The sequence below is a fragment of the Lathamus discolor genome, chromosome 11 (genome assembly GCF_037157495.1).
Source record: "Lathamus discolor isolate bLatDis1 chromosome 11, bLatDis1.hap1, whole genome shotgun sequence".
Taxonomy (NCBI): domain Eukaryota; kingdom Metazoa; phylum Chordata; class Aves; order Psittaciformes; family Psittacidae; genus Lathamus; species Lathamus discolor.
The window spans coordinates 15,785,376-15,925,821 of record NC_088894.1 but is presented as its reverse complement, the minus strand read 5'-3'; the positions used below and the strand labels follow the sequence as shown (position 1 = coordinate 15,925,821).

The following is a 140,446-nucleotide window of genomic DNA, read 5'->3' as shown; positions in this document are numbered from 1 at the left end:
TCGCAAGGGTGAAACACACATTGCTGTATCTCCTCACTTGCCTACCTCAAAGTGCATTTGAATCCCCCCCGAAGAGAGAGAGCATGCCCTTCTGGGTAGCTCCCAGTTGCCTCCCTGGGCATGACAATGTTCCTGTGGTGCACATGAAGAATTTGCTGGGGGAAACAGTCTGGCTTATTCCTGCTTCTGGTAAAGGCAAACCCACTTGTGGGATTGCTTTTGCTCACCCGGATATACTTGGTGGGTAATGCAGGAAGATGGGGAAGTCTGATGTATACCTCAAGGGGATTTGATTTCAGGGGAAAACTGCCACTGAACTCAATTGTATGCTGTTGCCTGCTATGTAGCACTTTTATAGCCCACCAGCTAGATGTCTTCAGGTCACCAGCAGCTGGCCCTGACTTCCCTCCAACCATCATCCCAACAAAGAATGAACTTTGATGAAACCAGATGAGTTCTGTGGTAAAGGAACAATCAGCGTCAGCAGGCAACGATCCAACACTGCACACAGCCTCTCCTGCTCTGAAAGACTGTTACAAGGGATGGAGCCCGACGTCATGGAGCGGATGGACTCAGCAGCTTTATAGGGATTGTTCCATGCACTAAGGAATGATCTCTCTCTCTCTTTTTGTGTGTATGTATATATATATGTATATATACGTGATAAGAGCGATGGTATATTGAAAATGTGGCATCTGAGCATGACGTGAATGGTATGGAATAAGGGGTGGATACTGTCCTGGGTTCAGCAGTAGCAGTCATTTTTTTCTCCTTCTTAGTAGCTGGTGCAGCGCTGTGTTTTGACTTTCGGCCTGGGAACAGCGCTGATAACACCGATTGTTTTTAGCTGTTGCTCAGAAATGTTTACTCTGACCGAGGACTTTCTGAGTCTAATGCTCTGCCAGGGAAGGGGGGGAAGCCAGGAGGAAGCAGAGACAGGAAACCTGACCCAAACTAGCCAAAGAGGTATTCCATACCACAGCACATCATGTGCAGTATATAAACTGGGGGCTGTTACCCGGAAGGGTTAGATCACTGCTTGGTTGGGCTGGGTATCGTTTGGAGGGTGGTGAGCAGTTGTATTCTCTTCCCTTGTGATTTCCCTTATCATTATTATTGGTGATTGCCCTTAGTCATCGTGTTTGTAGTAAGCGTGGGTAAAGCCCTTCCCAAAACTTCATTTGCGAAGCCAAGCCTTCAATCAATCAATCAATCAATCAATCAATCAATCAATCAATCAATCAATTATTATTTGGTGGTAGCAGTAGTGGTCTTGTTATACCTTAGTTATTGGACTGTTCTTATCTCAACCCATGGGAGATACATTCTTTTGATTCTCCTCCCCATCCCTCTGGGATCGGGGGGGAGGAAAGAGGGGGAGCAAGCTAGTGGCTGTGTGGTTCTGGGTTGCCAACTGGGCTTCAACCACGACAAGTATCTATACAAAACACATCCCAATTTCCAAATTGATGCTAGCAATATGTAGTTAAATTCATTATAATACATAAATCTGGTATAACTCCTTATATCCAGTGCAGCAGGCAAAGCAACTTAAAGAACAAAAAATATTGAAGAGGATAAAAACAAAACATTGCTTTATCTTGCAATTATTACTCAATAATGAGAAATTAGTAAACATGCAGCACCAAAACAAAAGAAGTAGCGATTTTGCTGAAGCAACTACATAAGTTTATGTGCATAAATGGCCATCCTCCCTAGATCACTTATTGAAATCAGTCTTATAGTGCAGATTCTTTTAAAGGAGATAATGCTCAACAGATGGGCTGGAGAGAGAATTGACAATTTTTTGAATAGAATTTCTCCATACTGAAGCCAGTTTCCACATTTCAAATATGATACTTTTATAAGGAATTGTTTAATCCCTAGATCCCTCAGGCAGCACCAGTCTCACCTCCTTTCTAAGAGATCTGTGGTGTTAATGAGGAAGAAGAGTTTCAAAATGGGGATTTCTCTGCAGAAACGCAGGGGGGTTTTCCAGCTAAATGAAAATGTCTGATAATTTCTGCACCTCAAGAGCTGAGACTTTGTGTGTGTGGGAGGACCTGTGAGGATGTTTGATTCTACTAACAAGGCAAAGTACTTTATGCTGTTGTGATCTCCCAAATTCTTTGCTAATGGTTTGTCATCTCTGTGGGAGGGAGTGGAATAACGACCCTTTCCTGCACTTTGATATGTCAGCCTCTGGTTTTGTAAATGCCAATAGTGCAAGCAAAACTAGCATCATCTGATGACCCTGTACTTCCTTGGACTCTGCTTCTTTTCCACACTGGGAACAACCAAGATGGCTTTGGGAAGAGAAGGCACCTTGCTTCAGATTCTCCCCCGCCTTGTACCATGCAGTCACTGCCAGACATGGGAGAGTGCCCATTGGGCTGTCAGAAGAAACTGGGTTTGCTCCTGTTTTGCACGTGTTGGAATGACTGCCTGCGATGGGGAAGCCAGAAAATAGGTACTCCTGGCCCTTCAGTTCAGGCCATTAGTCCAAACTGCTTTTAGCTCTCGTGAGTTCTGCTGGCCAAAAACCTCTAAAATCAGTTCCATAGCATTGTGACAAACAAAATGTGCTGTACAGCTCAATACAGTCAAAATAAAATCTGTTAGTGCTGCTGTGTTTGGGACCCATTCTTTTGTTTGGGCTGATTTCTTCTCACGGTGCTCCCCAGGCTGCTGGTACTTGCTGCCTCTCCCCTTGAAGGAGGTACACTAGGGATTTCATATTCCTTGTCACAAATCAGAAGGAAGGGTAGGAAACGCAGCAACCTGTGCTATGGCCTCCGACCCAGAGGCCCAACATGTTCTTCCCAGCAAACATGAAGCTGCCTGGGACGCTAGCCTCTTGCAGCCTCGCCCGTAATGACCCAAAAAGGGATTTTTCTTTTCCAGGGAAGGACTCGGACAGGATGCAACAGCTCTTCACTGGCAAGTTTATACCAGATTTTGTCTGATATTTCTACAGTTGTGTTTTGCTCTGCAGAAAGACAGATAGGGACCGTCGTCTTAGATTGATGTGCCAAGCTAGATGTTGGAAAGTCACAGTTCGTGGTGGAGCTGGAAGGAATCTTCTAGAAAGCCTGTCATGAATTTCAAGCACCTAGAGACCTTGTGGTTAAGCAGATGGTCTGGTAAACTGCTACAACAGTGTTCACAGCATTGACATTAGACAGGTGCTGCAGAAACCCTACAGCAGCCTTCCAAATACTTCAAGGGGCTGACAAGAAACCTGAAGCTGTGACTGCCCCATCCACGGCAGTGTTCAAGGGCAGGTTGGACAACGCGGCTTGGAGCATTCTTCACCAGTGGAAGTTGCAGGTAAGGCTGCCCTGGAAAGGGGTTCTACCTGAAGAACCCACGCCCAGGCTGGGGATGTGCTGCAGGGTTAGGAGTTGTTAGGGTTTGGGTTAGGGTTAGGGTTGTGACTGGGGATAGGGTTAGGGTTAGGGTAGGGTTAGGGTAGGGTTAGGGTTAGGGTTAGGGTTAGGGTTATCCAATATCTGATTGGATATCTGGATATCCAATATCTGATTCACCCTTTCAGATCTGGGGATGGGGTTTATGTTAAGAATTTTTCCAGAGATCCTCTACAGTAGAAGTGGAGCGGACCGTACCAGAGATTACTGACATCCTTTACAGCAGTGAAGTTAAAGGAACAAGCTGCTTGAATAAATTACTCAAGAATAAAGAAAGCACCAGAGCCAGAGAAGACATGGCAGGTCTAACCTTCACGACCCTTGCTTATGAAATCGCATAATTTGGACTCGTATGATAAATGGAGCTTGGGGCCAGAACATATACCAGGAATTAGTGCAGAATTTAACTAAGATTTTCAGTCGTAGAGACTGATGGGTGTGTGCAGAGTTGCCTAAATCAGGAAAAGGCCTGGATATCCCATTAATTGGAGTCCAATTCCTAACACTGTATCATGGACAAATTTGTGGGAGAACACTAGCAATCTGTACTCAAACGAAAGGTTAAAATTTGGAATAGATAATCCGAATGCAAAAAGAGCCAGGTTTGAATGTTGTTGCTGGGCATCTTCAGCACACAGTGAGATTTGAAGGGTGACACACACATTGCAGTCTCTCCTCACTTTCCTACCTCAAAGTGCATTTGAATCCAACATCTCCGGTGCCTGCTCTCAGCTGAGCACAGCAGAGTAAAGCACGAACGTTTGAACTCTGCTCCCACAGGAAAAGAGCCGGGTTTGAAAGCTGTTGCTGGGAATCTTCAGCACCCAGTGAACTTTGAAGGCTGACACAAATATTGCAGTCTCTCCTCACTTTCCAACCTCAAAGTGCATTTGAATCCAACTTCTCCGGTGCCTGCTCTCAGCTGAGCACTGCAGAGGACAGCACGAACGTTTGAACTCTGCTTCCACAGCCAAAAAGCAAGGAGTGAATGATTCTACTGGGCATCTTCAGCACCCTGTGAGCTTTGAAGTGGGACACACGCATTGCTGTCTCTCCTCACTTTCCTACCTCAAAGTGTAACTGAATCCAACATATTCAGAGCCTACTATCAGCAGAGCACAGCAGAGTAAAGCACAGAACATTTGCAGTCTGCACACAAAGCAAAAGAGCCAGGAGTGATAGATTCTGCTGGGCATATTCAACACCCAGTGAGCTTTCAATGGTAACACACACTTTCCTGTCTCTCCTCACTTTCCTACTTCAAAGTGCATTTGAATCCAACTTCTCCGGTGCCTGCTATCAGCAGAGAACAGCAGAGTAAAGCACAAACATTTGAAATCTGCTCCCACAGGAAAGGAGACAGGCTTGAAAGTTGTTGCTGGGCATCTTCAGCACAGAGTGAGCTTTGAATGGTGACACACACATTGCTGTCACTCCTCACTTTCCTACCCCAAAGTGCATTTGAATCCAACATCTCCGGTGCCTGCTCTCAGCTGAGCACAGCAGAGTAAAGCACGAACGTTTGAACTCTGCTCCCACAGGAAAAGAGCCGGGTTTGAAAGCTGTTGCTGGGAATCTTCAGCACCCAGTGAACTTTGAAGGCTGACACAAATATTGCAGTCTCTCCTCACTTTCCAACCTCAAAGTGCATTTGAATCCAACTTCTCCGGTGCCTGCTCTCAGCTGAGCACTGCAGAGAACAGCACGAACGTTTGAACTCTGCTTCCACAGCCAAAAAGCAAGGAGTGAATGATTCTACTGGGCATCTTCAGCACCCTGTGAGCTTTGAAGTGGGACACACGCATTGCTGTCTCTCCTCACTTTCCTACCTCAAAGTGTAACTGAATCCAACATATTCAGAGCCTACTATCAGCAGAGCACAGCAGAGTAAAGCACAGAACATTTGCAGTCTGCACACAAAGCAAAAGAGCCAGGAGTGATAGATTCTGCTGGGCATATTCAACACCCAGTGAGCTTTCAATGGTAACACACACTTTCCTGTCTCTCCTCACTTTCCTACTTCAAAGTGCATTTGAATGCAACTTCTCCGGTGCCTGCTATCAGCAGAGAACAGCAGAGTAAAGCACAAACATTTGAAATCTGCTCCCACAGGAAAGGAGACAGGCTTGAAAGTTGTTGCTGGGCATCTTCAGCGCAGAGTGAGCTTTGAATGGTGACACACACATTGCTGTCACTCCTCACTTTCCTACCCCAAAGTGCTTTTATATCCCCATTCTCCACTGCCTGCTATCGTCTGTGCACAGCAGAGTGAAGCACGAACGATTGAATTCTGCTCCCTCAGGAAAAGAGCCAGGAGTGAATGAGTCTTCTGGGCATCTTCAGCACCCAGTGAGCTTTGAAGGGCAACACACGCATTGCTGTCTCTCCTCACTTTCTTACCTCAAATTGCATTTGAATCCACCTTCTCCAATGCCTGCTCTCGGCTGAACACAGCAGAGCATAAAGCACGAAAGTTTGAACTCTGCTCCCACAGCCAAAGAGCCAGGAGTGAAAGATGCTACTGGGCCTCTTTAGTACACGGTGAGCTTTGAAGGGTGACACACAGATCGCTGTCTCTCCTCACTTTCCTACATCAAAGTGCATTTGAATCCAACATCTCCGGTGCCTGCTCTCGGCTGAGCACAGCAGAGTAAATCTCGACGTTTGAACTCTGCTCCCACAGGAAAAGAGACAGGTCTGAAAGTTGTTGCTGGCCGTCATCAGCACACAGTGAGCTTTGAAGTATGACAAACACATTGCTTTCTCTCCTCACTTTTCTAACTCAAAGTGCATTTGAATCCAACTTCTCCGGTGCCTGCTCTCTGCTGAGCACAGCAGAATAAAGCACGAACGTTTGAAGTCTGCTCCTACAGCAAAAGAGCCGGGAGTGAATGATTCTACTGGGCATCTTCAGCACGCAGTGAGCTTTGAAGTGTGACAAAGACTTTGCTGTCTCCCCTCACTTTCCTTCCTCAAAGTGCTTTTGAATACACCTTCTCCACTACCTGCTATCAGCAAAGTACAGCAGAGTAAAGCACGAATGTTTGAACTCTGCTTCCACAGGAAAAGAGCCAGGCTTGAAAGTTGTTGCTGGACATCTTCAGCACACAGGGAGCATTGCAGTGGTGACACACACTTTGCTGTCACTCCTCACTTTCCTACCCCAAAGTGCATTTGAATCCAACTTCTCCGGTGCCTGCTCTCAGCTGAGCACAGCAGAGCAAAGCAGGAACGTTTGAACTCTGCTTCCACAGCCAAAAAGCCAGGAGTGAATGATTCTGCTGGCCATCTTCAACACCCAGTGAGCTTTGAAGGGTGACACGCTGTTTTCTGTCTCTCCTCTTTTTCCTACCCCAAAGTGCTTTTGAATCCATCTTCTCCACTGCCTGCTATCAGCAAAGCACAGCAGAGTAAAGCACGAACGTTTGAACACTGCTCCCACAGCAAAAGAGACAGGTTTGAAAGTTGGTGCTGGGCATCTTCAGCACACAGTGAGCTTTGAAGTGTGGCACACGCACTGTTGTCTCTCCTCACTTTCCTACCTCAAAGTGCATTTGAATCCAACTTCTCCGGAGCCTGTTCACAGCTGAGCAGAGCAGCGTAAAGCACGACAGTTTGAATTCTGTTGCGACAGGAAAAGAGCCAGGAGTGAATGATTCTACTGGGCATCTTCAGCACGCAGTGAGCTTTGAACTGTGACAAAGACTTTGCTGTCTCCCCTCACTTTCCTTCCTCAAAAAGTTCTTTTGAAAATAACTTCCCCGGTGCCTGCTCTCGCCTGAGCACAGCAGAGTAAAGCTCGAACGTTTGAACTCTGCTCCCACACCCAAACAGCCACGAGTGAAAGTTGTTGCTGGCCGTCATCAGCACACAGTGAGCTTTGAAGTATGACACACACATTGCTTCCTCTCCTCACTTTTCTGAATCAAAGTGCATTTGAATCCAACTTCTCCGGCGCCTGCTCTCGGCTGAGCACAGCAGAGTAAAGCACGAACGTTTGAACTCTGCTCCTACAGCAAAAGAGCCAGGAGTGAAAGATCTCTCTTGCCATCTTCAGCTCCCAGTGGGCTTTGAAGTGTGACAGTTTGCTGTCTCTCCTCATTTTCCTCCTCAAAGTGCATTTGAATCCAACATCTCCGGTGCCTGCTCTCAGCTGAGCACAGCAGAGTAAAGCACGAACGTTTGAACTCTGCTCCCACACCCAAACAGCCACGAGTGACAGTTGTTGCTTGCTATCTTCAGCACCCAGTGAGCTTTTCAGTGCTGACACAAACATTGTTGTCTCTCCTCACTTTCCTAACTCAAAGTGCATTTGAATCCAAGTTCTCCGGTGCCTACTCTCGGCTGAGCAGAGCAGAGTAAATCACGAACGTTTGAACTCTGCTCCCACAGCCAAAGAGCCAGGAGTGAATGATGCTGCTGGGCCTCTTTAGCACACGGTGAGCCTTTCAAGGCTGACACACACATTGCTGTCTCTCCTCACTTTCTTTCCTCAAAGTGCATTTGAATCCAACTTCTCCGGTGCCTGCTGTCGGCTGATCACTGGAGAGGAGAGCACAAACGTTTGAACTCTGCTCCCAAAGACAAAGAGTGCAATATGTTGCTGGGCATCTTCAGCACCCAGTGAGCTTTGAAGGGTGAGCACAAGTGACACACCTCACACATCACCTCAAAGTGCATTTGAATCCAACATCTCCAGTGACGGCTCTCGGCTGAGCACAGCAGAGCAAAGCAGGAACTTTTGAACTCTGCACCCACAGAAAAAGAGCCAGGCTTGAAAGTTGTTTCTGGGCATCTTCAGCACACAAGATCTTCGAAGAGTCACACACATATTGCTGTCTCTCCTCATTTTCCTTCCGCAAAGTGCATTTGAATCCAAATTCTCCAGTGCCTGCTCTCAGCTGAGCACAGCAGAGCAAAGCAGGAACGTTTGAACTCTGCTCCCACAGCCAAAGAGCCAGGTGCGAATGATCCTGCTAGGCAGCTTCATTCAGTGAGCTTCGCAAGGGTGAAACACACATTGCTGTATCTCCTCACTTGCCTACCTCAAAGTGCATTTGAATCCCCCCCGAAGAGAGAGAGCATGCCCTTCTGGGTAGCTCCCAGTTGCCTCCCTGGGCATGACAATGTTCCTGTGGTGCACATGAAGAATTTGCTGGGGGAAACAGTCTGGCTTATTCCTGCTTCTGGTAAAGGCAAACCCACTTGTGGGATTGCTTTTGCTCACCCGGATATACTTGGTGGGTAATGCAGGAAGATGGGGAAGTCTGATGTATACCTCAAGGGGATTTGATTTCAGGGGAAAACTGCCACTGAACTCAATTGTATGCTGTTGCCTGCTATGTAGCACTTTTATAGCCCACCAGCTAGATGTCTTCAGGTCACCAGCAGCTGGCCCTGACTTCCCTCCAACCATCATCCCAACAAAGAATGAACTTTGATGAAACCAGATGAGTTCTGTGGTAAAGGAACAATCAGCGTCAGCAGGCAACGATCCAACACTGCACACAGCCTCTCCTGCTCTGAAAGACTGTTACAAGGGATGGAGCCCGACGTCATGGAGCGGATGGACTCAGCAGCTTTATAGGGATTGTTCCATGCACTAAGGAATGATCTCTCTCTCTCTTTTTGTGTGTATGTATATATATATGTATATATACGTGATAAGAGCGATGGTATATTGAAAATGTGGCATCTGAGCATGACGTGAATGGTATGGAATAAGGGGTGGATACTGTCCTGGGTTCAGCAGTAGCAGTCATTTTTTTCTCCTTCTTAGTAGCTGGTGCAGCGCTGTGTTTTGACTTTCGGCCTGGGAACAGCGCTGATAACACCGATTGTTTTTAGCTGTTGCTCAGAAATGTTTACTCTGACCGAGGACTTTCTGAGTCTAATGCTCTGCCAGGGAAGGGGGGGAAGCCAGGAGGAAGCAGAGACAGGAAACCTGACCCAAACTAGCCAAAGAGGTATTCCATACCACAGCACATCATGTGCAGTATATAAACTGGGGGCTGTTACCCGGAAGGGTTAGATCACTGCTTGGTTGGGCTGGGTATCGTTTGGAGGGTGGTGAGCAGTTGTATTCTCTTCCCTTGTGATTTCCCTTATCATTATTATTGGTGATTGCCCTTAGTCATCGTGTTTGTAGTAAGCGTGGGTAAAGCCCTTCCCAAAACTTCATTTGCGAAGCCAAGCCTTCAATCAATCAATCAATCAATCAATCAATCAATCAATCAATCAATCAATTATTATTTGGTGGTAGCAGTAGTGGTCTTGTTATACCTTAGTTATTGGACTGTTCTTATCTCAACCCATGGGAGATACATTCTTTTGATTCTCCTCCCCATCCCTCTGGGATCGGGGGGGAGGAAAGAGGGGGAGCAAGCTAGTGGCTGTGTGGTTCTGGGTTGCCAACTGGGCTTCAACCACGACAAGTATCTATACAAAACACATCCCAATTTCCAAATTGATGCTAGCAATATGTAGTTAAATTCATTATAATACATAAATCTGGTATAACTCCTTATATCCAGTGCAGCAGGCAAAGCAACTTAAAGAACAAAAAATATTGAAGAGGATAAAAACAAAACATTGCTTTATCTTGCAATTATTACTCAATAATGAGAAATTAGTAAACATGCAGCACCAAAACAAAAGAAGTAGCGATTTTGCTGAAGCAACTACATAAGTTTATGTGCATAAATGGCCATCCTCCCTAGATCACTTATTGAAATCAGTCTTATAGTGCAGATTCTTTTAAAGGAGATAATGCTCAACAGATGGGCTGGAGAGAGAATTGACAATTTTTTGAATAGAATTTCTCCATACTGAAGCCAGTTTCCACATTTCAAATATGATACTTTTATAAGGAATTGTTTAATCCCTAGATCCCTCAGGCAGCACCAGTCTCACCTCCTTTCTAAGAGATCTGTGGTGTTAATGAGGAAGAAGAGTTTCAAAATGGGGATTTCTCTGCAGAAACGCAGGGGGGTTTTCCAGCTAAATGAAAATGTCTGATAATTTCTGCACCTCAAGAGCTGAGACTTTGTGTGTGTGGGAGGACCTGTGAGGATGTTTGATTCTACTAACAAGGCAAAGTACTTTATGCTGTTGTGATCTCCCAAATTCTTTGCTAATGGTTTGTCATCTCTGTGGGAGGGAGTGGAATAACGACCCTTTCCTGCACTTTGATATGTCAGCCTCTGGTTTTGTAAATGCCAATAGTGCAAGCAAAACTAGCATCATCTGATGACCCTGTACTTCCTTGGACTCTGCTTCTTTTCCACACTGGGAACAACCAAGATGGCTTTGGGAAGAGAAGGCACCTTGCTTCAGATTCTCCCCCGCCTTGTACCATGCAGTCACTGCCAGACATGGGAGAGTGCCCATTGGGCTGTCAGAAGAAACTGGGTTTGCTCCTGTTTTGCACGTGTTGGAATGACTGCCTGCGATGGGGAAGCCAGAAAATAGGTACTCCTGGCCCTTCAGTTCAGGCCATTAGTCCAAACTGCTTTTAGCTCTCGTGAGTTCTGCTGGCCAAAAACCTCTAAAATCAGTTCCATAGCATTGTGACAAACAAAATGTGCTGTACAGCTCAATACAGTCAAAATAAAATCTGTTAGTGCTGCTGTGTTTGGGACCCATTCTTTTGTTTGGGCTGATTTCTTCTCACGGTGCTCCCCAGGCTGCTGGTACTTGCTGCCTCTCCCCTTGAAGGAGGTACACTAGGGATTTCATATTCCTTGTCACAAATCAGAAGGAAGGGTAGGAAACGCAGCAACCTGTGCTATGGCCTCCGACCCAGAGGCCCAACATGTTCTTCCCAGCAAACATGAAGCTGCCTGGGACGCTAGCCTCTTGCAGCCTCGCCCGTAATGACCCAAAAAGGGATTTTTCTTTTCCAGGGAAGGACTCGGACAGGATGCAACAGCTCTTCACTGGCAAGTTTATACCAGATTTTGTCTGATATTTCTACAGTTGTGTTTTGCTCTGCAGAAAGACAGATAGGGACCGTCGTCTTAGATTGATGTGCCAAGCTAGATGTTGGAAAGTCACAGTTCGTGGTGGAGCTGGAAGGAATCTTCTAGAAAGCCTGTCATGAATTTCAAGCACCTAGAGACCTTGTGGTTAAGCAGATGGTCTGGTAAACTGCTACAACAGTGTTCACAGCATTGACATTAGACAGGTGCTGCAGAAACCCTACAGCAGCCTTCCAAATACTTCAAGGGGCTGACAAGAAACCTGAAGCTGTGACTGCCCCATCCACGGCAGTGTTCAAGGGCAGGTTGGACAACGCGGCTTGGAGCATTCTTCACCAGTGGAAGTTGCAGGTAAGGCTGCCCTGGAAAGGGGTGCTACCTGAAGAACCCACGCCCAGGCTGGGGATGTGCTGCAGGGTTAGGAGTTGTTAGGGTTTGGGTTAGGGTTAGGGTTGTGACTGGGGATAGGGTTAGGGTTAGGGTAGGGTTAGGGTAGGGTTAGGGTTAGGGTTAGGGTTAGGGTTATCCAATATCTGATTGGATATCTGGATATCCAATATCTGATTCACCCTTTCAGATCTGGGGATGGGGTTTATGTTAAGAATTTTTCCAGAGATCCTCTACAGTAGAAGTGGAGCGGACCGTACCAGAGATTACTGACATCCTTTACAGCAGTGAAGTTAAAGGAACAAGCTGCTTGAATAAATTACTCAAGAATAAAGAAAGCACCAGAGCCAGAGAAGACATGGCAGGTCTAACCTTCACGACCCTTGCTTATGAAATCGCATAATTTGGACTCGTATGATAAATGGAGCTTGGGGCCAGAACATATACCAGGAATTAGTGCAGAATTTAACTAAGATTTTCAGTCGTAGAGACTGATGGGTGTGTGCAGAGTTGCCTAAATCAGGAAAAGGCCTGGATATCCCATTAATTGGAGTCCAATTCCTAACACTGTATCATGGACAAATTTGTGGGAGAACACTAGCAATCTGTACTCAAACGAAAGGTTAAAATTTGGAATAGATAATCCGAATGCAAAAAGAGCCAGGTTTGAATGTTGTTGCTGGGCATCTTCAGCACACAGTGAGATTTGAAGGGTGACACACACATTGCAGTCTCTCCTCACTTTCCTACCTCAAAGTGCATTTGAATCCAACATCTCCGGTGCCTGCTCTCAGATGAGCACAGCAGAGTAAAGCACGAACGTTTGAACTCTGCTCCCACAGGAAAAGAGCCGGGTTTGAAAGCTGTTGCTGGGAATCTTCAGCACCCAGTGAACTTTGAAGGCTGACACAAATATTGCAGTCTCTCCTCACTTTCCAACCTCAAAGTGCATTTGAATCCAACTTCTCCGGTGCCTGCTCTCAGCTGAGCACTGCAGAGGACAGCACGAACGTTTGAACTCTGCTTCCACAGCCAAAAAGCAAGGAGTGAATGATTCTACTGGGCAACTTCAGCACCCTGTGAGCTTTGAAGTGGGACACACGCATTGCTGTCTCTCCTCACTTTCCTACCTCAAAGTGTAACTGAATCCAACATATTCAGAGCCTACTATCAGCAGAGCACAGCAGAGTAAAGCACAGAACATTTGCAGTCTGCACACAAAGCAAAAGAGCCAGGAGTGATAGATTCTGCTGGGCATATTCAACACCCAGTGAGCTTTCAATGGTAACACACACTTTCCTGTCTCTCCTCACTTTCCTACTTCAAAGTGCATTTGAATCCAACTTCTCCGGTGCCTGCTATCAGCAGAGAACAGCAGAGTAAAGCACAAACATTTGAAATCTGCTCCCACAGGAAAGGAGACAGGCTTGAAAGTTGTTGCTGGGCATCTTCAGCACAGAGTGAGCTTTGAATGGTGACACACACATTGCTGTCACTCCTCACTTTCCTACCCCAAAGTGCATTTGAATCCAACATCTCCGGTGCCTGCTCTCAGCTGAGCACAGCAGAGTAAAGCACGAACGTTTGAACTCTGCTCCCACACCCAAACAGCCACGAGTGACAGTTGTTGCTTGCTATCTTCAGCACCCAGTGAGCTTTTCAGTGCTGACACAAACATTGTTGTCTCTCCTCACTTTCCTAACTCAAAGTGCATTTGAATCCAAGTTCTCCGGTGCCTACTCTCGGCTGAGCAGAGCAGAGTAAATCACGAACGTTTGAACTCTGCTCCCACAGCCAAAGAGCCAGGAGTGAATGATGCTGCTGGGCCTCTTTAGCACACGGTGAGCCTTTCAAGGCTGACACACACATTGCTGTCTCTCCTCACTTTCTTTCCTCAAAGTGCATTTGAATCCAACTTCTCCGGTGCCTGCTGTCGGCTGATCACTGGAGAGGAGAGCACAAACGTTTGAACTCTGCTCCCAAAGACAAAGAGTGCAATATGTTGCTGGGCATCTTCAGCACCCAGTGAGCTTTGAAGGGTGAGCACAAGTGACACACCTCACACATCACCTCAAAGTGCATTTGAATCCAACATCTCCAGTGACGGCTCTCGGCTGAGCACAGCAGAGCAAAGCAGGAACTTTTGAACTCTGCACCCACAGAAAAAGAGCCAGGCTTGAAAGTTGTTTCTGGGCATCTTCAGCACACAAGATCTTCGAAGAGTCACACACATATTGCTGTCTCTCCTCATTTTCCTTCCGCAAAGTGCATTTGAATCCAAATTCTCCAGTGCCTGCTCTCAGCTGAGCACAGCAGAGCAAAGCAGGAACGTTTGAACTCTGCTCCCACAGCCAAAGAGCCAGGTGCGAATGATCCTGCTAGGCAGCTTCATTCAGTGAGCTTCGCAAGGGTGAAACACACATTGCTGTATCTCCTCACTTGCCTACCTCAAAGTGCATTTGAATCCCCCCCGAAGAGAGAGAGCATGCCCTTCTGGGTAGCTCCCAGTTGCCTCCCTGGGCATGACAATGTTCCTGTGGTGCACATGAAGAATTTGCTGGGGGAAACAGTCTGGCTTATTCCTGCTTCTGGTAAAGGCAAACCCACTTGTGGGATTGCTTTTGCTCACCCGGATATACTTGGTGGGTAATGCAGGAAGATGGGGAAGTCTGATGTATACCTCAAGGGGATTTGATTTCAGGGGAAAACTGCCACTGAACTCAATTGTATGCTGTTGCCTGCTATGTAGCACTTTTATAGCCCACCAGCTAGATGTCTTCAGGTCACCAGCAGCTGGCCCTGACTTCCCTCCAACCATCATCCCAACAAAGAATGAACTTTGATGAAACCAGATGAGTTCTGTGGTAAAGGAACAATCAGCGTCAGCAGGCAACGATCCAACACTGCACACAGCCTCTCCTGCTCTGAAAGACTGTTACAAGGGATGGAGCCCGACGTCATGGAGCGGATGGACTCAGCAGCTTTATAGGGATTGTTCCATGCACTAAGGAATGATCTCTCTCTCTCTTTTTGTGTGTATGTATATATATATGTATATATACGTGATAAGAGCGATGGTATATTGAAAATGTGGCATCTGAGCATGACGTGAATGGTATGGAATAAGGGGTGGATACTGTCCTGGGTTCAGCAGTAGCAGTCATTTTTTTCTCCTTCTTAGTAGCTGGTGCAGCGCTGTGTTTTGACTTTCGGCCTGGGAACAGCGCTGATAACACCGATTGTTTTTAGCTGTTGCTCAGAAATGTTTACTCTGACCGAGGACTTTCTGAGTCTAATGCTCTGCCAGGGAAGGGGGGGAAGCCAGGAGGAAGCAGAGACAGGAAACCTGACCCAAACTAGCCAAAGAGGTATTCCATACCACAGCACATCATGTGCAGTATATAAACTGGGGGCTGTTACCCGGAAGGGTTAGATCACTGCTTGGTTGGGCTGGGTATCGTTTGGAGGGTGGTGAGCAGTTGTATTCTCTTCCCTTGTGATTTCCCTTATCATTATTATTGGTGATTGCCCTTAGTCATCGTGTTTGTAGTAAGCGTGGGTAAAGCCCTTCCCAAAACTTCATTTGCGAAGCCAAGCCTTCAATCAATCAATCAATCAATCAATCAATCAATCAATCAATCAATCAATCAATTATTATTTGGTGGTAGCAGTAGTGGTCTTGTTATACCTTAGTTATTGGACTGTTCTTATCTCAACCCATGGGAGATACATTCTTTTGATTCTCCTCCCCATCCCTCTGGGATCGGGGGGGAGGAAAGAGGGGGAGCAAGCTAGTGGCTGTGTGGTTCTGGGTTGCCAACTGGGCTTCAACCACGACAAGTATCTATACAAAACACATCCCAATTTCCAAATTGATGCTAGCAATATGTAGTTAAATTCATTATAATACATAAATCTGGTATAACTCCTTATATCCAGTGCAGCAGGCAAAGCAACTTAAAGAACAAAAAATATTGAAGAGGATAAAAACAAAACATTGCTTTATCTTGCAATTATTACTCAATAATGAGAAATTAGTAAACATGCAGCACCAAAACAAAAGAAGTAGCGATTTTGCTGAAGCAACTACATAAGTTTATGTGCATAAATGGCCATCCTCCCTAGATCACTTATTGAAATCAGTCTTATAGTGCAGATTCTTTTAAAGGAGATAATGCTCAACAGATGGGCTGGAGAGAGAATTGACAATTTTTTGAATAGAATTTCTCCATACTGAAGCCAGTTTCCACATTTCAAATATGATACTTTTATAAGGAATTGTTTAATCCCTAGATCCCTCAGGCAGCACCAGTCTCACCTCCTTTCTAAGAGATCTGTGGTGTTAATGAGGAAGAAGAGTTTCAAAATGGGGATTTCTCTGCAGAAACGCAGGGGGGTTTTCCAGCTAAATGAAAATGTCTGATAATTTCTGCACCTCAAGAGCTGAGACTTTGTGTGTGTGGGAGGACCTGTGAGGATGTTTGATTCTACTAACAAGGCAAAGTACTTTATGCTGTTGTGATCTCCCAAATTCTTTGCTAATGGTTTGTCATCTCTGTGGGAGGGAGTGGAATAACGACCCTTTCCTGCACTTTGATATGTCAGCCTCTGGTTTTGTAAATGCCAATAGTGCAAGCAAAACTAGCATCATCTGATGACCCTGTACTTCCTTGGACTCTGCTTCTTTTCCACACTGGGAACAACCAAGATGGCTTTGGGAAGAGAAGGCACCTTGCTTCAGATTCTCCCCCGCCTTGTACCATGCAGTCACTGCCAGACATGGGAGAGTGCCCATTGGGCTGTCAGAAGAAACTGGGTTTGCTCCTGTTTTGCACGTGTTGGAATGACTGCCTGCGATGGGGAAGCCAGAAAATAGGTACTCCTGGCCCTTCAGTTCAGGCCATTAGTCCAAACTGCTTTTAGCTCTCGTGAGTTCTGCTGGCCAAAAACCTCTAAAATCAGTTCCATAGCATTGTGACAAACAAAATGTGCTGTACAGCTCAATACAGTCAAAATAAAATCTGTTAGTGCTGCTGTGTTTGGGACCCATTCTTTTGTTTGGGCTGATTTCTTCTCACGGTGCTCCCCAGGCTGCTGGTACTTGCTGCCTCTCCCCTTGAAGGAGGTACACTAGGGATTTCATATTCCTTGTCACAAATCAGAAGGAAGGGTAGGAAACGCAGCAACCTGTGCTATGGCCTCCGACCCAGAGGCCCAACATGTTCTTCCCAGCAAACATGAAGCTGCCTGGGACGCTAGCCTCTTGCAGCCTCGCCCGTAATGACCCAAAAAGGGATTTTTCTTTTCCAGGGAAGGACTCGGACAGGATGCAACAGCTCTTCACTGGCAAGTTTATACCAGATTTTGTCTGATATTTCTACAGTTGTGTTTTGCTCTGCAGAAAGACAGATAGGGACCGTCGTCTTAGATTGATGTGCCAAGCTAGATGTTGGAAAGTCACAGTTCGTGGTGGAGCTGGAAGGAATCTTCTAGAAAGCCTGTCATGAATTTCAAGCACCTAGAGACCTTGTGGTTAAGCAGATGGTCTGGTAAACTGCTACAACAGTGTTCACAGCATTGACATTAGACAGGTGCTGCAGAAACCCTACAGCAGCCTTCCAAATACTTCAAGGGGCTGACAAGAAACCTGAAGCTGTGACTGCCCCATCCACGGCAGTGTTCAAGGGCAGGTTGGACAACGCGGCTTGGAGCATTCTTCACCAGTGGAAGTTGCAGGTAAGGCTGCCCTGGAAAGGGGTGCTACCTGAAGAACCCACGCCCAGGCTGGGGATGTGCTGCAGGGTTAGGAGTTGTTAGGGTTTGGGTTAGGGTTAGGGTTGTGACTGGGGATAGGGTTAGGGTTAGGGTAGGGTTAGGGTAGGGTTAGGGTTAGGGTTAGGGTTAGGGTTATCCAATATCTGATTGGATATCTGGATATCCAATATCTGATTCACCCTTTCAGATCTGGGGATGGGGTTTATGTTAAGAATTTTTCCAGAGATCCTCTACAGTAGAAGTGGAGCGGACCGTACCAGAGATTACTGACATCCTTTACAGCAGTGAAGTTAAAGGAACAAGCTGCTTGAATAAATTACTCAAGAATAAAGAAAGCACCAGAGCCAGAGAAGACATGGCAGGTCTAACCTTCACGACCCTTGCTTATGAAATCGCATAATTTGGACTCGTATGATAAATGGAGCTTGGGGCCAGAACATATACCAGGAATTAGTGCAGAATTTAACTAAGATTTTCAGTCGTAGAGACTGATGGGTGTGTGCAGAGTTGCCTAAATCAGGAAAAGGCCTGGATATCCCATTAATTGGAGTCCAATTCCTAACACTGTATCATGGACAAATTTGTGGGAGAACACTAGCAATCTGTACTCAAACGAAAGGTTAAAATTTGGAATAGATAATCCGAATGCAAAAAGAGCCAGGTTTGAATGTTGTTGCTGGGCATCTTCAGCACACAGTGAGATTTGAAGGGTGACACACACATTGCAGTCTCTCCTCACTTTCCTACCTCAAAGTGCATTTGAATCCAACATCTCCGGTGCCTGCTCTCAGATGAGCACAGCAGAGTAAAGCACGAACGTTTGAACTCTGCTCCCACAGGAAAAGAGCCGGGTTTGAAAGCTGTTGCTGGGAATCTTCAGCACCCAGTGAACTTTGAAGGCTGACACAAATATTGCAGTCTCTCCTCACTTTCCAACCTCAAAGTGCATTTGAATCCAACTTCTCCGGTGCCTGCTCTCAGCTGAGCACTGCAGAGGACAGCACGAACGTTTGAACTCTGCTTCCACAGCCAAAAAGCAAGGAGTGAATGATTCTACTGGGCAACTTCAGCACCCTGTGAGCTTTGAAGTGGGACACACGCATTGCTGTCTCTCCTCACTTTCCTACCTCAAAGTGTAACTGAATCCAACATATTCAGAGCCTACTATCAGCAGAGCACAGCAGAGTAAAGCACAGAACATTTGCAGTCTGCACACAAAGCAAAAGAGCCAGGAGTGATAGATTCTGCTGGGCATATTCAACACCCAGTGAGCTTTCAATGGTAACACACACTTTCCTGTCTCTCCTCACTTTCCTACTTCAAAGTGCATTTGAATCCAACTTCTCCGGTGCCTGCTATCAGCAGAGAACAGCAGAGTAAAGCACAAACATTTGAAATCTGCTCCCACAGGAAAGGAGACAGGCTTGAAAGTTGTTGCTGGGCATCTTCAGCACAGAGTGAGCTTTGAATGGTGACACACACATTGCTGTCACTCCTCACTTTCCTACCCCAAAGTGCATTTGAATCCAACATCTCCGGTGCCTGCTCTCAGCTGAGCACAGCAGAGTAAAGCACGAACGTTTGAACTCTGCTCCCACACCCAAACAGCCACGAGTGACAGTTGTTGCTTGCTATCTTCAGCACCCAGTGAGCTTTTCAGTGCTGACACAAACATTGTTGTCTCTCCTCACTTTCCTAACTCAAAGTGCATTTGAATCCAAGTTCTCCGGTGCCTACTCTCGGCTGAGCAGAGCAGAGTAAATCACGAACGTTTGAACTCTGCTCCCACAGCCAAAGAGCCAGGAGTGAATGATGCTGCTGGGCCTCTTTAGCACACGGTGAGCCTTTCAAGGCTGACACACACATTGCTGTCTCTCCTCACTTTCTTTCCTCAAAGTGCATTTGAATCCAACTTCTCCGGTGCCTGCTGTCGGCTGATCACTGGAGAGGAGAGCACAAACGTTTGAACTCTGCTCCCAAAGACAAAGAGTGCAATATGTTGCTGGGCATCTTCAGCACCCAGTGAGCTTTGAAGGGTGAGCACAAGTGACACACCTCACACATCACCTCAAAGTGCATTTGAATCCAACATCTCCAGTGACGGCTCTCGGCTGAGCACAGCAGAGCAAAGCAGGAACTTTTGAACTCTGCACCCACAGAAAAAGAGCCAGGCTTGAAAGTTGTTTCTGGGCATCTTCAGCACACAAGATCTTCGAAGAGTCACACACATATTGCTGTCTCTCCTCATTTTCCTTCCGCAAAGTGCATTTGAATCCAAATTCTCCAGTGCCTGCTCTCAGCTGAGCACAGCAGAGCAAAGCAGGAACGTTTGAACTCTGCTCCCACAGCCAAAGAGCCAGGTGCGAATGATCCTGCTAGGCAGCTTCATTCAGTGAGCTTCGCAAGGGTGAAACACACATTGCTGTATCTCCTCACTTGCCTACCTCAAAGTGCATTTGAATCCCCCCCGAAGAGAGAGAGCATGCCCTTCTGGGTAGCTCCCAGTTGCCTCCCTGGGCATGACAATGTTCCTGTGGTGCACATGAAGAATTTGCTGGGGGAAACAGTCTGGCTTATTCCTGCTTCTGGTAAAGGCAAACCCACTTGTGGGATTGCTTTTGCTCACCCGGATATACTTGGTGGGTAATGCAGGAAGATGGGGAAGTCTGATGTATACCTCAAGGGGATTTGATTTCAGGGGAAAACTGCCACTGAACTCAATTGTATGCTGTTGCCTGCTATGTAGCACTTTTATAGCCCACCAGCTAGATGTCTTCAGGTCACCAGCAGCTGGCCCTGACTTCCCTCCAACCATCATCCCAACAAAGAATGAACTTTGATGAAACCAGATGAGTTCTGTGGTAAAGGAACAATCAGCGTCAGCAGGCAACGATCCAACACTGCACACAGCCTCTCCTGCTCTGAAAGACTGTTACAAGGGATGGAGCCCGACGTCATGGAGCGGATGGACTCAGCAGCTTTATAGGGATTGTTCCATGCACTAAGGAATGATCTCTCTCTCTCTTTTTGTGTGTATGTATATATATATGTATATATACGTGATAAGAGCGATGGTATATTGAAAATGTGGCATCTGAGCATGACGTGAATGGTATGGAATAAGGGGTGGATACTGTCCTGGGTTCAGCAGTAGCAGTCATTTTTTTCTCCTTCTTAGTAGCTGGTGCAGCGCTGTGTTTTGACTTTCGGCCTGGGAACAGCGCTGATAACACCGATTGTTTTTAGCTGTTGCTCAGAAATGTTTACTCTGACCGAGGACTTTCTGAGTCTAATGCTCTGCCAGGGAAGGGGGGGAAGCCAGGAGGAAGCAGAGACAGGAAACCTGACCCAAACTAGCCAAAGAGGTATTCCATACCACAGCACATCATGTGCAGTATATAAACTGGGGGCTGTTACCCGGAAGGGTTAGATCACTGCTTGGTTGGGCTGGGTATCGTTTGGAGGGTGGTGAGCAGTTGTATTCTCTTCCCTTGTGATTTCCCTTATCATTATTATTGGTGATTGCCCTTAGTCATCGTGTTTGTAGTAAGCGTGGGTAAAGCCCTTCCCAAAACTTCATTTGCGAAGCCAAGCCTTCAATCAATCAATCAATCAATCAATCAATCAATCAATCAATCAATCAATCAATTATTATTTGGTGGTAGCAGTAGTGGTCTTGTTATACCTTAGTTATTGGACTGTTCTTATCTCAACCCATGGGAGATACATTCTTTTGATTCTCCTCCCCATCCCTCTGGGATCGGGGGGGAGGAAAGAGGGGGAGCAAGCTAGTGGCTGTGTGGTTCTGGGTTGCCAACTGGGCTTCAACCACGACAAGTATCTATACAAAACACATCCCAATTTCCAAATTGATGCTAGCAATATGTAGTTAAATTCATTATAATACATAAATCTGGTATAACTCCTTATATCCAGTGCAGCAGGCAAAGCAACTTAAAGAACAAAAAATATTGAAGAGGATAAAAACAAAACATTGCTTTATCTTGCAATTATTACTCAATAATGAGAAATTAGTAAACATGCAGCACCAAAACAAAAGAAGTAGCGATTTTGCTGAAGCAACTACATAAGTTTATGTGCATAAATGGCCATCCTCCCTAGATCACTTATTGAAATCAGTCTTATAGTGCAGATTCTTTTAAAGGAGATAATGCTCAACAGATGGGCTGGAGAGAGAATTGACAATTTTTTGAATAGAATTTCTCCATACTGAAGCCAGTTTCCACATTTCAAATATGATACTTTTATAAGGAATTGTTTAATCCCTAGATCCCTCAGGCAGCACCAGTCTCACCTCCTTTCTAAGAGATCTGTGGTGTTAATGAGGAAGAAGAGTTTCAAAATGGGGATTTCTCTGCAGAAACGCAGGGGGGTTTTCCAGCTAAATGAAAATGTCTGATAATTTCTGCACCTCAAGAGCTGAGACTTTGTGTGTGTGGGAGGACCTGTGAGGATGTTTGATTCTACTAACAAGGCAAAGTACTTTATGCTGTTGTGATCTCCCAAATTCTTTGCTAATGGTTTGTCATCTCTGTGGGAGGGAGTGGAATAACGACCCTTTCCTGCACTTTGATATGTCAGCCTCTGGTTTTGTAAATGCCAATAGTGCAAGCAAAACTAGCATCATCTGATGACCCTGTACTTCCTTGGACTCTGCTTCTTTTCCACACTGGGAACAACCAAGATGGCTTTGGGAAGAGAAGGCACCTTGCTTCAGATTCTCCCCCGCCTTGTACCATGCAGTCACTGCCAGACATGGGAGAGTGCCCATTGGGCTGTCAGAAGAAACTGGGTTTGCTCCTGTTTTGCACGTGTTGGAATGACTGCCTGCGATGGGGAAGCCAGAAAATAGGTACTCCTGGCCCTTCAGTTCAGGCCATTAGTCCAAACTGCTTTTAGCTCTCGTGAGTTCTGCTGGCCAAAAACCTCTAAAATCAGTTCCATAGCATTGTGACAAACAAAATGTGCTGTACAGCTCAATACAGTCAAAATAAAATCTGTTAGTGCTGCTGTGTTTGGGACCCATTCTTTTGTTTGGGCTGATTTCTTCTCACGGTGCTCCCCAGGCTGCTGGTACTTGCTGCCTCTCCCCTTGAAGGAGGTACACTAGGGATTTCATATTCCTTGTCACAAATCAGAAGGAAGGGTAGGAAACGCAGCAACCTGTGCTATGGCCTCCGACCCAGAGGCCCAACATGTTCTTCCCAGCAAACATGAAGCTGCCTGGGACGCTAGCCTCTTGCAGCCTCGCCCGTAATGACCCAAAAAGGGATTTTTCTTTTCCAGGGAAGGACTCGGACAGGATGCAACAGCTCTTCACTGGCAAGTTTATACCAGATTTTGTCTGATATTTCTACAGTTGTGTTTTGCTCTGCAGAAAGACAGATAGGGACCGTCGTCTTAGATTGATGTGCCAAGCTAGATGTTGGAAAGTCACAGTTCGTGGTGGAGCTGGAAGGAATCTTCTAGAAAGCCTGTCATGAATTTCAAGCACCTAGAGACCTTGTGGTTAAGCAGATGGTCTGGTAAACTGCTACAACAGTGTTCACAGCATTGACATTAGACAGGTGCTGCAGAAACCCTACAGCAGCCTTCCAAATACTTCAAGGGGCTGACAAGAAACCTGAAGCTGTGACTGCCCCATCCACGGCAGTGTTCAAGGGCAGGTTGGACAACGCGGCTTGGAGCATTCTTCACCAGTGGAAGTTGCAGGTAAGGCTGCCCTGGAAAGGGGTGCTACCTGAAGAACCCACGCCCAGGCTGGGGATGTGCTGCAGGGTTAGGAGTTGTTAGGGTTTGGGTTAGGGTTAGGGTTGTGACTGGGGATAGGGTTAGGGTTAGGGTAGGGTTAGGGTAGGGTTAGGGTTAGGGTTAGGGTTAGGGTTATCCAATATCTGATTGGATATCTGGATATCCAATATCTGATTCACCCTTTCAGATCTGGGGATGGGGTTTATGTTAAGAATTTTTCCAGAGATCCTCTACAGTAGAAGTGGAGCGGACCGTACCAGAGATTACTGACATCCTTTACAGCAGTGAAGTTAAAGGAACAAGCTGCTTGAATAAATTACTCAAGAATAAAGAAAGCACCAGAGCCAGAGAAGACATGGCAGGTCTAACCTTCACGACCCTTGCTTATGAAATCGCATAATTTGGACTCGTATGATAAATGGAGCTTGGGGCCAGAACATATACCAGGAATTAGTGCAGAATTTAACTAAGATTTTCAGTCGTAGAGACTGATGGGTGTGTGCAGAGTTGCCTAAATCAGGAAAAGGCCTGGATATCCCATTAATTGGAGTCCAATTCCTAACACTGTATCATGGACAAATTTGTGGGAGAACACTAGCAATCTGTACTCAAACGAAAGGTTAAAATTTGGAATAGATAATCCGAATGCAAAAAGAGCCAGGTTTGAATGTTGTTGCTGGGCATCTTCAGCACACAGTGAGATTTGAAGGGTGACACACACATTGCAGTCTCTCCTCACTTTCCTACCTCAAAGTGCATTTGAATCCAACATCTCCGGTGCCTGCTCTCAGATGAGCACAGCAGAGTAAAGCACGAACGTTTGAACTCTGCTCCCACAGGAAAAGAGCCGGGTTTGAAAGCTGTTGCTGGGAATCTTCAGCACCCAGTGAACTTTGAAGGCTGACACAAATATTGCAGTCTCTCCTCACTTTCCAACCTCAAAGTGCATTTGAATCCAACTTCTCCGGTGCCTGCTCTCAGCTGAGCACTGCAGAGGACAGCACGAACGTTTGAACTCTGCTTCCACAGCCAAAAAGCAAGGAGTGAATGATTCTACTGGGCAACTTCAGCACCCTGTGAGCTTTGAAGTGGGACACACGCATTGCTGTCTCTCCTCACTTTCCTACCTCAAAGTGTAACTGAATCCAACATATTCAGAGCCTACTATCAGCAGAGCACAGCAGAGTAAAGCACAGAACATTTGCAGTCTGCACACAAAGCAAAAGAGCCAGGAGTGATAGATTCTGCTGGGCATATTCAACACCCAGTGAGCTTTCAATGGTAACACACACTTTCCTGTCTCTCCTCACTTTCCTACTTCAAAGTGCATTTGAATCCAACTTCTCCGGTGCCTGCTATCAGCAGAGAACAGCAGAGTAAAGCACAAACATTTGAAATCTGCTCCCACAGGAAAGGAGACAGGCTTGAAAGTTGTTGCTGGGCATCTTCAGCACAGAGTGAGCTTTGAATGGTGACACACACATTGCTGTCACTCCTCACTTTCCTACCCCAAAGTGCATTTGAATCCAACATCTCCGGTGCCTGCTCTCAGCTGAGCACAGCAGAGTAAAGCACGAACGTTTGAACTCTGCTCCCACACCCAAACAGCCACGAGTGACAGTTGTTGCTTGCTATCTTCAGCACCCAGTGAGCTTTTCAGTGCTGACACAAACATTGTTGTCTCTCCTCACTTTCCTAACTCAAAGTGCATTTGAATCCAAGTTCTCCGGTGCCTACTCTCGGCTGAGCAGAGCAGAGTAAATCACGAACGTTTGAACTCTGCTCCCACAGCCAAAGAGCCAGGAGTGAATGATGCTGCTGGGCCTCTTTAGCACACGGTGAGCCTTTCAAGGCTGACACACACATTGCTGTCTCTCCTCACTTTCTTTCCTCAAAGTGCATTTGAATCCAACTTCTCCGGTGCCTGCTGTCGGCTGATCACTGGAGAGGAGAGCACAAACGTTTGAACTCTGCTCCCAAAGACAAAGAGTGCAATATGTTGCTGGGCATCTTCAGCACCCAGTGAGCTTTGAAGGGTGAGCACAAGTGACACACCTCACACATCACCTCAAAGTGCATTTGAATCCAACATCTCCAGTGACGGCTCTCGGCTGAGCACAGCAGAGCAAAGCAGGAACTTTTGAACTCTGCACCCACAGAAAAAGAGCCAGGCTTGAAAGTTGTTTCTGGGCATCTTCAGCACACAAGATCTTCGAAGAGTCACACACATATTGCTGTCTCTCCTCATTTTCCTTCCGCAAAGTGCATTTGAATCCAAATTCTCCAGTGCCTGCTCTCAGCTGAGCACAGCAGAGCAAAGCAGGAACGTTTGAACTCTGCTCCCACAGCCAAAGAGCCAGGTGCGAATGATCCTGCTAGGCAGCTTCATTCAGTGAGCTTCGCAAGGGTGAAACACACATTGCTGTATCTCCTCACTTGCCTACCTCAAAGTGCATTTGAATCCCCCCCGAAGAGAGAGAGCATGCCCTTCTGGGTAGCTCCCAGTTGCCTCCCTGGGCATGACAATGTTCCTGTGGTGCACATGAAGAATTTGCTGGGGGAAACAGTCTGGCTTATTCCTGCTTCTGGTAAAGGCAAACCCACTTGTGGGATTGCTTTTGCTCACCCGGATATACTTGGTGGGTAATGCAGGAAGATGGGGAAGTCTGATGTATACCTCAAGGGGATTTGATTTCAGGGGAAAACTGCCACTGAACTCAATTGTATGCTGTTGCCTGCTATGTAGCACTTTTATAGCCCACCAGCTAGATGTCTTCAGGTCACCAGCAGCTGGCCCTGACTTCCCTCCAACCATCATCCCAACAAAGAATGAACTTTGATGAAACCAGATGAGTTCTGTGGTAAAGGAACAATCAGCGTCAGCAGGCAACGATCCAACACTGCACACAGCCTCTCCTGCTCTGAAAGACTGTTACAAGGGATGGAGCCCGACGTCATGGAGCGGATGGACTCAGCAGCTTTATAGGGATTGTTCCATGCACTAAGGAATGATCTCTCTCTCTCTTTTTGTGTGTATGTATATATATATGTATATATACGTGATAAGAGCGATGGTATATTGAAAATGTGGCATCTGAGCATGACGTGAATGGTATGGAATAAGGGGTGGATACTGTCCTGGGTTCAGCAGTAGCAGTCATTTTTTTCTCCTTCTTAGTAGCTGGTGCAGCGCTGTGTTTTGACTTTCGGCCTGGGAACAGCGCTGATAACACCGATTGTTTTTAGCTGTTGCTCAGAAATGTTTACTCTGACCGAGGACTTTCTGAGTCTAATGCTCTGCCAGGGAAGGGGGGGAAGCCAGGAGGAAGCAGAGACAGGAAACCTGACCCAAACTAGCCAAAGAGGTATTCCATACCACAGCACATCATGTGCAGTATATAAACTGGGGGCTGTTACCCGGAAGGGTTAGATCACTGCTTGGTTGGGCTGGGTATCGTTTGGAGGGTGGTGAGCAGTTGTATTCTCTTCCCTTGTGATTTCCCTTATCATTATTATTGGTGATTGCCCTTAGTCATCGTGTTTGTAGTAAGCGTGGGTAAAGCCCTTCCCAAAACTTCATTTGCGAAGCCAAGCCTTCAATCAATCAATCAATCAATCAATCAATCAATCAATCAATTATTATTTGGTGGTAGCAGTAGTGGTCTTGTTATACCTTAGTTATTGGACTGTTCTTATCTCAACCCATGGGAGATACATTCTTTTGATTCTCCTCCCCATCCCTCTGGGATCGGGGGGGAGGAAAGAGGGGGAGCAAGCTAGTGGCTGTGTGGTTCTGGGTTGCCAACTGGGCTTCAACCACGACAAGTATCTATACAAAACACATCCCAATTTCCAAATTGATGCTAGCAATATGTAGTTAAATTCATTATAATACATAAATCTGGTATAACTCCTTATATCCAGTGCAGCAGGCAAAGCAACTTAAAGAACAAAAAATATTGAAGAGGATAAAAACAAAACATTGCTTTATCTTGCAATTATTACTCAATAATGAGAAATTAGTAAACATGCAGCACCAAAACAAAAGAAGTAGCGATTTTGCTGAAGCAACTACATAAGTTTATGTGCATAAATGGCCATCCTCCCTAGATCACTTATTGAAATCAGTCTTATAGTGCAGATTCTTTTAAAGGAGATAATGCTCAACAGATGGGCTGGAGAGAGAATTGACAATTTTTTGAATAGAATTTCTCCATACTGAAGCCAGTTTCCACATTTCAAATATGATACTTTTATAAGGAATTGTTTAATCCCTAGATCCCTCAGGCAGCACCAGTCTCACCTCCTTTCTAAGAGATCTGTGGTGTTAATGAGGAAGAAGAGTTTCAAAATGGGGATTTCTCTGCAGAAACGCAGGGGGGTTTTCCAGCTAAATGAAAATGTCTGATAATTTCTGCACCTCAAGAGCTGAGACTTTGTGTGTGTGGGAGGACCTGTGAGGATGTTTGATTCTACTAACAAGGCAAAGTACTTTATGCTGTTGTGATCTCCCAAATTCTTTGCTAATGGTTTGTCATCTCTGTGGGAGGGAGTGGAATAACGACCCTTTCCTGCACTTTGATATGTCAGCCTCTGGTTTTGTAAATGCCAATAGTGCAAGCAAAACTAGCATCATCTGATGACCCTGTACTTCCTTGGACTCTGCTTCTTTTCCACACTGGGAACAACCAAGATGGCTTTGGGAAGAGAAGGCACCTTGCTTCAGATTCTCCCCCGCCTTGTACCATGCAGTCACTGCCAGACATGGGAGAGTGCCCATTGGGCTGTCAGAAGAAACTGGGTTTGCTCCTGTTTTGCACGTGTTGGAATGACTGCCTGCGATGGGGAAGCCAGAAAATAGGTACTCCTGGCCCTTCAGTTCAGGCCATTAGTCCAAACTGCTTTTAGCTCTCGTGAGTTCTGCTGGCCAAAAACCTCTAAAATCAGTTCCATAGCATTGTGACAAACAAAATGTGCTGTACAGCTCAATACAGTCAAAATAAAATCTGTTAGTGCTGCTGTGTTTGGGACCCATTCTTTTGTTTGGGCTGATTTCTTCTCACGGTGCTCCCCAGGCTGCTGGTACTTGCTGCCTCTCCCCTTGAAGGAGGTACACTAGGGATTTCATATTCCTTGTCACAAATCAGAAGGAAGGGTAGGAAACGCAGCAACCTGTGCTATGGCCTCCGACCCAGAGGCCCAACATGTTCTTCCCAGCAAACATGAAGCTGCCTGGGACGCTAGCCTCTTGCAGCCTCGCCCGTAATGACCCAAAAAGGGATTTTTCTTTTCCAGGGAAGGACTCGGACAGGATGCAACAGCTCTTCACTGGCAAGTTTATACCAGATTTTGTCTGATATTTCTACAGTTGTGTTTTGCTCTGCAGAAAGACAGATAGGGACCGTCGTCTTAGATTGATGTGCCAAGCTAGATGTTGGAAAGTCACAGTTCGTGGTGGAGCTGGAAGGAATCTTCTAGAAAGCCTGTCATGAATTTCAAGCACCTAGAGACCTTGTGGTTAAGCAGATGGTCTGGTAAACTGCTACAACAGTGTTCACAGCATTGACATTAGACAGGTGCTGCAGAAACCCTACAGCAGCCTTCCAAATACTTCAAGGGGCTGACAAGAAACCTGAAGCTGTGACTGCCCCATCCACGGCAGTGTTCAAGGGCAGGTTGGACAACGCGGCTTGGAGCATTCTTCACCAGTGGAAGTTGCAGGTAAGGCTGCCCTGGAAAGGGGTTCTACCTGAAGAACCCACGCCCAGGCTGGGGATGTGCTGCAGGGTTAGGAGTTGTTAGGGTTTGGGTTAGGGTTAGGGTTGTGACTGGGGATAGGGTTAGGGTTAGGGTAGGGTTAGGGTAGGGTTAGGGTTAGGGTTAGGGTTAGGGTTATCCAATATCTGATTGGATATCTGGATATCCAATATCTGATTCACTCTTTCAGATCTGGGGATGGGGTTTATGTTAAGAATTTTTCCAGAGATCCTCTACAGTAGAAGTGGAGCGGACCGTACCAGAGATTACTGACATCCTTTACAGCAGTGAAGTTAAAGGAACAAGCTGCTTGAATAAATTACTCAAGAATAAAGAAAGCACCAGAGCCAGAGAAGACATGGCAGGTCTAACCTTCACGACCCTTGCTTATGAAATCGCATAATTTGGACTCGTATGATAAATGGAGCTTGGGGCCAGAACATATACCAGGAATTAGTGCAGAATTTAACTAAGATTTTCAGTCGTAGAGACTGATGGGTGTGTGCAGAGTTGCCTAAATCAGGAAAAGGCCTGGATATCCCATTAATTGGAGTCCAATTCCTAACACTGTATCATGGACAAATTTGTGGGAGAACACTAGCAATCTGTACTCAAACGAAAGGTTAAAATTTGGAATAGATAATCCGAATGCAAAAAGAGCCAGGTTTGAATGTTGTTGCTGGGCATCTTCAGCACACAGTGAGATTTGAAGGGTGACACACACATTGCAGTCTCTCCTCACTTTCCTACCTCAAAGTGCATTTGAATCCAACATCTCCGGTGCCTGCTCTCAGATGAGCACAGCAGAGTAAAGCACGAACGTTTGAACTCTGCTCCCACAGGAAAAGAGCCGGGTTTGAAAGCTGTTGCTGGGAATCTTCAGCACCCAGTGAACTTTGAAGGCTGACACAAATATTGCAGTCTCTCCTCACTTTCCAACCTCAAAGTGCATTTGAATCCAACTTCTCCGGTGCCTGCTCTCAGCTGAGCACTGCAGAGGACAGCACGAACGTTTGAACTCTGCTTCCACAGCCAAAAAGCAAGGAGTGAATGATTCTACTGGGCAACTTCAGCACCCTGTGAGCTTTGAAGTGGGACACACGCATTGCTGTCTCTCCTCACTTTCCTACCTCAAAGTGTAACTGAATCCAACATATTCAGAGCCTACTATCAGCAGAGCACAGCAGAGTAAAGCACAGAACATTTGCAGTCTGCACACAAAGCAAAAGAGCCAGGAGTGATAGATTCTGCTGGGCATATTCAACACCCAGTGAGCTTTCAATGGTAACACACACTTTCCTGTCTCTCCTCACTTTCCTACTTCAAAGTGCATTTGAATCCAACTTCTCCGGTGCCTGCTATCAGCAGAGAACAGCAGAGTAAAGCACAAACATTTGAAATCTGCTCCCACAGGAAAGGAGACAGGCTTGAAAGTTGTTGCTGGGCATCTTCAGCACAGAGTGAGCTTTGAATGGTGACACACACATTGCTGTCACTCCTCACTTTCCTACCCCAAAGTGCATTTGAATCCAACATCTCCGGTGCCTGCTCTCAGCTGAGCACAGCAGAGTAAAGCACGAACGTTTGAACTCTGCTCCCACAGGAAAAGAGCCGGGTTTGAAAGCTGTTGCTGGGAATCTTCAGCACCCAGTGAACTTTGAAGGCTGACACAAATATTGCAGTCTCTCCTCACTTTCCAACCTCAAAGTGCATTTGAATCCAACTTCTCCGGTGCCTGCTCTCAGCTGAGCACTGCAGAGAACAGCACGAACGTTTGAACTCTGCTTCCACAGCCAAAAAGCAAGGAGTGAATGATTCTACTGGGCATCTTCAGCACCCTGTGAGCTTTGAAGTGGGACACACGCATTGCTGTCTCTCCTCACTTTCCTACCTCAAAGTGTAATTGAATCCAACATATTCAGTGCCTGCTATCAGCAGAGCACAGCAGAGTAAAGCACAGAACATTTGCAGTCTGCACACAAAGCAAAAGAGCCAGGAGTGATAGATTCTGCTGGGCATATTCAACACCCAGTGAGCTTTCAATGGTAACACACACTTTCCTGTCTCTCCTCACTTTCCTACTTCAAAGTGCATTTGAATGCAACTTCTCCGGTGCCTGCTATCAGCAGAGAACAGCAGAGTAAAGCACAAACATTTGAAATCTGCTCCCACAGGAAAGGAGACAGGCTTGAAAGTTGTTGCTGGGCATCTTCAGCGCAGAGTGAGCTTTGAATGGTGACACACACATTGCTGTCACTCCTCACTTTCCTACCCCAAAGTGCTTTTATATCCCCATTCTCCACTGCCTGCTATCGTCTGTGCACAGCAGAGTGAAGCACGAACGATTGAATTCTGCTCCCTCAGGAAAAGAGCCAGGAGTGAATGAGTCTTCTGGGCATCTTCAGCACCCAGTGAGCTTTGAAGGGCAACACACGCATTGCTGTCTCTCCTCACTTTCTTACCTCAAATTGCATTTGAATCCACCTTCTCCAATGCCTGCTCTCGGCTGAACACAGCAGAGCATAAAGCACGAAAGTTTGAACTCTGCTCCCACAGCCAAAGAGCCAGGAGTGAAAGATGCTACTGGGCCTCTTTAGTACACGGTGAGCTTTGAAGGGTGACACACAGATCGCTGTCTCTCCTCACTTTCCTACATCAAAGTGCATTTGAATCCAACATCTCCGGTGCCTGCTCTCGGCTGAGCACAGCAGAGTAAATCTCGACGTTTGAACTCTGCTCCCACAGGAAAAGAGACAGGTCTGAAAGTTGTTGCTGGCCGTCATCAGCACACAGTGAGCTTTGAAGTATGACAAACACATTGCTTTCTCTCCTCACTTTTCTAACTCAAAGTGCATTTGAATCCAACTTCTCCGGTGCCTGCTCTCTGCTGAGCACAGCAGAATAAAGCACGAACGTTTGAACTCTGCTCCTACAGCAAAAGAGCCGGGAGTGAATGATTCTACTGGGCATCTTCAGCACGCAGTGAGCTTTGAAGTGTGACAAAGACTTTGCTGTCTCCCCTCACTTTCCTTCCTCAAAGTGCTTTTGAATACACCTTCTCCACTACCTGCTATCAGCAAAGTACAGCAGAGTAAAGCACGAATGTTTGAACTCTGCTTCCACAGGAAAAGAGCCAGGCTTGAAAGTTGTTGCTGGACATCTTCAGCACACAGGGAGCATTGCAGTGGTGACACACACTTTGCTGTCTCTCCTCATTTTCCTTCTCAAAGTGCATTTGAATCCAACTTCTCCGGTGCCTGCTCTCAGCTGAGCACAGCAGAGCAAAGCAGGAACGTTTGAACTCTGCTTCCACAGCCAAAAAGCCAGGAGTGAATGATTCTGCTGGCCATCTTCAACACCCAGTGAGCTTTGAAGGGTGACACGCTGTTTTCTGTCTCTCCTCTTTTTCCTACCCCAAAGTGCTTTTGAATCCATCTTCTCCACTGCCTGCTATCAGCAAAGCACAGCAGAGTAAAGCACGAACGTTTGAACACTGCTCCCACAGCAAAAGAGACAGGTTTGAAAGTTGTTGCTGGGCATCTTCAGCACACAGTGAGCTTTGAAGTGTGGCACACGCACTGTTGTCTCTCCTCACTTTCCTACCTCAAAGTGCATTTGAATCCAACTTCTCCGGAGCCTGTTCACAGCTGAGCAGAGCAGCGTAAAGCACGACAGTTTGAATTCTGCTGCGACAGGAAAAGAGCCAGGAGTGAATGATTCTACTGGGCATCTTCAGCACGCAGTGAGCTTTGAACTGTGACAAAGACTTTGCTGTCTCCCCTCACTTTCCTTCCTCAAAAAGTGCTTTTGAAAATAACTTCCCCGGTGCCTGCTCTCGCCTGAGCACAGCAGAGTAAAGCTCGAACGTTTGAACTCTGCTCCCACACCCAAACAGCCACGAGTGAAAGTTGTTGCTGGCCGTCATCAGCACACAGTGAGCTTTGAAGTATGACACACACATTGCTTCCTCTCCTCACTTTTCTGAATCAAAGTGCATTTGAATCCAACTTCTCCGGAGCCTGCTCTCGGCTGAGCACAGCAGAGTAAAGCACGAACGTTTGAACTCTGCTCCTACAGCAAAAGAGCCAGGAGTGAAAGATCTCTCTTGCCATCTTCAGCTCCCAGTGGGCTTTGAAGTGTGACAGTTTGCTGTCTCTCCTCATTTTCCTCCTCAAAGTGCATTTGAATCCAACTTCTCCGGTGCCTGCTCTCAGCTGAGCACAGCAGAGTAAAGCACGAACGTTTGAACTCTGCTCCCACACCCAAACAGCCACGAGTGACAGTTGTTGCTTGCTATCTTCAGCACCCAGTGAGCTTTTCAGTGCTGACACAAACATTGTTGTCTCTCCTCACTTTCCTAACTCAAAGTGCATTTGAATCCAAGTTCTCCGGTGCCTACTCTCGGCTGAGCAGAGCAGAGTAAATCACGAACGTTTGAACTCTGCTCCCACAGCCAAAGAGCCAGGAGTGAAAGATGCTGCTGGGCCTCTTTAGCACACGGTGAGCCTTTCAAGGTTGACACACACATTGCTGTCTCTCCTCACTTTCCTTCCTCAAAGTGCATTTGAATCCAACTTCTCCGGTGCCTGCTGTCGGCTGATCACTGCAGAGGAGAGCACAAACGTTTGAACTCTGCTCCCAAAGACAAAGAGTGCAATATGTTGCTGGGCATCTTCAGCACCCAGTGAGCTTTGAAGGGTGAGCACAAGTGACACACCTCACACATCACCTCAAAGTGCATTTGAATCCAACATCTCCAGTGACGGCTCTCGGCTGAGCACAGCAGAGCAAAGCAGGAACTTTTGAACTCTGCACCCACAGAAAAAGAGCCAGGCTTGAAAGTTGTTTCTGGGCATCTTCAGCACACAAGATCTTCGAAGAGTCACACACATATTGCTGTCTCTCCTCATTTTCCTTCCGCAAAGTGCATTTGAATCCAAATTCTCCAGTGCCTGCTCTCAGCTGAGCACAGCAGAGCAAAGCAGGAACGTTTGAACTCTGCTCCCACAGCCAAAGAGCCAGGTGCGAATGATCCTGCTAGGCAGCTTCATTCAGTGAGCTTCGCAAGGGTGAAACACACATTGCTGTATCTCCTCACTTGCCTACCTCAAAGTGCATTTGAATCCCCCCCGAAGAGAGAGAGCATGCCCTTCTGGGTAGCTCCCAGTTGCCTCCCTGGGCATGACAATGTTCCTGTGGTGCACATGAAGAATTTGCTGGGGGAAACAGTCTGGCTTATTCCTGCTTCTGGTAAAGGCAAACCCACTTGTGGGATTGCTTTTGCTCACCCGGATATACTTGGTGGGTAATGCAGGAAGATGGGGAAGTCTGATGTATACCTCAAGGGGATTTGATTTCAGGGGAAAACTGCCACTGAACTCAATTGTATGCTGTTGCCTGCTATGTAGCACTTTTATAGCCCACCAGCTAGATGTCTTCAGGTCACCAGCAGCTGGCCCTGACTTCCCTCCAACCATCATCCCAACAAAGAATGAACTTTGATGAAACCAGATGAGTTCTGTGGTAAAGGAACAATCAGCGTCAGCAGGCAACGATCCAACACTGCACACAGCCTCTCCTGCTCTGAAAGACTGTTACAAGGGATGGAGCCCGACGTCATGGAGCGGATGGACTCAGCAGCTTTATAGGGATTGTTCCATGCACTAAGGAATGATCTCTCTCTCTCTTTTTGTGTGTATGTATATATATATGTATATATACGTGAAAGAGCGATGGTATATTGAAAATGTGGCATCTGAGCATGACGTGAATGGTATGGAATAAGGGGTGGATACTGTCCTGGGTTCAGCAGTAGCAGTCATTTTTTTCTCCTTCTTAGTAGCTGGTGCAGCGCTGTGTTTTGACTTTCGGCCTGGGAACAGCGCTGATAACACCGATTGTTTTTAGCTGTTGCTCAGAAATGTTTACTCTGACCGAGGACTTTCTGAGTCTAATGCTCTGCCAGGGAAGGGGGGGAAGCCAGGAGGAAGCAGAGACAGGAAACCTGACCCAAACTAGCCAAAGAGGTATTCCATACCACAGCACATCATGTGCAGTATATAAACTGGGGGCTGTTACCCGGAAGGGTTAGATCACTGCTTGGTTGGGCTGGGTATCGTTTGGAGGGTGGTGAGCAGTTGTATTCTCTTCCCTTGTGATTTCCCTTATCATTATTATTGGTGATTGCCCTTAGTCATCGTGTTTGTAGTAAGCGTGGGTAAAGCCCTTCCCAAAACTTCATTTGCGAAGCCAAGCCTTCAATCAATCAATCAATCAATCAATCAATCAATCAATCAATTATTATTTGGTGGTAGCAGTAGTGGTCTTGTTATACCTTAGTTATTGGACTGTTCTTATCTCAACCCATGGGAGATACATTCTTTTGATTCTCCTCCCCATCCCTCTGGGATCGGGGGGGAGGAAAGAGGGGGAGCAAGCTAGTGGCTGTGTGGTTCTGGGTTGCCAACTGGGCTTCAACCACGACAAGTATCTATACAAAACACATCCCAATTTCCAAATTGATGCTAGCAATATGTAGTTAAATTCATTATAATACATAAATCTGGTATAACTCCTTATATCCAGTGCAGCAGGCAAAGCAACTTAAAGAACAAAAAATATTGAAGAGGATAAAAACAAAACATTGCTTTATCTTGCAATTATTACTCAATAATGAGAAATTAGTAAACATGCAGCACCAAAACAAAAGAAGTAGCGATTTTGCTGAAGCAACTACATAAGTTTATGTGCATAAATGGCCATCCTCCCTAGATCACTTATTGAAATCAGTTTTATAGTGCAGATTCTTTTAAAGGAGATAATGCTCAACAGATGGGCTGGAGAGAGAATTGACAATTTTTTGAGTAGAATTTCTCCATACTGAAGCCAGTTTCCACATTTCAAATATGATACTTTTATAAGGAATTGTTGTTACTTTTAGAGTAGTTGGATAGAATTTTCATCACACTTTTCACCAAATGACAGCATGCATCCAATGATTTTTGTCAAACATATTCAAGTGCAGAGTTTGGGTGATGAAAGTGAAAGCCTGATAGTGAAAGGAGGTGGGATTAAAAATCAAATATGGAATTGCTCTATTTTTTTTATCATACTCCCAAAGAACTGCTGCTTTCAAGAGTCAGTTTAAGGGAACCACTCTGTTAAGGACAGTTTTTGCCATGTATTCATTCGGTTTTGGTGTTATTAGGACTCGTGTAAATCTGAAGCTAACTGTAGGTAAAGGTAACTTAAGTGCTTTAAAGAACAGTCAGAAACTCCAAAGTGACAGCTTTTTTTTTTTTGGTTTTTTTGTTGTTTTTTTTTGAGGAATACATTCTGAATTTCAAACAAGCCATTCAGAAAGGGAAAACACATCATGCTGGGAGGCCTTTAAAGGGCTAGGACTTAAAGACCATTTTACAAATATTTATCTAAATAAACTGATGTTCTTTTTCTTGTTCTTCTGCCCATCTGGCTTAGTTTGCCCAGAACATCCAGTTTTGATTGTTTGTGATCAGACTGACCCATTTTTTAGCTTTAGCCACTGGCTAAATAAACTGGGAACGTTCAGAAGAGAAGTTCCTGAACACAGGCAAGAAAAGGGTTTCGTTTCTTTTGAGTCTGGTTTAATACGAAATTCTGATGTAACACCTCAAGATTCTAGAGAAATTAAATGTTCTGTGCGGCGTCTGAGCTGGCTCTTTGTTGGATGGAGCCGCTGTTTACACTGCTTTATTTGCATTGCTTTAGAAGAAACCCACAGAGTAAAAAGGCTTTTTGCAGTCATTCTTTCCTTTCTGACTTACTTTCTGGGAGTGAAATGAAAGCAAATATTTCCTTATGACAGAGTCGATAGACACAGTAGATGTCCTTCCTAGGGGTCCCACTGATGGCTCTTAATAGGTTCTTTTTATGCATCATTATGCCCTGAGTATTTTCCTCTCCGATGGGTAGAAAGAGTCACTGGTTTTCCTCCTGAAATTAATTCTTTTTTTCTAGGAAAGCTCCTCAAATGTTACTTTCCTAATATTGTTTGTTTGTAAGCAGGGATTTTAAATGGAGGACATAAACCAGCAACCTCCGCACACACAGGTATTTCTCCAGTTTAACTTTCTATGCTGTAGACTAGTCCATGGCCTGGAAAAGGCACTGAGTTGGTCAGCCAGTGTACATGACCAAACCAGACTTGCTATGGGCCCATTCAGATGCCCTGAGAACTTAGTGTGCACAAACGTATCTGGCTGTGTCCTGTGAGATCATCATATATAATTTGTCTGTTTCTGACAGCAGAGAGCCATGAGGAAATATTTCATGAGGAAGATTTTGAAATACATTTTTGCAAACCATTCTCCTACATGAGATGAAATGACCCTCATTTGGAGTAAAATGCGTGCAAGAAAGATTCTCACACTTGTTCTCCCTGTGTTTCTGTTTCTTCTCTTTCTAGTGGGCTGTTCATTGCAGTGATTGTGAGTCTGCCCTTCCTTGTGTTATTGAGGTTCAAATCTGGGGCTCTTTTCTGGATTTTCATCTTTGGCGTGATTGGAATTTTAGGTTATGGTAGTTGTAATCCTCCAGCCTCTAAGACTTTTTCCTTATTGCTTAATTTTGGGCAAGGAAAGTAAGTGATTACATCAGTTAAATGCTGTAGTTGGGAGAACTTGTGCCTAGGTTTAGACAGAGTTAAGTGAGAAGGGCTTAAATGGCAGCAAAATTTAGTAAGAATCCAGCTGTGCTGATACTTAGCACCAGATGTAACCTGAACTAACTCCCTGTAGTGTGCTTAGTCTGTGTTCACTTGTACTGATCTTTCTTTTCTGTAGATGTGATGTTATAGCTGGCTAGTCTTGCAGTAATGTGTGTTGGGGTTTTGCTTACCTGATGTGCTGAGGACAAAATATTTCACTTGTTGAAGATTTAAATAACCCCAACCTTGACTTTGCCCTCTTCAGAAACGCTCATTTTATATTGATTGTTTTTTAACAGGCATCTGGCATTGTTAGTGGGAGTATGACCATCTTAAAGGAATACCTGGATCTGACCTCACTGTTTCTGATACTGGATTCCAGACAGACTTCAGAGTGTACCTGCAGCTGAGGCAAACATGGTTAGCATTTAGTAGCTGCCCTTTAAACTTAGTGTCTTTGAATGGATGTTCAAGAGATTCAGTTGCTGTCTTGCTAGTTTCTGTCTTGCTAAATCTCCTCCTCTATGTACGTTGCTCATAGAATTAAGCAGAATTCTCTGGATAGTACAAAAATCTACTTTTTCTGCAAGGCTCTGGTATAAGTGTAAGGGGACATAATGCAGTTGTACTAGTGATGAGAGTGAAAAATGCTTGTGTTACTAGCATTCTACTTCCTGTGTGTTCCGTCTTCACAATGGGGAAGCAGAAGGCAAGAAGTCCTGATAAAGATAAGGAGGGGGAGTATTGTGTGCAGTTCTGGTGTCCTCTACATAAAAAGGACATGGAACTGCTGGAACAAGTCCAGAGGAGGGCCACGAGGATGATCGGGGGACTGGAGCACCTCCCGTATGAAGACAGGCTGAGGAAGTTGGGGCTTTTCAGCCTGGAGAAGAGAAGGCTGCGTGGAGACCTCATAGCAGCCTTCCAGTGTCTGAAGGGGGCCTATAGGGATGCTGGGGAGGGACTCTTTGTCAGGGACTGTAGTGACAGGACAAGGGGTAATGGGTAAAAGCTTAAACAGGGGAAGTTTAGATTGGATATAAGGAGGAAATTCTTTCCTGTTAGGGTGGTGAGACACTGGAATCGGTTGCCCAGGGAGGTTGTGAGTGCTCCATCCCTGGCAGTGTTCAAGGCCAGGTTGGATGAAGCCTTGTGTTGGATGGTTTAGTGAGAGGTGTCCCTGTCCATGGCAGGGGGGTTGGAACTAGATGATCTTGAGGTCCCTTCCAACCCTAACCATTCTATGATTCTATGAATCTATGCTTCCTCCTTGAGGGCCCCAGAAATGAGATGAATAACTGTGCATCTTTTGTAGACCTGTTTACATTCAGGTCACTGAATTTTCTTGGAGGCTGACCTGAGGCTGTGGAACGAGCCATCACAGAAGTCATCACTTCTGGTTTTTGGAAGTGCTTCACTGCTTTCTCTTACAAGGGCAGTGTATCTAAAACAATCCTACTGGAACAAGATAGCCTGCAGGGTGCGCATCCCTCCCAAGGGAAGGAGGGGCACAAGAGAGAGCAAATACCTGTCAAATACTACTTGCACTGCTGTTACTACTCTATTAGCAGGCACACAGGCACTAACTGATGATGAGTGGCATATAACCTGAAACACTGCCTCTCCCTATTGGTAGCTAAATTAATAGAGCAGTAGTTTTCTGCTTAAGTCTCCTTTCTCTGCTTTGTGTCTTCATGTAACTGTGTTGGATCATTGAGCTCATGAGCATCTTTACATATTGTTGAGGCAGAGCTTTTTAGCATGCTGGCCCTAGATAATATTAGGATTTTATTAAGTCTCTCCTTGTAACTCCCCTGCCTGATTCTTAGCAGCCAATGTACAGTTTATCCAGAGGTCAGTGTCACTTTCAGACGAGTAAATTGAGGTACTCACTCAGGAATTAAGTTACTTTTCCGAAGTCACCCAGTGAATCAGTTAAAAGTCCTTTAAGAAAACAGGTCCTCTCAGTCCTAGTCTAGAGCTCATCATGGACTGACATTGTTTTCCTTTTTTACAATGCTTGGGACAAGCTACATTAACTTAACCGAGCTGAGCTGGATTGAGACCAGCTTCAAAGGAACCTGACTATGTATTCCTTCCTGAAGAACCATATGAAAAATAGGTGCTGAAATGTGTGTAACAAAAACTTTCTTCTGAAGAAAGTCTGTGGCTCTGAGCACCACAGGGGTCACTTGCCACGTGCCACTTGCCACGTGCAGTTCTGATGGCTAGGGGTGCTGATAGTACTTGGGTTCGCAACTGAACGTCATCTCTGACTGTCTGGGTCTGGATTCTGAGAATGTGTCTGATCTCTGGGACCCGAAGCAGATTCCCCTGTCCCTTTGCAAATCTCCAGACACGCCACAGCTGAGGGTACTATCCCTTTGTCTTCCTCTCCCTCCACAAAACTTCTTGGTTTCAGCAGGAGGAGACAGGGCCTGCTGTGTGTAACCATTCACCACTGCTGGGCTGGTTTAAATGTTGTCTAACCCTCTAAGGCATCCAGAATTAATGGATGTGTCTCAGGGTCAGAGGAGGTGTGCTTCAGGCATTTAAGACTCCGCCTTCTGGAGGTGGAGTCCAGAGAATTCTTCTACTTCCTATTGCAGCAGTAGGTTTTGAACTGATGCAAATAGAAATCACACAGAATCACAGAATCCCAAGGGTTGGAAAGGACCTCAAAAGATCATCTAGTCTAACCACACTGCAAGAGCACGGTAACCTAGAGTACATGACACAGGAACTTGTCCAGGCGGACCTTGAATAGCTCCAATGTAGGAGACTCCACAACCCCCCGGGTAACCTGTTCCAGTGCTCTGTCACTCTCACAGTAAAAAAGATTTTCCTGATGTTCACATGGAACCTCCTATGCTCCAGTTTACACCCATTGCCCCTTGTCCTATCACTGCACATCACTGAAAAAAGCCTAGTGCCATCATCCTGACACTCACCCTTTACATATTTGTAAACATTGATGAGGTCACCCCTCAGTCTCCTCCAAGCTAAAGAGATCCAGCTCCCTCAGCCTCTTCTCATAAGGGAGCTGTTCCACTCCCTTAATCATCTTTGTGGCTCTGCGCTGGACTCTTTCAAGCAATTCACTGTCCTTCTTGAACTGAGGGGCCCAGAACTGGACACAATATTCCAGATGCGGCCTCACCTTTCCAGCAGGTCAACCCCCAACCTGTACTGGTCCATGGGGTTCCCCTTCCCCAGATGCAAGACTACACTTGCCCTTGTTGAAATTCATCAAATTTCTCCCTACCCGACTCTCCAGCCTATCCAGGTCTCGCTGAGTGGCAGCACGGCCTTCTGGTGTGTCAGCCGTTCCTCCCAGTTTAGTATCATCAGCAAACTTGCTGAGGGTACACTCAGTTCCCTCATCCAGGTCGTTGATGAAATATTAAACGGCGCTGGTCCCAGCACCGACCCCTGAGGTACTCCACTATTCACAGACCTCCAGCTAGATTCTGCCCCACTGACCACAACTTTCTGCCTTCTTCCCTTCAACCAGCTCTTGATCCACCTCACTACCTGATCATCAAGCCCACACTTCCTCAGCTTATCTATGAGGATGCTATGGGAGATAGTATCAAATGACCTACTGAAATCAAGAAAAAACACATCGACTGCTCTACCGTCATCCTTCCACCTAGTTACTTCCTCATAGAAGGTTATAAGGTTGGTCAAACATGACTTCCCCTTGGTAAAACCATGTTGGCTGCTCTTAATGACCCCCTCATCCTTGATACGTCTAGAGATGGTGTCAAGAATAAGTTGTTCCATCACCTTTCCAGGGATGGAGGTAAGGCTGACCGGTCTATAATTACCCGGGTCCTCCTTCTTGCCCTTCTTATAGACTGGTGTGACATTTGCCATCCGCCAATCCTCAGGCACCTCTCCCGTTTCCCACGACTTACCAAAGATGATGGAGAGTGGCTGAGCAATGACCTCCGCCAGCTCCCTCAGCACCCGCGGGTGTATGCCATCCGGACCCATCGATTTATAGATATCCAGACTGCTTAACAGATCCCTAACCTAATCCTCATCTACCAAAGGAAACTCTTCCTTTCTCCTGACTCCTTCTGGGGCTACAGGAATCTTGGACCTCCAGGGGGAGCCTGCAGGAGTAAAGACAGAGGCAAAGAAGGCATTCAGCAGCTCTGCCTTCTTTAAATCCTCTGTCTCCAGGGCACCCACCTTGTTCAACAGTGGGCTTATATTGCCTCTTGTGTTAGTTTTATCTGCTATGTATTTGAAAAAGCCCTTTCTATTGTCCTTAACCTGACTTGCAAGATTAAGTTCCAAGGAGGCCTTAGCTGTCCTAATTGCCTCCCTACATCCTCTAACGACTGTCCTATATTCCTCTAAAGTGGTCAGCCCCTCCTTCCATAATCCGTAGATTCTCTTTTTCCACGTGAGTTTGCCCAGCAATTCCTTGTTTAACCATGCTGGTCTCCTAGCTCCCTTACTTGATTTCCTACCCATTGGGACACTCTGATCCTGAGCTTGGAAGAAGTGGTCCTTAAATGCTGACCAACTATCTTGAGCCCCTTTACCACTTAATACCCTTTCCCATGAAACTTCCCTTAGCAATTGATCGAAGAGGCCAAAGTTGGCCCTTCAGAAATCCAGAATTGTGGCCTTGCTAGGTATTCTGTTCCTCCCACACAGGATCCTAAACTCCACCATCTCATGGTCACTGCAGCCAAGGCTGCCGTAGACCATCACCACTTCAAACAGACCCTCCTTGTTGGTGAGTACTAGATCCAACAGTGCTCCTCTCCTAGTTGGTTTGTTCATCATTTGAATTAAATAAGATGTGGGTTATGAATCAAACATTGTTCACAACTAAGAGAGGAAATGTTCCTGGACATGGTGCTCTCAGCTCTCTAACCTTAGAGCAAGTTTGTGTGATTCCAGCAGCACAACTGGAAGGTGAAAACCTTTTGTCCAAAACTGCACTATCTTAGCCTCTTCGGGTTTTTTTGACTCAAATGAGGGGAATGGAGCTCACACCAAGCTAATGCTGAGACAAGCCTATTGATTTAAGTACATGTAAATTTTAGAGGAGTATGTATCTGAAAACTGCACTCTTCAGGAGATGGTTGACTCTTCATCTCCTTTTTATTTGTTGTATCTAAATACTACAAATGAGCAGCATTAGAGTATAAACATGCAAAATGCTTGTTATGAAAAGCAGCATTTGCTAAGGGTGAGCTGTCAGGGTCCTGCCTGTTCTGACAAACTCTGGGCATGTAGAATTTGCCCCCACAAAGCTATGAAGTGGGGTTGAAGGTTAGCAGCTGCAGTGAGGGAAAGAAAGAGCTGCTCCAGCAGAGAATTATATCAAGGTCATGAACAATAGTGCAAAACACAAGGCAGGAGAGGAAAGGGAATTACAGAGGCACCCTGTTGGTTTGGTTCTTGCTAAATCTAACTTTTGTTTCTTTCCAGTCATAATACTTTGTGGTGTTGAGGTAACAATCATACTGATGCTGATCTTCCTAAGGAGATGGATCCTGATCGTTGTTACATTGTGCTTATAAGAGGTTTCTCTTTCGTAGTTGTCCTGGCGTCCTGGCTTCAGCAGTAGCAGTTATTTTTCTCCTTCTTAGTAGCTGGTGCAGCACTGTGTTTTGAGTTTTTAGCCTGGGAGCAGTGCAGATAACCCCAAAGGTTTTAGTTGCTGCTCAAATGTTTGGTCTGGCAAGGACTTTCTGAGCCTCATGCTCTGCCAGGGAGGAGGGAAAGCCAGGAGGAAGCAGAGACAAGACACCTGACCCAAACTAGCCAAAGAGGTATTCCATACCACAGCACGTCATGCCCAGGATGTAACTGGGAATTACCTGGAAGGGCTAGGGCACTGCAGGGTTGGACGAGGTATCGGTCAGTGCTTGGTTGGGTGGGGTGGGGCGCGTTATCGGTCAGCTGGTGTTGAGGTGTTGTATACTTTCCCCTTGTTATTTCCTTTATCATTATTATTACTGGTGGTAGCAGTAGTGGTTTGTGTTATACCTTAGTTACTAAACTGTTCTTATCTCAACCCGTGGGATTTGCATTCTTTTTGATTCTCCTCTCCTTCCCTCCGGGTGTAGAGGGAGGGAAAGAAGTGGGGGAGTGAGTGAACGACTGCATGATTTTGTTTAAATCAGGACACCTGTGTTCAGCAGCAGCAGCCATTTTTTCTTCTTCGTAGCTGGTGCAGCGCTGTGTTTTTGACTTCCAGCCTGGGAACAGAGCTGATAACACCGATGTTTTTAGGTACTGCTCAAATGTTTAGACTGACTAAGGACTTTCTGAGCCTCATGCTCTGCCAGGGAGGAATGGAAGCCGGTAGGAGAAAGAGACAAGACACCTGACCTAAACTGACCAAAGAGGCATTCCATACCACAGCACGTCATGCCTAGGATGTAAGAGAGAGTTACCCGGAAGGGCTAGGGTACTGCGGGGGTTGGAGGAGGTATCGGTCGATGCTCGGTTGGGCTGGGTTTTATTGGTCGGTGGGTGGTGAGGTGTTGTATTCTCTTCCCTTGTTATTTCCTTTATCATTATTATTGGTGGTAGCAGCAGTGATTTGTATTATACCTTAGTAACTAAACTGTTCCTATCTCAACCTATGGGAGTTGCATTCTTTTGATTCTCCTCTCCATCCCTCCAGGAGTCAGGGTGAGGGCAAGAAGGGGGGGGGTTGGGGGTGTGTGAGAGAGAAACTATGTGGCTGGCTTGCTGACAGGGTTTAAACTACGACAGTTCTTTTTGGTGCCTAACGTGGGGACTGAAGGGTTGAGATAACGACAGATCTGACTGGATTAATAGTCACTCATCACAATGCTGATTTATTGGCTCTGAAAGTTGTTTCTCTTGATCTCAGTTTGTAGTACATTACCTAGAGCTGGTATCTGCTGTCATAGTGTTTATTAGGTGTGGGGCTTGGCTAACGTCCTTGTCTCATCGTACTTCATGGCAATGACTTGTAATACGGTTGGGCTCCACCAGCAGCGCAGGATGGAGGTGGCCGTGGACTTGTACCTGGCCGTCCCACTGCTCTTCACAGTCCTGGCCCTCGTCCTCGCCTCCGTCTTTGTGAGGCTGCGGGGAGCTGAGGGGGAGCGGCCCCCGGAGCCAGTGGGGCTGAAGTGGCCTGGGAGAGCTGCCCCGGGGACCAGGCGGCGGCGGGAGCGGGGCTGGAGGCCGGTGGCCAGGAGGGAATGGCTGCTGGTGCAAGAAGTCAGGGCGGTTGAAGAGTGGAAGGAGGCAGCTGCTGAGCAGCGGGAGGAAGCAGCAGAAGAACTGAGCCCTGCGGCCGAGCCCTGCCCCGTGGTGGCCGAGAGCATCTCCCGGCAGCCCCCTGCCGATTCTCGCGAGCCTGAGCCCTGGGAGGATGCGGAGAGCAAGATACCACCTTTGGGAGCCTCAGCTGGGTCTAGCTTCGGGCACCCGGGACAAGTGGAGGATGCAGGAGACCATGCAGCACTTCCCAGCAAGGCAGAGGAGGAAGATCTGGACTCAGAAAAACAGAAGCAAGCACAGCAGCTACACCAGCCCCAGGGACAAGTACAGCAGCACCGTTTGAGGGTTCTGAAGTGTTTGAATGGCCTTTGGGTACCCTTGGGACCTGCCTGCTGATTGTGATAGGGATCAGCATGTTGGAACACACACAGAGTGTGTTCTACCCACGACCATTTTGTCTGATCTCAAAATTTGGGCAGAGTCGGGTTTAGGTCTTATCTAGGGTTAGACGACGATATAGGAGGACCAAGAGATTTTCCCCAAAGCTGGACAGTCATGAGTGGCAGTGTCTGTGGGACAGTATAGGCAAGTATCTAGTCCACTGGGCTCCTCCAGTGCTTTGGAAGCATCGGAGATGGAAGGCAAATCTATGGAGTCCCCAGAAACAAGCTGCAGAAACAGTGAATTACTTAGAGCCTGATGTGCTCATGACACTTGGGGCCATCAGAGCAGAAACGCAACATAGGGATGGACTCATGATTGAGGGGTGGACTTAGCATTGGACACTATTGCCCAGGTGTCGTGGTTTAAACCCAACCACAAACCTCGTTCACTCACTCCCCCCCCCACCCCTTCTTACCCTCCCCCTGCTCCTGTAGGGACGGAGAGGAAAATCAAAAAGAATGCAGCTCCCACGGGTTGAGAAAAGAACACCTTCTCCACTACCTGCTATCAGCAATCACAGCAGAGTAAAGCACGAACGTTTGAACTCTGCTCCCACAGCAAAAGAGCCAGGAGTGAAATATCTCTCTTGCCATCTTCAGCACACAGTGGGCTTTGAAGTGTGACAGTTTGCTGTCTCTCCTCACTTTCCTACCTCAAAGTGCATTTGAACCCACCTTATCCACTCCCTGCTACCAGCAAAGCACAGCAGAGTAAAGCACGAACGTTTGAACTCTGCTCCCAGAGATAAAGAGCGAGGAGTGAATGATTTCTCTTACCATCTTCAGCACACAGTGAGCTTTGCAAGGGTGACAAACACATTGCTGTCTCTCCTCACTTTCTCACCCCAAAGTGCTTTTGAATCCAATATCTCCGGTGCCTGCTCACAGCTGAGCACAGCATAGTAAAGCACAAACGTTTCAAAACTCCAACCACAGCTAAAGACCGAGGAGTGAAAAATCACTCTTGACATCTTCACCACACTGTAAGCATTGCAAGGGTGACACACACTTTGCTGTCTCTCCTCACTTTCCTACCTCAAAGTGCATTTGAACCCACCTTCTCCACTCCCTGCTACCAGCAAAGCACAGCAGAGTAAAGCACGAACGTTTGAACTCTGCTCCTACAGCAAAAGAGCCAGGAGTGAAAGTTGTTGCTAGGTGTCTTCAGGACCCAGTGAGCTTTTCAGGGCTGACACAAACATTGCTGTCTCTCCTCACTTGCCTACCTCAAAGTGCATTTGAATCCAAGTTCTCCGGTGCCTACTCTCGGCTGAGCAGAGCAGAGTAAATCACGAACTTTTGAACTCTGCTCCCACAGCCAAAGAGCCAGGAGTGAAAGATGCTGCTGGGCCTCTTTAGCACACGGTGAGCCTTTCAAGGCTGACACACACATTGCTGTCTCTCCTCACTTTCTTTCCTCAAAGTGCATTTGAATCCAACTTCTCCGGTGCCTGCTGTCGGCTGATCACTGGAGAGGAGAGCACAAACGTTTGAACTCTGCTCCCAAAGACAAAGAGTGCAATATGTTGCTGGGCATCTTCAGCACCCAGTGAGCTTTGAAGGGTGAGCACAAGTGACACACCTCACACATCACCTCAAAGTGCATTTGAATCCAACATCTCCAGTGACGGCTCTCGGCTGAGCACAGCAGAGCAAAGCAAGAACTTTTGAACTCTGCACCCACAGAAAAAGAGCCAGGCTTGAAAGTTGTTGCTGGGCATCTTCAGCACACAAGATCTTCGAAGAGTCACACACATATTGCTGTCTCTCCTCATTTTCCTTTCGCAAAGTGCATTTGAATCCAAATTCTCCAGTGCCTGCTCTCAGCTGAGCACAGCAGAGCAAAGCAGGAACGTTTGAACTCTGCTCCCACAGCCAAAGAGCCAGGTGCGAATGATCCTGCTAGGCATCTTCATTCAGTGAGCTTCGCAAGGGTGAAACACACATTGCTGTCTCTCACTTGCCTACCTCAAAGTGCATTTGAATACAACTTCACCAGTGCGTGCTCTCGGCTGAGCACAGCAGAGTAAAGCACGAACGTTTGTAATCTGCTCCCACAGTGTTAGAGAAAAGGGCAAAATTTTACGATAACTAAATATTAGAAATTATTATATTTGAAAATGTATAAATCAGTAGTGTGGGTTTGGAAATACTGTAATTTTCCAGTACTGTTTGTAGTTTTTTACCAGAGTTATTCAGTAACCAATGTTAACAATGGTAGTCTAGGTGGCAAGAGCTAACATAATTACATACGGTAAAGGGCATACGGGTGGATTTAACAAGTATTGTGAAAGTCTATCGAAGTAGGAATTAATGGACACACCAGGGTAGTCAAGTGAGAACAAGACAATGCTGGCGTCCACACAATGGTTGGTATATATCCAAAGAACAGAATGGTGAAGGAGGACAGACCGAGGAAGACTTCTTACTTCACCTGAGGAAGACTCCTTACTTCATCAATGCGACCACCAGAGGAGGCTGCGCAAGCGCAGAAGAGGCTGATGTCGTAATAGACTGATGTGGCAATCCTTGATGCATATGTAGTAGTTAATGATGCAATCCGTGTTAAATACGTATTAGTAACCAAATTTTAGTGCATAAATTGCGAACGCGATTTGACGAGGTCGAAGCCAGATTTGGGCGAGTGCCCCTGGTTTCCCAGCGCTGCAATAAAGCACCTCATATAACCATTCCGGTGGTTATGTGTTTATTCTTACGCTAACATTTTGGCGACCCAGATGGGACCTCGCGGGCATTGCTGAGGCGGATACCGTTTCGACCCCGCTCCAGCCAGCACCGAGATTCTCGGGGAGCCATCGACCGTGACCGACTTCTGCTGCTCACGACGGACCTCTGACACAGTAACAAAGGTGCTTTAAGTTACAGAACCGGTTTCTAGTAAAAGTATGGTGTATTGACCTTTGGTAAGGTCTGGTAAAAGCCTGTCTGTAATATGCAGCGAAAAGCTGCGTTTGGCTGGGCTAGTAGTAAAGCCTGCCTGTTAGACGCGGTGAAAGCTGCGCTTGGTTGGGGCTAGAAAGCTCTCGGGGTAAAAGCCTAGGCGCCGTCCTTTAGACAGTAGCGAAATCTCTGCAGTTTCGGCAAACGTAGTTGTCGTATTGGTATTTGTGCTGCAGGATCAGCATCTGTCTGTATAATTCCTCTAATGTAGTGGTAAGTGTGTGTGCGTGTTTTGGGAGCTCTCTTTGTATTTACAAAATGCCATTGGTCCCTAAGTTGTCTCCATTAGGTTGTTGTTTTTTTTTTTAAGTCACTGCAAGGAGGGTCGGTTTTGGCAGAGCATGCAAAAGAATAAACTAATTGATTACTGTAATGTACGGTGGATGCAATATGAATTAGAAGACCAGGAAAAATGGCCTGAGAATGGAACTTTACAGTACAATACTATCTTGCAGTTGATGTTGTATTGCAAAAGGGAAGGAAAATGGGACGAGTTTCAAGGGAGGCAGGAGCGAGCTGGAAAGCCCTGCTGCCGCCTTCCTCCCACCCACCTACCCCTCTTCTTTTACCCCTCTCCTTTCCCACTCCCTTTCCCTCCCTTCGAAAAAGAAAAAAAAGAAAAAAAAACCACAAAAAAAAAAATCAATGTGCAAATTGCAAACAGGAAGGACACTGGAAGTATGAGTGTCCATTTGGGGGAGGACAATTTATGTCCCCAGGGAATCCTTTTATGGGATCTGATGTAGCTAAGGCAATGGTGCTAGGAGAATTTGACAATCAAACCTGAGTAGACAGGGCGAAAGATAAAGAACCCCTTGTAAAGATCCAACTAGGAGAGGAGGAAGTAAAATTTTCATAGACACAGGGGCTACATATTCAGTTTTAAATGATTTACACGGGGGGTTAGGGGAAAGAACTATGACAATTGTGAGAGCCACAGGGAAGGAGGAAATACGGCCATTCTTACAGCCCCTAGACCTGCGATTTGGAGGGAAGGAATTAACACACGAATTTCTATAGGTACCTGAATGCCCCATTCCCCCTTTAGGACGGGACTTATTGGCCAAATTGGATGCAATGATCATTTTGAAGATGGTGACTTAATAATGCAAATCCCCAAATCAAAAGCAGATTAGGTGTCCTTCACCAAAGGACCAAATGAAAACCTTCATTTGGTTTTCACTGCCTGTTAGACGCGGTGAAAGCTGCGCTTGGTTGGGGCTAGAGAGCTCTCGGGGTAAAAGCCTAGGCGCCGTCCGTTAGACAGTAGCGAAAGCTCTGCAGGTTCGGCAAACGTGGTTACTGGGCATCTTCAGCACACAGAGATCTTTGAAGAGTGACAAACATATTGCTGTCTCCTCATTTTCCTTCCGCAAAGTGCATTTGAATCCTGCTTCTCCAGTGCCTGCTCTCGGCTGAGCACAGCAGAGCAAAGCAGGAACGTTTGAACTGTGCTTCCACAGCCAAAGAGCGAGGAGTGACTGATCCTGCTAGGCATCTTCATTCAGTGAGCTTTGCAAGGGTGACACACACTGCTGTCTCTCCTCACTTACCTACCTCAAAGTGCATTTGAATCCAACTTCTCCACTGCCTGCTCTCGGCTGAGCACAGCAGGGTAAAGCACGAACGTTTGAACTCTGCTCCCACAGGAAAAGAGCCAGGTTTGAATGCTGTTGCTGGGCATCTTCAGCACACAGAGATCTTTGAAGAGTGACACACATATTACTGTCTCTCCTCATTTTCCTTCCGCAAAGTCCATTTGAATACTGCTTCTCAAGTGCCTGCTCTTGGCTGAGCACAGCAGGGTAAAGCACGAACGTTTGAACTCTGCTCCCACAGCCAAAGAGCCAGGATTGAAAGATGCTGCTGGGCCTCTTCAGCACACGGTGAGCTTTGCAAGGGTCACACACACTTTGCTGTCTCTCCTCACTTTCCTACCTCAAACTTCATTTGAATCCGACATCTCCAGTGTCTGGTGTTGGCTGTGCATAGCAGAGTAGAGCACGAATGTTTGAACTCTGCTCCCACAACCAAAGGTCCAGGAGTGAAAGCTCTCTCTGGGCATCTTCAGCACACAGTGAGCTTTGCAACAGTGCCACACACATTGCTGTCTCTCCTCACTGTCCTACCAATCACTGTCCGTTTCAATCCAACATCTCCAGTGATCGTTCTCAGCTGAGCACATCAGAGTAGAGCACGAGCATTTGAACTCTGCTGCCTCAGCTGAAGAGCCAGTAGTGAAAGATCTGGCTGCGTATTTTCAGCACACAGATAGCTTTGCAAATGTGACACACACATTGCTATGGCTATAGCTTTATGTCTTAAAAGTCCATTTGAATCCATCCTCTCTGGTGCCCGCTTTTTGCTGAGCAGCAAAAGTGTGCGCAGAACTATGAAGTTTGGACTCTGCTACCACAGTTGAAGACAACCCAGAAAGCTTCTGCTGGGCATCTTCAGCACACAGTCTGATTTGAAAATGTGACACACACATTGCTATGGCTAAAGGCTTTATTTCCTAAAAGTCCATTTCTATCCAACCTCTCCGGTGCCTGGTCTTTGCTGAGCAGAAGAAGAGTGAGCAGAACAATGAAGTTTGGACTCCGCTTCCACAATCAAAGAGCCAGGCCATAAAGCTTCGGCTGGGCGTCTTCAGCACACAGTGATATTTGCAACTGTGACACACACATTGCTGTCACTCCTCAATTTACCTCCCAAAACTACATTTGAAAGAAACCTCTCCGGTGCCCGGCCTGTGCTGAGCAGCAGAGGGAGCAGTACAATGAAGTTTGGACTCTGCAACCACAGTCAAAGAGCAAGGCCAGAATGCTTCTTCTGCGCGTCTTCAGCATACAGTGAGCTTTGCAACTGTGACACACACATTGCTGTCGCTCCTCATTTCCTACCTCAAAGTAAAACTGAATCCAGCATCTCCTGTGCCCTCCCTCTGTGAGCAGCAGCGGAGTGAGTAGAGCAGTGAAGTTTGGGCTCTGCTAAAAGAGCAGAAGACCCAGGAGGGAAAGCTCCTGCTGACCATATTCAGCACACAGTCAGAATTGCAACTGTAACATACACATTGCTGTCACTCTTCCTTTATCTCATAAAACTGCATTTGAAAGCAACCTCTCTGGTTCCCACTCTCAGCTGAGCAGGAGCAGTGTGAGCAGAACAGTGAAGCTTGGACTCGGCTACCACAGTTGAATAGCAAGGCCAGTCAGCTTCTCCTGGGCATATCAAGCAAACAAACAGAGAGCTTTGAATCTGTGACAATTGCTATCTCTAATGGCTTCGGCTCCTAAAAATCCATTTCCATAAAACCTCTCTGATGCTCAATCTCTGCTGAGCAGCAGCAGAGAGAGTAGAGCAGTAACGTTTCGACTCTGCTAACAGAGCCGAAGAGCTAGTTCAAAAAGCTACTCCTAGGCTAACCTAACCCTAACCCTAACCCTAAGACTAACCCTAATCATAACCCTAACCCCTAACACTAATCCCAACACCTAACCCTAATGCAAACCCTAACCCTAAATGTAACGCTAACACTAACCCCCTACCCTTAACCATAACAATAACCCCCTAACGAAAACCATAAACCTAACCCCCTAACCATAAAACTAACACTAACTTCTAAACATAACCATAACCCTAAACCTAACCCCTAAGCCCAAATTTAACACTAAAAAAATATAACCCTAACCCAAACCCGAAACCCCTCAGCCTAACCCTAACCCTAACCTACCCTAAACCTAATCCTAACCCCAACACTAATGCCACCCTAACCCTAACAATACCCCTAAACATAACACAACCCTAACCCTAACACTAAAACCTAAACATAACCCTAACACTAAACCCTAACCCTAAGCCTAACCCAAAACTTACCCCTAACCGTAACACTAACACAAACGCCTAATGCTAACCCTAACCCTAACACCTAAGCCTAACCTGAACCCTTAAACCTAACCCTAGCCTTAACGGCACCATAACCCTAACTGCACCCAAACCCTAAACATAACAGCACCCTCACCCTAACGGCACCCTACCCCTAAGTCTAACCCTACCCTAACCCTTATATTAACCCTAATCCCTAAACCTAACAGCAACCATAAACATAACCCAGACACTAAGCCAAACCCCTAAACCTAAACTTAACCGTAACACTGACCCTGACACTGACCCTGAAACTGACCCTGAAACTGACCCTAAACCTGACCCTGACCCTAATTCTAAACCTGACCCTAACCCAGACCTAACCCTGACGTTAACCCTAACCCCGAACCTGACCCTGACGCTAACCCTAAACCTGACCCTGACCCTAACACTAACCCTGACCCTAACCCGAACCCCAAACCTGAACCTAACCCTAACCCTAACCCTATCCTAACCTAAGAGTAAAACTAAACCGAAACCTAACACCTAACCCTAAATCCTAACAATAACCTTAACCCTAATCCTAACCCTAACCTTAACACGTAAACCTAACAGTAACCCTAACCCTAACGTTAACCCTTAAACCTAACTCTAACCCCTAACTCTAACCCTAATCCTAACCCAGACCCTGACCCTAAACCTGACCCAGACCCTAACCCTAACCTTTCCCCTGACCCTAACCCTAACGCTGCCCCTGACCCTGCACATGACTCGGATCCTAACCCTAACCCTAACTCCAACCCCAGCCCCAGCCCTTAACCCTAGCCCTAACCATAACCCTAACCATAATGGCTCTCTAGCCCTAACCCTAACCCTAACCCTAACCCTAAAACTAATGGCTCCGTAACGCAAACACTAAACTTATCCCTAACCCACCCTAACCTTAACCGTAAAACTAACCCTAACACTACCCAAAGAGTAACCCTGACCCTAACCCTAACGCTAACTATGCCCTAACCCTAAACCTAACCCTAACACATAACCATAACCTTAACCCTAACCCTAACACTAACCCTGACCCTAACCCAAATGGCACTTTAAAACTAACCCTGACTCTAAAGCTGCCCCTGACCCTAACCCTAACCCTAACACCCCTCCGGTGGCAGCGGGGCGGCGAAGGCCGCATTCTCCTACCTGGGACACGCCGCGAGAGTCGAGCAGCCAGAGCTGCGGCCGGGGCCTCGGGCTCCCCCTCCGGCCGCACCGCCCGCCTGCAGCGCGGACCCGGCCCGGGCCCGGGGGCTCAGGGGGAACCCCCTGCTGGGGCAGCCTCACCCGCAGCTTCCACTGGAGCAGGATGCTCCAAACCCCTGTGTCCAACCTGCCCTTGAACACTGCCGTGGATGGCGCAGCCACAGCTTCAGGTTTCTTATCGGCCCCTTCAAGTATTTGGAAGGCTGCTGTAAGGTTTCCGTAGCACCTGTCTAATGTGAACACTGACCTGCACTGTAGCAGCAGTTTACCAGAGCATCTGCTTAACTACAAGGTCTCTGGGTGCTTGAAATTCATGACAGGCTTTCTAGAAGATTCCTTCCAGCTCCACCACGAACTGTGACTTTCCAACATCTCGCTTGGCACGTCAAGCTAAGCACAACCGTCCCCGTCGGCCTTTTCTGCAGAGCAGAACACAACCGTGGAAGTACCAGACAAAATCTGTTTTAAACGTGCCAGTGACGAGCTGTTGCATCCTGTCTGAGTCCTTCCCTGGAAAAGAAATATCCCTTTTTGGGTCATTACAGGCGAGGCTGGAAGAGGCTTGTGTCCCAGGCAGCTGCGTGTTTGCTGGGAAGAGCATGTTGGGCCTTGGGGTCGGAGGCCATACCACAGGGTGCTGTGTGTCCTACCCTTCCTTCTGATTTGTGACAAGGAATATGAAACCCCTAGAGTACCTTCTTCAAGGGGAGAGGCAGCAAGTACCAGCAGCCTGGGGAGCACCGTGAGAACAATTCAGCGCAAACAAAAGAATGGGTCCCAAACACAGCAGCACTAATAGATTTTATTTTGACTGTATTGAGTTGTACGGCACATTTTGTTTGTCACAATGCTGTGGAACTGAATTTAGAGGTTTTTGGCCAGCAGCATGTGACGCTGAACTCACAAGAGCTAAAAGCAGTTTGGACTAATGGCCTGAACAGAAGGGCCAGGAGTACCTAGTTTCTGGCTTCTCCATCGCAGGCAGTCATTCCAACACGTGCAAAACAGGAGCAAACCCAGTTTCTTCTGCCAGCCCAATGGGCACTCTCCCATGTCTGGTAGTGACTGCATGCTACAAGGCGGGGGAGAATCTGAAGCAAAGTGCCTTCTCTTCCCAAAGCCATCTTGGTTGTTCCCAGTATGGAAAAGAAGCAGAGTTCAAGGAAGTACAGGGTCTTCAGATGATGCTAGCTTTGCTTGCACTATTGGAATTTACAAAACCAGAGTCTGACATATCAAAGTGCAGGAAAGGGTCATTATTCCACTCCCTCCCACAGAGATGACAAACCATTAGCAAAGAATTTGGGAGATCACAACAGCATAAAGTTTGCCTTGTTTGTAGAACCAAGCATCTTCACAGGTCCTCCCCACACACACAAAGTCTCAGCTCTTGAGGTGTATAATTTATCATTTTCATTTAGCTGGATAACCCCTCTGGGTTTCTGCAGAGAAATCCCCACTTTGAAACTCTTCTTCCTCATTAACACCACAGATCTCTTAGAAGGGAGGTGAGACGGGTGCTGCTCGAGGGATCTAGGGATTAAAAGCCCACCCAAAGACTACCTTCTTCCTAAAACTTTTCTCTTTCTAAACCCACTCCCTTTTCCTCAGAGTGAGTTGGGGTTCCTGCTCTCTGCTTTACAGAAGAAGAGAGGCAGTTACAAGTTGGCAACTCTAAACTTTGACCACTGAACAGGAAACAAAAAAAGTCAAATTCAAGAGGCATTTTAGGTAGTGCTGGGGCAAGTTAGAGGGTCTGTTTCCAGCACTGAACAGATGCACGTCCTGTTGATCACTGCAGCTTGGCTGTACCTGCTGAAGCAAAAAGCACAGAGCACAGTGTCTGTGTAGCCAGTTTCCTTCCCCATCCACATTTTGGTATCCATGCTTCATTCTCCCCTCTTTGGGTTACATTAAGTGCGCAGAAATACATAGCAGCATTTGGACTGAAACCCTCACATACAGCAGACAGCACATTCCAGGAGGTAAACCAACACATTATGGCCTGTACCGTCAAGGTATCAAGTTTTTAAGGATGAAGAGCAGTAGGCAGTGGAGAACTGAGGGCAGAAAAGGGGAGGAGGAACACGAGAGGAACATGAGTTGTGTTTCCATGCCAGGAGAGGATCAGAGTGCCATTCCTGTTAGCACCAGGCTTTGACTGGAGCGCAGGTAAGAAGATGGGCGGAGCAGAAGTGAAAAGCCAACCTCCCATTTCCCCGCAGTGCTGGGGGCTATAAGAACTTTCGTGCATGTTTTTAGAGCTGTCATCTTCTCTTTTCTTGTTGCCAAATTGCGCACTATTTTTGAAGGTGGTGGTTAACATCACATCATTCTCTTAGGCTAATGGCTGGGGAGACATCTTGCTGATAGGGTGCTAGGGTGGAAAGGTGGGAAGTAGTTTATTTGATGGATGCATTTTGTAGTGGCTGGTAAATCTCTGTGCCCTCGTGAAGGGCACACACAGAGTGGAAACATAATTCAAAGTTATGAGATGGGCAGTGTGTGATAATACAGCCCTGGTTCCACTTGGGAAAATTGAAACCCGAACAAAAATGCATGACCTGACCTAGGAAATCCTAAGGCTACTTGTTTGTGTTGCTGTAAGAGAAGATAAAACCAGTTCCTTGTCTCCCCAGTCACCTAGGCACTTGTGATGGCTGGTACCATCGTCCAGTGGCAAGATGCTAAGGGAGAGTAATTAAATTCAAAGCCAGCTCAGAGTAACTTCAGGAAAAGGAAAGTTATCCCTTAATCTCAGTGTGTGGTTGCGGAGCTGCTTTCTTTACAAATGAAGTTCTCATTTAGTACTGTCAGGTTTCTGCATCATTAACCATTAGTCCTGTCACTTCTTCAGGGCTGAGCCTGGTTGCATTATCATGGACTGAGCTCTGCTCTGATCATAGAGCAGCTTTTCTACGTGAGGCTGAAGCAACATCCACCAACACCTCCTTTTATCTCGGCTTTTCAAAATAGCCTGTAATTTTCTGTACTGCCTGAGCTCCAGCTTCTACGCAGTACAAGGTGAGCTGAGGACCTGTTTCAAAATCAAGGCTTTGATTTCTTTAAAACAGACCATTCCCCAGTTCAGCACTCTGATATTATCTGAGTACATCAAGGCATGCCAAAGAAATGTGCAGGGACATATTTGGAACAAAAGCTTTCCTGTAGTCAGCTGATTTCATATCTGAACATGCGGCCTGGTATAGAATCACAAAATGGTTTGGGTTTGAAGTAACCTTCAAAACTCATCTTGTCCAATCGCCCTGCAATGAGCAGGAACATCTTCAACTAGATCAGCTTGGCAGAACCACATCCCACCTGGCCTTGAATGGTGTCCATCCTCTCCAGGGATGGAGCATCTGGCACCTCTCTGGGCAACCTGTGCCAGGGTTTTCCCACCCTCATTGTACAAAATTTCTTTCTCACATCCAGCCTGAATCTCCCTCGTTTAGCTTGAACCCATCACCCCTCATCCTGTGGCAGCAGGCCCTGCTAAAAAGTCTCTGCCCATCTTTCTTACCGGCCCCTTTTAGGAGCTGAAAGGCTGCAATAACGTCTCCCTGGAGCCTTCTCCAGGTTGAACAAGCCCAACTCTCTCAGCCTGTCTCCAGAGCAGAGCTGCTCCAGCCCTCTGATAATTTTTGTGGATCTCTTCTGGACCCTCTCCAACAGGTTCATGTTTTTGCTGTACTGAGGACTGGAGGAGGAGCAGTTGCCTTTCCCCTGCCCACTGATGGGTGCAACACATGTGGCTCAGGTCGGTTAAACCTGCAGACAGCATTTTCACAGGGATGCTGCAGTTGAGCTCCTGGTGTTTTCCCTTTGTTCTTCATTAATGCCTGGTTTTCCCTGTATTTGAAGGCTTCTCAGGAGTACAAGCAGCTTGCTTTGATGAAGCAATGACTGCAAAGCACTGAGCACTGTCACTGATGGGAGAGCCCATCAGATACCTGAAGATCAACCGGTTTGAGAGGCTCCTGCACCAGCACAGCATCTCTACTTTCCTGCTTAGAAATGCTGTTCCCAGATGAGATTAGGTAAGAGTTGGACAAAATACCTCCCTACTAAAACATTTGAGTGCAGACTTGTGTTTTAATTGCGTTTTATCGCTCATCAGTCAGCTCTGTGCTGACAATGAAAAAGCCCACTTGGCATCTATTTGATTTTAACTGTCATCTCCCCATGCTCTTTCTCATGTCTTTTTCTACAGTTTGATTTTTCCTTTCTGTATCTCTTAGAGTAGGATTACTTCTGAAAAGGAAGAGCATATAATACAGAACCTCCTGCACGTGCAGCGGAAGAAGAGCGAGTGAGCTGCGTGTTGGGGACATGGGTGATAACTAGTGCAAATGTTTCTGACAGCCAGAGCAGGAGACTGAGTTTGTAAATTGCCTTTTTCATTTGTGAGCTTCTCTTGCAGTCTGATCTTTGTTCTAACTCCAGAAGGCAGTTTGTATGGGGCTTGTAGCAACCTGGTGTTTCTGTGGAAAGTGTCTCTGCCAACGGCAGGGGGTTGGAACTGGCTGAGTGAGGTCCCTTCCAGCCCAAACCATTCTATAATTTTAAGACCAGCTGTAACAGCTCAAGCCAAAGATCTATCTCCAGCAAAACCTGGAGTGCAGGATAAGAAAAGGTGACAAGCAGGTACTCTTCTGCCAAAGTGGGATCAGTAGTTTTTAACCTCTCTCTTGGGTGCATTTGAGCAACAACACTCCAAACATTTTCATGATCTCTGATGAAAATTTTCAGTCACAGCTGAGCAGTGACCTGAAGGCCCAAGGGATCATGGCTGCTGCTGTCAGCTCAGAACACAGTCTACCAATTAACAAGCTTTGTAGTGATTAAAGAAGCACTCGTGGTCCCAACATCACACTATTTGCCAAGTGCTTCATGAAGATGTCTTCCGTGTCTGTCTTACTGATACTGTGCTCTGATGAAAGCAAGTACTTCTATTTACTGATTTGGCAAAGGTGACATGTTACCTGCTGAGATGAACAGACAAGAGAGACTGTTTCGTTTGAATAATGAGATTTTCTGCCTTCTGAGAGGACAGTGGTGGACCATTTTCTGCCAAATCCATGTTAGCAGACCTGGGAAGCTCCGTGTAATTGTAGGACACTTTCTCCTGCAAATGCTGAGTAGCTTTGTCAAGGTGCCTGTGTGCAGGTGCTGACTGATCTTGTCAAGCAACATCTCAGGGGAAAATCTGAGCTTTCTGAAATCAGGTACAAGCTTTCTAAGTTCTCTGTGTGAGTAGTGGAAGCTTTGGAAAGACAGGGAGCTAAATATTGAAGGTAAAAATACTGAAAACATCTTCTGGGAACTTGCTTTTGCCCATCATTTCTTTTCTTCTGTCTCTCTTGACCCTAGATAGGTACAGTTCATTCATTGCTGTGTGTTGTCAGATACTCCTTTGCAAAGAATTGCAGGTGAAAGTGTTGGCAAGTCTGTCTTACAGCTAAAAATACTCTGGTCAAGCTGAAGGGAAGGGGAAAGAGAAACTCCGTTAGGAGGTGCCTCTTCTCCTCAAAGCAGCTGCACTTTGAAGAGTCCTGGAAACATTAATAGTTGCTCCCGTTGGTTTATTCTGCTCAGCTGCGTATTTCATCATCACACATAGGGGATAGCAAGGAGCTGCTGTGTGTTAGGCTTTTCTCTTAATGTTATGCAAGATTCTGGTACCCAGAAATTATCTTGAACTGCTTCCTGGCAGAAGCATCTTTCTGTTTTCATCCAGAGCACGTTGCTTGGTGTTCACATGAGCTGTTACGCACTGCTCACTAGGGCTGTGATAAATGAAAGGTGGTAAAAGCTGGCACTTCTTGAGAAATGCAGTTGCTACTTCAGAATAAGTGGGCAAGTGCTGATGCATTGTGTTGGGAAAGTGATGCCAGTGTATCTGGAAACAAAACACAAGTCCCATGTTTTCACCCTGCCTGACAAGCCATCCAGATGTATTCAGTTGTCCTGACGAGCTGGCACTGCAGCTGACATGAGTCACTGCTGGTAAGAGTTATGGAGAGGTTTGATCTCTCCACATCTAACAGATAAAAATGGGCAGAGGTTTTAAAAGCACAAGTTGTACTTTTCTGGGCTTGCCTTTGTGGTGGTTGGGGAGTGCTGGCAATGCACAGCTACCCTGCTTGCCTGTGTGTCTCCTGCGGCTTCATGCTTGGTGCTGCCGGGATGGGTGGTTAAAGACAGGTTCTGCTGCAAAATGTTGATAATAGAGACAGACAAGTGGGAGAAAAGAAGAGGAGAGGACACACTCTTAGGTGAGAAAAGAATACGGATGTCCTCCTTGGACATCTTCCTGCCACCCAAAAGCAGGTTGATACTTGTTAGGAATAGAAATGGAAGGACCTAAGCAAAGAGATAGGGTTCAAATCCCTTGCCTTAGTGAAGTAGTTAAACTGATAATGGATTTCAGGGTTTTAGCTGAAGTTCTGCCCAAAGTTCTTGAGCCTTTAGTAAAGGAGTGATTTTAATACAGAATTGTTCCCAGTGTGATTTGACAGCATCATGTGGCACATTGTTGATGAGTTGCTGCAGCATTTTCAAAGGAAGTTCAGGAATAAAAGATAGTATTTTTTGTGCTATTTCTTTCTGCAGTAAGCAGCAAGAAACCTCCTCTTTGTCCACTCCTATGAGGAGCAAGTATTTTTCCTTTCCAGAGTTGTTCTCATTGAGATGACCTTTGTGTTAAATTTTCTGTGCTGAGAAATGTTATTTTGAGAGAGGAGGTTCTGCTACACAGCAGGTAGACTCCTAGAATTCTTCACTTGTTTCTTGTCAAGCATCTTCTGCCCTCCAAATTAAATTGAGAGCAAAAAGAAAGACATTAACATGTGCAGTTCAGAATGTGCCCTTTGCACACGTCATCTCATTTGAGAAGCCTTGTCTTGTCCTCTGACAGCTTTGAGTTCATAAGAATGATTGAGAGGTGACTTGACTTGAGCACCTGGAGGGAGCACTAAGGATGGGAGTCCTTGTTCCCCTCATGAGGATGTGAACTGTTCCAGCGGTATTTCTTTGAGCCACTACTGCTTCATAATGCTACATCCAAATGAGAAATGAGGTGAAATTAATAAGGAGGGTCCAGAAGCTCAGCAGGGAAGAGTTAGATTTAACATCCCTGGAAGTTTTATTATCAAGTTGATGCTTTTTTTTTTTTTTCCTTCAGAAATACCATTAACCAGAAGTGGTGTCTGAGCAAGGAAAAAAGGAACTGATGTTGCATGAGCTGTCATTCAGAAGCCGTCAGACTTGCGATTCATTTGTGTTCTGACTTTGTGCTGTTTCCCTCATTTTTACTAGGTCAGATTCTCTACGTTGACAGACTTTGAAAACTGTTGTTCTTTTTGTCCATAAATCACCAAATGGTTTTGCAAGCGATAGGGATGTTGACTTGAGACAAATGGGAATCTCTCACTGAGTTGCTGATGAATGAAGCAGGGATGCAGTGACCCGATGTGGTGAATGTGCTTACAGATTTCTATCCAAGCATGCTGAACATAACTAAAGAAAGATGGCAATGGACACACCGGCAGAACCTTGACATGATTGAGAATTGGGCTGGGGGAGAACGGGTGGAGCAGCCCTGAGGAGAAGGACTTGGGGGTGTTGGTGACAAAAGCTTCCCATGATCTGGCTTCAGTGTGCGCTTGATCCAAGATCCCCCTCGTGTGCTGAGCTACGACACCAGAGCGTGAGCAGCAGCTCAGGGAGGGGATTATCCCCCTGTGCTGTGCTCTGGGGAGACACCCCCTGCAGTCCTGATCCAGCTTCATGGCAACAGCACAAGAGGGACAAGATACTCCTGAGTGCTCTCCAGGGTGAACATCTGTCTCCTCCAAGGCAGGGGCTGCAGTTCCCTTTGGCTGGGGAAGGATTCCGCCTCATCCTTGTGGTTTCCCAGCAGCGTGGAGCTCAGCTCTCCCAGCAACTCTTCCCTGATAAAATCGTGCCTTGGACTGCCAGGGAATAGGTGAGAAAACAAGGTTGTTGCAGATGTACTCCCATCCATAGAACCACAGAGTGGTTTGGGTTGGAAGGGACCTTAAAGCTCATCCAGTCCCAACCCCCTGCCACGGGCAGGGACACCTTCCACTAGAGCAGGCTCCTCCAAGCCCTGTCCGATGTGGCCTTGAACACTGCCAGGGATGGGGCAGCCCCAGGTGGGCATCTTCCATCTACTGCCCACACTGCTTCAACCAAAAACATTGATTTTGCACTCCAAGTGCTTTAAAGTGCTTGTAGGATCTCAACCAGTGAAGACTTTTCTCTGAGGAAAGGGTATATATTGAACACTTTGCCCTGTTTGCAAAAGTACGAACTGAGGCAGAGAGGGGCTGTGTGATGTCCACAAAACGTGTTTAACATTCCTAAAGTCAAAGAGACATTCCCATTTCCATTCCCAAAGAGAGCATAGCATGGCTGGGGTATTTGACTGCACTCATGTACCTGCCAACATCAGCTGTAAGGGGGTTCAGAGGGGCTGCAGGACATAAAAGACAGAGGGGTGCAGGGGGAAAGCACGCACTGTCTGGCCATGTGCTGTTGGGTGCGTTTGAGACTTCTCATGGACTGAAACAAGGGTGAGTTTGAGGGTCTGGTTTTTGTTTGCTCATGGTTTAAGACATGTGTGTGCTGTTCAATGTTAGTACAATGTCACAACAATAGTAGAGCAACAGTATAACAACAAAATAACAACAACAAAACAACAAAACAACTACAGTTTACCAACCAAAGAACAACAGTAGAACAAGAATATTAAAACAAGTGAAGAACAAACATAGAACAATAACATCTTCAACAAACTTCACAGCCGCAGACATTTTGCCGCTGATGGCCCAAAAGGCCACTTGGCCGTAAACTAAAACACAACAAGATTCACCTCAACACGAGGAAGAACTTCTTTCATTTGAGGATGGCAGAGCCCTGGAAAAGGCTCCCCAGGAGGGGCAGAAGTCTCCCTCTCTCAAGACATTCAAACCCCACGTGGATCTGTTCCTATGTGACCTGCTCTAGGTGGCCCTGCCTTGGCAGGGGGGTAGGACCAGATGATCTCCAGAGCTCCCTTCCTACCCTGATGATTCTGTGCTTTTGTGACTGCAAGCAAACCAGGGGTGATGGAGTGGCTGGAAAGAAGGGGCGAGAGGGAGGGGAAGAGCTAAAATTCCCCCAGCCCTCTGCAGGGGTGTTGTGGTTTAAACAAAAGTCATCCATAAATCACACAGTCGCTCTCTCACACCCCCCCCTTCTTGCCCTCCTCCTACTCCCGGAGGCACAGAGAGGAGAATCAAAAAGAATGCAACTCCCACGGGTTGAGATAAGAACAGTTTAGTAACTAAGGTATAACACAAATCACTACTGCTACCACCAATAATAATAATGATAAAGGAAATAACAAGGGGAAAGAATACAACACCTCAACACCAGCTGACCAATAACTCGCCCCACTCCCCCCAGCCGAGCACCGACCGAAACCTCTTCCAACCGTGCCATCCCTAACCCTTCCGGGTAATTCTCCGTTACATCCCGGGCATGATGTGCTGTGGTATGGAATACCTCTCTGGTTAGTTTCGGTCAGGTGTCCTGTCCCTTCTTCCTCCCGGCAGAGCATGAGGCTCAGAAAGTCCTTGTCCAGACCAAACATTCGAGCACCAACTAAAAACATCGGTGTTATCAGCACTGTTCCCAGGCCAAAAATAAAAACAGAGTGTTGCACCAGCTACTAAGAAGGAGAAAAATAACTGCTACAGCTGAACTCAGGACAAGGGGATTCTGACAGTGCCCACTGCTGCATTGCCATGGCCCTGCAGGCGCCGATCTATGGGTCCGTGGAGGAGGAGGAGAAACACAAGCTCTGGGACTCGTTGCGCAAGAAGTACCAGCAGAAGACAAGGGTGAAAGTGGCACCCCTGAAGGCTTGGAATGAAAAGCAAGAGCAGTGGGAGGTCCAGGTACTGCCACAGTGAAAAATAATTAGAAAAAGAGCATTCCTGTCCTCCAGGGAGCCAAGGTGGGAAGGTCCCTAAGGCATAGGAGCGTGGGGGCTGACTGTCCTCTGTGGGACTGTACCAGCTCAAGGCACCTCCCCATTACCCAACGACATCTCCTATTCTTCTCTCTGGGCAGGGTCCTGCATTCGTGGCATTCCCACGTGGTGGCAAGACACCGGGAGAGGATGAGAAGAGCCCAGAGCACAAGCTGAGTCTTTGCCATTCACAGTACTCATACGTGCAAAGGTGAGCGTGGACTAGCTTCAGGACAGACCTGGGCCAGCTGGGGGCTGATGGCCCAGCTGGCGGTGGGGGGAAGCAAATCCCAGAGCCATGGGTCTGGACAAGCATAGCATTCCTTTCTCATGTCCTGGCTCAATCCCCAATGCCTGGTGCCTCTCTGCTGCCCCAAGCACAGTCAGCACTGTGGGGTTGAGTGGGACCATAGGGTGGCCATGACTGAGAGCGGAGAGGCAGGAGGGTCTCGGTCAAGATGTGGGACTTTCTCCTCGTTGTGGTAGGAGACTTTCCCCAGGGACCCAGTGGGCTTTGCAAGAAGCAGCGACCAGCCTCCTCAGGAAAGTAGCGGAACAGCCCGTTTCTGTGGTGGTGAGGAGGAGTTCCCCATGTAAGGATCTCCAAATATTAAATCCATGATTTATGGATGAGGTACCGACTAAACCTTAAAGCCATGCGTGAAGATTAAAAGGTGAAAAGTTTAAGAAGAGGAAGACTCATTTACTTCATCTTGAGGACCCCTCCCCACTGGAGGAAGACTCATTTACTTCATCTTGAGACCCCTGCCCATGACCAGAGGGGGCACTGCGCAGGCGCAAAGGACCTTCTAGCTCATTATAATACGAAGCGGGGACAGATACTAAATATGTATAGGCGTATCAGTAATCTAATGCATATGTATGCCTTAAGGGAATAAATGTAAAGGAAAAACGACCCTGGGTGTGCATGCTTTGGAGGAACGATCCCCATGCACCTCAGTGCTGAATAAAGCATACCTACTTTACAACTTTAACGAGTTGTGGAGTCAATCCGCGTATCAACATCGCGTCCGCAATTCATGTCCTGAAAGTTTCACAATTAATACATATTCAACATAGGTTACAACATTTAGCCAATACATACGCATTAAGGAGTGCCACATCAGTCTATTACGACATCAGCCTCTTCTGCGTTTGCGCAGCCCCCTCTGGTGGTCGCCTGCTGGTCGTTCTGATGAAGTAAGAGTCTTCCTCACATGAAGTAGGAAGTCTTCCTCAGGTTGTCCTCTTCACCTTTCCCTTAACTTGCGTATATTCCAGTCCTTGTGTGGACGCTAGCATTTTCTTATCTTCCTTGACTGCTTCTGGTATGCTCTTCTGGCTATCTTATGCACAGGTTCTACTTGGGTATAGTCTCCAGTACATGCTTTTCTAAATCCACTCATACACCTTTCACCACATATGGGTATGGACTACCATTGCAACACTGGTTACAGAACAGCCGTGATACAAGACTACAAAGTTATAACATTTTTTAATATACAAAACCTCACTATTGATTTATAAATTTCTCAAACATAATCATTTCTACTACTTTATACAATTGTTTTATCATACAAAATTCTGCCCTTTTCCAACAGGGGGAGGCGGGCTGCAAGACAGAAAGGGAAAGCAGGGCTTGAAAGAAGAGAAGGGAGTGGGAGAGAGAGATTTGGAGAGGGGGGAAATAGCAACAGGCTACACAACACACAGCGGGGAATTAGAAAATAAAGGCAGGGAGTCAGGCAGAGGAAGAGAGGAACAGCGAGGGGCACTGCTGGGTGTGGGAGGACTCTGGCAGAGAGCTGGTGACTGCCGGAGGACTGTGTCCTGAAGTTTGCGGGCTCCCAGAACCATGGTCATTGCTGCCTTGTGCAAGAGCCATGGTTAAGACACCAGCCACCCAGAAGGACAAGTGTGGGAGGACCAAGGCTATTGATAGGAGGAAGGAACAGTAACTCCTGGTCTCTGGACCCCCAAACCGACTGAAATCAGCTTTGAGGTTTGGACAGTGACTAAATAACCAGGGAACATGCGCAACGACTGGAGATGAAAAGTTCAGGGAAGACTCGTTTACTTCATCTGGAGACCCCTGCCCATGACCACCAGGAGAACCTGTGCAAGCAAGGACCTTTTACCTCATTATACCATGAAGTGGGGATAGGTCATGAATATGTATAGGCATGTTGTGTAACCTCATGAGTATGCAATAGTTTAGAGGATAAATATGAAGGAGAACAATGCTGAGGCGTGCATGCCTTTGGAGGAGCGATCCCCCATGCGCCTCAGCGCTGAACAAAGCATACCTGCTTTACAACTTTAACGAGTTGTGGAGTCTACGCGTGCATCAATTTGTTCATCCTTGATTTTGCCTCTTCGTGTGGCTGGTAAAGAGCTCGTGGGAGGAGCAGGAGGAGGGTCAGCAGTGCCGTTTCTGCACTGGTTGCTTGTGCTGGACTTCCCGGGATTATCTTCTGTTGCAGGAATCTCTTTGTAGGACGTGTCTGGTTTGTGAGGGTTAGTGGACTCAGCGGGAGACCTTGTGCTGCTCGTTACTGCTTCTGGGGTTTACATGTCAGTTTTTGCTTACTGTGCTGACGTTAAAAAGCTTATCGTAGCTCTTTGGATTTCTGTCATTAAATGAAGTCTCTAGGATTTCTGCCCAGGAGTGAGGTGTCCAGAAAAGGACTGTCCTTGTACGCTGCTGTCAGCCTTCAGTTTAGAGATGTGTCTGCCAAGGTTGGGGGGGGGGCTGTCGCCTTTTCCCTCTTTGGACTGAGCACAGAGAACTAAGAGGTGTTTTCATGTGGGGGAGGGAATCCCATCCAAGAGCCATCATCAGCCTCCAGGCTCATGGTCCTTGATGTGCTCAGGACAGTTTTACTGAAGAATGCTGAATAACTAGAGCTGCTTTGCAAAGTTTACAGGGATTAGTAATTTGTAGTGTGGGTGCTGGTGATTAGGCAAGTCGTCTTGTACCTGAGCTATTGAAGGGCATAAGGACCCTGTGTAGAGGCACATCTGTGTGCTCCAGTTGGGCTGGGGCATGACATGCGCATGAAAAACTAGTTGTTCTTGTAATTCTATCCTTTGCGTCCTGGCCTCTTGCCTTGGTCTTCCTGGGTCAGTTTGACTTATTCGTGACACAGGCTTGGGGATCGCCTCTGGGCTGGGGCTTTTGCCGGGGGACGCCAAGGCAGCGTTGGACGAGGCCATAAAAGGATGGAGCAAGCTGGGCAGCCACTGCAGCGCCAGCTCTGGAAAATCGGCGTGTGAGCCCCAGCCAGCAATTTCCCACTCACCGGCCTTGTGTGAGCTGAGTTTCCCTTGCTCAGCCAGTCTCTGCCTGGTGCCTGGGGCAGCCACGGTTCCTTCCCAGGGCTGGATCCAGCTTGCTGCAGTGATGCTGGTACTGGGGCAGTGATGGAGGTCTCTATCCTCCCGGCATTGATACTAATCAATGTGGTTTTTCCCATGGCTTCACACCACCTGGAGCAATGCCCCAACTACCCATCCTCTCGATGGCCATCCCCAGCCCAGCCCAGTCACCTGCAGGGTGGGCAGGGGCTGCATTAACCCCCTGCCCACTTCCCGCTGTGCAAATGACTGCAGGCAGAGAGAGGTGCTGTGAAGCAAGCACCCAGACCTTTTAATGAATGAAACAAGAAACAGGGATGCGGGGGAGGGCTGGGGCAGGTCCTTGACCATCAATGGTGTCTTCTTTGTGCGGGTGACCTTGACCTTGACCTTGAACAGTGATGACCATGTGACCTTGTCCTGGAAGAATAGTCACGACTCCTCCTTCTGCTTCCAGGGAGCGGCCTGGGAGGAACGGGTCAGAAAGAAGGATTACATGGAAAGGCTTGTGAACAGAATGCATGGGTCGCACTTGAAGAATGAACCGAGTGCAATCTGTAAACAGAGGGAGCACTGGAAGAGAGAATGCCCTCAGAGTCAAAATAAACACTGGAGATTTAGTGGAATGTCAGGGCCTGCCCTGACATACTTTGGATGAAGATTGAGGAGGGGCGGGGGAAGATTCAAAACCCTCCCCAGCAGAGCCCCTGGTTACAGTTAGCTTGGGGACTGATAAAGTAAAATTTCTTGTGGAAACAGAAGCTACTTATTCTGTTATAAATTCTTGTAGAGTGCAAGTTATCTATACAGAAGCTTCTATATAGAAAGCTAGCTATAACAAATCTATACCAAAATGAAGGACTAACATGACACAGAAACAGGCTCTTCTCTCTCCAGCTGAGAGAAAGCGGCTTGGCTGTTTGAGATGGCTAAATGGAAAAAATTCAGAATTGTCATAAAATGACAGCACTGATTTTGCCAATAACTGCCTCAATCAGTATCAACTATGTTGTTAAAACAAGACTGTTGGACGCTGATTTCTACTGAAAAACCCATTTCTTCAGCCCTACTCAGCCAGTAATCCAGAGCTTTCCATCCGATTCTTTAATTGTATTTGATTTTTGTATGTACTTACGGTTTTCTCGAAAAACATCCTCTTTCCAGTCTTCTTTTTAATCATTTGCCAGCGTTTTAGTTGAAATAATCTTACTGCAAGCACACATCCCCTTTCTTATAGCCAATTCAAATTAAGCCATTTAAAAATCAGTTACCAGTTGTATTCCCCGCAACTCTCTGTGCACACTTACTTGACTATCGATCAGCTGTTGTGTAAGTTATACTTTACAGCCTAGGTTGCAAGCAGTTATATATTGAATTTCTATAGCATGCTTACAGTTCACAGCTTGTTCTGGCACCTGGTGAGTGGATGGTACTGTCTGTCCTTGGAGGACCTTTTGGAGAGGGGAGAAGAAAAAGGAAAAAAGCCCATTCAGCTTATATGAAGGTAATTTTTTAACAGAAATTCTAAAGCTATCATTACTTATCAGTTGTGGGTACTGATTGTCCTTGGGAGCCCAGAAGACTTGGTAGTGCTAGTTGTTTTCGTACAGAAACTCGACAGCCCTTGTGAATAAATGCAAACAGCTGGAAAATAAGCTCTACTGAAATACTGGAGTCACTGCATATGTGGAAATCAAACTTACCTTCTCTTCCAACAGGCTGCTGATTGACAGAGAGGAAGATTGAGGCAGTTCAGCGGCAGTCACCAAAGCAGCAGGAGGGATAAGAGTCGTGAGCGGTGGTGGAGGAGGCGGCGGCTGCTGCCACCGAATCTGCTTACGGAGCCTTTTTGTGTAGCCAGCTCCATTTTTGAAGTTGTTCACAGCCTAGAGGCAGAGGAACATTTTGTAAAGGCAATCTGAAGCTTCAGCAGATACACCAACAAAAGCCTCCGCAGAGTAAAATTGTGTATTCCTGGAAATGCTATCCATCCTAACAGCATTCAACCACAGCTATATATACACACCACATTAAACACTGATGCCAATGACTGTTAACTCAGGGTATCTGTATTTAAAATACTTCAGTGTTAACACCAAATTTGAAAGTGAGGTGATTGTGTTAAACAGAAGCGTGACCTGAATTTGCCAGATTGTCTCTAAAGAGCTGTCAGAGATAATGTGTTTGAAAAGTAAATTTAGCCTTATTCAATTTATCCTTCCTTAAGGCTAAATTAATATTACAGTATTACTGTCTTCTCTCTCAGCTCCTTACAAGCTCTTTGTACAATTGATGTAAAAGTCATCACGCTACCTGGCGTAGGCTCTGGTTGGCAATTAAAGCATCGGGAGAAACATCTGTCTGATGACATGCTGGGCATATGCATTCCTCCGACTCCAGCAATGCCGTTCTAATACCTGTCCGTAATTAGTATAATCACAATACAATAGTTTTTAGCCAAACTAGGGAAAGTTGGGTTCTAATCAAAACACGTATATGATTCATGGGTGAATATGTTCTTGAGTGTACAGCATGAAGCTACAAATGTTCAAGAGTGTAAAAAATTTCTAGTATGCAGCAAATAGTTACACAGTATTACCATTTCACTGCTGTAATATTTGAAGATGGAGTGTAGGCTGTGTCTTCATGATTCAACTCATCCTTTTTCCACTGTCCACTACAGCAAGAAGTCATTGACCCCAAAGTTAATGAGCAAAGCACATCTCAAAAAAAAGCATTGGTAGGTCTGAGTTCTGACAGTTTGAACCAGCTCTCCCATGGAGAAGAATGTGGATTAAATGCCTAAATATCTGGCTGTATAATTTTGCATGATAGAAAGGGCTGTGGACAAACATTTGATATCTAATACTGTAATCACCTGCACAGTTAGGCACTCCTCTGCATGTAAAGAGGATGTAACTGGATCTGTAGAAAGAGAAACAAGTTTTCTGCCTTTTTTTTTTTTTTTTCCCTCTTTATACGAGCCGAGTCCTTTCCTAGTCAGGGTATACTTAGGTTTTAATTAGAACAGGTAACAAAGTAATTTTGTTATCTGTTGGTTGTGCTTTCTGAAGATCAGGTGTGATGTTTTGAATTAACAACATGGGAATAACACTTACATTCGTCACAATAACTGCTTCCACAGCAGGGAAGAATAGCTGCGTCAGTCATTATATCTTTACAAATGAGACATAACAGCTCATCCGGAATAGGACCATCAGAAGAGGAGGAGGATGGCTCCTCTGGTGAAAATGGAGGCCTTTCCCTCTTTCCTCTAGCATACGCTTCCCTGGAGGGCGTGTGGGGAAGGAAAAAGAACAAATTTAAAGATGGGTAAAGGAATACTTTTCCAAGCTTTGCATTTTATCAGAAGAAGATACTAGATAGAATTCTTCTCACTCCACATTAGCCTTCTGAACTGTAGGCGCTGAGCTGAAACTACTTTGCTATAGCCATAACACTGAAAAACAAACACTCAGAGGGGGAGGAAATCTCAATCCAACAGCTATTGGTTAAATTTTTGTAAGAAGCGTTTGAAACATAAACCAGAAGCAAAATGAGCTATCAAAGAGAATGTCTCCCCTGTCAACACTACTGAAATATTTTGCAGAAATACAGATCCTTGGTGCACCACAACTTGGACCAACTTCCAGGCGCATGACAAGTATGAATGACCACCCTCTTTTCACATGAGCAAGTATCACAGATTTTAAGGTTAAAATGCAACGACTGCGTTTCCTCTCCCGTAATTATAGAGGCAGTCCAACTTGGTAGCATGTCCGCTCAGATGTTTCTGCATGCTTTCCCTCATTCGCTTTTTGGTCAGGTCAGTTCATTCCATACTTACGCATTAATAATCGGTATTGCATATTTTCCAGTGTTTGTCAGCATTGCACCCTTTGTGTTGGGATCTTTCACCTCTATCATGAAACTCCTTGGAATTCCTGTGCTCCTTTTCAGTCTGGGCACAGCCTCAACATTTTTGTCCTGTTAAGAAAAGATATGCAGGCATACCTCATCTTAAGACCTGCACTTAAAATGACAGCTCAGTGATGACTGTAAGAAGCAAAAGCCTTTAAATCCTCTCCTTTTACCCAGTGTGAAGGTTGTTCAACTGAAATACTTCTTTTCCTAAATGAACATGGCCAGGATGTTCCTAAATCAGTTATTGATCCTAAGTCAGCTTCTCAGGGAAGTGGTGGAATCACTGTCCCTGAAGTGTTCAAAAGAACACGTAGATGAGGCCCTTAGTGACACGGTTCGTGATGGATTTGGCAGTCCTGAGGTATCGGTGGGACTTGATGCCCCCCCTCCAGCCTAGCTGGCTCTATGATTCTGTGAAAGGCTTAAACAGAGTTTTGATCTGAGTCGACATTCTTTGGCTTAACAGCAGGTTTCTTAAGGGTGAAATATCCCTTACCTCATGATCCACTGGGAGAAGAGACACAAACCTGCTCCTCTCCCAAAGCACAGTTCAGAAGGAAAGCTTAAATCAGGGCTCTGGATCAGCCACTGGAGAAACATCTGTTCACCAGCTATAGATGAAGGTTGAATTCACGCCTCATGCGTATACATTCAGTGACTAGTGTTAAAGGGCATGCATACTCAGCCAGAGATTTGTGTCAGTAAACCACACAAATATTCAATAGATGGGGTCAACAGAAACATCTTGGTTTCATACAAAATACTGAAAATGTGAACTGTCATTAAAAAGAGTTGAAACGTAAACATCTCCAGTAATACTGAAATACATAAAAATATGCATGTAAATTCACAAATGAAAAGATCTATGGACCTATTTTGTGTCTATGGCTTAGAAAAAGGAAAAAATTACATTCATAATCCCGGCTTTCCCTTGAACTTTGAAGGGCTTTTCAGCATTGCCATGCAACCTCTGTATTTCACCTCAAGAGCAACAGTTCTTAATACGATTATTCCTGTATTTGTTACTTGACTGCCAAGGTCAGAAATTAAACAAGGTCAGAAAGTAACACCGGGAGTCCCCCAAATCTTACCCCATTTCTTGGGCAGTCCTTTCTATAGTGGCCAGGTTTTCCGCAGCGAAAGCAAACATATGATGGTGGAGGTGTACCCAAGGGCTTCTTCATGTGACTAAAACGGTATGAGGAAGAAAAAGGTATGCATGTGTCTCTCTTGTTAAAACAAACATCTACACAGTTTTTCCATAATCATCGAAGAACTGATTTGACATTATCAACACTTACTTGACTGGGCCGTATTCACGGGAAGACTGTATCATCATGGCTTTTATTTTATCTTCTTCAGAAGCATTGGCTTCAGCCAGGTTGGCAGTCTGTTTGACATGGAATTATTTGACACGCACATTAGAAACAGGCAAGCTCACCCAGTCAAAGACAACACCACGTGCTCAATCTTGTAAAGAGCACCACCATGCTAGCTGATGTTGCCTGAATACAGATTCTTCTATGAAACACAGTTGTCCTGAGAGTGCGCTGGGGAGACTTTGTGCTTGTTCACGATGCTTATGTGCCTGCTAGCCTACTTGAAAAGAGCATTCTTGAGCACTCAAAACATGAGGCTTGACATAGACTTGTGTAACCGATCCACTTTTCTTCCAAGTGGACTGAAGTGACGAGTGAAAGAAATGACATTAGCAGTAGTTTTCTACTGGTTTTGAAGCTCCAGCCCATTTGAAGGAGAAGATAGCTACTGTGCATTTAATTGAGAAAGATTTCTGCAAGTTATATTATTTACATTTTGCAGCATTAAAAAGAACACACAATGTTAGTGGCAGGGCTGTAGTTTTTGCTTGCTGAAATTCAGCATCAGACACAGAAGCACCAAAGGGAATCTTTCTGGTCCCTCAGCAAGACACAAGGTTCTTTTCAGTAGAAATGTGACCACCGTGTCCTGTAGGCAATCCAAACTGCATTTCCCCCCCCACTAACTTCTTCCTACTAAGGGATTTAACTACAGTGAGCACAACCTGCATGCTTTTCCAGGGGACTGTGTCCTTTTAATGTACATATTGTAATACCACCCATGTGCAGAACTAGATCTTGAAGCCAGCTGATTTTTCTGATGTTTTTATTACACACTAGTCCATATACAAGAAAGGTCGAAGGGAGTGACTGTAAATGATATGGACCTTCAACTGCCCAGCTTTCAGATCAGCCACGCATGTCTTCACTTCTACGTCCATTCGTTCACAAGAGCAATCAACCAGTTTCTGCATTTTATTAAATGTTTTCTTAGAACTGCTCTGCCCGTAGGCTTAGAGTTGGAGAAGGTGGGAGAGTGAAAGGAGTCTGTGGTGAATGTGTTGATACGTCTACACTGTTTAGGCAGTGGTCATACAGTCACCTCTGATCAAGTAGTCATGGGAATGCTGTGGGGATGACGGGGAAAGGGAAAGATGGGGGCAAGGGATGAGGTGGGGAGTTGCAGGTAGGGGTTTCAAACGGAGCGTGGGGGAGAGGGCTGTCCAAGACAGTCCCCTTGGGCAGGCAAAGGGAGCGGGTTCCTTTTTGGAGCAAGACTAGTGTGGGCAGGGCAGGGTCCTGCCTGTGTTGTTGTGTGCTTTGTGCAGCCTGTCTTCTGTGTCTTCTACTGTACCTTCCTCTGGTCTTGGCATCTCCATAGGTCTTTGTGATCCACAGGCACCTCAGTAGCCTTCATGAGTCTCCAATGCATCACCTCATTGGCATAGTGCCTGTTGAGCTCTTCTCACCTTGCAATTATAGCTGAAAGAGTGGATCTGTCTGTGTGTTGCTTCACTGATGTTTCCAAGCAGCCTCTTTTTCCTGGGGCCACTATAGAGCATCTGTGCCATCATGGTGCCATAGAGCTTTTCTGCCAGCTGCATCTCACCTGTGGAGTCGTTCTCGTGCAGTCTTCTCATGTCTCACAGTCATGTTACTTGTGGTGTCTGTGCATAGCATTGGTGTGCATTTAGGTAATCAGAGCTGCATTGCTCAGGGTGTACAGACACTAAAGACAGGGATAGCATAGCTTTATGGTGGTGTGGCAACATGTTGATTTTCCCAGGTTCTTTTGGCCAAAAGGGTGCATGAAGTCAGTCTTGCCCAAGTCTCTGGGCAAGCAGTGGTAGACAGCTGCCACTACCATTATTTTGCTGCAGGGCTGGCCTCTTGCAGCCCACAATCTTCTCCATGCTAGCAAGCTTGACGAGCACTCTATGGGTTAATGAAAAGACAACTGCTATTATGCGAGAAAACATGCTTTAAGAGGCGTAGGCATATGTGATCCTTGAAACCTGTTCTGAATTATTCTCTTTTGTTGGATGGGGGGGTGGAATGATGAGAAGATAGGTTGCAACTGTTGGGTCTGTGATTGTTGTCAAGGTATGAACAGCTGGCTGCTGCATCCAAGAGGCTTACGATGCATCGCTCTTCCAATGTTCTGACACTGTGCTTAGGAAAAAATTTCATCCTTTCTGTGGCAGAAAGATTAGCAATGTACGTATATAAGTGCATTGCCACTTTGGCTGCTTGGAAGGAGACATTCCCCAAAGGGGAATGAATCATTGTTTGGAAGTTGTTAGTGGCTGCAGATGATGCTATCGAGCACAGACATCTGAGAACCATCAGGGCAATAGCTGGGCCTTGCTCTTTACCTTGTGGTAAGAGGGAAGCTCCAGTGTGAAGATAAGCACCTGCTGTTTGTGTCAAGAGCTAGTTTGGCCAAGAAGAGTTTTCTGCCACTTCAGTGGCAGAATGTCAATACCTACTTCTGATGAGCCATGAAGATCGATTTCTCTCTCTCGCCTCCAGCCTATGTTTGGTGACAAAGTTTTCTCAGGCTGTTTCCTAGAGACTCTCAAGATAATTTTTGTGTCTTCTTGGTGTCTCTTTAGGTTGTGCAGTATCTGGAATACTTGGACCTTGGCACATACATGTGTCAAGCAGTTGGAGAACCACTGCTCTATTCTGTGTATGCTGTCCTGGTACACAAAGGTTTCAGCCCTTAGGCAGGACACTATTACTACTTCATAAAGGTAAAAGTCAACTTTGTTTCCAGCAGTATAAATATCAGTGCTGATGAAGAGAAAGTGTGGTGCAGGTGCTCCTGGCAAGCACTATTCTTAGGGAGAATTCTCAGGGGTACTTGTTTTGATCTGTGGTTGTGTGTTGTGGCCTTCAGCAGTGTCCTGTCTGTGTTTTTTTTTCCTAAACTCTGCAGTTCATCTAAAGATGGCATTGACTTTCTTTGCTGTCCGACACCAGACATTTGTACTAGGTGAACGATGACTCTGTGGCTCTTTGTGATATCAAGATAGTTCTCTGCCAACGTGCATATTTACTCTTCTATGTCAGGTAAGAGCAAGTAGGAAAGGGTGTTCAGAATACAGTCCCTCTCTTGGTCCTGATCTTGTGGTTGCTGTTCTCAAGTGGTTTTACTTTGTCCCTTAGGAGAGAAGGACTGTTTGTCCATAAAAAGAGAGGATGGGCCTGAAGCCACGAGGAAGCTGCAAGAACAACCCTGAACTAAGATCAGTGTCCTTTCTCCAGGTGCCAGGAGCAGGCCAGGGCAGGCGCTGAATGCCAAGAGACAAAGAACATTTCCTTGGCAGAGCTGGATCAAGTGCAGAATAGTCTATTATTTCCTGGAGGCATTGTGGGACTGCAAAATCAAGAAGGTGAAGAAAATATGCAGAGAATCCAAGGGAAGAGAAACCCACAGGGCTCTGCAGGGACACCCCCTCCATGTAGCAGCCGGAAGAGAGCTTACTTCCTAGTAGTGCTCTAGATGGGTTTGGCAAATACAAAAATTAGTGGGTCACCCAGTGCTTTCCTAATTTAGACTTGATTGGTTTAAAGAATGAGTGATTCTCCCCAACACCTGTGACAACAATGGCTGTTACTGTTTCTTGACTGAAAAGACTGACTCTAGCATACTGAGCACAGAATAGGATGCTCCTGTATTGACTAAAAATTCTACCTTTTTTTCCCAGCTGTACTGTAACCAGAAGGCTCTGCTGTGGAGGAAGCCTCCAGTCCCCATCATGCTGTTTCCATGTTCATGAGAAGAGTCTGGGAAGAGTTTATGGCCCTAAGGTGATGGCAATTTCTCTTCCAATGACCCTTCTGCTGACAGTGTAACATTGTCCCAGCCCTACCCTTCCAGTTCCCCTTTTCCTGGGTCCTTGACCCATGCCTCCACCACTTATGCCATTTTGGGGAGTCTGTACTAAAGTGCCGGTAGTTCATAAGTCTTCCAAGCAATAGTAAAGGGACCGCACCATCGTTGCCTACAGCTTGCCTCAGAGGAATGGTAGTGTCCTCACTGCCCACAGTGTCAGGACTGGCAGGGGGGATGATGTCCTCTGTGGCTGCCCTGTTCTCGCTGGAGGCCACCTCCTGTCCAGGGGCACACGGTCACTCTCTGCTTTCGTACCAAATGAGCAGGTGTTTGACCTCCCTTGTGTGATGCTGTGGTGAGTCCTTCTCTTCTGCTTTTCCCATCACTCCCAGAGGAAGTAGCTGCTGCAAGGAAAGAAGAAGACTGGGATGCTTTGGCTTCATCCCAGCCCACAGCCAGCTCTGTGGTGTGGCAACACTCCCTCTCAGTGGCAGGAGCTGAGAATAAGCCTTCAGACCAGAAATAACTAACAGGGACAAAATGATCTCCTGGGTCAACATGTGTCCAGCGTGTAAATCTGGGTGTTAATCCAGTTGCATTCCCACAGTGTGGTGCTTACCAAAGCCTTCTAGAAAAAGATGCCTGACATCAAGAGAAGGGTGATGAAAGATTTTCCTCCTTGTGAGGGAAGGATGCCAAGTGCTCCCTGAAGGCAGAGCAGGGTTGGTTCTGCAGGAGGGGTGCAAGCTGCAGCCCAGCAGTCCCATACCTAGGGGTAGGGCAGGTTTCACCACTTCCCTCTGCCACTCATCCCGCGATCACCAGCTGGAAGGGGCATGGGGCAGAATATGGCCCCATGCAAGGAGGGCTCTGGGAGCCACAGCTGCAGGGATGAGTGGAGCTAAATTAATCTGTAAAGAAAGTTAGCAACAGTTAGAGAAAGTATCGATTTTGTGGTTGGCTGCTCCTGCAGGACCCAAGAAGTGGCAGATTTAGACATGAACTGGGGCTGGTTTGGTTAATTCAAAGCTTGATTTACACTAATCCCAGGAACAGACAGGTACATCAGTGGAATTGAATCTCAAATTATTATTCCCACCTCCCCCTTTATTGACTCCTTTTAGGCAGATCTAACACCAATTTTGGCATACATTACCTGATGCACAGTAGGCAGCAGTAAGTTTCCAAAGCACAATTAGTTTCCTGTCCACCTGCAGCTGGCTCCTAACACAAGTGGTCTCCCTCTCTTGCAAAATCCAGGAGTGGCTCAGCTAACCCTTATCATGTATTTACCAGGCTAAAATTGTCCTTTTAATTTCCTGAACCTCTAAACCCACAGGTTAAAGCGGGGAGGGGGTGGGGGGAAAGGACATGGAAAGTTTTACAAGGGTATGGCTTCGGTTGTGCTCAACAAGTACCACAAGTACCATAAGCACAGCAGGAGAAGAGGTACTTTGATGGGTACAGGAGATCGGGTGAATGTCTGGGGTTTCTGCTTTGACCCTAGGGATTACTCAAAGCAGCAGAGTCACACACAGGGTTTAAGGCAGCCTCTCTTTCTACACCCAGCTGCAATAAAGCTCATGAAACATCATCGAGGTGGAACCAACTGACATTGAGGCACCAACAGGAAAATCATCTTTTTTCCATCATAACACAGCACACTGATGGCCCCAGAGGCAGCACAGCCCATTGAATCCCAGCACTCCATGCGGGAAGGCAAGAGGAGAGCAGGAATGGACCAGCAGGTCTGCACCCTTTGAAGCAAGGTCAGCTCAATGAAGCAGGGATGCTCCCAGTGCAGCTAAAAGCCCCAGGATCACACCACAGCTCTAGGAAAACAAACCTGCTGGTATCCATCATGCCTATATCCACAGCCTTGCTCCGCTTTTGTGGAATCATCAGCCATGAACAGGTTATCATAAAAGTCAAACCTTCATACCATGGCTACTAACACAAGAGGCAATGTAGGCCCACTGCTGAACGAAGTGGGTACCCTGGAGACAGAGGATATAAAGAAGGCAGAGGTGCTGAATGCCTTCTTTGCCTCTGTCTTTACTCCTGCAGACTCTCCCCGAGGGCCCCGGATTTCTATAGCCCCAGAAGGAGTCAGGACAAAGGAGGAGTTTGCTTTGGTAGATGAGGATTGGGTTAGGGATCAGCTATGCAAACTGGACATCTGTAAATCGATGGGTCCGGATGGAATGCACCCATGGGTGCTGAGGGAGCTGGCGGAGGCCATTGCTGGCCACTTTCCATCATCTTTGGTAAGTCGTGGGAAACGGGCGAGGTGCCTGAGGATTGGCGGATGGCAAAGGTCACACCAATCTATAAGAAGGGCAAGAAGGAGGACCCGGGTAATTATAGACCGGTCAGCCTCACCTCCATCCCTGGAAAGATGATGGAACAACTTATTCTTGACTCCATCACTAGGCATATCAAGGATGAGGGGGTCATTAAGAACAGCCAACATGGTTTTATGAGGGGGAAGTCATGTATGACCAACCTTATAGCCTTCTATGAGGAAGTGACTAGGTGGAGGGATGATGGTAGAGCGGTAGATGTAGTTTTTCTTGATTTCAGTAAGGCATTTGATACTGTCTCCCACAGCATCCTCATAGATAAGCTAAAGAAGTGTGGGCTTGACGATCAAGTAGTGAGGTGGATCGAGAACTGGTTGAAAGGAAGAAGGCAGAGAGTTGTGGTCAATGGCGCAGAATCTAGCTGGAGGTCTGTGACTAGTGGAGTTCCTCAGGGGTCGGTGCTGGGACCGGTGCTGTTTAATATTTTCATCAATGACCTGGATGAGGGAACCCTCAGCAAGTTTGCTGATGACACAAAACTGGGAGGAGTGGCTGACACACCAGAGGACTGTGCTGCCATTCAGCGAGACCTGGACAGGCTGGAGAGTTGGGTGGGGAGAAACTTGATGAAATTTAACAAGGGCAAGTGTAGAGTCTTGCATCTGGGGAAGGGGAACCCCATGGACCAGTACAGGTTGGGGGTTGACCTGCTGGAAAGTAGTGAAGGGGAAAGGGACCTGGGGGTCCTGGTGGATAGGAGGATGACCATGAGCCAGCAATGTGCTCTTGTGGCCAAGAAGGCAAATGGCATCTTAGGGTGCATTAGAAAGGGAGTGGTTAGTAGGTCAAGAGAGGTTCTCCTCCCCCTCTACTCAGCCTTGGTGAGGCCGCATCTGGAATATTGCGTCCAGTTCTGGGCCCCTCTGTTCAAGAAGGACAGGAAATTGCTTGAAGGAGTCCAGCACAGAGCCACAAAGATGATTAAGGGAGTGGAACATCTCCCTTATGAGGAGAGGCTGAGGGAGCTGGGTCTCTTTAGCTTGGAGAAGAGGAGACTGAGGGGTGACCTCATCAATGTTTACAAATATGTAAAGGGTAGGTGTCAGGATGATGGAGCTAGGCTTTTTTCAGTGATATCCAGTGATAGGACAAGGGGCAATGGGTGTAAACTAGAGCATAGGAAGTTCCACGTTAACATCAGGAAGAACTTCTTTACTGTAAGAGTGACAGAGCACTGGAACAGGTTGCCCAGGGGGGTTGTGGAGTCTCCTACACTGGAGATATTCAAGGCCCACCTGGACAAGTTCCTGTGTGATGTACTGTAGGTTACCCTGCTCTTGCAGGGGGGTTGGACTAGATGATCTTTTTAGGTCCCTTCCAACCCTTGGGATTCTGTGATTCTGTGATTAGTTATAGGATCATACAATAGAATCAATATAATAGCTTGGGCTGGAAGGCACCTTCAAAGCTCATCTTGTTCAACCCCCTGCAATGAGCACAGGGGCATCTTCAACTAGATCAGGTTGCCCAGAACCACATCCAGCCTGGCCTGGAATGTCTCCAGGGATGCAGCACTCACCACCTCACTGGGCAACCTGTGCCAGTGTTTTACCACCCTCATTGTACAAAATGTGTTCCTCACGTCCAGCCTGAATCTCCCTCTTTTAGTTTCAAACCATCAACCCTCGTTCTGTCACAACAGGCCCTGCTGGAAAGTCTCTCCCCATCTTTCTTACAGGCCTATTTTAAGAACTGAAATGCTGCAATAACTATTCTATGATTAATAAGATCTGCCTGGAGTCTTCTTCAGGCTGAACAACCCCAACTCTCTGAGCCTTTCCTCCCAAGAGGTTTTCCAGCCCTCTGATCATTTCTGTGGCTCTAATGCTCTGCAATTTACTTAGTACCTAATACAATGGCAGAAGTACTGCACATTTGCAAGGTCAATGGGGCAAGTCTGGGCTGCGCAGAATCAGTGCTCACCATGCACCTGGCCAGCACTGAGCCCTTTCAGAGGAGCAAGCCCACCACCCGCTTTACCAGAGCTGCTTTTGAGGGTACATCACTGCAGTTGCCTCTCTCTTACTTCCTATTTCTTATTTCTTTTTAGTTACAGGAAATACCCAAAGTAGAAAAAACCACTTTATTCACCAGTTGCATTGCTCTGCAGCTGCACACAGGGGAAGCTCTCCTTCTCATGGGTGCTGTGCCAAGAGGCCCCCAGAGCAACCTGCTGTTTGTCCCCTGCTTCAGCAGAATTTGCTGTGAAAACAAGATTAAAAGGCTGTGAAATCCCTCCAACAAACACAGCAGCTCCCGTTGACAGGCACTGATACTCAGCACCATCCTGCCCCATCAGGCACCCCCTCCTGAAGGAAGCCTGTCAATAAAAACCCCTGCGGGTCCTCTCTTTTTCTCATTTCCCCAGTATTTTTGTTGTCCCCAGTTTTAATAAGGCTTGTCCCAGCTGGAATCAACATCCTTGTCAGCAGCCGGGGCACTACCATGATCCAGGAGATCCAGGTCTGTTGTTGCCCTTTCATTCCTGATTATAGATGAATAAAATCAATCCTTTTCCATGTGTGGATTCAGACAAGGCAACGCCTCTGTTGGACGAATGCAAGGGAATGAAAGCAAATAAAGCGTAAAATAAAACAGCAACCCAGGGTTTCTGCAGCTTCTCAGCAAGCCAAGGCATTAGGAAGGGGTTCCTCTCCCAAGCGGCAGAGGGTCCTGGGATTCTTTCATCTGTGTCCTTTGTTTAAAGCCAAACTAAATTTCCAGATTTCTCCTTGTGAACAAAAGTTGCACAGCCCAAGAGGGCTGCTCCTGCAGAGGCTTCAAAGGGACCACAGCCAGGGCACAGGCAGGGACATGGAGCTCCATATGGAGAGGAGTCTCCAGTAAAACTCCCTCCTGGGGTCTCCAGCTCCATCCCATGTACTCTACAGCCAGCAGAAGTTCAGCCTCTGAAAGACTTGGAAACAAAGCAGGGGAGGGGGCATCATTCCATCCCAACACACCCAGTCAGTTGCCAACACCTATAATAAATGCTCGGAACAACGTAGACATATTCCAGCTGCTCCAGCCAACGAGCCGGCTTCATTTGGAGCTCGGCTCAGATGTCTCTATACAAAGGCCCGTAGCATGGGGAACAAACAAGAGGAATTAGAGATGTGTGCACATCTACGGGGGTATGATATAATAGGCATCACAGAAACATGGTGGGATGGCTCCTATGACTGGAGTGTTGGAATGGACGGTTACAGGCTCTTTAGAAAGGACAGGCCCAGCAGGTGGGGAGGGGGAGTTGCCCTTTATGTTAGGGATAGGCTGGAGCATATGGAACTCAGTCTGGGGGCAGGTGAGCAGTTTACAGAGAGTTTGTGGGTCAGGGTTAAAAGGAAAACAGCCGTGGGAGACATTACTGTGGGGATCTGTTACAGGCCGCCTGATCAAGAGGTCTCTGTGGATGAAGCACTCTACAGACAGATAGGAAAAGCCTCACGCTTGCAGGCCCTTGTTCTCATGGGGGACTTCAACCACCCTGACATCTGTTGGAACGATGGCACTGCACGGCACAAGCAATCCAGGAGGTTCCTCAATTGTGTGGAAGACAACTTCCTTCTGCAAGTAATAGAGGAGCCGACAAAGAGAGGTGCCATGCTTGACCTCATGCTCACCAACAAGGAAGGGCTCGTTGAGAATGTGGTGCTCCAGGGCAGCCTTGGATGCAGCGATCACGAGATGGTCAAATTTGAGATCCCCAGGAGAGTGAGAAGAGCGTGTAGCAAGCTCACTGCCCTGGACTTCAAAAGAGCAGACTTTGGCCTCTTCAGGAACCTGCTTAGTAAGGTTCCATGGGACATAGCCCTGGAGAGCAGGGGGGCGCAAGACTCTTGGTTGATATTCAAGGATCACCTGCTACAAGCTCAGGAGTGCTGCATCCCAGCTAGAAGGAAGTGCAGCAGGAGGGCCAGGAGACCTCCTTGGATGGATAAGGAGCTGCTGAGGAAAATTCAAAAGAAAAAAGAGGCTTATAAAAAGTGGAAGCAAGGACAGGCGGCCTGGGTAGAGTACAGGGATGTTGTCCGGGAAGCTAGGGACCAGGTTAGGAAGGCTAAGGCCCAGTTAGAATTAAACTTGGCCAGGGATGTTAAGGATAACAGGAAGGGATTCTACAGGTACGTAGCAAACAAAAAACAGACTAGGGACAACATAGGCCCCCTGAGGAAGCTCTCAGGAGAACTGGCTACACAGGATTTGGAGAAGGCTGAGGTTCTGAATTACTTCTTTGCCTTGGTCTTCACTGGCAAAGGCTCTGACTGCACCACCCAGTTCTTAGAAGGCAGACGCAGGGACTGTGAGAATGAAGACCTTGGGCCCACTGTAGGAGAGGATCTGGTTCGAGACCATCTTAAAAACCTGAATGTGCACAAGTCCACGGGACCTGATGGAATCCATCCGTGGGTCCTGAAAGAGCTGGCGAATGAAGTTGCTAAGCCACTGGCCATCATATTTGAAAAATCATGGCAGCCAGGTGAAGTTCCCGACGACGGGAAAAAGGGAAATATAACCCCCATTTTCAAGAAGGGGAAATTGGAAGACCCAGGGAATTACAGACCAGTCAGTCTCACCTCTGTGCCTGGCAAAATCTTGGAGCACATTCTCCTGGAAGGCATGCTAAGGCACATGAAAAACAACAAGGTGCTTGGTGACAGCCAGCATGGCTTCACTAAAGGGAAATCCTGCCTGACCAATTTGGTGGCCTTCTATGATGGGGCTACAGAACTGATGGACAAGGGTAAAGCAGTTGATGTCATCTAAATGGACTTGTGCAAAGCGTTTGACACTGTCCCACACCACATCATTGTCTCTAAGTTGGAGAGACATCAATTTGATGGATGGACCACTCGGTGGATAAAGAACTGGCTGGATGGCCACACACAAAGAGTTGTGGTCAATGGCTCAATGTCTGGCTGGAGACCAGTAACGAGTGGTGTCCCTCAGGGATCGGTGTTGGGACCGGTCTTCTTTAACATCTTCATCGCTGACATGGACAGTGGGATTGAGTGTGCCCTCAGCAAGTTTGCCGATGACACCAAGCTGTGTGGTCCAGTTGATATGCTGGAGGGAAGGGATGCCATCCAGAGGGACCTTGACACGCTTGTGAGGTGGGCTGATGCCAACCTTGTAAAGTTCAACCATGACAAGTGCAAGGTCCTACACCTGGGTCGGAGCAATCCCAGGCACAGCTATGGGTTGGGCAAAGAAGAGATTCAGAGCGGCCCTGCGGAGAAGGACTTGGGGGTGCTGGTGGATGAAAAAATGAACATGAGCCGGCTTCAGTGTGCGCTCACAGCCCAGAAAGCCAACCGTATCCTGGGCTGCATCAAAAGGAGCGTGACCTGCAGGTCGAAGGAGGTGATCCTGCCCCTCTACTCTGCTCTCGTGAGACCTCACCTGGAGCATCGTGTGCAGTTCTGGTGTCCTCAACATAAAAAGAACATGGAACTGTTGGAACAAGTCCAGAGTAGGCCACGAGGATGATCAGGGGCTGGAGCACCTCCCATATGAAGATAGGCTGAGAAAGTTGGGGCTGTTCAGCCTGGAGAAGGCTGCGTGGAGACCTCATAGCAGCCTTCCAGTACCTGAAGTGGGCCTATAGGGATGCTGGGGAGGGACTCTTCGTCAGGGACTGCAGTGACAGGACAAGGGGTAGCGGGTTTAAACTTAACAGGGGAAGTTTAGATTGGATATAAGGAAGAAATTCTTTCCTGTTAGGGTGGTGAGGCACTGGAATCGGTTGCCCAGGGAGGCTGTGAGTGCTCCATCCCTGGTGGTGTTCAAGGCCAGGTTGGATGAAGCCTTGAGTGGGATGGTTTAGTGTGAGGTGTCCCTACCCATGGCAGGGGGGTTGGAACTAGATGATCTTAAGGTCCTTTCCAACCCTAACTATTCTATGATTCTAATTCAAATGAACATGAAAATGAAGCGAGTGGGGCTTTTCCCCACCTTGTAGTGCCTATTACTCATGAGCCCCAGGACAGCCAGGCTGGGCTGGTAACACCAACACCAGGAGCTCCATTTCCAATTATAAGCTAATTGTCCTTTTACTCATTAACTCTGCTAGGACTTGCTCATTTTCCTTGGTATTTTTCTGCCCCTTCAGGCACTGGAGCTGCTCTAAGGTCTCCCTTTCAGGAGCCTTCTCTTCTCCAGGCTGCCCCAGCCCAGCTCTCTCAGCCTGGCTCCAGAGCAGAGCTGCTCCAGCCCTCACAGCATCTCCATGGCCTCCTCTGGACTCGCTCCAACATTTTCATATGCCTCTTGTGCTGTTGCTCCAGAGTTGGATCAGGACTGCTGGGGGGTGTGTCTCCCCTTCTGCCTGCTGCTCATGCTCCAGGGGTGCAGGAGCAGCACACAGGGGGGTTCTGGGCTGCAAGCACACGCTGCCAGGTCCAACAACCTGAAGCATCTAATCAGCGAGTTGCTCTTCAGTTTCCCCAGCACCTTTCCAATTGCAGATGTTCAACATATTGCTACAATCACCCCATTTCATCCTTGGCTATGTCAAAAGAAGACACCACACTACAGCTGCAACTCGGGAACAGTACATGAATGCAGTTTTGGCTCCAAAGAAAAGGGAACAGAAGAGGTTCTGCTACATGCCACATATTTAAGTGTTCTTTCCAGCCTCTCAGTCTCTGCAGCCCCCATCCACTCCTGTAGCTTTGCAGAAATCCCAGCCACACTAAGCTCAAACACAGTGGCAGCTAACTATAAATTAACCAAAGAATTTCTAAACAGATGATTTAGAAAATTAGGAAATTTAGAATCCCCACTAAGGCTGGGGGGAACCATTCCTTTTTCCCCATACCAAGAGGCTAACACAAATTCAGCAACATGCCAGGCAAGCGATCGCACCTGTAGAACAGTGCTCTGCTGCATCTCAGCACCCAGCACAGCACTGCCTCTTCCTCCGAGCACTGCAGGGCCCTGGCAGAGTCAGAGTCTGAGTGACAGGGTGATGTCAGCACCATCATTTATTTGAAGAGGGAGCACAGCTCTGAGGAGAGGCAACTGATACACCCATTCTGCAGCATACTAGGACAGAACAGCCCCACAGAGAGCAAGGGGCCACCTCCCAGTACAGGTCACGCCAAAGCACATCTTCCACAAGCACACAACACCTTCCCCCTCCTCTCAGAGGGAAGGGGGACCGCTCCATCTCCTAGGGAAAGTCAGGAGACACCAGACATGCAGGAACCTTCACAAAAGCCATTCCAGAGGTACCAGCACGAGATCCAGGCAGGCTGAGAAGCGAGGCCAAGCTGGCCTCCACTGCCTGCTGCACACATTGCTCTGAGGTGGAATGCTGCTGTCTGCTGCTGCTTCTGCCAAGGTGTTGCAGACAGAGGTCTTGCTGTTTGCTCTCCAGCCCTGCCTCCTTGGTCCCCAGACTTGCATTCCACACATCAGCCAGCAGTTAGCCTGATTTATTACAATATAGAGCTACCTGGGAACAGAGAGGAAAAAATCCACCCCACACTAAGGCCTGGCAGAGGAGAGCATTTCCCCATGGTTCCCCCTCCACTTATAGAAAATAAAATAAAATAAAAAAAGTAGAACAATCCTTCATTATAAGATTAAGGTCCTTGATGTGTGAGTCTGTTTCAACATGCCCAAAAACTGTCGAGCTTTCTCCTGCATGAAGAGTTGGTCTCTGGTTCCACCACAGGCTACCACTTTCCAAGCCCTGGTCATCTACAGAGGGAAAAGAAAGCAAGTGTACAACACAGTGAGGGGAGAGGACTAACATTATGTCAACTTCCTTTCTTGAAAGACTGCAAAGATAGATAAACTATTATCTGCTATTCAAGAGAAATAAAATATTTGCCTTAGGAGCACCCATCTTTCAACCAGGAGGAACTTGCACACTGCCAGTTACTGATCTCAGCTGAGGTGGTGATTTCAAGCAAATGAAGGTTACATTCAAGAGCTTCCCAGGCAAATGCTCCATTTCAGAACAAGTCTCGTGCCCTTTCGGGCCTTTCCCCTACCTCGCTTGAGACAAAACCGACAAAGCACAAACTAGCTAATGCTCCTTGTATGGAAGAGATTCCAGAGGGATATAAGGAATCCAAGAACAGCTTTGGGGTTTATTCCTAACCAGTTAAATTCCTACAGGAGATGGTAAGCCCAGGTCTAGATTACTCAAAGACCATCCTTAGCTGCAATTTGGTGCCTTCAGTTTCAGTGCAAAGGAACAGCTGAAAAAACAGGTGTGCTTCAGGCACTGCATGCAGAAAGGGCATCCATGACATGGTTTTGCACTCCAGGGAAAACCTGAGAAGTATCTGATAAATGCAGCCAAAAGACACAAGGTCCTAATCTGGAAATACCCACTGACGTGCACTGCGAGGTACCAGAGCTCAAGCTTCAGCACTTGCAGTAAGAACAGCCTGTGCAGCCAACAGAATGGCTTTGGGTTCAGCCAGGGCTAGATAAGCTTCCTTAATAAATAACTGCCACTGCTAGCAGCACCAGTCCAGTACAATAAAACCCAAGAGCCCCACAATACCATAGAGAGCTCTACTGTTCTTGGGCAATGGGTTTCACTGCATATCTGTACTGTCACCACACAAGCAGTCCCAAAGCTTTATTTATGCAGATATATTAGCTCTGAGAGCAATATGACCCTACATAGGACAGGAGAAGAAATGGAAGTGTTTAAGTAGGGTTCAAGAAGGGAAAGGAATTACTCTGGGTGAGGAGTACTTATTCGTCAGAAGAAAGAGCTTTCACAACAGCTCTAATCCAGGGACAGATGCAACCCCCTCACTGCAGTGTTTCATTAAGACTGAGCCAATGTTTTCCAGTGAAGAAAACATTGCATTAGAGCTGTTCCTGGGATGTGAAAAATGCCCACTCTAGCCCCTAGTTGCACTTTCACCCCTTCCCCCACCTCAAGCAGAGCACATATTTCCACCCTCATTCAGGCTACAAGAGAGCCCTGATGACTTAGCCCGAGCAAACACCTGCACAATCATGGTCCAAATCCCCTTCTCTATGCTACACTGGCTAACAAAGCAAGGATACCCCCCACACACGTATGCACTCTGCCTGCAAATACTTCAAGTGGTGAAGATTTTAAGGAGAGCACGAGAAACCGTTTATGCCCCAGAGGGCATTTGTAGGCTGCTGTGACTCTAGCTCAACCCAGATACAACCGTGTGGAACAGGGTAGCAGTAACACCACCAATGCCAGCATAAGCCACAAGGTGGCACACTGTACTCATCACGGGTTCAAGTAAACGGCAGGATAAAGCCAACTTGTGCTGCCTGTATAGTATGCAGCTTTCACCACAACCTAGAAACACCCTAAAAATCACAGGGGTGAGAAACACGTTTTGGAGCGTCAGCCACTTGCTCCTCCTCCTGAGGAGGGGGGACAAGGGCTGCCCTAGCAGCTCACCTCTGACTGAGGGAGGAATAGCTGCAGGGCTTACCGGTGCTGGTGGTCTGAAATGGCTGGGCATTTTCCTGCAGGACATTTTCTCTGGCTGCACTTGCACAAAGGCTCTGTTGAGCAAACCACTGTTGTTCTTCCTGCTCGAGGAGGAGAGGTTTAGGGACCTCGCCAGGAAATTCACAGACTGCAAAAAGGAAAGAAATTAATTTGTCTGAACAGTGCTGATACATGGCCTGGCCAGAAGACCAGTTAACAACTCCAGCCCTTCATCCACATTCACATGCGCTGCTCAAAGGCAGCTCCAGGTGGCAAAGCTCCCACCACTGACTTGCACAGGGCTTCACTGTGAGGGTGCTGAGGCACTGGCACAGGGTGCCCAGAGAAGTTGTGGCTGCCCCATCCCTGGCAGTGTTCACAGCCAGATTGGACACAGTGGCTTGGAGCAAGCTGCTCTAGTGGAAGGTGTCCCTGCCCATGGCAGGGTTGGAACTGGAGGGACCCTTTAGCTTTAGGGTCCCTTCCAGCCCAAACCAGTCTGAGATTCTATGATTCTAAGCGAACTCTGCCCCTGCTCTGAGCACAACACCCCTCACCTGAGCTCTTTTGAAGCAGACAGTCTTGGGGAGGGCAGGTGTATTTTGTGTCGTATCTTCATCCACAATATCTAGCGCCAGAGACTTCCGGACCTTCTTGATGGGACTCCTGCGCAACTGGGGGGCATAGGAAAGCAAGTGTCAGCATGAATCAACCTGTGAACTGCCATCTTCACAGCCCAGGGTGCACTCCAAGCTCTGCACCAGATCTGCACTGCTCTAACATCTTCCCACCACATGGCACAGCAACTTCCAGAGTGCCTCCTGGCACCAAGAGACACAGATTTATAAGAGGAAGCCTCTTGCAGTAGGAAAGAAAGGCCAACAGAACTGAGCCAACAGACACTGCATACATGCCCACAGCCTTCTGGGAGCCAACTTTCCACAGATTCTCCAAGTGTGCCATGGTGTCTCCTATGGGTTAGGGACATGGGTCTCCCCTAGCATGCCTCAAGCTCAGCATAAACCAGAACAAAGCTGGCAGGATTTTAAGCAGGCCTTAGCCTCAGGCACTTCTTGCTGATTAAGACAGCAGCCACAGGCCAAAAACTTTTGGGCATCAATAGTAGTATGAACAAAACCAGCAAAACACCCCTAAACAGCACAGAACAGCTCAGCCACAGGTACTAGATGCAAAACCAGCTCACTCCTTGTTTCCTCCTCTGTTTCTCAGGCTTCACATCATCCTCTATGATAAGTTCGATGCCAGCTTCACTTCGGAGCACCTCTTTCAAGTCTTCTTCCAGGTGAGGAGTCTGCGGCTGGTGTGAAAAGGCAGAGAGAGAACACAAGACAGTCAAAATCTGTATGCTGGGCAGACCCACAGGTATTTCCCTCAAGGGATAATAGGGTGAGAAGAGTACACAGTGGGAGGACAAACACAACTTATTTACTCCCCAGCTGGAACAATGAGATTTCTGCTAGCCTGACAGATTTACAGGATCTCCAGGCATGAAACTCTTATCAGCTGAACTCCAAAGCACCATCAAGAGACCAGTATGCACAAAAGGCCTGAGATGCTGGAAACTGCCATCCCTACAACACCCACATTAGGAGACTCAGTTCCTCTGGGATGCCTAGGTAGATTGTTTCCTTGGTTTCCCTTAAGTTCATCAGTAGTCAAGCACTGCAGCCTGATTCAAGGGCAGGTTTTGGCATTTTTAGCTGGTTTACAGAGGAGCTAAAAGTCCTGTGGCTACTTACCATGACATGTTCACCATGACAAGGTCCCCCTCATCCCTCCCACCTCAGCCTGGCACTACGAAACTGCTCTGTTACGGCACAGTTAACAGCAAGCTCACAGCTCTGCTGCAACCTACCCCATGTCCCCTTTGCGTTCATTCTGCTTCTGCCATTAGCAAGTGGCAGACCTGCCCAATAATTACCAGAGGCCTGATTGGTCCATATTTTTCCAGGGCATTTTTGAAAGGTGTCGGGGTGTGAGGTGTGTTGTCCACCACATATTTCTGATCTGGTGTGACAAACCTGGAAGCAGAAAAACAAAGGATCAGACATGCTGTAACCCACACAAAATAAATCCGTTCTTCCAAGCCCTGTCATGACATGAGCCACCCACAGAGTCTCATGTGGAAGGAGCAGCAGAAGCCACCCTGACCTGGCTGGACTGTCCCTGGGGTGCAAACAGGGCAAAACAGGAGCTTTTAGTAGGGAAAATAATCCTCCAGACATGTCAGCTCTACTGCTCCATCCCAGCAGCTACGAAGCACCCTTGTCAGAAAGCAGTATACACCCTGACACAGGCAACACACAGCTCAGCAGCCCAGCCTTATTCTGCACTTCTGCTTCTGCACTGCAACCCACAGCCTGGGCTTGTGACAATCAGAGCTGGACAAGCAGAATTCCTGGGTGTAAATGCACTGAGAGCAGCCCAGCCAGTTCACGTCACCTGGATGGGGAAGCTGCTCTGGGCCATGCCAACAGCAGAGTGGTTTTGCTGACACAACCAGCACCCCGTAACACTGTGCTGCTTCAGTCCACCAGCAAAGCAGCACCTGTGCAGACCATCCCTTCTCACCTGCCTGGTACAGTGCCCTGGGTAACCATCGCCCTAGAGTGCCCCTCAGGTCAGGCAAATCAGAGGGTGCAGAGCTCAAGGGATGGATCTTAACGGCTCTTGTTAAGGAAGTCAAATCCCTTCCCTACTGGCACACAGGGAAGGAAGCAGGGCTCACAGCATAGCAGCATTTCCCAAACGAAGGCAACACAGAAGGCAACAACCCACCCAGCAGCCAAGCACAATGGTGGTTACTGGGCTATTGCTCCAATCAGCCTGGACACTCGATCCCTGCAGCTCAAAGAAGAGCAGTCTTTGGGGGAAATGCTGCTTTAAGGAAGTCCCCTGGCCCTCTCTCAGCTGTGCCAGTACAAGGCTTCTTGAACTGGACCAGACTCCTCTGTAGAAAAGGACAATGCTCAGGAGAGGAGGAGGAAAGGACTTACGCTGAGTTCTTCTGGAGCAGAGGGGTCTTGTCCCTGTGCAGAGGAGTGGTGACAATCACCTTCTGACTACACACAGGTGTGGAAGTCAGAGATGGGTTCTCCAGTTCAAGTGTATCCTGTTTGGTCCAAAAGTTTAAAAACTGCAAAGCACAGGAAAGAAAGAGAAGACACTCAGTCTCAAGCATTCCAGCATAGTATCACCAGTCATTACTTTTTCCTAAATATGGGTGAAAACCCGAAATAGGGACAATCCTCCCATACTGAGTGGCACAGGACTGATCAGTCCCAGTATAAACCTTGATAACTCTTACAGTCCTGTGCACAGATACACGTGAAAGTTGCCAGAAGGTGCCTCACACCTCTAAAAGTTCCATAAGGGATGAACTGACACTACTACAAGCATCTATAAGGTGGGAGAGAAGTCTCTCCTTGCAGTGGCCCAAACAAGGCCAAGCAAAATGGTGAAGGAGGAGTAAACCCAGCCCACCAAAGGTCTATTCTGGCCTCAGGCTGACAAATGTGAAGGAAGACACAAGCATGGACGTAACACAACAGCATTCAAGATAATAGATTTTGCATTGAGCCATCTTCAGCCTGAACTGTGAGAAAACTACAGACTATCTTATCTCTGCTGGGATTTTACTTCATGACAGCTAAAAAGTGACAATTTTACTCCCATAAGGGATGGCTTGTACCCAAGAACCCATCAGGAGAGAAGAGCTCTATGTGCTACATTCATTGATAGCAGAAGCTCAGCCTGCAAGGCAGGACATGCTGTTTGCCTTCTCAGATTCACCAAGGCCTTTCACACTCTACAGAGCTGAACATTTCAGGTCCTGCTACGATATCCTTGCTAGCTTTGCATTTGGGGTCATAGAATCTTGGACTCATTTAGGTTGGAAGGGACCTTAAAGCTCCTCCAGTTCCAATCCCTGCCACGGGCAGGGACACCTTCCACTGGAGCAGCTTGCTCCAAGCCCCTGTGTCCAACCTGGCCTTGAACACTGCCAGGGATGGGGCAGCCACAGCTTCTCTGGGCACCCTGTGCCAGCGCCTCAGCACCCTCACAGGAAAAAATTTTTGCCAAAGATCTCATCTCAATCTCCCCTCTGGCAGGTTAAAGCCATTCCCCTTGGCCTGTCCCTACAGGCCCTTGTCCAAAGCCCCTCTCTAGGTCTCCTGTAGCCCCTTTAGGCACTGGAGATACTCTAAGGTCTCCCCTTAAGGAGCCTTCTCTTCTCCAGGCTGAACCAGGCCAGCCCTCTCAGCCTGGCTCCAGAGCTGAGCTGTTCCAGCCAGCTCCACATGTCTCTTGTGCTGGCAGGCCACACTGGACTGCAGGGGTCCTCACCCTCAACACAGGTGTCAGACTGCCCTGTGGTACTTTCCCATGTACTGCCCTAGGCTGCAGAAATGGTAGAAATAAAGACAAGGGTAAGCAGGGTCTGAACAGAGCAGCTGTGGGAACTGTGCTGGAGAACACAACAGCCTTTATTCTGTTATATAGGCAGAATTCCACTATATCAATATGTGAGACACTAGTGGGTTTGAACACCACAGTGCTCACAAACGATGTATGTTGGGAGAAGCTGGACCCAGTGATCTTGAATGTCTTTTTCAACCTGCTTGATTCTGTGACTGTTCAGCACGTTTGTGGGCACTGTAGGAGTCATGACAAAGGCTGAAAAGATCAGAGTCCCTTTTGCAATGAAGACCAGGAGCATTTTCCTGAGCACAGCAACACAAAGGTCTGCACGAGGCACATGCTGCTGAGCCTGCCTGTGTGACTTAACTGGAAACAAACAGGGAAAGCCACTTGTCACTGTTGCCACTCTGCTACCCACAGCTAGGGCAGCAATGCCCTGGGGACAAAAGTGCCCCTGGGACAGAAGCAATCCCGCAGTGGGCAGGCATGTACAACTGCACAGTGGCGCTTCTTTATCATAGTGAGTACATGCCGTGCCCACCATGCAGGGTGGCTGAGCCTTCCTGATGCTGCAAGCACTCCCAGAGGCAGACAGAAGCTGCTGCTCTCCACAGGAAGGGCAGCACTTAAGTAGTGCCAGTACCCAGGCTCTGCATCTTGTTTTAGCAAAGATACATACGCTGCACACTGGCACTGGCTCAGTTCAGGGGAGGAGAAGCACAAAACTGTCAGAGCTGATGGGAACACACAGTATTAAGGCAAGCAGATAGAGCATTAACATGCTTATTAGCTCACGACCAAGCCTAAGCAAAGGAGCAGCTCAGCTGGGCTCTGACATTGCTCCATACCTGAGATGGAGAGAAGGGCAGTGTCTTGACAGGGGTGCTCTTCGGCGTCATACTGTTGCAGGAGTCAAGGAAGGAAAGGCTGGTGCTGGTGACATTCTCTGTGACTGGGGACAGCATGATCTTCCTCTTCTTCTGCCTCTTCAGCACAGAGGGTGGTGTGCCAAAGCTCACCTCTGCATGTGGCGAGATGGGGATGAGCTCCCCTTTGCTGCTCTTACTGAGGTCAGAGATGGTGTGGCCATCCAGGCGGTATTCAGTCACATTGTGCAGGGATGATGTTGGTTTGCTGGGGGTTTGCCTCACCGGGCTGCTGCTGCTGCTGCTGCTGCTGGCAGAGGGTTCCTCAGGCAGGTCAAACTGGGTCAGATCACACCACCCATCTGGGTCCTGCTCACAAGGGAGATCATCAGAAGCAGCCCAGGAAGGAAAGCTGAGCAGATGGTATAGATGCAGATACAAACTGGGAGGTGAAATAAGTGAGGTGGGGGGAGTGGTGTGAGATTGCACCAGCTTTTGCAATAAGCCTGGCTAGAGGAGAGCTCAAGCCCTCCTCTCTGCTGCCAGCATAGCTGTGAACATGAGCAGGGAACTAACCCAACTGAAAGCTGCTGCCCTGCTGCCTGTGCATAGGGCAGATTTTTTTCTATTTACAGAAGGTTGGTTTCCCAGTTCAGTTCATAGCACAGCTGCACAAACAGCTGCTCCCACACACAGAGGGGACAAAGAAGAAGCTGGGAATAGCTCTGGGGACAGGGCTGAATGAAGTGACTGTCACCTAACACCAAAGCATAGTCTTTGGCACATCAGCACAGCTGGACACAGGGCTCAGCTGAAAGCAGATTAAAAATAACCAGACCAGTTTAGAGATCATCTGCTTCACAGCTCAACCCTACCAACAGCCAAAGTACCATTCCAGCAGGCCCCTAAGGACCCCCAGATGGGCCATTAAGCCTTGGGAAAGGACTCTCAGTTCTCCTGTACAAATGTAAAGTGGATCCTTCAGAGATAATCAGCTCATAAGCTCCTCAGGCAGGCTGGGTGCTTCAGAGACATCTTCCCTCTGAGGAAGGGGGATCCCTTCCTCAGAGGCATGCCTATCACCCTAGGGACCTCCAGCACTGCTTGACTGCCCCAAAATTACTAGTTTCAGTAAAGCTACCTCCATTGAAATCAAATGGTGTCATCATCCCGGTGTGAAGGAGTCTGTCCTGCACACTACAAGTGGGCCTGGCCTACTCCCAGTCTGTCCTGCCCTACCTCATCCCATAACAGGAGGAAAAGGAAAGCCAAGAAGCACAGGCCTGAACCCTTAGGAAAGGGAGAGCTGGGGATACTGCCTGATAAAGGAGGGTTGAGATCAGGTTTACCAGCATCTACAGCCTCCCACACCAGCAGAGCCCACACACAAGGACATCGGCCTAGGAGAATTTGCAAGCCCAGAACAATACTCACAGAGCTGGGAAGGCCTAATCTAGCCCTAGCAAAGAGACAGGGTTCACAGCACACAGTGGGAAGCCACAAGCCAGTGACAGACCCAGTCCTCCTCAGGATGCCCATGGTGATGAGCAAGGGGAAAGGACGAGATTCCAGGATGCCTGGAAAAGCACGGATTGTTACTTACAGATTCAATCATGTCCAGAGCTTCACTGAAGGCTGGTCCAGATGCTGGGTACAAATAGTTGGCAGCCTCGACAACCCATTTGTATGGTGATGTGACAAGTGAAGAAGCATCCTCAGGCACCACATCATCTGGGGTCCCTTCAGCATTATGCTCTGCCAATTCCGTGGCTGGCAGCTCTGAGTGCAGCTCCTGTACACCCACCACTTCCTCATCACTGACATCCTCTTCCTTTATTTCAGAGATATTGACTGGCCAGTTGCGCAGAATGCTCTTTGCACATACAACAAAGGAAGTCCAACCTTTAGTACAAACTAAGGGAATAAATGTCCTGGGGACAAAGAGCAAGGGTCCCTGGACACATTCTGCTCCACCTGCTTTCCCACCAGCCATTCAGTTTGTTTCCCATTCCTATTCTTCTTCATTGCTCTCTCCCACACATCATTCAAACAGAAGTCCATAAAGGATAAACATGTTTAATTAAAGGTTTTACTTAACAGTATGCCAGGAGAAAGTTAAACATAGGCTAAGCAGGCAGCACTAATTCTGCACTTCCTAATTCCCAAGAGCCTGCCTTGGAAAACTACATTTTTTCTTCACGAAAAAGGTGTACTTTCCCTGCTTCGCTTTTTTTAGTGGAAAGGAACAAAACACCTCTTCATCATACCTCCCCCATCATCTGGAGCAGCCTCACTCTTCCACCAGGGACAGCACTACAGGGCCGAAACAAAAATAATCTGTCTCTGAGACAGCTCTGATACTGGAGCTGGCAAGATACCAGCACTAGCAGACTGCTGTTCTCTGCCTGCATAACACACTCAGGCCCACATTATACCTCTGGCTCCTGGAGGGAGAGATCTCCAAAGAACCAGTCTCTTGGAAAAGGGTGGGAGAAGGCACAGACTCTTTCTGAAGACAGCAGGCTGTGCCAAAGGCAATGTGAGAGGCAGGAGGGTGGATGAACAGCTCTGACCTACATTGGCAGAGCAGGGGACTGGCCCAGGGACATGCTGCATATATGCTGGTGCAGTACCTGGCTCCCAGCTTTTGTTTGACTTCGGCTCTCCTTCTCATCCACCTCCACAAGCAAGTAGAGTGACCTGGACTCCTTAGTTTCATTGAGGAAGCCTCCTGTGTCTACCTTTCGCTTGATGGTGGAGTTCCAGTGATTCTTCACAGCATTGTCGGTCCTGCCAAGAGATCAGAAGGAAAAAGAAGTCAGCATTTACAGCAGCTTTAAAGCACAGCTAACAGCTCCTACATGCTCTCCAGCACCATCCTTGAGCTCAACACACGGATTTCCACAGGCCACCCAGCTGCGAAGGCACCAGTGAGCAAAGAAGTCCTACCTCCCAGGCAGCAGCTTGGCAATCTCCGCCCATCGATTCCCCAGCACCTTGTGGGCCTCAAAAATTATGCGATCCTCCTCCTCTGTCCATGAAGACTTCTTCACCTCAGGGTTTAGGTGGTTATGCCACCGTTCCCGGCACTGCTTCCCTAACCGCCCTTTCAGGTGCTTGGCTATCAGGGTCCATTGTTTGGTGCCGTACTTTTTAACCAGCTCAATTACCTTTGAAGAGAGCGGGAGGAAAATAAGGAAATGGAATAAAGGAAGGGAAACTCAATACAGCCATCTTCAAGCTTTGCTCTTCACCTCTCTTGGGACCAGGTAGAGCCAGTCAGAGAAAGGCCCCTTTGGAGAAAAAGCTGGAGGGAACCAGAACTGACAATGAAACATACCAACACTTGAGAGAGCAACAGTTCAGCCAAATTTCTAAAAGAGGCTGTTTCCATGCAGACATTTTGCCACATGGCATGTGTGAAGGCAGAGGACTGCTCAGAGAAGATGGGGTGGAGATGGGGCACCAGGGGCAGAGGGCACCAGATGTAGAAACACAAGCCCATTTCTGAGCGAGGGCCAAGTCCCATGTGCTCCAAGGCTTCTCTGCCCTCCCTCTTACCAAGGACAAGGCCACATGAAAACAGTACCCAACCAGCTCTGCACTGGTCTGCCCACTGGGTGCAGCCTCCCTCTAGTAGTGTGCTACAGCAAGGACATGCCAGGGCTCCAGCGCCATGCCCTGCTAGCGTCAAGATACACAATAAGAATTCCACAGCATAAAACAAGCCACATTCACATAAGAGCCATGCACTTTTATCACTTACGCTTGAGGCCCAAGTGCAAATGCTTCTGAGCACAGAATCTGTTCTGAGCTGCTGCAGTATGTCCACAGCACAGTCAGGATGAAACAATTTACTGCCTGCAGTGTTCTGCCCACAAAAATCATAGAACCATAGAATGGTTTGGGTTGGAAGGGACCTTAAAGCTCATCTAATTCCAACCCCTGCCACAGGCAGGGACACCTTCCACTAGACCAGCTTGCTCCAAGCCCCTGTGTCCAATCTGGCCTTGAACACTGCCAGGGATGGGGCAGCCACAGCTTCTCTGGGCAACCTGTGCCACTGTCTTACCACACTCATAGAAAAGAGCTTCTTCTTAATGTCTAATCTCAATCTCCCCTCTGTCAGTTTGAAGTCATTCCCCTTTGTCCTGTCGCTACCACCCCTTGTCAAAAGTCCCTCTCCAGATGTCCTGTAGGCACCTTTAGGCACTGGAAGACTGTTATAAGGTCTCCCCAAACCTTAAAGCAGAGGCTGAAGAATTCTCGAAGAGCATTTGTACTCTGGCCAGCTGCACTCAGCTGAAAGGTGCAGGTACATAGGTGATGCCCACAGAGCTTTTAGCTCATAACAGATGTCCCTACTTCAGACTCTTGACTATCAAGCACAGAAAGATGGAACAAAGACACCAAACTGAGGCACAGGCAAAGGAGCTGGAGTGCTTGCACGGCAAAGCAATATGCTGAGTCAGGGGAAAGTTGAAGCCTGGCCTGGCGAGGATGGGTAGGGTGGCAGAGTCAAGACATGCAAAGGGAAGAGCAAAGAAGGCAGCAACTGCTTTGCTGTAGGAAGGTAGAAGGACACCATGAGAAGCTTCCCTACGATGTGCTTAACATAACACATAGATGGAAGGCAAGGGTGACTGTAACAGCCTGTAACGGGATCAAAATGGAAAGAAACAGGGGCGCAGAAGTGTTACAGAGAATCTGCCAAAGTAGGACATTTAGCAGCAAAAAACCTTGGTAGAAGTTAGAATTCATTCCAATTTCTCTTAAGCCCATCAAGATCAGTCTGTCTGAGCTGACCCCTCTCAGCTCATTCTGGAATCAGCAGAGAAAGAGGCTCACAGAAGTCACAGTTCACCTAGAGGCCTACTGAAGCACAGGAAATAACGGTTTTCTTTTCTCTTAGATCCAACACAGCCAGATCAGGTGGTCAGGTGGAGATCTGCCAGCAGGCAGATGAATTAATTCCCTTTTCTGCTCCCTCACTTTGTAGCCTACTGTACCAGTACCATGTGTGAAAGGGAGATGATGTTTAGCTGAAGAGGCCTAGACCTGCTCTTGCACACTGTAGCCATGGTTGCATTAGGCTGCCCAGAACAAGTTGGTACTGCTTTAACCATTACCCACCCTTAGAAAAAACTACGCACAGTTTACTAAAAGACCCAAGGGTCTTTCACCTCCTTCCTCTCCCCAGACAGTCACAGTCCAACAGTCAGATCCTCTCAGCCCCGACTTACCTTTTGGTCCTCCTCTTTAGTCCAAGGGCCCTTAACCAAGTCTGGGTTCAACACTCGCAACCACCGGTACTGACACTGCTGATCACTGCGGTTCTAGGAAAAGTCACAAGAATAGCCACGTGTTAGATTGGAGCCTCCAACAACACCTACAGCAATTGCAGTCTCCACACACACAGGCTGGCCCACAGGAAGCCTGCAGAAGCACATGGAGAATACATACTATGACTAGGGCACAGAAGCCTCAATTTCTCACACCACATCAAACAAACGAGTCTTTGAAAGGCCTCTGTATAAGAAAGATGTCTCCCTGCTCTGCAGGAGCAGGAATTCACAGCCTGGGGCTTCAGTCACAGAGCAGAGCTCCACTGTACAAGGTGCTCCACAGACACAGAGAACCAGCAATGAGCACAAGAAGCAACATGCAAATACTGACATTCCCATCTGAGAAAGGGGTCACTTACAGGAAAGTGACTGGCCAGGAACTTCCAGTCATTCTGTCCATAATGTCTTACTAACATCTTCAGCTGCTCATCCTGCAAAGAACAAAGACATCCACTAAGGCAACACACACCGCAGGCACCCCTGGGCTGAGAGCATGAAGAGAATGAGCTAGATCTTTTGTCAAGAAGGGATTTTTTTGGCATTCTGCATTCAGAGGACAAAGGTAGCTCACACCATCCTTTAGCAGTGCTCCAGTACATGGAACCCAACTGGAATACACTGTTTCTGGACTCCGTACTAGGGTGAGCTCATACAGCGAGTAAAACGAGCTTGGCTCTGTTCCAGTACAGTCTGGTCCAAATCCTGTGACCAAGCCTACCTGCTTATCCAGCCCCGGTACAACCCTGACCAGACAGTCCATCTCCCAGCTCAGACACTGCTCTTGCCTGGGCAAGACAGCTAAACGGTTTAAGTGTACCAGCACCAGTCCAGTGGTTTACTGCCTTTCAGCACTATGGGGCTCCACAGCATTTCTTTTACAAACCTTGTTAATAGTCCAGGTGTGGGGTACAGCTCACAAAAAGCCTGCTCTAGGTGCCTTGCCTGTGTGCTCCAGCTGGGCAAACAGAGGCATGAAATTACTCTCTGTCCCACATGAGCCCAAGGCTTTGGTCCCTGCATAAAGACCACCTTAGCTGGTGTTCATACCACAGAGGGAACAGGACATCTTTTGGTTTTCACACAGAACAAATATGGAGGATCTGGGAGGACAGAAGAAAACATCCCAACTAATTTCAGGCTCTCAGCCAGGATGACTAAGACATGATCCCAATAGTCTCAACACTCCCTTCTTTTGCTAGAAAAAACAGAGAACATTTTCACATTCAGCTTGCTGGAGGTCTCAGTCATTCCCAGAACCTCTCTGCTGACCAGAGTGCTGCAGGCAGCAGCTCCCTTGCTCAGGGCTCACAAATTTAAGCTAAAGTGGTTGGTGCTGCTCTTACTCTCCAGGCTACACTTCAAAACCCCCTGAGTCCCCTGACCTCATTAAGACCTCAGCTCACACCAGCAGAATAGACACAGGGTCTTCTCCAGTAGCAAGACAGCAGGAGGTGGTGTCATGGCTGGCAGGTGAGGACTGGGATGGAGGCACCCAAGCCTCAGATGCCATGCCAGAGGCGTACCTCAAGGTACCTACTCTCAGCTAGTGCCAAGCTCTCACTCACCTCTTCTTGCGTCCACTTGACTTTACACCTGCTATCCCGCTGCTCTGGCACATCCTGGTCAGTGTCCTGGTAATGCAGCTCATCCTGGTCCTCACTAGAGATAAATAAATGAGAATTATAATTATCAGTTCTGATAAAAAGGCAGCAGAGCTCCAAGAGCAACCTGCACTTCCCAAAGCAGAGCCCTGGACCTATTCCCTTCCAGCACTGAGCCCTGAACACCTCACATTGACACCCCAAGTTTAAAGCAGTCCCTCAGCTTTGGGCTCTCAGTGCACACCAGCAGTTTTTATGCTGCTGGGAGCAGGGGAAGACATATGTATTTGATTTCCTTCCCCTTCTGCCTCTCTGGAAAGGCTTTTCATCTAGGGACTGGCATCATTTTACCTCCTTACTGCTCACCGATCTCCTGGACTGCTGGACTAAAGAAGAGAGATAGGAGAAGTGCGTGCACACACACATGCACACACGCACACACACACTCACAAACACACCCACACTCACAAACACACACACTCACAAACACACACACACACTCACACTCCCTCGGGCTCTGTCCATCGCCTGCCGTAGCGCCTCAGTCCTGCCCTGCTCCCGGGCCGTTAAAGCCAGGCCCGCACCCCGCTCACAGACAGAGCCAAGCGGAGCCTTTAGAGCGGGGCCTGAGGAATACGGAGGACGGGGCGCGAGGCCGCGGCCCTGCTGCAGCCCGCCGGAGAGCGGGAACGGCCCGTCCGGGGGGGACCGCGGTGCGGAGCAGCGCGGGAGGCGGCGGGAGGCGCCCGCACGGCGGCGGGGAGGGCTGTGGGCAGCGGCACTCACCCGCGGCCGCGGCGCGACATGGCGGGGCCGGACAGCAGCGGCGGCACTTTCCTATCTCGCGCCAACGGCGCCCCCCCGCCGTGCGGGGCTGGGCCGCGCATGCGTACTGCCACCGCCCGCCCGCACAAAGAGGCGCGCGCGGTAGGGCGCCTGCCTGCGCCGTCCCGAGGGAGCTCCCCGCGGGCCTGGAGCCCGCCCGCCCCCCCCTTCACCGAGCCCCCGTGTGCCTCTTCCAGCAGGCAGCGCGGGGCAGCAGGATCCCGCACCCCCGCTCCCCTCCCGACAAGACCCGCAGTAGGCCTCCGGGAACGCAGTTTGGGGTGCAAAGGGAACCCCACAGGAAGTGGCCTGGTTTATCTCCGGGAAGGGGCTTGCTTCCCCATGGCCACCCCATGCCCTCACCGCGGGACCCCCCGCAGCCGCTGCGTGGCCCAAATCGGACAGAAAAACAAGAATTCAGCACCTCCTGCACACCGCTCCGGCAGTACCGCTCCCTCCGAGGGCGCGCTCCGGGCTCCGCACAGGCCTGGCACGTCCTAGAAGAGAGGACAGGCAGTCAGTGCGGAAAAGCTCAGCTCTGCCCTGCTCCCGCTGCCGGCAGCGGCACTGCCACCCTGTCACTGTCATCATGGCACGCAATGTACGAGCAGCGCCCCGGAGACAGCCAGCCCGGGACACCCCACCGCTTCGCACACCTGCACTCCGGAGTCCTGCTGCTCACACGCTGCCTGTGCACACAAAGCACACACCATAGCCAACATCCGTATTCAGCCTGCATGCATGGATGCTCCGAGCCAGTGCTTAAGGGCAAACAAAACAAAATTTAAGAGAGATCATACAGTCACAGACTTGTTTGTCTTGGAAGGGACCTTAAAATTCATCCAGCTCCAACCCCTGCCAAGGGCAGGGACCCCTTCCACTGGAGCAGCTTGCTCCAAGCCCCTGTGTCCAACCTGGCCTTGAGCACTGCCAGGGATGGGGCAGCCACAGCTTCTCTGGGCACCCTGTGCCAGCGCCTCAGCACCCTCACAGGGAAGAGCTTCTGCCTAAGAGCTCATCTCAGTCTCCCCTCGGGCAGGTTCAAGCCATTCCCCTTGGCCTGTCCCTACAGGCCCTTGTCCCAAGCCCCTCTCCAGGTTTCTTGCAGCCCCTTTAGGCACTGGAGCTGCTCTCAGGTCTCCCCTTCAGGAGCCTTCTCTTCTCCAGGCTGCCCCAGCCCAGCTCTCTCAGCCTGGCTCCAGAGCATTGCTGCTCCACCCCTCGCAGCACCTTCGTGGCCTCCTCTGTGGACTTGCTCCAACGGCTCCATGCCCCTTTTGTATTGTTGGCCCCAAAGCTGGATCAGGACTGCAGGAGCAGGGGTCTCACCAGAGTGGAGTCACTTCTTGTGGACCCTGCCTGAGTGCTGGTGTAGGGAGGAAGGCTGTGTGTGTCATCATCCTGCTGCTGCTGCTGCAGCAGCAGATGACCACAGGCCATGGGCACACTCCTCTACTTTCCAGGGCTGGTCAGTGACCAGCTACAATAAACCAGGCCCTTTCAGGAATCTATCCACCTCCAGCAGTTGGCCATGGCCCACCCTCATTGCCCCTGGACTTAAACAGAAGCAAACAAACCCCTCTCACTCTCCCATACTAGCTTAATTAGGCAATTAGCCTGTTAATGAAGTACCAGAAGGATAAAAACCACTTACCAAGTAACAGAGGTAGTAAAGGATCAAGGTTTTGAGGGGTTTTACTGTAGAAGCTGGGCCTAAGCAGTGCTTTTTAGTCCATTGTTTTGGTATGTAGCTTTCATTTCTCTAACATTTCTCACAAACTGATTTATTTAAGTTACCTTTAAGGGAAAAAGTACTTTAGCTTTTTAAAGGAAACCTTCCTTCTTTCCGACCATCTATCTCTCCTTTGCAGTAAATTTAAGAGCTTTTTATTGCCTTTTTTAATGTGTTCAGTGTAAAAATGGTTTTGGACTGCAATGGCTATCTTCTCCTCCCCTGTCCCCTTTAGGGGTGCCTGGAAGACAACTGCTGAGTTGGTGGTGAGAACCTCCATCCCTCCCAGGTAGAGGGGGAGCAGTGTATGGCATGGGGCTTGCCTGGAGGACCTGTCCATGAGGACCTCCCTTAGTGCCCTGTGTGGGCTGTGGGACCCCTTCAGGTCTGGGGGGGTTATCATGTGTGGGACTAAGGGTAAGATGAAAGCTGCTCCTCAGCCTCCCCCATCATAGCTAGAGCCTGGGTTTAGCCCCTTCCACAAAGGGCCTTGAGGAATGAGAGGACAAAGCGCCTTAATTCTGGGGAAAGCCTGCCCCCTCTTAGTACCACTAACAGGTAGAGAGGTTTACTGAGACTCTCCGTACCCCATATAAAGCTAAAAGTAGCGGTATATAGGATGAGGCTGAATGAATACAACTCTAGGGAGGCTCAATTATGACCTTTAAGCAATGCGCAGGCTGTGGTATAACTGATTTGCTTTACAAGACAGTGACAGGCCAGATGACCACCTACCTAGCCCGGAGCCTGCTCAGCTCCTCGATCTCCAAAGCAAGACTGAGACAGAGTGGTCCTGCTACTCTAAGTGTACAATTTGTCAGTGAACAGTAACGAACAGTAACCTCTTTATTCTGACAGGGACGTGCTGATCTCCATAAACCTGACAGTGGTGGGACTCTGCGTCATGCTGTCCACCAAGAAGCATGGTACCAACATCCTGACCATAAAGGAAATCCTAGAAAATGTGTTTGTGGCAGTACCTTCCAGCCATACCCATCCTTCTCCTGTCCGCACTTACTACATGGACTCCAAGCAGACACATGGGAGCTTCCCATGGACTTGGACAACATAACAGAGGGCAGTTCTCTGTGTGCTGTTAAGCAGTCGGAGTCCCTGAGCAGCTGTGGGAAGCCTGATCTGCACAGCCTGACCCAGGGCATCTCTGACCTCAGCCTCATCTGCTTCTGCAAGCCCCCCAACAGGGAGGCTGCCTTTGACCTGTCCACTTTGCCTGGGGAGCTCCACAGCAGAGCTGGCTGCCTGATGGACGCGCTGCTGCACAACACCTCAACACCATGCAAGAAAGAAGAGCATTCCAAAGCCCTGGGGAGCCTGCTCTCCAAGAGCACAGAGCTCAGCAGTGACCTCTCAACCCCTGGGAAGCTGCCAGCACCCACATGGGAGATCCCTGCAATAAAGAGCCCCCCTGGATATCAGCCTGTCCCTGGATGCCAGTACCGAGGAGCTGAGGTTCCTGGGATGCTCCAACCTGGCCACACCATGCCCGGAGACCTCTCTGGTAATTCCTCTGTCTTGGCCTGGTGCCTTCAGGAGGCCACCGGCACTGACCTGCACATCTGACACCCCCGATGCCCAGCTGAAGTATCTGTCCCTGTCCCTGTGTTCCTGCATCAGGCTCCATGGGGTTACCCCGGCTCCTCGCCGCAGCGGTGGCCTGTGGGGTGACCGCCCGCGGACCCGCGCCCTCCTCCCCGGCCGCTGACCTCTGTATTCACGCAGTAAAGGTATGGGCTTCCCCCGGGCCTGGTTTCTGCTGCTCCTGGCCTAAGGCTGAGCTCTGCTGAACGCGGGCGCTAGTCCGGCTGGGGCCCTGCTGCCGCCGAGCGCAGCTGCCTCCAGCTCCTTCCCCACCCGTGAGGGGAGCCCGGGCAGACCCCGCGGCCCCTCTGCCCCCGAGACTGCCGCGGGGCCGCCCCGGGGCTGCGCGGCTGGCTGAGGAAAGGCAGACGTCGCGACAAGACGGCCGAGCCCCGGGCGGGGGGCCCCGGCTGGGCTCCCGCGGCGCGGCCCCTCCCGCCGTTACCTGTCAGAGGGGCCCGGGAGGTCTTGGTGAAGGACGGGGACCGCAGTCCGGCGCTGGCCTCCGCCGCCGGGCCATGGCGGCGCTGCCCACGGGGAGCTCGGGCAGGGAGGCGGCGTGGCTGCGGATCCCTCTTCTGGCACACGGTGAGAAAAGCATCCCGAGCGCCGGGGCAGAGGCGCCGCAGCACCGCGCCGGGCGGCACAGGGAAGGCTGCGGCCCCCCGGGAGCTCCCGCGGGCCGCCGTCCTGCAGCGGGTCTCCCTCTGCTCGGACTCCGTGCAGGTTCATCCTCGCCCCAGCTGCCGGCCCGGGATCTCTCTGCACCGTCCGCAGCCCGGGCTGAGAGGAGGAACCTAGCCCGCCCCAACCGCCCCCCGCAGTCTCTTGCTCTCCTGTCAGAGCTCCCCACCTTGCACAGCCTCTGCCCGCCGCGATTCTTCCCTCTCCTGTGGCTGCTTACAGTAGCCACAGACCTGAGGAATTACTTGTTAAAACCATGGCCCAGGGCCTTTACGGTTTGCTGAAGAACCAATATATGCTGCGCCCTCTTCTAGGAATAGATTAAGAGAAGAGCAGCCACAGAATCATCACTGAACCATATAATGGTTTGAGTTGGAAAGGACCTTAAAACTCATCCAGTTCCAATCCCCTGCCACGGACAGGGACACCTTCCATTAGAGCAGGGTGCTCCAAGCCCCGTCCAACCTGGCTCTGAATCACCTTTACCACACTTGCATGACCAAACTCTGATAAACACATAAATGTGTTGGCTTTCGCAAGTCATAGGTGTGGTTATGTGGATATAACTGTAGGAGTTTACAACAACAGAAACAAAGCTCGCTAAAGACACAAGATTAGACAACAAGTTAAAAAGGGTCAGATCTCTTGAGCAAAATGGAGTCACATAGCAAAAGGATTTGTAAAGGTAAAAGAAAGAAAGGGGCGGGGGGGGGCTTGATACAAGAAAAGCTAGTGCCTGGAAAACATAAAGTACTTTTTAGCTTAACTTAGGTTGTAGAAAGAGAACAATGTTTATGTTGTAAGTCTGTGGAATGTAGTGGCCCCACTAAACATGAGTTAATTGTTTCACACCAGTCTTCTAAAGTGTCCTTAGTTTTAAAGAGCAATGTTTGTGTTGTAAGTCTGTGGTGAGATAACAGGATTTAGCGGCCCCACTAAACATGAATGAGTTATTTCACACCATCCTTCTACTTATCAGTTAGTTTAGAGACAGAGCCTCCCAAACACCTGCTAGCTTGGGGTACTCCTTGGCTGCCCATCCTGCAATAAATTTTGCAGGAAGGTCGCACTCTTTTAAATCTTTGCTAGGTGTGAAAAGAATTATAGATATAGCTGGTTTAAGCTAGTTGTGTGATTACTGGGGCATCCAACTGTGCCAAAGGTGAAAAGTACACTGTGAGGAAGACTGCTTACTTCATCTTGAAGACCCCTACTCACTAGAGGAAGACTGCTTACTTCATCCTCAAGACCCCTGCCCGTAATCACAGCAGAGCAGTGCGCAGACACCAAGAGGAGGAGACTTATGATAACATGTTCTTGGAGCTAGTTATAATGTTCCCAGCCTATATGCAGGAATTATGAATATGTATGTAACTAGTGTAATAGTGAAAGTATATAAACCTGTAACAAATACTAATCATTTGCGCCTCTGGCTACGGTCGTGCGCCCAGCGCTGTTGCTTTTGCTTTACTGACTTTGTCCCTCAATAAAACCTTATCTTGTTTAGAGGAGTGAGTTCGTATTTCACAAAACTAAGCACTTCTGTTTACCAAATAACAGTTTAAATACTTCCAGAGGGACAAAGGGATAACTTTGAACGAGATGCAAGCTATTTCCTCCACATGCATTTCACACTAGAACTTCTGGCCAAAATAAACATCCATTCAGTGAAAAATTGTTCTTTTACTTCAGCTGTAAGAGGCACTATAGACAAATAGCACATGGAGTTGCTTGTATTCTCTGGCTGCCCAGCTGACTTCTTTCTAAACCACATTACATCAGGAACAGGCGACAAGAGAGAGGGCGCAGTATTTATAGTTTGAACTACTGTCCTGGGTTCAGCCGTAAGTTATTTTTCTCCTTCCTAGTAGCTGGTACAGTGCTGTTTTCAACTTCAGTTTGAGAACAGTGCTGGTAACACACTGATGTTTTAGTTGTTGCTCAGTGATGCTTACCCTGATCAAGGACTTTTCAGTCTCATGATCTGCCAGGGAGGAGGGGCACAGGAGGCCAGGAAGAAGCAGAGATGGGACACCTGACCCAAAGTAACCAGAGGGGTATTCCATACCACAGCACGTCATGTCCAGGATAGAAATGAGGGGAGTCACCCAGAAGGCCCAGATCACTGCTTGGGTTTGGCTGGGTGCTGATCAATTCTATTGGGCATTACTTGTGTTTATTCGTTTCTTTCCCTTTGCCTTTTTAGTTTCGTATTTTCTCTCCTTGTTATTTCCCCTATCATTATTATTAGTAGTTTTGTATTATACTCCAGTTATCAGACTGCTCTTATCTTAGCCCCTGGGGCTTACATTCTTTCCATTCTCTTCCCCATCCCTCTGGGAGCAGGCCCAATGAAGGAAGGGAGTGAACGAGCAGCTGCGTGGTGCCGAGTCACTGGCTGGGCTTAAACTATGACAACTGTGAACACCACAGGACAGTACAAACCAGATCCATACTGAGCAAGAGCACCACATGGTTGTTTGCTACAACCTGGGTGGGGGAGTGTTTGGTTTTGATACTGCAGAGGGAAAATGAAGAGTATCATGTAAATCTGTGGCTGCAATATACAAAGTACTCTGTGTGACAACCATGGCCTTAAAGAAAAATAAATGGAAGAGAAAGAAATGAAAAATATCAAAGATGCTGCTATGAAAAAGGCATGCCTGCAGTGTAAGAAGATACAACCACCTCTGCTAACCTTGTCTGAACACGTCTCCACTGGTCAGTAACTTTGCTGGTGCTTTGGGACACCTCTAGAAAAACCTGCACCAAGCTGGCATATGAAGTATGAAGCAGTGTAAAATGTGGGATGAATGATGAACAGATCTCTTGCAAAAAAGCAGTTTTGATGTTAAAAACCACGGTAGAAGATAAAGCCCAGGTGTCGCAAAGGCCATACAGAAGACTTGTGTGGGGAGGAATTTATGTTTAACAGTTCAACTGTCAGACTGACATCCAAAACATGGTGTAAAAGTGCAATCTTACAAGTCCTTGCAACAAAGACACTCAGTATTAACGATGTTGACAAATCTTTTGTTCTCACTAATCATATGCTTGGCTCTATTTTGGCTGTGCGAAGAGCTTCAACATTTCATGGTCAATAAATTGCACTTGACTTTCTGCTCTTGTGCATTACCTAGCTCACTATCTCTGGCTAGAGATCACGTAACTGTAAGCAAAAATATTCCTGAGTTTCTGCACAGTACCACATTTTCTTAATAATAATCCTTTGAATCTTAAAGTCTTTTTCATCCAAATGCTGTCCCCCTTCATTTCAAAACGATGTAGTTCCAGTCTTATGTGATACAGTGATCTGCAATCATATCATTACTGCTTAGTTTCAATTCTTCCCTTCTCCTGTAACAAACACACCTCTCCTTGCTTCAGTTTGGCAGAGACAACAGGAGATGCCTCAGGGTGACAGACAGGCATTATTATCAGCAGCTCCTGTATTTATGGCTGTATTTTCTTTTGCATATTTCACCAACCAGAACAATCTTTCCCCCAATTAAAGGCTATGTGTACAAACAGAACCCACAGTAAACTTTACTACAAGAAAATAAACACTAAACCCAGGAAGAAGGAGCCAACCCACATTTTCTTTGTATGAGATTTTTTTTTCCATATATTATAAAATTACAGTTTTAATAAAGAAGTAGAAAAATAGGAAATCACTTGGAAAGTGCTTTCAAAGTACAAGTTCTTCCACAAAAGGCATTAATTATCCAAACTACTACACATAAATTATTCAAATATCCAGCGAACTACTGAGATGGTCCCAATCAATACTGAACATGGAGGTTGTAAAAAACAAAACAAAACACCAAAAAAAACCCCAAAACAAAACAAAAGTATATTTTGACTAAAATGCCTGTCTCAAACTAGGGAAAGTCACGTCTTGGTTACCATTCTGAAATCCAGCTTCACTCATGTCAGCATCATGTTCCTTAGGAAAGGGAAAAGGAGAGAAAAAAAAATCATTAACAACAGGGTAGAAACTGATCTGATTTTTGGCTAAATCAGACTGTTTGAGAAACAGGGAATACTTGTTAGTACAAACGGATTATAAGCTCCAAATTTTGAAGCATCAAACTTACTAAGAATTATTTCTGCACACAGCAGCATCTGTGAGTAACACTCCTGGTTTTGCATCCACACTGTAGCACTAGGGAGCCCTGTGACCATTCATGAGGGCATACTGCTTTTACTCCATGTACCACTGATGAACTGTATTTAACTGAAATTACCAAAACTACACTTGCATGTCTTAATCCTTCAATTAAAACAAATAAGAGAATTAATAAACTGAGCACCACACATTCTACAGAGATCAACAGTCCACACTTCACTGGTCTAATTTATTGTGTAACAAACATCTTAACACCTCAGTGTACCTCTTGCCTGTGAGAAGCGTAGCTGCTACAAAGATGCATCAGCCCAGTGCTGATAGTATCAACTATTCACTTGTAATGCTGTTATTGAAAATACCTGGTTCAGTTTCTTAAACTCAACCACTTGGAAAAAGATGTGCTCCAGGATATGCTTGGCATCTTGCTTCTCCTTTGGGAGTTTACTTGTTACTCCAACGATATCACCACATTTTCGTACATAAAACTCCAGGTCATCATCAGTACCTAAACAAGCATCCCAGAGAAGAAGGCAGTTGACTATCACACATCCCTGTATTAACTGAGCAAAAGCTTACTACGAATCTCTGTTTGGTGTTGGCATTCTGGGATGAAGACAGGCTGAGGAAGTTGGGGCTGTTCAGCCTGGAGAAGAGAAGGCTGCGTGGAGACCTCATAGCAGCCTTCCAGTACCTGAAGGGGGCCTATAGGGATGCTGGGGAGGGACTCTTCGTCAGGGACTGTAGTGACAGGACAAGGGGTAACGGGTTTAAACTTAACAGGGGAAGTTTAGATTGGATCTAAGGAGGAAATTCTTTCCTGTTAGGGTGGTGAGGCACTGGAATGGGCTGCCCAGGGAGGTGGTGAGTGCTCCATCCCTGGCAGTGTTCAAGGCCAGCCTGGACAGAGCCTTGGGTGAGATGGTTTAGTGTGAGGTGTCCCTGCCCACGGCAGGGGGGTTGGAACTGGATGATCTTGAGGTCTTTTCCAACCCTAACTATTCTGTGATTCTATGTTGAAGTTCTATAACTAAGGTGAGTGGACTAGCCATGACATACTCCATCAGTACTACTCCAGCTAGCACTTTGTCATCTTGTTTAGACTTAAGGTGTATTTAGAATAATCTTTATGTTTTAACTTCAAAGCATAAAAATTATAATCAGCAAGTGTGCACAGCAATTCATGCATGACATGGGAAACAGCAGGCAGAAACGTAATAAAATGTCATGTAAGAAACAAAGTAAAAAGGCATGGTACATAAAGTCCTATTAGCAATTTCCATGACCTTCCAATTTCACAGTTCAGAATGACAGTAGTGGATTTTCATAAATGAGGCTCATGGTTTAAAATCAGATACAACAATTTTTCCCCAAAAATTTGGACTTTCTATAGAAATGTGCTTACATTTGTTTGTAATCTCTGCAAGACGAGCTTTTTCAGAAGAAAACGTTTCATCCAAGTCAAACAGCTCCAGAGGGGGAGGAGGCAATTCTCTGAAAGCAGGTGGAAAAACCTTGAAGGGAAGAATTCGCATGGTTTATTGCCACATATTTTTTCTACACATCTCTAAGACAACAGCTTGGGACTTAGACTGGACTTAAGAAACCTTTTGTAAAGTCAAATGCAACCTCAAAGCCCACAGTAGAAAGGGACCCCTCTTTAAAAATTCCATTTATATCTTGTAAAAATAACTGAATATTCCAAAATAGTCACAAGTATGCAAGCGTCATCACCCAGCATCACAACTAGACTTACTACATTGGCAGTTTGTTTCCAGTTTTGCTCCATGAGACCCAGGTGATGGCTGAGGGAGCTGAGGTACTAGGCTCACTGTAACACCTCGATCTGGAAACATATGTCACATTCATTCTGGTAAGAGTATTTTCTTTCGCATGCAATCACCGCATATGCCACAAGGCTGGATGAGGCTTTGAGCAACCTGGTCTAATGGAAGGTGTCCCTGCCCCTTGGAGGCGGTTGGAACAGGATAAGCTTTAAGGTCCCATCCAACCTAAACCATTCTATGATTCCATGAAGGTAGTCTTGTGTTTTTTAATGGCAGCACATGAGGCAAGCTGCACCTCTGCAGCTATAAGGGTCACAGTGATTACCTTCCTCAGTTGCCAAGGTAAGGAAGAACAGAGCCATGATGGCAAAACTCAAAAGGTACTTGCTTTCCCAAGTAAGTCTGACACTGCCATAGTTCATGTTGTTGTCACCAGCCCAAATCTCTGTTGGTAAAAGTTAGGCTGGCTCTTCCCAGCCCTTGCCGTAAAAGACCAACACTCCACTTTTTACCTCCCCAGAGGATGTGGAAATGGAAGAAGAGTGGGACAGCCTGGCTCCCCCCTTGGCAGCTAGCACAACTTATATCACCACTACCTTCTGAACTACAATGTTTTTTTCTCACAGCAAAGGCTGAACCAGCACCTCACAAAACTGGAAGAAGCTGAAGGTTTATATACAGAAGACATTCTGCTGTGGTACCAGGTGTTACATTTTCAAGCTCTGTTGATAAAATTAGGAGTGTAAATAAGTGCTCTTCCCTAACTTCCCTAAAATAATAGTCCTGCAATGTATTCAACTCCAAAGGGATTACTTATTACTACAGCATTTCTCACTATTATTTGGGTTTTGGTTTGGTTTTTTTTTGGGGGGGAGGGACTGTTGGTTTTTATATTGGTTTTTTTTGGGGAGATTGGTTCTTTTTTTTTTCGTGTGTGTGGGGTTTTTTTGGTTTTTTTTTTTTTTAAGAACTATGTATACGACACATGAAACAAGGGCTCTACGTGGCTGTATTAGCCAGGAGATTACTCACAGCTGGCTGGAGGACAGGTAGTGGAGTCTCAAATTCAGGCTGAATGAGTTGGAGAGGTTCATGTTTCACATTCAGCTGTTCATAAGCTCTGCAGCACAGAAAAAGACAAAGTGTGAGAGAAGAAATTACAACATCTATTTCCACTTGCAGGCTAGAGAGATGCAGAGTCTCTATGACATTATACACAGTCATAGCATAATACCTCAGGAATATCTGAGTTTAGAAGGACCCCAGAGAACTTACACGAGTAATAACTGACTTCTACAGCAAGCAAATTAGTTAAAATTATGACAAAGAGTAATGAGAAGTTGGTATGTAAGATGATAAAAAATAAAGGTACTGCACCTCTGTAGTTAAAACAACTTTTAAATAGAGGCATCAGGACAAAGTGATCCCATTCAAAAAGAGCAGACCTAGGACTTCAAAAAGACTTTTCAGGAATTCCACTAGCAAAAACTATCTAAAAAATGTTACAGGATCAGGAGATCTCACTATGAACTCACACCTAGTGAAAATACAAAAATACAGAGGAAGAAGAAAGAGTGTCTGCAACAGAGTGGAATTTAATGGAATCTGTTTTAAGACTGCTGCTACTTAATGTATTCACACATGAGCTGGGCAACAAAGGATTTATGAGGGACAAAGCTGCCAGCAATACAGACCTGGTAAAACAGTAGCAATATTCAGACACAATTACTGAAAATGCAATTCAATAAATGCCAAGTAATTAAAAAATGGAAAAATAAGCAGCTCTTGGTTATCACTCCAGAAAGTGCTCAACATCACTGCAGATAACTCTCCTAAAATATCAGTTCACTAAATCAGCAGTAGTCAGAAAAAAGGAATAAACAATATCAGAAACTACAGCTAAGACAAGAAGAAAGAGAAAATATCACTGTCACACTTGTACAATCAATCTTCTGGTACATCCATATTCAGAATGCTGCCTTGAGCTCAGTCCCATCTGCTTTTAAGCAGAAACAGAAAATGCATAATATGGGATGGAAAAGGAAAGGGAAAGGAACAAGAATGGAAAGGAAAGGAAATCACAGCTGCTGACTTGATAACTGAAGGAAGGGCAGTTGTATCCATCTGATAAAGGGACATATCAAACAGCTTTGTGAAGTCTCTTGGGTTCTCATCTCCTTCCTGCAGACAGACTCGCAGCTGCTCAGACAGTGCAGCTGTATCTGGGAGCATAGTATAGTCTGAAATCTGAAAACACACACACAGATACACACACTTATGTTTTAAAAAGTCCAACCCATTTACGTAGTCTATCTCTAGTTTATCTCTCACCTGAAGTCTCATTTAGAAGTAATTATTTCAGTTTTCACCAGGTAGAACCCTTTGCAGCACAGCTTATTAGACTAGGAATCTGCACAAATATTCTCTCAGCTGTAAAGCTACCTGCCACGGGGCCACTGTTAATTCTTTGGAATGAAAAGAAACAGCTTACTAGTCACCTGTGCAAGACTGTTCTTTTTATGTATACAGAGGATGCAATTTTATCCCATATGACATTTCCAAATAAAAATCGTGTTTGCATATGTCAGTTATAAGAACCCCAACAAAACCAACTAAAATTGCCAACAGGTTGATCCCTATCCATACACAGAAAATCTGCCTTCATTTCATGCACCTTCATCTTGTCTGAGGGCTCAGGGGAAAGACTTTCACAAATGAAATCTTGTAAAGAATAGCAACCTAAGTCTGAGAGATACAACATCATTACTTTTTACGTCTAAACTCTCTACTCAATCTTTGACACTGAATAAAGGGTCTGCAACAACAGCCACCATGCAACTGTGAACCATTTTCTGCTAAATACACAGTTTGTGAAGACTGGTGCTGCTACATCCTTATGATGGATCTCTTACCTCAGGATCCTCCTTATTCATCTGATTCAAATGGATATCTGATGTTGTGAGCCATTGGAAAAGCACATCCTGGAGAAGGGCAAAACTTAATTAATTTCAGGAGGGTCCAAGTAATCTTGTATTATGCTTAAACATTCATATTAAATCCATTCCATAACATACTATGAAAAAGAAGGAAAAAAAGGGTACTATATCAAAGAATATCTGTGGGGAAAATAAGAACTTTATTTGTATTTACATATGGAAGCAACGAGTCATGGCAATGAGCGCACTCTGTAAAAGGTGCATACTTTCAGGAACACCTCAGCAGGAAACTCCCCTTCTTACACAGCAGGTGACATATGCCACTTTGGAAAGCGCATTACAACCTTCAGGTATCAGGAGCCATATATGTAAAAGTTTATTATTAATCAGTGGCCATAACAAAGCGCTAGAGAAGCTAAGGAAAAGCAGTAAACAAAAAACTCCAACAAACTACATCAATACTAATAACTAAAGAGATGAACAGAAGTAGGAAAAACTTATAAGTCCTATAAGATAAATAAGAAACTATCTTTAAAAGCTTCTTCCTGTTAGTTGTGCTGTGACAGCCTCCTAAGGATGTTAGTAGTGGGTTAGAATCTCCATGCTGAATCCATTTCAAAGCTGTCTTGCTCTAACATGAAGCTTGTGAGTGAGCCTGGGTTGTTTTTTTTTTGTTTTTTTTTGGGGGGGGGGGGGGTGTTGGGTTTTTTTTAAGAAAACCTTAGGGAGAAAAAAAAACCCAAACTCAGACCAACCAAAAAAAAAACAAACCACCCAAAACAAACAAAAAACCAAACAAAAAAACCTTACCATAATCTTCCCATTTTCTTCTTTATCTAAATATTGATCACTGAACATGTGGGAAGAGCCCAGCGCTGCCATCTTTCCACCCTGATTCTATCAACAAAGAATACAATATAGCAAAAAATCCTTCCAGATCTTCCGAATCACAGTTTTGGGGAAATCGTTAATGCTGTCTAATTAGAAAGTGATTTAAAGAAACAAAGAAATAGGAAATCTTGGACTAAGTAGTGACGAAAGCATTTTCAAACTCAGCAAGCTCACAGGAGCACGACACAGCAGCATTCTAAGTGTTTATGCTGTTAAGGTTCACAAATTTATTAAAAATACTGATCTGCATTATGTAAGAGTAGACAGACAATTGACCGAGCCTTAAGAGGATACTCATGAGACATCTTTGGAATTCTTCTCTAAGATTACTCTTAATCCTTCCAGGAAGACATACACAAGAAACCGTAAGTTTTCAAGAGGACAAGGAACCCTGCAATGCTCCTGCACCGACTATGAAACTCATCACGATATAACCATACATACTGCTGTAACAAATTTGAAGATACCTGAAATAAAGCTCCAGTTCGTTCAAAAAACGTTTGATGTTTTGTACTCCTTGTTTTGCAAGGTTTTAACCCAAGTTCTACATGCGTTACCCACAATAGCACTTTCAGTTGCTATTCTTTACTGGATCTCTTTTTCATTCTGAGATCTTGTTTTCTTTCTACCAAGTTTCTCTGCTCTGCCTGAGAACTTCTGTCTCTGCCTTCATCTTCTACCCTTGTGCCTAAAATTTCCTTGAGGTAGACAGGAAAAATGATGCCACCTATTTGACATTCATGTCACAGTACTAGATCAAAGGAAGAACACTCCAGTAATCAACTCATGAACTACACATTATACAGATTTCACTTGCAGCACAATGTCGTTGTTATAATCCTTATGAGAAAGCACTCCTCTCCATACCCATTAGGTGAAGCACATGAGGCCCCACATAAACAGGCACAGTCTTGAAAAAAGAACGTCAACCAGCAAGGCTATAATCCCAGTAGAGTTCTCATACAGAATCATGGAATGGTTTGGGTTGGAATGGACCTTAAATATTATTCAGTTCCAACCCCCTGCCATGGGCAGTGGCACCTTCCACTGAACCAGGTTGCCCAAAGCCCCATTCAACCTGGCTTTGAACCCATCTAATCTGGCCAAATCCCATCTTACTTGGCCTTGAGTTAAGGCTTTGCAGAATTTAGATGACTTATCTTGCAAAAAGACAACTTCATCATTAATGCACATAATTTCAGATTATCATGGGTTCAAAACTAGACATGAGTCTGGGGGAGTCCACTGGATCTATGTGCCAATACTGTGTGCGTGGAGGGATTTTATTGTATCTTACCCTGACAGTTGCAGACAAAATGCAAACAGTAAGTGTACTTGTACATTCACTTCATGCTGCTGTATTGTGTTTGTTTTATGGACTTTATTCAGCCACAACATGGGGGGGATGACCTTGGGCATCCTTAGACGACCAACTAACAAAGATATCAAAAAAACATAGTAGTGTTAGAAACTCATCTACACAGTAAAAAATGTGTTAATGTGCTTACCTTTGTCAACAATATTAATCCTTTGTTTGCACTTATTAACTACTAATAGATTTATGGTTGGGTTTATAAATTAACAAGGCTGGATGGTTTACACTACATAGAACATCTACTGGCTCCAAGGTGACAGTCCTCTTCCTTAACACAATATGGTGTATTGATGAAGCTAATTATAATCTTAATAAATGACCACTAAAGGAGTGGGAAAAAAAACCAAATTTCAAACTAAAAATATCCATCTATCAACCGAAGAATATAATCTTTGCTGACCATCAAATTATCCTCTTTACCCCATGCAAAGAAGTTTACCATAAAAGAAGACAGGCTCATCAGGAGTTTGCAGATACATCAAAACCAGAATCATAGAATCAGATGGATTGGAAAAGACCTTTAAGATCATCAAGTCCAATTGTTCTCCAGCACTGTCAAGGCCACCACTAACCCATATCACTGAGGGCCTCATCTAAATGGTTTGTGAACGCTTCCAGGGGTGGTGACTCCACCACTGCCCTGGGCAGTGTATTCCAATGCCTGAGCACCCTTTTGGGGAAGTAATTGTTCCTCATCTCCATCTAAACCTCCCCGGCACAGCTTGAGGCTATTTCCTCTTGTCCTGTCACTTGTTCCTTGGGGGTAGAGACCAGCCCCCTCCTGGCTCCATCCTCCTGCAGGCAGCTGTAGAGAGCAGTAAGGTCCCCCCTGAGCCTTCTCTTCTCGAGACTAAACCCCCCCAAGTCCTCATCACACTTGTGCTCCAGACCCTTCACCAGCCCTTCTCTGGCCCTGCTCCAGCACCTCAACGTCTGTCTTGTAGTGAGGGGCACAGAGTTGAGCACAGGATTCCGCATGTGGCCTCACCAACGCCCAGTACAGGGGGACAATCACTGCCCTGGTCTTGCTGGCCACAGTTATGCTGATACAGGCCAGGATACTGTTGGCCTTCTTGGCTACCTGGTCACACTGCAGGCTCATGTTCAGCCAGCAAGAACTCAGTCTGTAAGTACTCCCAGAAGACACACTAACAATTTCTGTGGGGGGTAGAAGAAAGCATGGTTTGTTACATGCAGAATCATACCTCATGCTGATAGAAAGCAAGAATAGGCCTGTTGAGTGGGAAGCAGACAGATCCTGTTGACAGAATAGCCACTGCTGGCTTCATCACATTCAGTGTGGCACCAAATGGATACACGAAAGTGAGAGCTCTGCAGAAAATACAGGAACCCTGTAAGTATCTGCATGGATCAGGCAGGCATAAAACTCAGTCTGTCTGCCTGAAATACACACTGTAACTGTGGGCTAGCGCTGGAATGTCAATGCCTTCCAAGAATTACATCATTATAATGACATTTCAGTCTCTTCTACAGGTTTTTCCAGGTTGATGATTTGTCTTCAGTAATGAACAAAGTACACTCTTGATTTCTGTTAGCACACTCTTGTACCTGAGGGATATTTAACTCACAGATGAATATATATTCTGGAACAAAATTAAAAAACAAACAAACAAACAAAACAAAACAACACCCAAAACAAAACAAAACAAAACAAAAAAATCCCCAAAACCAAACAAACCCAAAAACACCCAAAATAAAACCAAAAAACCCAGCCCAAAATGGTTTTACATTTACATTTTTCCTTGTAGTCAACCACATGGTCATTTAGTTCTATGAAATAACTAGCAACGAAGAATACAAACATTAATAGTTACAGAAAAGCTGTCTTCTTCTCAATGCCTTTTCTCTCCTCTGTAGCACAAAGGGATGGAAAACTAGAAACTGCAAGAGATGTTTATCTTACCCTGGCTTAAGACTCTTCAAAAAACAGGTAGGTCTGATCATGCCTGTAGCCAGACCACCCCCTATTGAGAGGTTACTCGTATTTACATTGTTTAATTTAATTCAATTCCACGGAACAGGGACAAAAAGATCCAGTTGCAAGAGTAATAATTCCCTTCAAAATCTATCACTCCTGCTCCTTTGCTGCTTATCAAGCGCTACTAAACAGATCTTCCTTTCCAGATAAAGCTTTGAGGAGCAAGAAGCCGAGAGAGAAATACATTGGAAAACCTCAACACAAGCACAATATACTCCTGCTAGGTTACAAACTGGGTAACTCCGAGTTATTCACAGTATTTTCACATCAGCTTCCTCAAGAGAAAACACTTACTGTGAGTCATGTCCGTTTCCATCTTCATCTGTTGTCTCAAGCACTGTTTTTCTTGCAGATTCACTGATTCCCCTACAAGATGTTGAAAAGCAAAACTTACTGAAAACAATACGGATTGTAAGAGTTTAAAGATTTATATACCCCAAATATTTACCTATTCAAAACTCCATCAGAGATTAGCGCTTCTTTTGGGTGGTGGTACTTGTAATATACGTTTCGTACCACAGCATCTCGAAGAAAAAAGAAAATTAAGAAATTTACATCTTAGCTGATCAGTGTGCTAGATACAGCAATGAAAAATTAGTTTAGCTCTTGGATTTCCTGAGTGTTTGCTTCTAACACTAGGAAGCTGACATGTGGCTCCCAAGAGGACCCAAATCAGCCTTCACTACTGTTTCCTTTTGGACATCCAGATTTAGAACAAGAATGTATCTGCATGTTCAAATAAAAATATGAAAAATAAGCACATCTTCTGCAAAGAAGAGGCAAAAGGATCCAGTAAAGAGTATGTATCAAGTTTTACAAGTGGCAGGGTGCTGGAACTAGATGATCTTGAAGGACTCTTCTAACCCAAACCACACTATGATTCTAAGTTAATTCTTTTTTTATACATCTTCCAAAAGCACAATGAATCAAACACTGTTGATGCAAAAAAGGCTTAGTCTAGAAATGCCACCAAAGACCCTGAAAATATTTTATGTACACTGAGATATAGCTGCTTTGTTTGCGTATTTTTCCATATTGGCAGTGGAAAAACTAATGAGTGGCATTCTATTGGTCTGCTAAAGAAAAGGGCCACTGCTTTTTCAGTGTGAGTGATTCAATCTAATAAAACACATGGAAAAATATTTGAAATGAGAGGCTTGTTATCCAAGAATTAATTTTTGGTAGTAAATACCATTAAATCTACAACTAGAGCAAAGGAAGGGAGATGGCTACATTATTAAGGCATTCTGCCCATGGAAAGCCCTTAGTGTGCTCCAGTATTACACTGCCAGGTATATCGACATTTCAAGAAAAAAAATCTCTTAGACCAACAGGTACTTTGTGAGAGGGATCTGCTTGGCATACATCTACAAAGGCTGAACCTGCTCTTTAGATTTTGCTGAGGACAGATAAACAAGAGCTATCAGTGAGCCCCATTACCATTATTGAAAACAATCCCATACTCTTCTAGCAGAAAGTTAATATTTGTGCTGTATCGGGATTCGCCACCTTCTCTCAGCATCACCAGGATGGCTCCACCATCCTCCAGGAATTTCTTCAGAACGGAAAACTGGAAAACAACAAAGAACAAACATGTGAAAAGCTACACAAAAGACTGCAGGAAGTTATAAGGAGAAGACAGAAGGTGAATGATTCTGACCACATGCAATTCACTTATCCTGTGAGAAATTCATATCTCAACTGGTGTAAATTCATTTAAAAGCAGTACACTGCAAATTCTTCTGGGTTGTTCTTTTCTATTTTGCATTAAGCAAAACTTAAAACATACTTAATTTGCAGATAGCTACTGAATTCTTACCTCAGCAGCACTGAACTTTTCTCTTGGGCCTGCTGTAATCCACAATTTTACCCCAAACAGTTTCTCAGATGTGATCTCATCTTTTAAGCTGTGAATAAAGACACGCGTTATTCTTGGCTCTCATCCTGGACTACAGGTTTTCTCTCCTTATATAGCTGGGTTTTTTTTAAAGGAATGCCAAACACAAAGCACATCATTTCAGTCACTTTGCATCTTTTTTAAAGTTGACAAGCAAAACCAATCCTTACAAATTTCAACCCACTAAAAGGTAAAGCTCCTCTAATAAGGTATGGTGGCAGATCCAGTAGTGGCATAAACTGCCACATCTGCTATTAAACTTGCCATCTAATGAGCTTCCTCTTATTATTTTCTTATTTTTTGTTTTTTGCTCTGGGCACATTTTGTAGTGGACAGGCAATATCATGTGTACAAGGGCTGCTATGTTTTTATCTCAAAACTCTAAATCAACATAGGCTCAAAACCTATATCAGAAATTGCACTCTTATAATTCACACTCCATCTCTTCCACAGGTCATAGGATCCCAGATTGGTTTGAGTTGGAAGAGACCTTAAAGCTTCTCCAGTTCCGAATCCCTGCCACAGGCAGGGACCCCTTCCACTGGAGCAGCTTGCTCCAAGCCCCTGTGTCCAACCTGGCCTTGAGCACTGCCAGGGATGGGGCAGCCACAGCTTCTCTGGGCACCCTGTGCCAGCGCCTCAGCACCCTCACAGGGAAGAGCTTCTGCCTAAGAGCTCATCTCAGTCTCCCCTCGGGCAGGTTCAAGCCATTCCCCTTGGCCTGTCCCTACAGGCCCTTGTCCAAAGCCCCTCTCCAGGTTCCCTGCAGCCCCTTTAGGCACTGGAGCTGCTCTCAGGTCTCCCCTTCAGGAGCCTTCTCTTGTCCAGGCTGCCCCAGCCCAGCTCTCTCAGCCTGGCTCCAGAGCAGAGCTGCTCCAGCCCTCGTAGCATCTCTGTGGTCTCCTCCAGACTCGCTCCAACATTTTCATGTCCCTCTTATGCTGCTGCCCCAGAGCTGGATCAGGGCTGCAGGGGGGAGGGGGGGGTCTCCCGAGACCACAGAGGGGGAGAATCCCCTCCCTGAGCTGCTGCTCACACTCTGAGGGTGCAGCCCAGCACGGGGGGAGTTGGGGGGTGGTTCTAAGCGCACACTGAAGCCGGGTCACGGGGAGCTTGTTACTGACCAATGCCCCTAAGTCTTTCTTCCCAGGGCAGCTCCATCCAGACTTCCCCAGCGTGTGTTTGTGCTTGGGACTGACCCAGCCCAGGGGCAGGACCACATACGATAGCTGGAAGCTCCAAAGTCATCTATGCACAGGCGAATTGCAGCTAATGCCACAGAGCTCAATCACTGTAAAAACCAATCTTTGCTTATGATGCCCATTCCCAAAAACTATTCGGGCACTCAGGAAGGATCACATGCGTCTTGGGATCTCTGCCGGTAAACCAGCGCGGTGGGGATGAGGCGCCCAGCCCCTTCCCTCAGGTGCAGCCCATCAGCTGAGCTGGTCACGACACTGCCCCTCACCTCTGAACCTTCCAGTTACCGCGAAGCCTTTTCCGCAGGGATTTGTAGCCGCTGGCGAGAGTGAAAGCCTCCCCTTTGGACGCATTGAAGACGATGGCGTCCCGCAGGCCCCCCTCCATATGGTGACCCGGGGCTGCCGCAGGGCGCACCGAAGGACAGCAGCTCCGGCCACGGGGAGCGAACCCGAACCCGAACCCAACCCCCGCGCTCAAGGCGCGGCGCGTAAACACCACCCCCCGCCCGCCTCCACCCGGCAACGCCGGACAGCGGAGGCGCATGCGCGGAGTGCATCACCCCGAACGCGGGAGCGCTGCGACGGATTGCTCCATTCCCCGGCAGGGGGGCCGGGGCGGTACCATTGCGGCAGGCTGGGAGGGAAGCGGGGCTCTGCGCTCCGCCCCACCGGGCCGGGCACTTGTTCCAGGTGTCCCCTGCCTCTTGTTGCCGCCAGGCTGAACCCGGCGCCGCAGAGCGCCGAGCCTTGGCCGCTCAACGGCTGCGGCCAGCTCCCGACGAACCTGTCCTCGGCAGCCGCGCAGGCCCGGCCCGTATCCCCTCCAGCAGCAAGCTGCTGGTCCACAGAACCAGCCAAATCCAGTGCTGGGAGCCTGGAACGGGGATGCTTCAGTTATTTAAGCTGGAAAAGTGCCAGTGACTCCACGTGCAGGCACGTGTCAGGGTACATCCGCGGTACAGCACAGCGGGAAATCCGCCGCTCCCTTCACACGCAGGGCAGCTGTGGAAGGACAAGCACGTGTACACTTTAATACAAACCACAGCATAGCACAGATGCCTGCAGCAGGTACAAGGTAACTGGTAATTGCGCTCCAGCACAAGCTTAACAGCATGAGCATCAACACAGCTTTTAGGAAACCCTGTGGTTGGGCCGATGGTGCCTTGGGCAGCTTACAGCCGATGGAGCTCATGAGCTTCTCCAACCCACAGCAACAGAACAACTTAAAAAAAAAAAAAAAAAGAAAGTAAAAAGTGACATTCAGGGAGTACACCAGCATTTTAATTAAGGCAAAAATAAATAACGTGTTTGTCATAGTTTGCTGAACCTGGGACGCTGGTCTGCATCAGTGGCACATTCAGATGAACACCAGAGCGTTCAGGGTCTCATCACTGTGCGTTATCCTCTGTTCCACCGTGCTTCAGGTCATGCTTTTCGTAGCAGTGTTTGTGTGCCTCAGGCCCGTGTGCTGTGAAAGAAGTCCCCATCCCAAGACAGATTTGGCCAGAAGGTTATTTTTGTTTTTTCCAAGCGGCTCTGCCCTTTCCTCATCTGGGCTTTTTCTCCCACAAACTGGGTTCTACTTAACAGCCTTGTGGTTGCTTCTGCACAGTCCACTTCAAGGAAAGAAGCCAAAGCTCTTGGTAGTGTGAAGAGTTTTCCTCACTACTGGGGAAGAGAGGGGGAACCCCTTTGACACAGGTTAGTGCCACACAAAAGATTAAAAAAAAAAAGCTAAGAGTGGCCAGTTTCAGGCACACGCCTGTTGATGTGAGTGAGGGTACATACCTCTACCAGAAATACAACCAGAGTGAATACAGTTCTGCCAACTAGCATAAGACAGTCTAAGGGGAAATCATACTAACCAGTGTCTCACTTTCCCTACCCAGGAGGAAACCGTTACTTAGAGAGAAATTCAAAGAGCAAAAGTTAAGAACTCACAGTTCCATCCCAGCCAGTCAGTGTGTTAGTCCCAATTTCCTTAAACCATGAGCAAAAGGACAGTGCCAAACCCAAGAAAACCCCCACCCACAAAACCCCCCTACCCCCCAACCAAAACCAACACCCCCCAAACATAAAACCCATTCACAGTTAAAAATCTGACTTCTCAAAGCCTTTGTAAAACCTAGATGCCCTCATCAGTCGGTGCATAAGAAAATCCTAAAAATGCATCTGAGGCACTGGAGGTGCTGGCTGCTAGGTCAGGCGTGTGGGTGATGGAGGTGGAGATGGCTTCTTGGGTGAATTCTGGATCGAAGTGTCGCAGATCAGCTGGACCAGCCTAAGCCAAGGAACAGACACACACAGTCACTTCAAGTGAGCAGACCCCAACCAGTCACTTGTATTCAGTCTAACACAGCTGCTCTTCCAAGAGAGTCAGCACCTCTGCATTTACAGTTCCCAACCTGCACTTCAGCACCCCTCAGTATCAATGTAAGACACCTGGAGAAGATTCCTTTTGTGCCACTATAACGAATACCAAAAGAAATACTCACTCACCACGTTGGGGTTGAATGGAGGAGTTATCCTCTTGTGGTACAAGTCATCCCAGTTTATTGGGCTGAAGAATACATGGTTCTTTATCTCAAGCTGCATATAAAGTAAAGGATGAAAAGTCAGTCTTCTGCCAGCCCTTATTTTCCAGCACCTGCTAGCTGGTTTCATAGCATTAAGTGGTTGAAGCTACTACATATCCACATAAGGGCCATGTGGCAAATCCTTAACACATAAGGGTCATGGTCCAGTAATCCCTTGAAGGGAGATAACCATCACACATAGGTATCCTAGTTTGCTACCATATCTTTCCCTTTGGAAATCCAAGTCAGGCCCATACATTCTTCAGAGGCTGAAGAGACATCAAACTGCATGGAACGCTTTTTCCAAGGCAGTACTGCTGTCATGAAAGAAAGGCTCGGAAAAGAAGGTTTTCCTACCCACCCTCCCTCCTGATCATAATGGAGGCCACCTACAAAGTCTGACTTGGCACCCAGCCTCCTCTTCTGGTCCTTGTGGAGAAGTCCCTGGAGAATGTCACAAGCTGCCACAGTCTTACTTCCTTGGATCTGGAGTGGCTTGTGCAGAATGTTGTCATACATCTGAGACACATCCCGGCTGTAAAAAGGGGGCTAATTTGGAAGAGATGAGAAGCAGCCATGTGAAACATGAGCTAGTGTAATGAGTGGCAGGTCAAAGCAAGTCCTGCAGCAAGCAGATGAGGGATACCTGCCATACCACTGTTCAGAGCGGCAATGGTGTCCTGAACTATGCCATCTAACTCTGGATTCAGTTGTCTGTGACAGGTACCATGTGAACACCAGACCAACCTCCAGCGGGGGGGTTCCCAGCCCATGGCATGGGGGCTGGAACTGGATGATCTTAAGGTCCCTTACAACCCCAACTATTCTAGGACTCTATGTAAAGTAAAAACAGATTGCTTCCAAACTTACCAGTCCAAACAGCATTTCATAGAGGACAGCTCCCAGGCACCACCAGTCTACTGTCCTGTCATATGGCTGCTTCTTTAGCACCTCAGGAGCCAGGTACTAAGGAAGAGTCAGCAGCAAATATTTTAGTCAGTTTACAAAGGAAGGGCTTTGTCCTCATAAGTATGCAAACCTGACTGCAGTTCAAGCTCAGCAAATGCATTAGGAAACATACAGACCCATTTACTGCTATGCTTTGATATACTCTCCACTTGCTTCAGTAGGTGGCTTTCAAGCTCTGCTCTAAACCCCACAAAGTGTTTTTATGGGTTACAGAAGGTTCTTTTCCTATAGAGGACTTGTACAAGGATTTGCCGCGCACCACGACTACCATCAAACCCATCCTGCACTAGCACATTACACCTTAAGGAGGCTCCCGTGGTTTTGAGAAGGCTGCAGTTTCCAGCCTCAGTAAGTCTGTCGAAAGCAGCAAGACTGCCAGTAGCCACTAAGAGCAACGGACAAGAACTGAAGCAGCACGTTGAGCCTGGTCTCCCGCAGGATTATCTCTGTGTACTAATCAGGCTCCCACCAAAAACACACCCCTCCCACCCCCCCCCCCAAAAAAAAATAAAACAAACAAAAAAAAAAACAAACAGAAAACCAACTCAAAAAAATCCAAACCCAAACCAACCAACCACCCCCACATGACAAACAAAAGAATGCAGGGACAGGCCAAGGGGAATGGCTTGAACCTGCCCGAGGGGAGACTGAGATGAGCTCTTAGGCAGAAGCTCTTCCCTGGGAGGGTGCTGAGGCGCTGGCACAGGGTGCCCAGAGAAGCTGTGGCTGCCCCATCCCTGGCAGTGTTCAAGGCCAGGCTGGACACAGGGGCTTGGAGCAAGCTGCTCCAGTGGAAGGGGTCCCTGCCCGTGGCAGGGGTCCCTGCCCGTGGCAGGGGTTGGAGCTGGATGAGCTTTAAGGTCCCTTCAACCCAAACCAGTCTCCAATTCTGTATGATTTTATTGAAACAGTCCTGCTTGGTTCGTGCCTTGCTATTGTACAAGTGGGTCCATACTGAAAGCCAAGGGCTACCACCAGGGGATTCCTGCCCACTTCTACTCAGCTTGAATACTGAAAGATGCCTTGTTTACAGACCCTTCTTTATGCTGTCTGAGGAAGTACAGCGGAACAGCTATATTACCTAGGCTAAAACACTACCAAAATCCCCAGCTCAGTAAATAGCAGGGAAAAAAAAAAAAGCCTCCCAAGAAGGCACACTGAGATAGGTTTTAGCAGACCCTGACTGAGATGTGTTGGAGAAGAGGCATTTCCTCCCCTCCCCTCTGAGCAGTCTCCACATTCCAGATAAGAGCCTGGTACTCTCCTCTGCACAGGGTGTTTTGCAGCTCCTGCATACCAAGGACAAGCAGAAGAGCACACCAAGGTCCTATGTGTGCCAGTACCAAGCAGCTCCCTTTTCTGCAGCTACAGGGTATCAGATTAGGTAAACAGCCTGCTTACAGGCTTGCTCATGGGCTCCCAGGGTCAAGGCTGTCTCCGCAGCCACCTCAAACAGCCCCAGTTTCACAAGACTGGCCATTTCCAGTGCAGGGTTCCCTACCCCGATAGCACAGTTGTCACAGGTAAAACCGCTGAGTAGAGAAGGCCTTATCTGAACTCCAGCTTCAGGCTGACAACCACAAAGAGCCCACAATGGTCTAATTCACAGAGCCCATATTTTGGGATGCTGAGCACCCACGCAAGTCAGACCCAGAGCAGCAAGTCTCTGAAGGCTTTCAGCCCCAGGTCACAGGGAAACCCCAGCACATGCTGTACCTCAGGAGTGCCGCAAAAAGTAGAAGTTGTCTCCTCTTGCTCCATGCCTTCTTTGCAGAGTCCAAAGTCTGTCAATACTACGTGTCCCTAGAAAAGAGAGAGATGTTTCGGTTTGGCCCTCTCTTTCTAGAGAAGAGACAGTATTGCCACACATTGGCCTTCATATTGCATCTCATGTATGTTTTGATTCCCTACTGGTCATCTGCTTCCCCTCCCTCACCTTCTGGACATCTTATAACACAAGTATGGGAGTTGATAGAGAAAGCTGAACAGAGATTAATTTATTTGTCTAAAACTGTATAGCTATGAGGAGATCCAGCACTGCAGTGCTTTGCCACTGCTTTATCCCAGAGCCAGTTCGTATAGCAATCACCACCAGCATAGCACCAGTGACATGCTCTTAGCACCCTGATCCTTGCCCACAAGTCAAGCCCCAGCTTTTGAGAGTAAGCTGTGGTCCCTGGGTGTGCAGTTCTGTGGAGCAGAGGCTCACCCCCTCCTGCAGGGCCTGCACAGAAGGGCAGTGGCGCATACATACAGAATACATGCAGTGAAGTGCGCTACAGCCCCGCTTGCAGGACCATATTCCTCTGTTTATGGTCCTGGTGTTTTTCAAACCAGAAGGCAGGTAGCACAGTCTGTGAATATACCTGGCAATCCAGGAGAATGTTCTCAGGTTTTAAGTCCCTGCAAGAAAAAAAATGCCATTTGAGCAGATTTGGCCAGGTATTTGGAGAAACCAGATCTGAAACAGCATCAGCTAAAAACAGGAGCTAACAAAACTTCCCAGTCCAGTTCACCATGGTGCTCCCCAAGTACAGACTCCCATCACTGCTAGGTATCAATACAGACACATACAAACATAGCAAGACCCTGTCATACAGGATCAGGTTTTAGCCCGCATATCTATGCATAAATTGTTACTGAGTGACAAATTCTTGTTTATTGAGCCAGGTTTATTCTAGATCTTTACACTTCACCATTCTCTCTGCTTTTCACTATCAGGCTAAGAATATTTATTGCCCATCAGACCCATGCAGACAGCACCCCTCTTGCAGGATAAAGTGCCAACAGCACTATCTTGTCAGGATAGTTGATTTTCCAGCTACCCCAGTCCTGCATTTTGCAGGGCCGTAGTGACTCCCTTCCTCCCCAGTACTGCACACAGCTGGGCTGAGCAGAGTTGGTGCCCATGCTCTCCCTGGCAGCACCTTACCTGTAAATGATGTTTAAGGAATGCAGGTATCCAATTGCACTAGCAACTTCTGCAGCATAGAATCGGGCCCGGGGTTCACGGAAACAGCGCTCCCTTTGCAAGTGGAAGAAAAGCTACAGGCAGATGAGAGTGGATCATTTCTTCTATAAAAAACCTGGAGGGTACCTGGAGCAAGCCTGAAACCCAGCTACTTAAGTGAAAACTGATTTGCAGCAAGTAGCACATGAGCAGCACCAAATAAGCCCAAAGCAAGTGACTTTAAGCAATATAAACACCTTTCTAGAAATTGCTTAATTTGTCGTCTTCTCAGTTAAGAATTCATTCCCCCACAAATGGTCATCTGCTGATCTAATTAAGCTTCCTCGCTTGATACAAGCCACAGGTTGATTATAGTGCTAATATGACCATGAGAAGTGGTGCATGCACAGAAATGAATCCATTAAGATCCTCCATACAAGTTGTCTTTGGGCAAGACATCCATGTTAACATTATCTCACAGCCAGTTTCAGGTATCACAAGGGAAAAAAAACCAAAAAACAACCAACCCAAAAAAACCCCAAAACCTGAAAAAAGGTTTTTACAGGACAAAAAAAGAAATCCAGCAAATTGCAGTGGCATCACCCAAGCATTAGACTAGGATCCAGAGCTGGCCCACAAGTGGATTTTGCCTGGAGCTCACCAGCATCAGCATTTTCCATATTCTCCATAGGATTTTAAAGCACCCCTGGCAGTCTCTTTCCTCAGTATCCTTGCCTTGGGATTCAGGTCATAGGAAGCCAGATTTCACACAATTTACAGGTGAGATAGTGTCCAGGGTTCAGCTGTAAGTTTTTTTTCTCTTTCCTAGTAGCTGGTACAGTGCTGTGTTTTCAGCTTCAGTTTGAGAACAGTGCTGGTAACACACTGATGTCTTAGTTGTTGCTCAGTGATGCTTACCCTGATCAAGGACTTTTCAGTCTTATGCTCTGCCAGGGAGGAGGGGAAGCCAGGAGAAAGCAGAGACAGGACACCTGACCCAAGCTAGCCAAAGGGGTATTCCATACCACAGCACATCATGCCCAGGATAGAAATGGGGGGAAGTCACCCGGAAGGCCCAGATCACTGCTCGAGTCGGTCTGGTTATTGGTCGGTGGGTGCTGAGCAACTGTATTGGACATCATTTGTATTTATCATTTTCTTTTCCCCTTTTAGTTTCATATTCTCTCCCCTTGTTATTTCCCTCATTATTGGTGGTAGCAGTAGTGATTTGTGTTATACCTTAGTTACTGGACTGTTCTTATCTCAACCCGTGGGAGTAACATTCTTTCCATTCTCCTCTCCATCCCTCTGGGAGCAGGGGGAAAGAAGGTGGAGAACGAGTGAGTGGCTGCATAGTGCTGAGTTACTGTCTGGGCTTAAACCAAGACAGATAGCATACCACTACTCCTGGCTTGTTCTTGGTAGCAGTTAAAGGAACACTGTACTTCAATATCATTACCTTGTGACAAGAAACAGTTTTAGGCAATAAAGCAGCATGTTTGGGAAGGACCAAGGGTTGAAATAAAGCCTGTAAGTGCACTCACCTCTCCTCCATTTACATAGTCAAGCACAAAGTAAAGCTTCTCCGAGGTCTGGAAAGAGTAATGGAGTCCCACAAGGAAGGGGTGCTTGACATTTTTCAGGAGCACATTGCGTTCTGCCATGATGTGGGTTTGCTATCAAAAAGCAGGCATGGCATTAGAGTTTCAGGCAAGGGTCCAGTCTGCCATAGGGGCTCACTGCTGTTCTCAAAACAGGTTGAAGTTTCAGCCCCAGGAAGGGAACTGCTCTCTGCTGTCTGACCTGCATCATCTCAGTTCTTATCCATGTTCCCGCGGCACAGAGAAATGCATGTTTAGCATGTGAGTTGTCTACATGAATACCAGCCACAAGATATCTCAATTGCGTTACCAGGATGACTCATATGTTGACCACTATTTACAGAAGTAACCAAGGAGAGCTGACATACCTCCTTTTTCTTTAGGATAGTTTTCTTATGCAAAACTTTCACTGCATAAAAAGTCCCATCACACTTGCGTTTCGCCAGAAGAACCTGCAACAGAAGGTCCTGTTAATGGATTTCAGTCTCGCCTTCTGTTGGGTTAGTGCTTCCTCATTAGCTCCCCACTTGTGTGAGTGACTACACACAGAATACAGCTTCAGAGGGTAGAGTACAAAGTTTTAAAGACATAGCTCCAGTCCTCCAGTTTCCCAGCACTTTCTCATTGCCAGAAGAAAGCACATGACATATCCACATACACCTTTTATATATCTAGTAGAAGATATTTTTGGACTATCTGCAGACAGCCCTATTTAAAATGGATCCTTGCTATCTCAAAGTACAGATTTTCCTGGAGAATTTTTGCTAGCTGAGCAAGTTTGAAGCTTATTTTGAACCAAGTACTGCTCATTGCCATCACCACCCTGAGCATAAGATACCTCACACTTGTGTCCTTATAGAAGTTGCAGGACAGCACAAAGAATGGACTATGAAGACTCACAGTCCCACTCGGAACAAGCTCTTCAGCAGAGGTACAAGCAAAGGACACAGCTAGAGACTCCTTCATCAAGAAAGTTCTTCCCAAGTTGCCTCTAAAGAGCTCCAGCCCACCTGTACAAGCCCACTTACTTTTCCAAAGCTTCCTTTGCCAATAACCTTCAGGAAGTCAAAGTCTGTTGGTTTGGCACTGTCAGGCAAGAACGAAACAAGTTAATGTTTCTGGGAGAGAAACACACAACAGCAACACTGCCATCAGGGCAGAGTTCCTTTTAGGAACCACCAGTGTTTGTGGAAGGGATTAAAGGGCACCAGATGGGTGACCCTCACCCCTGGCCAGCGCTGGATTCACACTGCCTACATCAGTGCAGCCAGCAGAGGGTGAGCAACCCCTCAACGTGCTGCTGAACGCTGCAGCAGAGAAAAGCGCCTGTCGGAAGAAGTGCCACCTCTATAGGGGACACAGTTTATCCCTGTTTCTAGAGAAAGGTAGTCATGGAGCCAGCAGGGATGAGGAAGATCTTCCCTTACTACCTCTGAAGAGAAACAGAACAAGGGGCTGCAGACTTGGACAAGACGATTATGGTAGCAGGGACCAGCTATAGCCGAATGTCTTGAAAGCTCGTGCACTGCTGATACACATGGTATTAAAAGCCAAGTAATGCAATTGTTAAGATTCTGCAGACACCACCCATGCAAGACACAGGGACCAACTACATTCTGCTGCCAGATCTCTTCACTGCATGCCCCACACCCTACCTGGCTTTTGCAGGGAGCTTACTTTGGGTTAGCAGAAGGTCCAAGGTTGATGTTGTCAGTTGGTGTTGGAGGCTAGAGAGGATAACAACAATATTAGTCACAAGGACCATGCTGCACGTTGTGCTTTCAAAACAGTATCACTTGCAGAGTTACTAAATACCCATACGAAAGAGACACAGCAGATGCTTTGGCAACTGAAGTGAGGGGGAAGGGAGTACAAAGCTATACACTAAAGCTGTATCATTCCCAAGCTGGAAGCTTTACTAACCTAGAGTATGTGCTGAAGTCCTCATCCCATACTTGTACAAATAAAAACTACTAAGCAGCTGCTTGGCCCCAACTTGAGGTTTTTAGGACCTGCTGTTCTGTGACAGAAGAAAGCCACAGTGGGTCTCGGTTGCTCACCACAGCACTGAGACAAGCCATTCCCTACTGCCTGGGCTAAGCAAGAAGCCCTCTGCACAGCTCATAGAGGAACACTCCTGTGTCAGGACATAAGCATTGCCCTCAGACCCTGCAGCCCTCTGCCCACTCCTGCTGAGCCCCAAAACTGCCAAGTCTGGAGCCTTAGAAGTGGCCTTATGCACATCCAGCACCACAGAGATGCAGCGTCTCTCTTCCCAGTGACAGAGGTACATACACACAGGGTCTTCCTCCTCTCCCTGCTCCCCAGGAATCTTCCCCTCCCCAGATTCTGGGAGCATTTTGCCTTGTCCAAAAGGCTATATAGGTCCTTTCTGTGCCCATTTTACCTCCACCCAGCATAATCCACAGGGACAAGGCAGCAGCAAGACTCCTGACAGGCTAACACAGGCTCTCCTCCTTGCTTTTCTCCTACAGGCACTAGCCCCTCTGCATCCCCAAGGTGAAGACTTGTTGGCTCAGAGCCATGATCTCACCTGGGTGCTTTTATCAGGGCTCCGGGAATGATCCATTAAAAAGGCAACTCTTTCAGCACTTGGGAAAAGAAAAGCAAGCCAATATTGAAAACAAAATCCAAGAGAGAAACTGCTCCCCTCCATCACAGGATACCTCAGCAGAGACCCCCAGCTACCCCTTTGGTAGCACTGCTGCTCCTAAGGGGTGAGGATGCACATGCTCTGGGGGTGACAGGGAACAGTGTATACATACATGCTGACAGGAGGTTGGAGTAAGAGGTGTGAACAGGCAAAAGCATATTAGATGCCACAGTTAGTCCTTGATTTGCAATAGCAGAAACCAGTCAAAGGAGCTAACACATGAAGAGCAGCAGTACAGCCCCAGGGCCAGAGGAGGCTGCAGCTCTCCTGGACGGGACAGGCCCCTCTTGAGGCAGATGCAGCCCCTGTCCCAGTGCACAGAGACCTCGCTGCTCCCAGCCCTGCCACCCAGCGAGAGTCCCGCAGGGCAGTCAGGTGGGTCCAGCCAGGTCTGACCACCGCACCCCCATGCTGGCAGCAGCTGGGGGCTGTTCCCCCACCCAGGGCAGACCACATCCGCCTGGGGCTGTTGACAGCCCAGGGAAGAGGCGCTGCCGATATCGGTGAGTGGAGGCATTAAAAAAGAGGGCTCTCATATACCCAGTGCAGCTGCTGCTGGAGCAGTTGGACTGGAACAACACTTGACAGTTCAGATTTGCCCTGCTCCAGCATCAGTGGGGAGAGCTGGGTCCTGCCACCCCAGGGCTTCCTCCCTTTACTTTTAAGTGTTTCCCCCAACACCTTGCAAAAGCCAGAATTAGAGGTGATGGGGGGGGGGGGGCAGAAAAAGAAAACCCCACACACTGCTTCCTTCTCCCCTGTCCCAGAGCTTTGTCCATTGTCCCTCAGCCCCACAAAGCTCCCATACACAGCAGGGATACTCTGAAAGCTCTCACTCCTCCATCTGCCCTGCCCCTTCCAAAAAGGGGGCCTGAAGGTGCCACCAGCCTCCCCGTATCTCACCTGTGGGTGCTCTCTCTCTGCACCCCCATGCAAAGACCCCAGGCCATCCCAGAGCCCCCTCATCAGTGGCCAGGCTGACAGAGGCGCTGGCAGCTGTCCCCAGGCACTGCCCACATCTGCCTAGTGCCAGCCAGCTCCATCCACCGCCAAGCCAGCGCAGGGGCTATTGGGCTGAGCTTTTAAAGGGCTCTCACCCCTGGAAGGCTTTCATACTCACTACGAGCAGAGCCTGGAGCCGGAGGCCTTGATGGTTCGTCCTATCCTCTCCCGGACGTGCTTGGTGAGTTCTGTGAGGAAAGTTGGAGCACCAATGCCAATTAGCTGGCAGCGCAATCGCAAGTGCACAGAGACACGTTTGTTCTTCACTGACCTTGCTCCTCTCTTCACAGCTGCCCTCCTCCCCCTTCCACCAAAGTACCAAAATAACCAGGAAATTATAGGAACCAGGACAGCTCCCCTCCCAGCCCCACCAGGAGCCCTCAGTAGGTCACAGGATCGGGATCAGCGCCACAAAACAGACTCTCCTGTGGCAGAGGGAACTTGGGCTAAAGGGCCACTGTTGCCTCCCTGAGCCGCCTCAGGTCCCCCCGGGGGACAAGGAGAGCCCTCACAAGGATCATGTACCAGGGTAGTCACACACTTGGTACATCCCCTGCCCCTTTCATTCAGGACTCCGGGAGTAATTAGGGACATGAATGAAACCTTTCAGGGCCCTGCAGGAGGTAAGCCAACACACACACACCCCCCCACAACAAGGGACTGACTTGCCCGAGGGCACATAGCCAGAGCCAGAAGCTGGGATTCCCACCACCGAGCATCCCTTCCGCTCAGCTGTGCGGGCAGTTGCCACCAACCATTGTCATCATCACCACTGCCCCCTTCAGAGAGAGGAAAAGTCCTGATCCTGCTCCCAACTGCACAGGCTGAGCAAGAGAGAAGCCTGAGAAGTGCAGCTCTTAGGCACTACAGAGTCTTAGAACTACAGAGGGGTTCTTCGGTTTGTTTGGAAGTAGATAACAGAAAATGCCAAGACTCATTTTCACTCCCTGTCTGTCCTAGTTTTGCTGCTGAAGGAAAGAATCAAAGCATTCACAGAAACAGAAAACATGCACCCCCCCTCATCCCCCTAAAAAAAAAGGGGGGGAGAGGCCTTTACACACAAGTTGTAATCCTGGAGTAGCTCTTCTACAGACCAAGGAACCGCTGGCACCAACTGCCAGACCCCATCTCCCCAGGCAAGGGGCTTGCAGAACAAGAAGTTTCCAGGTGAACACGAGCCCATTTACAGAGTTCTTCCTGTTCCTAGGATCTCCAAGATGGAGGGACCTGCACTCCAGAGAGCCACTAAGCCAGGCAGCACCAGCAGCTTCAGGATCTGTGTGCAGATCTAACAAGGAGCCAGAAACCAGGCTGTAGGCTTAGAGATTCTGAATGGATATGAAAGGGAAAGCAGGAATTCAAAGAAAAGCCACAAAGCATTCAGTGAGAGCTTATAATATGAGGCTTGTCCGAGACCCTGACTTTGCCCTGCAGCAGGTACAGAAGCTTGCCCTAGCAGAGACACATGCAGACAGCACCCGGACAGACCAACCCCATCTCCTCCCACTGGGTATAGTCCTTATGCCCCTGAGAGTCTGGCTCACTGACTGAGGGTCATCCAGTGCCTGCCTTGGGGCTGCAAGTATCCCACAGGCTGCTGGACAGGCTGGCCACAGCCATGGTCACCTCAGAGGGACAGCAGCCACACTTCCCAGAGCGGGCAACACTCACTCAAGGCTCAGTGGTGGGCAGGAGGGTGGCACAAGTGATGGCCAGGGGCACACAGGGATGTGTGGAACAAACCCCAAGCTGCAAGTGGCAGCAGCATTTAGAGGGGTGAGGGCTCCCACCCCTGCCCAAGACCAACTCTCCTTAGCAACCCAACCAAGCCTGTGCAGTTCAACACCTCATCTCACTCCATACATGCAGCTCTATCAGCTAATGCAGCCTCTTCCCTCCAAATCCGAACTCCCACAAGCTCAGCTTTAGCTTGCCGCTACTGGCACTGTTCTGATCCTAGATTCAGGGAAAATAATGGCTTGGGCACAGGTGGACATCCTGGGCAGCACGTGGACAAGCCATAAACGCATCAATTTGTGCTCAGTGCAGAATGCAAGACAAGTCCCAACTTGCTCAGAGGGGCTTGGACCAGCAAGCTTAGGCCTGCAGTCCCACAGGGGCTTTTTCCAGTACTGCAGCCTAGCAGCCCATCCATGCTTCCCTCCACCAGCCCCATTCTTGCTCCATTCTTGTCCCTGCTGACCAAAAGCAGCATTTTCCAACAAATGCTATTTCATTAAAGGTACTTGCTCTGGGGTGAGAGTCTCTTTCTGCACCAAGCACACTTTTAGGATATGTACGTCCCCATCCCTTATCATTTTCTATTTAGGCCCAGAGCCTCCTTCCCCAGCCTGAGTCCACCTTCAAAGCCAAGTAAGTTTCTGGTTTAAATCTCCCAAGCAATTGAATAAGCTTTTCCTTATCACTAGCAAATGCTACTCTCTAAAATACAAAGATTTCCCGAGTGCACACACGCTGAACAACAGAATCAGAAATAGGTCATGAATATACACTGGAATCCTTGGTTATCCATGCCTGGCTGCATCCCTCCTTGTGCTTGCTGGGGTGGCAGGGATGCTCCAGGCATGACCAGGGCCACAAAGAGCATCAGCAAGTGTGTCTAGGAGTTCTCTGATACTAACTGTTACACACCAGGAACACAAACTATCACATCCCACAGCCCTCCCCAAAGACCATTTCACTCCCAACACCTTGACCAGAGGCATCTCCCCAGCAGCAGGCAACCACTCACACAATATAAAGCAGCTACTTACAAGTTGGAGCAATTACTGCAGCTAAAATCTCCCCCACACCAAACATCCCTCAGTAACATACATTTTCTTCCCAGCACAGCACAAGCAGCTCCCTCTTCCTTCAACAATTCTGCCAGTGGTGACCCACATTCTCATGCCAGCCCAGCACTATTTGCTGCAAACACATTACTAATGCAATGCGTACCTTGTACGGAGAGGCAACCTCATAGACTCATCATCTGCAAGCTGCCTCCCACCCTCCTCCCTGATGTCACTGCTCTCAGCATCATTTCCTACCTAACCTAGATTGCAAACCCCTCCAAGCAAGTGCCTCATCCTCTCCCACTCTGGGAAGGGCTAGCTGCCAGCATGGAGAGGCAAGGACACCAAGCAGACTGTCATTGCAACAGCAAGCAATGCTTTGGAAGAAGCACAGGTTTTGGAATGGCAAAATTAAGAGAGAAGCACCTAAGGCAGCCCACAGCTTTTATCCAGCCCAGGGGCTGCAGGCAGCCTATTGGGGAGACACCCCAGTTCCAACTCAAAGAGGGAGCACAGGGGGAGAAGGGAAGGAGGACTCCTATATACACAGGCTTTTACTGGCCAAAAATACCCCCAAAACTCAAGCTTTCCCTTGCTAAAGAACTAAGGGGTAACTCCAGGCCTGCTCAACTCCATTTGCATAGAGCCCTGGAATGATTTGTGTTGGAACGGACCTTACAGCTCATCCAACTCCAAAGGGACACCTTCCACTGGAGCAGCTTGCTCCAAGCCCCTGTGTCCAACCTGGCCTTAAGCACTGCCAGGGATGGGGCAGCCACAGCTTCTCTGGGCACCCTGTGCCAGCGCCTCAGCACCCTCACAGGGAAGAGCTTCTGCCTAAGAGCTCATCTCAGTCTCCCCTCGGGCAGGTTCAAGCCATTCCCCTTGGCCTGTCCCTACAGGCCCTTGTCCCAAGCCCCTCTCCAGGTTTCCTGCAGCCCCTTTAGGCACTGGAGCTGCTCTCAGGTCTCCCCTTCAGGAGCCTTCTCTTGTCCAGGCTGCCCCAGCCCAGCTCTCTCAGCCTGGCTCCAGAGCAGAGCTGCTCCAGCCCTTGCAGCATCTCCATGGCCACCTCTTGACTTCAAGATTTTCATATCCATTGGGACACTACAGCACACAGCAAGTGAGGAAAAAGTCAGGAAAGACTTTAAAGGACTTCCCCACCTCTGGAAGCTTTGTTAGCTACCCCCCACGGAGCTCTTGGCTCATCCCATTTTCTTGTGCACATCTTTTCCCCTACACTCCAAGGGCTCTGCAAACCCCCAACTAACAGCCCCAGCTCTAGCCAAGCTGGAGCTCACAAATAACCCTCCAGATTTTAAAGAACTCCATGCAAAGCTGGAAGAGGGCAGCAGGTGGGTAAAGCTCGCAGCACCTTGCAGAAAAGTAATCCCATGAAAACAGAAAAGAAAGCATCAAACACACCTGGGAGCACATCCACCAGCAGACACTGTGTCCTGAAGCACGGGAAGCAGTCCACAGCCAGTGAGCACAAGGACCCCTCCTCCCCCACACTGCCCATCCTCACACCAGCCCACCCTGCTGCTGACAGCCCCGACACGCCAGAAACCCAAGGCTCTTTCCTGAATCGCAGAGGAGAATAGCTTTGTTTCCTACAGCAGTCCATTTAGTCCACAGCATCCCCTCAAACACACAATACCACTGCTGCTGGCTCCTGGCAGCCCTTTAAAGAGAGCAGGAAAAGCACATCAGCTGTGGAAAAAGAAGAGACACCTGCTAGATACACCCAAGGAGTGACAGTTGGAGGGAGGGAGGGAGGAGTGGTTTTGGATGAGGAGGGAAGGGTGCAGGTGGTGGGAAGGAGCAAATTACATCCTGGCAGGCACTTCAGGTATGCAGAACAATTTCTGACATGTCAGTAAGATGGAGATTTGTCCCATCCTGTGGTTTGGAGGAAGGTCAGAACTGTTACTTGGTTTAGGTCAAACCCAGAAGAAGTTGCTCATTCCAGTGTCCTTCACTGACCCAGGAAGACGGCAGCCCAGGGTAGACAGGCTGGTGCTTTGCAATGATATTAAATACAAACATAAACATAGGTGGAAGGGAAAATCTGGTGCTGCAGACATGCGGTGGTTTGAGAGAACAGAGACTAAGCTCCGAGCAAAAGGAGGTGTCCGAGAAAGGCTGGTGTCTTCTCTCTCCTTGTTAGAAGTAAAGCAGTTGCTTTTTTGTTCCACTGTTGTTTCCTGTAAAATCTGCCTGCATGCAGGTGCAGTGGGAGGTGCGAGTGGGGAAGGCAGAGATGTGGGCAGCTCCCTTTGCCATAGCACAGGTCCTTGACCCAGGACTGCAGCTACCAGGAGAAAACCATCTGAAACATTTGATGTGCTCATTGCCATGCATAATAAGGGAGGGGAAGCAGCAAATTGCTTGAAATGTCATTCTCAGGTTAAAGCCTGAGGTTTTTCCTCAGCCAACAAACTCAAGCTGTGAGTATCATCAGCTTTTAAAAATATCTCCTATTATGTTTTTATTTTCTATAGTTTTGCCTCTACTTTGAAATGGTCAAGTTTCAGAATACTTTCAGCAGCTAACTTACATTTTTAACTCAGTATCTTCTGCTTTTGTTTCTTTCAATAAAACCCCTTGGTATTATTAACAAAATCTACTTGATTATATTTTTCCACAGAAAGCTATCTTTAATTAAAATCCCATTTTCTATCCAAAGAAGAGGAAGCAGAAGAATCCTGGAAGGAAAATTTTTTACCAGCTAGAATAATAGAACTGTAGAATCACAGACTGGTTTAGATTGGTAGGAACATTAAAGCTCATCCAGTTCCAACCCCCTGCCATGGGCAGGGACACCTTCTACTAGATCAGGTTGCTCCAACCTGGCTTTGAATGCATAAAATCTCTACTCTGGAGTGTGGCCAGTAATGATCATAGAATCATAGAATAGTTCGGGTTGGAAAGGACCTCAAGATCATCCAGTTCCAATCCCCCTGCCATGGGCAGGGACACCTCACACTAAACCATCCCACCCAGGGCTTTATCCAACCTGGCCTTGAGCACTGCCAGGGATGGAGCACTCACAGCCTCCCTGGGCAACCCATTCCAGTGCCTCACCACCCTTACAGTAAAGAACTTCTTCCTTATATCCAATCTAAACTTCCCCTGTTTAAGTTTTAACCCGTTACCCCTTGTCCTGTCACTACAGTCCCTGACGAAGAGTCCCTCCCCAGCATCCCTATAGGCCCCCTTCAGGTACTGGAAGGCTGCTATGAGGTCTCCACGCAGCCTTCTCTTCTCCAGGCTGAACAGCCCCAACTTTCTCAGCCTATCTTCATACGGGAGATGATGATAGATACTGGTGGACAAAGCAATGGTTGGGTTGGTTTTGGCCATGCTGCCCCCTCCGTTAGTGAGGTTTGCTGACACTGGGGGCTGTGCACACCCTGGGTGTAGCTCAGGGCCAGGGGTGCAATGCGGAGCCACCACCCCATTGCACTCAAATCACTGCCTGGGCCTCCCGTGGGTCCTGTGGGAGCTCAGTGCCACCAAACCAGCCAGGAGCATTACCCTTTGTTCTCCCCAGGGTGGTGGAGGAGGGCTCCAACCAGGCCATGTACATAAAGCCAGCCAAAATCGTCCCTTCTCCTTATGGCTGGGGCAGGAGCTCAGCGGCCAGCACCGGGCGTCCTCAGGAAGCAGAGCATGCAGGTGTCTCTCTGACTGCAAAGGTGAAGGGCACAGGAGTAAGAGTACGAACAGGCTGCTGGGTACAGTGCTGGCTGCAGCCAGCCAGGAATGGCTCTGGAACATGGGCCGGCTCCATCACCCTCATCAGCACAGCACTCACCCAGTGCTCAGCCTGGTGGATACCATCAGTGCTCCACCACTGCCCTGGTGCCCCTCTCCTTGCACTAGTCTGGAAAGTGCTTTGGGACGGAGGGCACTGGGAGAGGACTGGATAGCACTGGCTGGTTGTTTGCCTTCTGTGCAGCTGAAGAAATTTACCCTACAAGTGTTGAATTCACAGATTTCTGCTCTCGGAAAAGGATTTGGGGTTTTGATGCTTTTGAGGAGCTGAGACCCCATTCATCCTCCCTGTACCCAGAGTGACTGCCCTGGCACCGGAGGCTCCCTGGCACAGGAGAAGACATTCTCTGGAAGTACAGGAAGACATGGGTCACCAGTAAATCCCCAGCATAGGGCAGTTCCTCACCTGGACATTTAACATCAGATGCAACCAGATGCTTGGGGCAGCTGCAGAAGGCTGTGCCCTGGAGATCTCTATGACTACCTGGAGAGGTGTCCTGGGCAAGCAGTTTTCCCTGTGATGGAGGACCTGAGTGGGACAGGTAGAATCATGTAGAATCATAGAATGGTTTGGGTTGAAGGGACCTTAGAGCTCATCCAGCTCTAACCCCTGCCACGGGCAGGGACCCCTTCCACTGGAGCAGCTTGCTCCAAGCCCCTGTGTCCAACCTGGCCTTGAGCACTGCCAGGGATGGGGCAGCCACAGCTTCTCTGGGCACCCTGTGCCAGCGCCTCAGCACCCTCACAGGGAAGAGCTTCTGCCTAAGAGCTCATCTCAGTCTCCCCTCGGGCAGGTTCAAGCCATTCCCCTTGGCCTGTCCCTACAGGCCCTTGTCCCAAGCCCCTCTCCAGGTTTCCTGCAGCCCCTTTAGGCACTGGAGCTGCTCTCAGGTCTCCCCTTCAGGAGCCTTCTCTTCTCCAGGCTGCCCCAGCTCAGCTCTCTCAGCCTGGCTCC

The 140,446-nt window shown here is 47.4% G+C and overlaps 6 protein-coding genes and 1 long non-coding RNA gene across 17 annotated transcripts; 3 read left to right on the top strand and 4 right to left on the bottom strand.

Annotated features, from left to right (window-relative positions):
• The first annotated feature begins 44,792 nt into the window (after window positions 1–44,792).
• On the top strand, window positions 44,793–45,939 carry LOC136020330 (uncharacterized). The gene is made up of 2 exons (XM_065691333.1): window positions 44,793–45,354; window positions 45,896–45,939. The coding sequence occupies exons 1-2, from the start codon at window positions 44,793–44,795 to the stop codon at window positions 45,937–45,939; spliced, it is 606 nt and encodes a 201-aa protein (XP_065547405.1).
• Window positions 45,940–67,226: 21,287 nt separating this feature from the next.
• On the bottom strand, window positions 67,227–72,835 carry LOC136020514 (E3 ubiquitin-protein ligase RBBP6-like). Of its 3 annotated transcripts, none has more exons than XM_065691658.1 (8): window positions 72,164–72,835; window positions 71,954–72,050; window positions 70,786–70,925; window positions 70,058–70,227; window positions 69,252–69,355; window positions 68,642–68,824; window positions 68,332–68,389; window positions 67,227–67,403 (listed from the first exon to the last, which is right to left on the bottom strand). In XM_065691658.1, exons 1-8 carry the CDS (start codon window positions 72,199–72,201, stop codon window positions 67,231–67,233), a joined length of 963 nt encoding a protein of 320 aa, XP_065547730.1. In that variant the 5' UTR covers window positions 72,202–72,835; the 3' UTR covers window positions 67,227–67,230. The 3 variants fall into 3 exon arrangements, 2 of the variants coding, with proteins under 2 accessions (XP_065547730.1, XP_065547731.1); XR_010615353.1 differs by having other exon boundaries at window positions 67,363–67,403; window positions 68,332–68,561; XM_065691659.1 differs by lacking the exon at window positions 67,227–67,403 and having other exon boundaries at window positions 68,298–68,561.
• Window positions 72,836–74,599: 1,764 nt separating this feature from the next.
• LOC136020413 (uncharacterized) lies at window positions 74,600–77,121 on the top strand. Of its 2 annotated transcripts, none has more exons than XR_010615331.1 (4): window positions 74,600–74,937; window positions 75,123–75,256; window positions 75,452–75,579; window positions 75,895–77,121. It is a non-coding gene; the product is annotated as an uncharacterized LOC136020413 (long non-coding RNA). The 2 variants fall into 2 exon arrangements; XR_010615330.1 differs by having other exon boundaries at window positions 75,353–75,579.
• Window positions 77,122–85,356: 8,235 nt separating this feature from the next.
• MYBL2 (MYB proto-oncogene like 2) lies at window positions 85,357–101,522 on the bottom strand. 3 transcript variants are annotated; one of them, XM_065692036.1, is made up of 14 exons: window positions 101,341–101,522; window positions 100,056–100,149; window positions 98,850–98,921; window positions 98,389–98,481; window positions 96,095–96,315; window positions 95,779–95,935; window positions 94,749–95,018; window positions 93,128–93,514; window positions 90,854–90,993; window positions 89,779–89,878; window positions 89,041–89,154; window positions 88,394–88,510; window positions 87,838–87,984; window positions 85,357–86,092 (listed from the first exon to the last, which is right to left on the bottom strand). In XM_065692036.1, exons 1-14 carry the CDS (start codon window positions 101,505–101,507, stop codon window positions 85,967–85,969), a joined length of 2,205 nt encoding a protein of 734 aa, XP_065548108.1. In that variant the 5' UTR covers window positions 101,508–101,522; the 3' UTR covers window positions 85,357–85,966. The 3 variants fall into 3 exon arrangements, with proteins under 3 accessions (XP_065548108.1, XP_065548109.1, XP_065548110.1); XM_065692037.1 differs by lacking the exon at window positions 101,341–101,522 and adding an exon at window positions 100,878–100,993; XM_065692038.1 differs by lacking the exon at window positions 101,341–101,522 and adding an exon at window positions 100,596–100,823.
• A 1,841-nt stretch (window positions 101,523–103,363) lies between these two features.
• LOC136020329 (uncharacterized) lies at window positions 103,364–106,407 on the top strand. The gene is given in 4 exon segments (XM_065691332.1): window positions 103,364–103,680; window positions 103,731–104,064; window positions 104,066–104,393; window positions 106,094–106,407. Coding segments are annotated over 3 exon segments (768 nt in total). The 5' UTR covers window positions 103,364–103,552; the 3' UTR covers window positions 104,372–104,393; window positions 106,094–106,407.
• A 2,120-nt stretch (window positions 106,408–108,527) lies between these two features.
• Window positions 108,528–121,601, bottom strand: IFT52 (intraflagellar transport 52). Of its 2 annotated transcripts, XM_065692039.1 has the most exons (13): window positions 121,411–121,601; window positions 119,865–119,952; window positions 119,486–119,615; window positions 118,494–118,569; window positions 118,340–118,411; window positions 117,252–117,378; window positions 114,591–114,677; window positions 113,757–113,825; window positions 112,937–113,091; window positions 111,877–111,964; window positions 110,463–110,571; window positions 109,420–109,565; window positions 108,528–108,877 (listed from the first exon to the last, which is right to left on the bottom strand). In XM_065692039.1, exons 1-13 carry the CDS (start codon window positions 121,527–121,529, stop codon window positions 108,794–108,796), a joined length of 1,350 nt encoding a protein of 449 aa, XP_065548111.1. In that variant the 5' UTR covers window positions 121,530–121,601; the 3' UTR covers window positions 108,528–108,793. The 2 variants fall into 2 exon arrangements, with proteins under 2 accessions (XP_065548111.1, XP_065548112.1); XM_065692040.1 differs by lacking the exon at window positions 119,865–119,952 and having other exon boundaries at window positions 121,411–121,485.
• A 1,611-nt stretch (window positions 121,602–123,212) lies between these two features.
• SGK2 (serum/glucocorticoid regulated kinase 2) lies at window positions 123,213–139,855 on the bottom strand. 5 transcript variants are annotated; one of them, XM_065691522.1, is made up of 14 exons: window positions 139,252–139,855; window positions 133,035–133,104; window positions 131,795–131,852; window positions 130,918–130,967; window positions 130,269–130,326; window positions 129,609–129,692; window positions 129,184–129,315; window positions 127,622–127,734; window positions 127,056–127,092; window positions 126,406–126,492; window positions 124,591–124,686; window positions 124,114–124,269; window positions 123,644–123,733; window positions 123,213–123,425 (listed from the first exon to the last, which is right to left on the bottom strand). In XM_065691522.1, exons 1-14 carry the CDS (start codon window positions 139,301–139,303, stop codon window positions 123,270–123,272), a joined length of 1,239 nt encoding a protein of 412 aa, XP_065547594.1. In that variant the 5' UTR covers window positions 139,304–139,855; the 3' UTR covers window positions 123,213–123,269. The 5 variants fall into 5 exon arrangements, with proteins under 5 accessions (XP_065547594.1, XP_065547591.1, XP_065547592.1 ...); XM_065691519.1 differs by lacking the exon at window positions 139,252–139,855 and adding an exon at window positions 137,137–138,826; XM_065691520.1 differs by lacking the exon at window positions 139,252–139,855 and adding an exon at window positions 137,275–138,185.
• Between the last annotated feature and the right edge of the window lie 591 nt (window positions 139,856–140,446).

What these genes read in the sequence shown, in the direction of transcription:
- LOC136020330 (XM_065691333.1), top strand. Translation starts at nt 44,793, where the DNA reads ATGGAGGTGGCCGTGGACTTGTACCTGGCCGTCCCACTGCTCTTCACA. An exon ending in GGGACAAGTACAGCAGCACC is followed by an intron (nt 45,355 to 45,895) that starts GTTTGAGGGTTC and finishes CTGCTCCTGTAG; the next exon opens with GGACGGAGAGGAAAATCAAA.
- LOC136020514 (XM_065691658.1), bottom strand. Translation starts at nt 72,201, where the DNA reads ATGATGATACAGTCTTCCCGTGAATACGGCCCAGTCAA. An exon ending in CGTGAATACGGCCCAGTCAA is followed by an intron (nt 72,051 to 72,163) that starts GTAAGTGTTGAT and finishes ATACCGTTTTAG; the next exon opens with TCACATGAAGAAGCCCTTGG. An exon ending in GCAGCCTGTTGGAAGAGAAG is followed by an intron (nt 68,390 to 68,641) that starts GTAAGTTTGATT and finishes CCTCTCCAAAAG; the next exon opens with GTCCTCCAAGGACAGACAGT.
- MYBL2 (XM_065692036.1), bottom strand. Translation starts at nt 101,507, where the DNA reads ATGATGACAGTGACAGGGTGGCAGTGCCGCTGCCGGCAGCGGGAGCAG. An exon ending in CTAAAGAGGAGGACCAAAAG is followed by an intron (nt 96,316 to 98,388) that starts GTAAGTCGGGGC and finishes CTCTCTTCAAAG; the next exon opens with GTAATTGAGCTGGTTAAAAA. An exon ending in ATTTCAGACCACCAGCACCG is followed by an intron (nt 86,093 to 87,837) that starts GTAAGCCCTGCA and finishes TTCCCTCTGTAG; the next exon opens with ATGACCAGGGCTTGGAAAGT.
- IFT52 (XM_065692039.1), bottom strand. Translation starts at nt 121,529, where the DNA reads ATGGAGGGGGGCCTGCGGGACGCCATCGTCTTCAATGCGTCCAAAGGG. An exon ending in GGAAACGGACATGACTCACA is followed by an intron (nt 117,379 to 118,339) that starts GTAAGTGTTTTC and finishes TATTTTCTGCAG; the next exon opens with AGCTCTCACTTTCGTGTATC. An exon ending in TACCTGTCCTCCAGCCAGCT is followed by an intron (nt 110,572 to 111,876) that starts GTGAGTAATCTC and finishes CTTCCCTTCAAG; the next exon opens with GTTTTTCCACCTGCTTTCAG.
- SGK2 (XM_065691519.1), bottom strand. Translation starts at nt 137,338, where the DNA reads ATGGACTGCTGTAGGAAACAAAGCTATTCTCCTCTGCGATTCAGGAAA. An exon ending in CTATCCTAAAGAAAAAGGAG is followed by an intron (nt 129,316 to 129,608) that starts GTATGTCAGCTC and finishes GCTTTTTGATAG; the next exon opens with CAAACCCACATCATGGCAGA. An exon ending in ACTATGTAAATGGAGGAGAG is followed by an intron (nt 127,735 to 129,183) that starts GTGAGTGCACTT and finishes ATCTGCCTGTAG; the next exon opens with CTTTTCTTCCACTTGCAAAG.